Source organism: Meriones unguiculatus, chromosome 17, assembly GCF_030254825.1.
Source record: "Meriones unguiculatus strain TT.TT164.6M chromosome 17, Bangor_MerUng_6.1, whole genome shotgun sequence".
Taxonomy (NCBI): Eukaryota; Metazoa; Chordata; class Mammalia; order Rodentia; family Muridae; genus Meriones; species Meriones unguiculatus.
In genome coordinates, this window is record NC_083364.1 from 87,839,862 (window position 1) to 87,984,040 (window position 144,179).

At 38.3% G+C, this 144,179-nt stretch overlaps 1 protein-coding gene and 1 pseudogene across 1 annotated transcript; one reads left to right on the top strand and one right to left on the bottom strand.

Annotated features, from left to right (window-relative positions):
• Window positions 1-1,346: 1,346 nt before the first annotated feature.
• Window positions 1,347-48,725, bottom strand: Adamts5 (ADAM metallopeptidase with thrombospondin type 1 motif 5). The gene is made up of 8 exons (XM_021657825.2): window positions 47,543-48,725; window positions 35,441-35,573; window positions 25,238-25,405; window positions 17,115-17,398; window positions 15,703-15,886; window positions 15,234-15,409; window positions 11,798-11,973; window positions 1,347-8,065 (listed from the first exon to the last, which is right to left on the bottom strand). The coding sequence occupies exons 1-8, from the start codon at window positions 48,647-48,649 to the stop codon at window positions 7,498-7,500; spliced, it is 2,796 nt and encodes a 931-aa protein (XP_021513500.1). The 5' UTR covers window positions 48,650-48,725; the 3' UTR covers window positions 1,347-7,497.
• Window positions 48,726-68,188: 19,463 nt separating this feature from the next.
• Window positions 68,189-86,237, top strand: LOC110561413 (high mobility group protein B2-like; annotated as a pseudogene).
• The last annotated feature ends 57,942 nt before the right edge of the window (window positions 86,238-144,179 follow it).

Here is a 144,179-nt window from a genome sequence, read left to right on the forward strand (position 1 = left end):
AGGGAACCACAGGGAGGGATACAAAGTGAATAAAGTGTAATTAATAAAGACTTAAAAAAAATTAAAAAATCTTAAAAAAAATAGATTGCAGGAGCCAGGGGTGCTTGATAACCTCAAGAAAACAGGGTTTTCCAGATACAACAGGTCACATTCACATACAAACTCATACTCTTCACAGTATGTATAGGACCTTCACAGGCTCTAGCCTGACAAAAATTCCAGCAGGAAGCAAGAAAGGTGGTCATGCCATAGCTAAAAGCTAGAGAGCTTAGCATTTGATAGTTGCTGGGAAAAGAAGAATCTTTAATGATGTGACACCTGGTAGTTCGACCACACACTGGGACAAGCCTCACTCTGGAGACTAGCTGGGTAACACAAACTTGACTCAATGGGGAAAGAAAACAAACAAACAAACAAACAAACAAAAAAGGAAGAAGAAATTTCAAAATCGAGTGATAGGAATGGGGACGGTGCTGAGAGGGTGATAATGGGAAGAGTCGAGGGAGAGGAGATTCAAAATGCATCATATGAAATCTGCAAAGCATTGATAAATCATTGCAACACATTTTAAGTCTCATAATTCTAAAGTATTGCTTGATATAAGAGGAAAATCCAGTGTTTGTAAATGCTCACTTGGAGTAATAACTGCAGTTTTAAAAAGAATCAATGTGCACTGGAAAGTTAATTCATAAACTTACTGTCAGATATGTAGAGTTTCTAGAAAATTTCTCTTAAGAATGTAGGCTTGGGAACAGAGGCTGTCTCTGACATGAACTCAGTGGCTGGCTCTTTGATCACCCTCCCCCTGAGGAGAGTGCAGCCTTACCAGGCTACAGAGGAAGACAATGCAGCCAGTCCTGATGAGACCTGATAGGCTAGGGTCAGAGGTAAGGGAAGAAGGACCTCCCTTATTAGTGGGCTGGGGGAGAAGCATGGGAGAAGAGGGAAGAAGGGTAGGATTTGGAGGGGATGAGGAAGGAGGCTACAGCTGGCATATGAAGTGAATAAGCTGTAATTAATAAAATAGTAAATAAATTAAAAAATAGAAAAAAAGATTCTAGGCTTACTTATAATCTTAACTTCTTGATGTTATACCTGTAGTAAGTTTATGTAATACTAAATCCAGTTATGATTCTGTGTTCATGTGTCAATACTTAGCAGATTTAAGGAGTAAATACTGACTAGAAGTTACATGCCAGAGAGCCACTGCTTAGCTAAGAAAAACTGCTCAGATGAAGACAGAAATAACAACGACAGGCTTTATGCTACAAGTGTTATGCGATATTTAAAAATAAAGAATAGTGCCCAACTCTAAAGTGATATTATGTACAGAACATGCCTTAACCTAGTTTACAAGTTCTATTTATTAGGTCCACCAAAAGAACATTTAGATGTAAAGTCAAATTTCACCAGGAAAATGCTTTACAAAATAGCATAATACTCCTCAAAGAAAAATTGTTACAGTCCATCAAAAACAGCCCAAGTCAAGTGTTTTCCTGAATAAAGGAGTTGGTATGGACTGTAGGCTGAGATAGAGCAGTGCTCTAAAGAGCCAGTTCCACCCTGAAGTTTGTCATAGCTAAGGTGACGTTTTTATCACTTTCCCATGATTGTTTGTTCATTCAACTGCATCACATGCCATCATTTCCAGAAAGTGGAGGCATGTGAAACCCTATTCTTTTTTCTTACCAGGGAAATGTGTTTTAAGACTTCAAAAGTGTGAGTTATGCAGACTCAGGTTTATTACTTGACCTTATTCATAGATACTAATATAGAAGTTTCAGTATTGGTACCACTGCTTATGTCAAATGGGATACATTCCTGCAATTGACTTTGCTTGGAAATATCTATTCTCAAAGCTGTGTATACTTCCTACTGACCAACCAATAAGTCGCTACTAAAATATAAGCAGTGTTTATTACATAGCTCCTGACGATAGTAAGCCGAACCAGCCATGTCCATGCACATCTGAGTATACACTGAAGTACTGGCATGCAAGGACCATGCATTTCTCTGTCAGAAGTCTAGCTGTACAGTCTTACACATTAGTGAAACCCCCTATTCTCAATATATATTCTGTATAGGCACCAATACTTCAATATAAGGATTCGGAAGAGGTTGAGATCTAGGCACTGAATGTTGAGCATGGCATGAAATATTACAATGTTTAAAAAGATAATCTACATTTCTAGCTCATTGATCACCTCCCTCTTGGGGAAGGGCATGCTTACCAGGCCACAGAGAAAGATAATACAGCTTGTCCTGATGAGACCTGATAGGCTAGAGTTGGATAGAAGGAGAGGAGGACGTTCCCTATCAGTGGACTAGGAGAAGGGCATGGGGGGGTTGGGGGCTACAGCTGGGATACAAAGTGAATAAACTGTAATAAAGAAAAAATAATAATCTACACACAGAAGTTTCAGTGGACTGTTGATATCTTAGAAACTCAGAATCACGGAGACCAAACTCACACCTGCCTCTCTTCAAGTTTTGATGACATCTTAAGTGCCCTCAGATATACCTTCAGTTAGAATGGCCAGTAGGTATGTGGATTTTTCAAACTCTGAGGATTAAATTGTGTCTGGCCTTGACAAGAAGAGTGGAGGTCTCTAGAATCTTGTTGAAACTAAAACTGAAGTCAGAAATACTATATTTGACAGTCATCACTAAAGATGTCAGCACCTCTGCTACAATAACAGTTTCTCACTGGACACAGCAAAGAAAAATGAAGTTAAAAACTGAAGTCTGAGGACATGTCTCGTTGGAGTTCTGTGTCACTGGGGGTGTTGCCTAAAAGCGGGATGGATTGGATAGGGCAGTGTTATTTTTTTCTCTTAACCTATAAAGTCCACACATGCTGATTAGGAGAGTCATAAGGTAGGGGCCAGAGAGCAAACATTTAAAATGTGCTGATATATTAATAGATCACAATAAATGTGTATGTCAAAGTTGTATTCTCTCTCCACATACATAAGTGCCAAATTATACCCCCCATAATACCTGCTCTAGAATTATATCCCACAGCAATAATTTGTTAGGTGGAAATTTTTTATACTGATTTCAATGTTTTTATTCCTGTTTATTGACTGAATAGTGCATGGACCTATATTGCAATGTATTCTCAAAGTTTGATTGAGAAGAATTTATGGATTGATTGTAGACTTATGTGTTTTGTGATAATATGGTTAAAAAAGCCATGTGTGTGCTTTATGTTAATAAGGGATTATTATCACATTTTTACAGGACTGTTCAGTCAGGATAATCTACTTGTTTCATTCTTTAGAACTGTGGACTGTTGGACAATGAGAAAAATAATACAGAAACCACACAAGTTCCTTTGTGTGTGTGTGTTCAATGATAAACCTTTTAACATGGTTTTGCATCTGCCTTGAAGGATCCATTGTGTTCTTGTGGTCATTTATTTTATTTTGTAGCCATGAAAGACTCAAAAAATGTAATAAATTTCGTTTGACCCCGTTTCTCTATAAGGAGATGTGGTATTCATGCGTGATGGCAGTGCTGTTTTGCAGAGTTCTCTGGGGGTAGAAATAAGTATTGCACTTATATTTCTAACCATTAGCTGTAGTCATAGTGCACACTATGGGCTTCTGAACCTTCTTATAGTTCTCACTTGTTATGCTGACTGACCCGTTAACTTGCTAACAAGGTAGTTATTAATTGAGCAACATCAGAGCCAGGGATGGACCCAGCCAGTTGTACAGTGGGTAACAGGAATGCGTGAACCTATTGCTAGAACTGGACTATGGAAACATCGCAGATGAGCTACTGTTCCTAGAGTTGTCCCTGCTAGTTCCAGATCCTTTCGCTCTGGACCATTTGACAGTAGTACTAAGAGGTCACATTCTATAGTGTACAACTACACCCATAGCCAAAGTTGCATTAACCAAATTACACAAATCCAATTTGTTTGAGATAATCTGTAGATCCTCTATAGATAGCATGGACTAAGTCACAGTATTTGGGGGACCTGTTTTTGAAGCTGGAAGTCTTTGTGCTTATCATTTCTCAATTCATTTAGAATTCAAATAACAGAAGTGTACATAGCTTTCATATGATACGTTAACAGCTCCCTGAATATATTTATCAGCGATGTGAAAGAAACTGATTCTGTTTCTTCTTCCAAAATAGGGATCTGCTATGTATCAAAGACTGACCTCAAATTCATATTCTTCCTCCCTTAGCCTCCTAAGTGCTGGGGGTGCAGGCATGTACTTATGCCTATTTTCAAACCCAATTACCCATTGTGTCTTAGCTTCTGCAGGGTGTTTGTAAGGTCTATATGTCCTCTAGTTAAAAACTTGTAGCTTGCTTAATTAAGTATACATTTTTAGAACTTATGACCAGAAAAAGCCAATATTAATGGCATTTAAATGACCTATTAACAAAGTGATAAGTAAGGAATATACTAGCAATGGAAGATTAAATTTAAGAGTGTGGCAGACTAAAAACACATGCGGAATATATATACATACACCTGTTTCACACAGAAAGCCCTCTGTAAAAACAAAATACAAAAGCCACCAGAGCTGTATAGTATATAAACTCAAAAAGTGCACTTTATACACAAACAAAAAGCATAAATTAAAAAAATAGGACAATAGCAAAACATATAAATATAAAAGAATTTGCACATAATCTTTGTTAAATAAGAATAAATAATCTCATCACAGAAATTCACATAGCAGTTGCAAAACAATAAGTTACTTATTTTTTTTCAGTGCTGCAACTTTTTATTCTGTTTGTTTGTGATTCATCCCTCAGTTCTTAGTTTAAAATTGTTTCCACAGGAAGGCAATAGATGTTGAATCTGTTACATACATTAAAACAATGGTCTTACACTTCCAAGCAATAAGAAGGGCTAATGTGTCATTTGCTTTTCTAAAAGGGAACGATGCTGCTTTGTTCTGGGCTCTCCTGCACTTATTGAAACTCACTCTGGAATGATTCTTTATGCAAGTGAGATAGATGTTTTGAAACCTGAGACATTGACTTTTTCTATGTCACCCTCATTTATCCATTATCCTAAATCCAAGGTCTTTAAAAAAAAAATCAACATATACAATGGGAAGATGGAAGACACAGCACAAATCAGACTGGACTGAACTGGAGTTCATTATGGGTTTCCCCCTCACTTATTATTCTTTCCCTGTTTGAAACTCCATTTTTCTTAATCTCAGTTTGCTGTGTTTTCTTTCCTTAGGAGTTTTTTCATACTCCTTTGTCAATGTAAGGTAGTCATTTTAAAGAGTAGAGAAAATCCCTTCAGACATAGAATAGTGGTTTATTTGTTCTATCCTCTCTAGGTTTATTTCATGTGAAGTGTAAAACTTCATTATTTTAGAGAAAAATATTATTAAAAAACTATGAAGATCATATAAGGAGGCAGAGTAGGAGACAATCACATTTACTTTTCATTTATTTTCTTTTAATGTAATCACAAAAGATAAAATAGGATTTTTGTCATGTTTGAGCTACTTGGTTCATATTGTTTTCAAAATTAGAAAAAAGGTACATTAAACTTTATTCTCTCTATGCAGTTAAATAATCAATGTGATATTTAACCTTTTGTATTATGACCAATTTGACTAGATTCATTCCCTGCTCTGTTTTTATACCTCCAACAAATATAGGCTACGAGTTTGGCTGAATTTTTTGATGTAAGGAGACCATGCATTGAGAATCTAATGGTTGATGATTGCTTTAGGAGGGCATTTATCTGTTTCCAAAAGTAATTTCTTAAAACAAACAAACAATAACAACAACAAAAACTAAGTAAGATTCTCATTTTTCTGGTCTGCTGAAATAAAGGTGATATAGGGTAATTAATTACATAATTTTTATATTAAAATATCTTATAATAAAAATAAACTCTTATACATTTAGTGGAATTCCAGCAGGGATTTCTTAAAGTCCTTATATGTAAATCTTTAACAGTAGGCACATTTGGTATGATCACTATAAAATTTACATCAAATACTTTGCAGTATTTCACAAACAAAAAAGAAATCCCAGTGGAATGAAACCCTTATTATTTGAATTATTAGAGGTGGTTGTGCAGTGTATAGTCTAAAGGAGATTTTCTGTGTATGATTATTATTAAGCATTTTCAATGTTTAACCTTCCTATGCAGGTGAAAGACTTCCTGAAAACCCTTACATTCATCACTTACAAACTCACTGGTAGAGTCGAACCCTTTCCAATTGGGAAAATTCTCTAATACAGTAGGTATATGATTATATTTTTTAAATTATGAGATGATTACCTATGATGTGGAAACAGTCTTATTAATGCTAACCAGTCTGGTTTCTTGAGCTATTTGAATTAATACCGATTGCTCCTTCTAGGTCAGGCTAAACATGAACTGATTTTAATATTAGCATTAGACCCAGTCAATACAAAACATAAGTCTTTTCCAGCCCTTAGGAAGAACAAGCAAGCAAACATGAACATGTTAAGGTTGGTTGAGAAGAGGTATGCTGGTACTGAAGGTGCTGCTGGTGGTGACAGATGAGGACGCTGTGTTCTGTGTGTTTACTGCACATCGTGAGATATTAGCTGGGAGGCAGAGACAGTAGTAGCTGTGAAAATACAAACTGAAAACACAGTGACATGTTTTTTTTTTTTCTTTTAAATTCCAATATAAGCAAACTAATTTTCAGAGCCTTGGATACTGATCACATATACACAGAAAAACTTAGTTTCTGCACCTCAATGATACAATGATTTGGCTGGCTGCCTGAAAAATCATTACAGATGGTCAAAGATTAGTACATGGACCAGAGTATGTGTTAAATGACCAGACACAAATAGATCCTTTCCCTTTTTAGAATTTCTCAAAAGATGCTTGCTGTCAATGTTTTTTTTTTTTTTTTTAACTGAAATGTTATGTTCTGCAGACTGACAATTTACAAAATCTTAATTAACAGCAGCAAGTTCTTAATTTCCAGTAAATCTTCCACAGCTCTTTCTGGAAACTAATAGATGAAATAGCTGCAGACCTACTTTGGTCAAATACTTTGTTATTGAAATATACATATGTATATATATATTAATAGAACCAAGTATATAAAGTGACATTCCAAGAATGGATGCATTTACAGACAGTAAAAATAAACTGTATGTCATGGCTGAACATGATCATGATGCCTTTGAAGACATTCTGTAAGAGGTAGGTGACAAGATTTCTCTGCCATCTTCAAATGTCCCCGATTCTACATTCATCATTGCGTGTCTCTTTTGCGTAGGCCCAAAGATGTTCCAAAACTCCCATTTTTTTCTATTTTTGAAGGTCACCAGCATGATGTTTAAGTAGTACACATCTTTTGGTCACAAAGAACAGATTCTGCCCATAATTTGACTCCTGGTGACAATGACGTGGAGGCCCACCTTTTTGTGCTTTTCGTAGGCCTTGTCTTCACCACAACTGTGTCTACGATGATCCTCCAGTTATCTTTGTGCATAAGAGCAAACCACAGGCTAACATTTCTTCAGCAAACATTGCTTAAATGCAGAAGGCCTTTGAGAGAGAATGCATCCCTTTGCTAATTTCCGATTTCCATCCTGGCACTGCACAGTTCTGGTGTGCCAGCCAGTGTCACAGGTCCTAGAGCAGGCCAGCCATGGGCCTGTCACCCACTGCAGCTGTGGGGTATGTACTCCCACTTTGTTGCTGCCATGGCTAATGACAGAGTTTACGTTCTGAGTGGACTTCTTGGGAACAAAGAAGCTATAGCGGACATCTAGTGCTTTTGTTGGGTCTGTTGCCAGGATCTGCACTATCAGAATTTCTTTTGTGGCTGAATAGCCCATCCCATGCAAAAAATCATCTCTGTGGCTCCATCCGCTGTAGTTCATGACTGTGCCATTGATATCTATGATTGTCTCTGAAGTGGAGATCATGTACTTGCCATTGATAAGGTACTCGCCAGATTTCTTCTTTAGAGCTAAGTAAGCAGTGAATCTAGTCTGGTCTTTGGCTTTGAACTGGCGGACTTTTATGTGGGTTGCTCCTTCAGGGATCCTCACAACATCAGTATAACCCTTACTGTGGGCAGAAATGTCCACGTGAGAGGTAAAAAAGAGAAAGGGGCAAGGAAATAGAGTTAGTATATGCCTACACGTGGATAAACATGTAGAACTTTTCTAAGTTTTCTCTCATCTTGACACACAGCTTTTGCTCCTTCTTCATCTTATTATTATTATTTACAATTTATTTGCTTTGTATTCTAGTTGTATTCTTCTCCCTCATTTCCTCTGAGTCTCTCTGAGTCCCACCCTCTCTCCCTCTTCCTCCCATATCCCTCTTCCCTAGTCCACTGATAAGGGAAGTCCTCTTTCCCTACTGTCTGGACCTATTCTATCAGGTCCCATCAGGACTGCTTGGATCCTCTTCCTCTGTGGGCTGGCTAGGGGTAATTGATCAAGGAGCAGGCAATTGAGTTCATGTCAGAGACTGTCTCTGGTCCCCTTACTAGGAAATCCCACATGGAGACTGAGCTGGTGTTAATGTGTTTAAGTGATTAAATTTACATAGACTTTAAATCTTTTAAAAGGACAGAATGAAGTTGCAGTAACATTATATCTGCCTTTGTTGAGATATTCAAAATTATGGTGATGTTAATAATGTTTACTTATTTAAAATGGATTTAAAAATTTATATGATCATTTCATCTTACTACATTTACAATGATATTTTATGTTCTTTCAACACAGGAACAGGATAGGTTATATGTGAGTATAAATAAACAAATCTGTCTCAATCTCATAGCAATTTTTAATGTTTTAAAATCCTGATACTGAGCTCACTAGCAAACATTTTAGTATTCCCTAATTCTTGTCCCAGGCCAGGTAAAACTTCGTTTTTCAAGGTGGGCCACAGAAGTCATTCTTAGAGATCTTCTCCAATATGCAGGGTTATTTAAGAGCATGGGTTCAGCTACTTGTTGGATTGGCATCAGGACAAATTAAGCTTCTGTCCCTAGAAGCCTTACTAGATTTTTTTGGGTCAAGAAGCTAAATGAAAAGTAAATCATGAGTACTTACCACTATTTTTAGAAAATTAGACTTTAATGGCGTATGCATTTTTGAATGTTTAATCTTCACCCAAAATTATGATAAATTGAATGAGGTGTTTTATTAGGAAAAAATTAAGCTGGCATTAAAAGATACATCATCAGCTCAGATCATCTCTAATATGCACAAACTTTGTTGAACTCTAGCACAAATGCAAATTAAGTACCAGGAGACTACACCAATAACAAGGGCTCATCTTTTGCCAAAATCTGTGCTTTTTAAGAGGGTACAATAAAGCATAAATGTTTATTATTAGTTAATATAACTTTAAATATGTTGTAGTTATTTAAATAAAAGCAACATTCCATATGCAGATTGACTAACTTATGAAATTAAATTGATTATTTTCTTATTCTTAGTTGAATTTCAATATTATATGTTAAAAACCTAAGTTCATATCCCCTGGCTTGAAAAGGAAGCTCATTCTCAAAGGAAGTCTGTGTCTACCAGGCATCTGATCTGCAGTGACTACCTCATACATGTGTCAGAACCTCTGAGTTTTGGGGTGAGCAGGACTACTTGGAGATATTGCTAATTCTGTTTACCTGGATTTATGATCTTTATTTTTGCAACATTATGTAAGATAAGACCGTGTTCCTCATTTTTTTTGGTAGCTTCTAATATTGATAGATGGTATATAAACCTACAAGTGCTTCGAGGTCAGAATGACAGTTAGAGATGATGTCATATTTTACACAGAAGAACAGGAAGTGAGAATATAATAAAAATCTTTAAATGACAATATTACCGAGAACCTCATTGTCAGTGCTGGCCTTAAAAGGAGACTTTGTGTCTAAATAAATTTAACTGTTATAAAATATGACCAATAAGGGAAGGGATATCATGCATGTCCATTGTCTTCATCATGAATGCATTCATCACATCATGTGACTTCAAAAGCACACATATTAATAACAAATTCAGAAAACTTAAAATTTGCATTTAGCACTTTAAAAAGTTGCTTTTAACTTTGTGTTGAAGAACAGGTAGGATACAAATAGTTAGATATTACTTTAAAAACTAGATTTCTCATTGTAAGTCTTTATCATTCTTTATCATCTTCCTTCTCTACTGCTTTTCTATTTCTCTTTTTTTCTCTTCCTTAATCTCTTTCTTTTCTTATATCACAAAATGTCCCTCACACTTCTGACCTCAAGGTAGCCTCTGCTTTGTTTTGGCATTTAAACACTACGGTGAGTTACATAAGTTTTAAACTTTCAAACTTTAGTGTCTTCCTTTGTTAAATAAAAGTTGGAGGTGCTCGTCTGTAAGCTGTCTTGCATATTTGAAATATGAAAAGATACAAAATCTAACTGGATCTTCGGGACTGGTATAGATGATCCAACGTGGCCAAATGATTCTGATTTCATTATTTAGGAAGAAAAATAATATGTATTTATAGTCAGGATAATCCTTCAGTTATGCGTTTTAAAATCATGTCAATCATCATTTTCAGCTTATCAAATTAGTGTGACACAGTGCTTTCAAGATCTGTTGGTGCGGCTGGCAGACCACTGACAAGTTAAGGGAAACAAACACTGACACGGCATGAAGGCACACTCCACCTACACACTCCGCAAGGAGAGGTCCTTCAGACCCTGTAGCTGAGTCAGGCACCCTTTTGAGGGCAGAATTATGGTTGATGCCAGAAGCTGCACTTTCTAGCCTCACGTGTTTAAAGCAAGAGTGAGACAGCAGGAGACACTGCTGTGTGTCTGTCCTTATGGCGTGGACAGAAACCAGATCATGCCCTATAAAATGGGATTGTTGCGCAGCACCTCAATTAAATTGCATTTTGCAGGCAGAAATGTTTTCTGAAGAAAAATGCAGAGTCTAGCGAGAATTTGTTTGTTACAAAAATAGTAAAGAGAGCCAAGAGTGGCATCTCACACCTGAAATCCCAGTACAGAGAAAAGATGGTGACTTGATATTCAAGGTTTCCCTGGTCTACATACCAAGGCTATGTGTCAAAAAGAAAAAAAAATCAATAGAAGCAATGGAGGAAGGGAGGGAGAGAGGAAGGAGAACATGTGGAATTGAGAAAGGAACATCCTGGTGTCCAGTGGAAGTTGGAAGAGTGAATGAAATATTTTGTATACATGCATAAACTATTCAAATAGATTTAAAATATCATGAAAGGGGCTGAAGAATGGCTCAGTGGTTAAGAGCATCATGTATACTCTTCCAGGGAATTAGGATTCAGTTCCCAGCACCCATGTGGTAGCTCACACTTTCTATACATCCAGTTTCTGGAGGTCAGATGCTCTCTTCTAGCTTCCTCCAGTAAAAGGCACACAAATGGTACACAGACATACACAAAGACAAAACACCCTTATACATAAAATAAAACAAAAATACCATAAAACTAAGCTAAGGCTTCCCCACAGGAGACTTTTGGAAAGGCAGTGTTGTTGGGCACCACTTTATGGAACAATGCACTCTTCTTTTTGCTCTCTAATCCTAAATTCTCAGCTTCACAGCTATTGCAAGTTATCTGCTTCCAGAGGCATTGAAAGTTTTCATCAGGCACAGGGGCCTATCCAGCTCTTCTCCCCAACCCTTCTCATACCCTGAATGCATTGTCAAAATTACCTTAGACCTTTTCCTGCAAAGACATGATGAGGTAACACCTCTCCTGTTTCAGCTTTGCAGGCCTCTAAAACCTGGTTTAATTCACATGGGGGTTAGGATGCGATGGTGTTACCTTTTCTTGTTGAAGGTTCCAATAACCTTTGTACAGCTGGAGTTGTCTCCTCCACACACTCCACACTTGTCATACTGCAGCTTTGAACCAATGATGCCATCACAGCCAGTTCTCACGCACCTTCCTTGGACACACACAGAGTTGCTGTATGGCCGACATTCAGTCCCATCTGTAACCTGCATATGACAAAGATATCATCTATAGGAATGCCTGGGATTTGGAACTTTTGGTTCTTTTAATTAAGGAGAAGGTTGTAATTTGTGACCTCTTATTGTAATAAATTATACTCTTAAAAATAAGGTAGACATTCCTCAGAGGCTAAGAACATATGATGCTCTCACAGAAGACACAACTCCACTTGCTAGCATTCATGGTTGGTGGCTCACAGCAACCTGTAATTCCAGCGTTAGGGGACCCATTGCCTTTTGCCTTCCCAGGCACCTGCTCTCATGTGTGCATACCAACACACACACACACACACACACACACCATATACACACAGTTAAAAAAGAAAATAAATCTTTAAAGCTGAGCCATCACAAAGTTGTCAACCATTTAATTTCTAAGTAGGAAAGATGCATAGTGTGTTTTTATTTGGAAGATCTGGTTATGTACTTTCTCTCTTGAACTTCTTGCCTAATATGCGTGGTGAGCCAATTCACTAAGCCCTATTTTTATATTCATAGCACAGCCCCACTGTATCACATTCACTTCTCACATTGATGAGAAGAATCTTTTAACTTTGCATGAGATTCACTCCTGTAGCTACCTGAACATTAGAAGGCTTAAAACTACAAAGAATCGCCTCTTTTGTTTAATTGTTAGTTTAGCAGCAAATTATATAATTCAGACCTATTTAAAATCCTGTCATAGTAATTGCCTGTTGAACCTTCAGGTATCAAAGCAAAGACAAACAGATTCATGTACAGAATAAAACTTGGGCAGGGTGTTTTCAAAATGTTTGGGAATAGAGTGAACACTTGGTTCTGAATTCGGGAAATAGTATATGTTGTTGTTTCAAAGCCATTTAAAGCATAGCATGGGGGCTAGGATGCGATGGTGTTACAGAAGCTGTAGTGTGCTTGTGTGGATACATGTCCATACATATTTAAATATGCATTTTAAATTTGTGTGCATATGATTCTTTCAGATGTGTGTATGTGAGTTTGTATTTTTACTTGTAAACTGAAGTAGAATGTCCCTCAAAGTGTTAATAATTCTCGTCCTTGTTATAGTTCTAGCTTTTCATTTTTATTTCTGTGTAGTGTTCTAAGGAAAATGAATTACTTTGTAATTAAATAGATATATTAAAATATGCATGAATTGGACACTGGCTGATTTTTTAATGGTATCTGGTGTAGAGACATATTATACAGACACAGCTAATGGCTGATTTCAGAGGGGTCATAGTTTTGATAATTAGATAAATAGTGATTGTAAATTGCTGCGTGGTAGAGAAAATAATGAAAAATCCCTTTAGTATATTTAGAAAATGTTTATCTGTGAAAACATGGAATAAGCACGTATGTATCTTGTAATGTAAGTGACCAGGAGGACTTTTATTTATGATGAAGGTGTAAGATCTATTGAAAATTTTTGTCAGAGACAATGACCTTAAAACTTATCTTCAAGATTGACCGTATAAGTTCTTAAGTAAATAGCTGTGACATAGAAATCTTTCTTCCCAATAGTCCTCTCACAAAATTTGCCTGGTAAGTGCATGTTCTTTCCTAGGCTATTTTGAAGTTAGTATCATAATTTATCTTTTCAGACAGTGAACTAAACTTTTTAAAAAGTTGTTTTTTAAAACATGTACTTGTTCTGTTATCATGTTTTTAATCCATTGCATAAAATTTGAAAATAAAGAAATTATATAGATAAAAATAAAACTCTCCTCTGTGGCCTGGAAAGGCTGCTCTCCCCTCAGGGGTAGGTGATCAAAGGGCCAGCCACTGAGTTCATGTCAGAGACAGCTCCTGTTCCCCTTATTAGGGTACCAATTTGGACACTGAGCAGCCATAGGCTACATCTGTGCAGAGGTTCTAGATGATTTCCATGCATGGTCCTTGGTTGGATTATCAGTCTCATTGTAGACCCCTAAGCCCAGATCTTTTGGTTCTGTAGCTCTCCTTGTGGAACTCCTGCCCCTTCCAGGTCTTTCTATCTCCCCCTTCTTTCTTAAGATTACTTGCACTCTGCCCAGAGTTTGGCTAACTCTCAGCATCTGCCTTAATACACTGCAGGATAGAGGAGTCTTTCAGAGGCTCTCTGTGGTAGGGTCCTGCCAGTCTTGATGAGACCTGATAGGCTATGGTGAGATGGAAGGGGAGGACAATCACCCCTATCAGTGGACTGGGGGAGGGGCATGGTAGGAAAAGGAGGAGGAAGGATTGGATTGAGAGGGGATGAGGGAGGGGGGCTACAGCTGGAATACAAAATGAATAAATTGTAATTAATAAAAATTAATTAATTAAAAAAGAAATAAGAAGCATATTTTCTTAACCAGAAGAAGGGCTAGCACTCACAGTGAAGTTAGGAGCTCTTCTATTTAAAATAAACAGTTCTACGAAATATCAGCACAAGACATGACTTCTCTATAACCATATTTTTGCTAGCCAGATTTTTTGTCAACTTGACAGAAACTACAGTCATCTGAGAGAAGGAAACCTATACTGAGAAAATGTTTTGGGTTGTAAGCAGGCTTACAGAGAATTTTTTCTCTTCTTTTTCTCTTTTTAGGTTTCTGCCTTACCCCAGAGGTGCCCTCCCTCAACTCCAGTAACTTCTGTTAGTATTTTTCGCTCCCTCCTTTTTGTCACCTGACCCCTCCTATTTCCAAACCATCTTGCACCTAGTCCACCCATGAAATTTATTTGATTTATTTTTCCCACAGAGGTTCTTGAGCCTGAATGGTTGACCTAGGTCCTCTGCATATATGTTGTGGCTGGTTAACATAGTGTTCGTGTAGGATTCCTGACAGTGTGAACAGGTGTTGTCTTTGACTATTTTGCCTGTTTATGGGACCCTTTTTCTTCAACTAGTTTGCCTTGTATAGCCTTGATATGATGGTATGTGCCTGGTCTTATTACTTGTTATGTTGTGTTTGGTTGATGTCCATGGGTGGCCTGATATCTTTTGAGGGACTTACTCATTAGCCACAGACGACTCCCTCAAAACTGCAGCTCATCTGCATTTTAAAACATTACATTCTTTGAAGGGAGGGTTAAGGTTAATTTGAAATGAATGTCAGTATAAAAGTATAAAAAAAAAGTTGTGATGAGGCAAATTTGGCTAAGATTGTAAAAACTTTGTATGTTGCAGAAAAAAAATAAAACTCTCTGAAATCTATCCTGAAAATAATCACTGTGTGCATTTGACATTTATATGAAGTAATTTCTACCCAGGATGCCTAATCTGGACAGAGCGAGGTAGTTACCTTTGGAGAAAAGACCACATAGTAGCCAGTGCCCTTGGCTCTGCAGGTAAGTTTGCATACATCTGCTGGCAGGACGCCTGCATACTTGGGAACCCATTCCACAAATGTTTTGACTCCTTTGGCATCAGACTGGTAGCCATTTTTGGCTTCACATTGCTCATGACGAAAAGATTTACCTAGAAAACAAAACATGTGACATTCATAACTCCTTAATTCCTGTACTGAAGAGTACTGTATGTACCACTGTTTAAAGTGCCTTCGTATAAACAGAACTGAAAACAGAAGTGTTGTCTCCCAGTTCCTTGGAGACACTGCTGTCCGTGACGACAATTTAAAAATCTCCCCCATGTTAGTCATTAAATTACACATGACTGTCTCTTTCCAGTGCGAGGTTAATGTCAGTTCTCCAGTCTCCCTTGTTTGTTCCTACTAATGCAGGGACTACAGACAACACCTTGCAGCAGCGTACCATTAGGTGGGCAGGGTGTGACGCTGCAGGAGCGGTAGATGGCCCTCTTCCCTGTGCAGTAGCGGCCGCTGTTCCGAGGTGCAGGGTTATTGCAGTGGCGGTAGGCAAACTGCACTCCTCCCCCACACGACCTAGAACACTGGCCCCAGGGGCCCCAGGATCCCCAGTTTCCATGGCTTGAGGTCTGAAACAGAGAATAGAAGATAGTTTAACCCTGTTTGGAAACAGCATCCCACATGTATGTCGCAGCCACTTGCATGGATCATCCCTGTGGAAGTGTATGTATGCTCCAATTAAGGAAGGGATTGCTGCCCATTTGCAGTGCTAAGCAAGTCATCTTTTCTTCAGCACCTTGTTTTAAAATGCAGAGGACCTAATGTGTCATTCTAAGCAATGAGCACATGGATTACACCCTGTTTTCTCCAGCCATTGCATATCCTGCCTTCTGATACTGTAAAAGTCTTGTTCATAACTACAGGTACCTTTTAACATTCTTTGTACTTTCATCTTGGACCAGTAATGGAAATTGTTGGTCATGCTGATGCTTTCCTATGATGTTGGCCATTTGTATTTCCTCCCTTCTATTTAGTCCTCAAATTCTGAGGTCCTGCAGTTGAGATCACACATTCTGCCTATGAGAGACTCTCCCCCATACAGGAAGGCACTTGAGCGGGGCTCCACTAAATTCCCAACTAGATGTGACAGACAATCAAAGGTACAGCCTCTGTGCTCACACACTCTCCATGGGAAGATCAAGCCTAGGTAACAAACTCTGGGTTTTTTCCTGTGGGGACAGTGCAGAAGGAAGCTGAGAGACTATATTAGGTATAAGCTATTTTGGTTAGGAAATACGAGCTCCTGGTCACCTGTTTCGGGATATGAGACAACACACAGGCAATGAGAAGTGGCTATTGCAGTGTGAACATACTCTTGGGGGCAGCCTCTAGGACACCATAACTCCTAACATAATTCCTAATAGAATTGTCTGTTGGGAAAAAGTGAGCATTTGGAATTGTGCAAGATATAAGTAAGGACCATACTGTCTGCACTGTCACTGTTTCCTTACTGACCGTCAGTAGACATATTCTGATAATGCTAATAAGATTTTAAAAGTGAGCTTCTGAAAACACCACAGAGGCTCCGCTGTCAGTGTCAATCTGATTTTACTAGTAAAATTTGTCAATCTGGTTTATTTGTGAAATCCTGTAATTAAAAATAATCCCTGTTACTTGCATGTTTTCCTTTGTTTGGTTACAATCAGGGATGCTATGAGCAGAGATGAAATTTAATAAATTAATAAAGGACAAACCCATTGAAGGACCAAGCCCTTTGATGACAATGACTATGCATGCCTGGAAAATTAACTTACTCTGTTGAGTCTCTAGGCTTCAGTTGACAAGAAAACCACTTACCGAGTAATATTTTTTCTTAGTTTTGTCCACACATTTGCCCTGCAGGCAGATTCTGCCCTTCCCACAGGGTGTGCCCTCCACTGCAGGCAGCTTCTTGGTCAGACACACCATTTGGCCTTGGCGTACCACAGCACACCACAGCCGGGCACAGACATCCATGCCAGGGCACACAGAGTATTCAGGCCCAAATGTCAAGTTACATTGCTGGGTGGCATCATAGGTCTGTCCTGGGAGTTCCTCAGGACCCAGAATCTGCTTCCGTGGTAGGTCTAACAAACAGTTTCCTAAGAGAACAAGAAAGATTTAGAATCAAGCTAAGTTTAGGTATCAAATGTCTGTAATCAGGGTCCTAAAAATGAAATGTTTCAGGAGGTGTCACTACAAGTCTGTAGAGTGGTCCCCTTGATGCAATAGGCAGGACAGACCGTCTGTTTACATTCTAAAATTCTTAGAGTGATGTGCTCTTCGCATGGCTATAAAGATGGAGGTAAGGCTGCCATTGCTACTCCTCTATATGACTATTTTATAATAAAGTAGTTGTAAAAATAGTCACTGAGGAAATGAGGAGGGGCTTGAAGGAACTCTAATGGGGAAATGCATAGTAACTATGATATTTACAGTTAGAGAAGCAACAACTCATTGATGATACTTCACACTCAACAATTCTGACTGCCCTTGTCACCACGTGCCCATAAACCTGTCTTCCAATCACTAACTTATTGAACACATAGGCTATTCTAAACACAAATAAGGTGGTAAAGAAAAAACAACAAACAAACAAACAAAAACAAAAACAAAACAAAAACGGGCAAGCACTGTTCTGCACCTCAACATGCCACTAAAGTGAGAGGCCAAATAAATATTTCTCCCAGACTGGTAAAATTTTTAGCAAAAGGCTTTCAACATCCATTGAATAAAGTAGTGTGGTTTTTGTTTGTTTGTTTAGCAAGGATCTGTGGTAAATTAGACCAGAAAAGTCCTAGTTTTCACCTTTGTATTTATGCTAGCCTGTTTATCATGGGCTTGCTGAGTATCTACAGTGGCAGCCAAAAGCAACTGGAGTCTTGCTGCATGCCGTATGTGGAGGTAGTGGGGTCAGGCAAACAGAAATGCTGTGGAGGATCTGCGAAAGCAGGAACTTCTTCTTTTCATTCAGAATGCTTCCTTAAGAACCCAGTCCCAGGGAACTGTTTTTTGTTCGTTTGTTTGTTTGTTTGTTTTTATTATATACTCAAGCACAGGACCCCACTTATGTATTTTTAATTATTCTGTTCACTTGATTATAAAATTAAACACTGATTATAATAGCAATAACAACTAACGTTAGTTATACATTCAGAATTCTTTACATATATCAACTTATTTAATTCATAGGAGGTCGGAGTACTCTTTTTATTCATCTTAAAGACAAGTCAGGAAATATAAATTGTAAATTTCACATCCAGTATTACATAGTAATTAGGGCTTGTGCTCAGGGGCTGCCATCCTTCGGCCACACCATGTTGTCTCTGTCAGGTATGTAGAAAGATGTCTCCTTTTCTTTCTGAGGACCTGACGCATGTAGACAGACTGCAAGTGATGCATATTGCACCTAATGTTAGACACAGCTGGCCTTAAGTCTAATCCTGCTAAAATTTTGCATGCTTATGTGCTCCTAGCCAAACTAGGTAACCTCTCCCTAATTTATGTATGAGATCTATGAGATGCTTATATTTTTCACTATTTACTGTAAGGATAGAATCAGGTTTGAAAAATTAAAGAAACAACAGAAATAGGTGAAACGATGCTAGTTGGTTCTATGTTCAAGTGAACTGGGCAACCATTCAGATATGTTAGTCAATACCTTTTATCCCCCCAAAACTCTTCCACATTCAAATCCTTACACTGAGAAAATAACTATTCAGCATGTTTGAAGTGAACTGCAAACCTTTTTTTTACAACTGCACTCAAGTTTCTATTTGTCCATCTGTGATAGAGCCATTATATGAAAATGAATAAATAGCAAAGTTCCCATTTAACTGGGCCAGAGCGTTTGAAGAGGTAAAGCTTGTTAAGGCCAGCCAGAAAAAGCATTAAAAACGAGAATCTCGCCAAAGAGAACTTAGGGAGAAAAACATCAAGTTAAAAGAAAAACTAACATCAAGTGAAAAGGAAAGAACGATAGTAAAACCTCACTAAGTGTTCTTTATGGGACAGAGGAAGAGCAGGCACTTTGGAATGCTGGAAAAAAATGTTGTCTTCATTGCTACATGAACCGGCTGCTGTGTAAACCAGAGAAGCCTTAGCAGATTGCTGATGTTAGGACACTGTCAACAAATCTTAGAATCAGCGAGAATGCTTTTCAGGTCTTCAAAACTGCTGTTTCACTGTTCTTTGTTTTTTGTTTTTGTTTTCCCCCTAAAAAGTAGACTATAGACTGTGTACTAAGGTATTAGCTGGGAAGACTCAACCATGTGTAGACAAACAAGACACAGGTATACCTTATTTTTCTTTTATTATTATTTATAATTTATTCACTTAGTATTCCTGTTATAGCACCCTCCTTCATCTCCTCCCAGCCCCACCCTCCTGCCCTCTTCCTCCCCTATTCCTCTCCCCTAGTCCACTGGTAGGGGAAATCCTCTTCCCCCTACTGTGTGACCCTAGCCTATCAGGTCCCATCAGGACTGCCTGAATTCTCTTCTACTGTGGGCTAGCTAGGTCTCCCCACCAGAGATAATTAATCAAGGGGCAGGCAACTGAGTTCATGTCAGAGGCTGTCTCTTCTCCCCTTACTAGGGAATCCGTATGGAGACCGAGTGTCTGTGGGCTACATCTGAGCAGGGACGTAGGTCCTCTCTATGCATGGTCTTTGATTGATGCATCAGTCTCTGCAGTCCCCCTGAATCCAGCTGTGTTTTTTGCTTTGTTAGTCTCCTTGTGGAGCTCTAGTCTCCTCCCGGTCTTTCCATATCCCTATTCTTCCATAGGACTCCCTGCTCCCTGTACAAAGTGGCTGTGAGTCTCTGCATCTGCTTAGACCTGCTGCTAGGTGGAGTCTTTCAGGGGACACCTGGTTTTTGAACAAAGAAGCTAAAGCAATACAATGGGAAAAAGACAGCATCTTCAACAAATGATGCTGGTCTAACTGCATGTCTATATGTAAAAAATGCAAATAGATCTATACTTATCACCCTGAACAAAAATAAAGTCCATGTGGATCAAAGACCTCAATATGAAACAGACACACTAAACCTGTTAGAGGAAAAAGTGGGGAAGAGCCTTGAACACATTGGCACAGGAGACAACTTCCTGAACAGAACACCAAAAGCACAGGCTCTAAGATCAACAATCAATAAATAGAACCTCATGAAACTAAAAAGCTTGTGTAAATCAAAGGATACTGTCATCAGAACAAAAAGACAGCCTAAAGACTGGGAAGGTACCTTCACCAACCCTATATCTGACAGAGGGCTCATATCCAGATCAACCTCATTTACAGTGAACCAAAATAAGTCTTCATCTCAAGATGGATACACAGTCACTCATACCCACCCCACTTTACAGGAGATGATGAGGGGGAAGACTGCAAAATGTAGGCAACTTGGAACTGATCTTTGATAAGGACACATCAAGATGAAAAGTGTCTGCAAAGCTTAACTCAGTAAAATTAAAATAACACATTTTCTTTAGAAGTCACGTGGGTGTAACAGTTTCTTGTTTAAAATAAAATTATTTCCTTCATCAGGTGATTGACATTAAATCACTGCTACTTTTTTTTTTAAAGAAAAATTGGTCCCTGCGTTCATTTCTGCTTTCTATGTAGTATGCACTTTAGTAACTTGTTTTTATATTTAATGATTTTCTTTTGTAACAAAATAGTATGGACATCTCTACCACATGGAAACCTTATGCCAGGAAATGACAAGAATCATTACAGGGCCTGACTATGAAGCTCACAGTACACAGTATTTAAAACTGATGAAACAGCGGGTTATCCAATCCATGCCTTTCACTTTTAGAAGTACATATGGTATGGAGGTGGACTGAAACTAGGAAATGACTACTCTTTCAGCATTTTAATTTGTTTGCCTTTATTGGAATCCAACTGACTGTCTACTTCTATGTTACCGTCTCTATTCTTACTTTTAGTCACTCTTTCATAACCAGTTTCTGTTTAAAAAGTTTATATTACTCTGAAATCCTACATGGTCTTGGTTCTGTTCTAGACTGCCAAATTGTGCCTTCATCCTTTCTTTTATTTCTCCCTTTCTTTCTTTCCTTTTTCCATTCTCACATCAGGTGTATGTAAAGTCTATACATATAAGAACAAGTTGGCAGGCATTTATGCAGGGATGTGTATTTCTCCACACATACAAGGCTAAAAATCTGAAAGAAGGTTAACACCTAAAAGCCAAAAAGAGTCATTTGAAATGGGCAAAGAAAAGAATATGATTCTTTCTCCTTTGGCTCTGCAGCCCACCAGTAAATGAAGGAAGATACAACTTGCTTCAGAAATAGAACTTAAAAGGCTCAGCTATTTCAGAATGTCTTCCATGTTAATGATAAGGAGAAATTATAAGACTGAGGCTTTTCTTAAAAAAAAAAAGATTTAATATTTCACCTTGTCTTTTCTTCTGGCACTCAGGTATAAGATTGAAAATTGACCTAAATATCCATAGGTTGAAAAAACTCAATGAATGATCCCAGGGAAGCACTTGAAATCTCACAACATTTTCTCTGCTCACAATTTGTTTCTAGCTTCATATTCCTGACTTTGCATACTCTCTTTAAGGCCCTTGGATGAATTACTAAAATTAATAGTGAGATGTTCATTTCCTCTAATGATAAAGGAACAAGAACATTGTCAGGGGAGCAGATGATGCTGACTAAAAGTGATTCTAGGAGTCTGCAGTTGGTAGGCATATTGTATGCTTATCATCATACAGTCATATATATCATCATACATATCATATATAACAGTAAGAGAGTGAGGCTAAGCTTTAAATCACAGATCATCATTCCCTTGGAGTTAATTGCTTCACATTTTCAAAAAGTACATTTATTATGAAAAATCAAGATATATTCATAACAGGCTTCACATATTCTTGATGTCACTTTAAAAGCTAATTTTATATTTTGATTGCTACTCCTAGAGTTGGAAATTAAGAAAGAAGCTAGACATATAGCTTTCCATTACTATTTTCTGTCCAAAGTTCTGTTACTATTGAGTGGCCATTGCCTCAGCTATTTAAATAAGTGAAAAGATACTTTGGATAAATAACCATCTGTACATTTCCTTTATTAGCTCAGGTTGCTGGTGTTCTTGAGTTGTACTCACTTGGTCTTTCTCATCATCAGGCAGAGGACTTCTGGATGTAGCAAATAAAGTTATTTCCCTGGGCCTCATTGAAGGTTAGGGAGCCTTTGGTAAAGGAAATTCAATAACTTGCCTTCCTTGCACAATTTCTCTGTCCGAGCTTACCCTTATCTCAGAGGCTTGTGTTCCTGGCCAGCTAGCTTGTATAACTACTGCAACATTTCTGCAAAGCCCTTGGCCAGAGGTTGGCGAGTCCCATGCGGCAAAGCTACTCCTGTTCCAAATCTCAAGTCTCCAGATACAGTTACTTTGGACTGTGCACTTTGGCTTTCCAGCCATAATCGAACCACTGCACATTTCTCCTTTGGCCTAAATCAGGAAACACTCAGTATTAATGAATTTAAATCTGGCAGTGGTAGGGTGCTTCAAATGTTCAGTTACTTATGGCTAATAATTTAAGAAATAAATCAAATGCTTTGAGTTTAATTTGACTCTAGCTTTGCTTTGCTTTGCTTTAACACTGCTGGAAGGGCAAATTAGGAAGAAGGTGATGTCACAGCAAATGTGTGTTTCAGGTCATGTGCTCTTTGGGCATCATCAAAATACTGGACACATTTGTTACAAAACCTACTTAAGCAGGACATGTTTTGTTGCCTCAGTTTAACTTCACTACATGTTATTATTATTATTATTGGATTTAGGTGGGCAGTTTGCTGATTTTATTACTGTTAAGACAGTAAAAAAAAGAGTGTTATGCTATGGTGTAATGGAATCTGTTAGTCTCTGAATTAACCTGTGTCTGTGTGCTTGTTTTTTGTTAAAAGCCAAAGCAATGTTGTAAGCATAGTTATTGTACTGAAAGTAAGACCTTACATTTTGCATACATGAAATAAAGGAATCATTCTCAAATTACATACAAAAAATACAATTCCATATAACATTGTAGCTGAGCTCATACATACGCAGGGTGAAAAGCTGACCTATTTCTGCCATAAGAATTTGCTGCCTTAGCAACTTGTTGCATTTGCTTAGAGATTCAGGGTTGAACTCAGGCTCTTGGAATGTGTAATATATAATTTTAAAATAAAATATTCATGCTATTTCTTAAAAATTAAAACAGCAAAGTTAGTGTCACGATTAGAGAGCTAAGATGCTACCAGACAAAGATATTCTGAGGTAATGATGTATGCACTGAGTTGGGAGGAAGATATAGGGAACCACCCACTTCAGGATTTGGCCACTACTATAACTAAACTAAAGAGAGCTGCCATTTTATTTTAATCTAAGGAAAGGTCCAAGTGTCTGAGTATTGTTTCTAAGTCTTTTGTGATATAAGGTATCTTTTCTACTTTTGGAGATACTTATTTTTTATTGATGAGAATATTTGTTTACTTATTTACTTTGAGGCATGACTGTGCTCTGCACCCACGGCTGTCGCAGACTTCACAGTCCTCGTACTTCAGCGTGAGGAGTGCTGCATTTAAAGGTTTGCATTACCATGCTGCTGATATAGGGAGAACGTCCAAACAAGGCTGGAGCTAGATTACTCCCAAGACTATGAAATACAAAATCAAGTATCAACAAGAGCTTTACCAGTTCAATAGTAATACAGGAAATCATGAAGTAACAAATGCACTTTGGCTACATGGTATAAAAATCACTTTGTAGCAAACATCCCCGTGTTTGAAATGAATTTAATTTGTTAATTGCTTTGACACTGTTTAGTCAAAGTTCAAAATGCCTAATACATTAAGAAATTAGGTTTTTATAAATCAAATCTTTGTGAAACTCAGGGTAAAGTTGGTTATCACCAGTTCCCTTAATTTAGTTTGGAAAATGACCCATAAGATCATTTTATGAAAAATGTTATCTCCAAAATCCAAAACTTATCCACCTGCTTCTGAAAGAAACACATTTTAATTCAGCAGAAAGAAGACAGAACACCCTCTTTCCTGAAAGATGAGAAACCTGATGTATGTGCTCCCAAAGATTCCTTCCAAGCCTGCATGTCTAGCCTGCCACATTTCTATGATGTTAAAACAGTAAAAGACGAAGAGAAATTTGCAACAGATTGTTTTGAAGACTACTTAGGGAGTGGGATTTATTATTTCTAGAAATTGTGACTTCCTCTGTACTTTCATAAGAACTACAGCACTAATCCTAGTCTTACAGAATTTAATAAAGTATGCTATGCTCTTGAACTGCCTGGAAAGGATAAAGCCAGCAATTTTCCTTTGAAGTTCTTGAAGTCTTTTCCCACCATGGCTTTGCTATTTTTGTTCTGTAGTTTTTATTCCATTTCCAGGAGAATCTGCTGTCAGAATTAAATCAAATTCTTCTAGTCAGTGAATATCTAAAGAGCTTCCTCCCCTGGTTTTCTGCTGCTATGAAGAGAATCCAGTAATATTATGTCCTACACCTTCACCAAAGCCCTATAATAGATATGCAGCAATTTATTCTGAGAGTCATATTAACATCATGCAAACCAAGATGTCTGCCAATGTTCTCACAGGAACTTAGTGGTGAAAGAGGAAATAAAAGCCAGACTCTCAGGGCACCACTGCTCGGCATTCTGTGTGGTCTCCCACACTGCTTCCCTTTTGAACTTTTTAAGTCAACAGCAGAAATACCATAGCTGTAATGCCACCACGGATGCTGGCATTGCATGCCAAGAGACAATCAATTTGCTCGCTTCTTTTCTGACACTGTCAAAACAACCATTGTCTCACAGGGCAAGCTGAGCTTCATGAGGCCATCATGGTGCAAAGCTCCTAAGAATCTAAACTTTTTTTCCTGAGCATATGTTGTCCAGAAAGCTACATACCATGACCATCATCCAGGAATTCCGTGATAGTGGCTGAAGTACATTTGGACCAGGGCTTGGATGCATCAATGCTGGTGAGGATCGAAGACATTAAACGCTTGTCTTCTGTGGAACCAAAGTTCTCTTCACAGAATTTGGAATCATCATGAGAGAGGCCAAGTAGATGTCCTAGGGGAGAGAAGACAGAGTGCAAATGACAGAAGGAAGAAGAGAATTATCAATCACAAATTACTCTGAATTTCTATTTCTACCTGGCAAGTGCTTTAGCACTTTTTTTTTTTTAATTGCAACAAATCAAAGTTGAGTTTAACAGTCTACATATCCAGACTGAAACCCCAGGCACATGCAAGCTGCATGCTGTTGTGAAGTGGTTGCTTTGGGAGAACATTTAGATGAAACTTGGAAAAGAAAATAAAAAAGTAGATAATCCCAATGTCCATCTGGATCACATATGCTCACTGACATGTGAAACCTTATTTAACATCATGAATTTAGGAGGCTTCTGTGGGATTATGTCATAGTCTCACCACATATTATTTTTATTGTTAGTGTCCTGCCTTCTCTGATCAGTTACAAACCCCAGCAGATCAAAATGCATTTCTCACATGTACTGTTAAAACCTTTGTATGGGATGTAGCACTTTGCAAACTGCAAACCATAGATGCTTTCTGAATGGCAGTGACTTCTGCTTTCTTTTTCAAGTATATATGTCGTTCTCTGAATGACCCAAAAGACAAAACCAAATAGAAATAATATTTTCATGATTTCTTGCTGCATGAAATATCAGCCCTCTTCATGCTTCCATTTATGATAGTTATTTAGTCAATTGTAGATAGTTAATAGTCTCACAATGAACCTATTTTGAAAATATGCTCACCTCTACAGTATTATGAATAAAAAAAAATCAACATAGTTGTTATGAAGTACTAGAGATGGATGAAGAACCAGATGCCAGGAAAATGAGCAATAGTTCTAAGGCACATGGCCAGGACGTGTGTGTGCTTCATCCTCCCATGCTTGCTGCTAAACCATTGCCCTCTCATCTCTCCAGGTATTAATTCTCAGACTGTCAGTATCCTCAGAGTCTTATAATCTGAGTAAATTGCTTCTTGTTACTCAATATCAATTTTTCCATAGCCTAAGGGGTTCGTCAACCTTCTACAAATCCAAAAGGCCTTTAAAAATTCAAGTAGCTAGTTATTTTACCACAGCTTTCAGAATCATATAAAATCCTCAAGATCATGTCTAAGACAATGCAGCAGACTCGTCACTTTTTCCTGAGATTCTTATATGGCAAATGCAGGAATGCTGGCCATCCAATCAAGAGCTCCATCAGTGCAGAGCAGCGCAGCCCAACAGAGATGAAATCTTTCGCACCACATTCCAGCTACTTTGGGCCAACTTGTTAAATCACTGACACCTCATAACAAAATTATTCACTGTGCAGCTGACCGCTTGTGTTTGAAATGAAGTGACTACAGTTCAGTGACCTTCCAATTCTCCACATATTTGTGCTATTTGTTTGCTTATTGACTTCAACAGCATTTACAGAATTTACTGGGCAAGCAAGATTTCTCTGAAAAGCCTCTCCATTGCAACTCGTAATGAGTTTGACCAGAAGCATGAGTATTTATCAGTTTGTGAAGTATGTCCCCAAATAACATGGGAAGCAAGATCAGCAAGGGCCTCTTTAATTTTTGAATGCTAGACACAGCTTTTTTTTTAAAGGAGTATCACAATTCATAGAAAACATGTTTGTTAAGATTACTGAAAATTACCTAATCTCACCTGCTCTTGCTGAAAATTCACCCTGTAGTCCCTGGACTTTTCCAAGGTAGAATCTTTAACAGCCAATACAATGGAATATACTTGGAAGTTTCATAGTGGGAATTTATATAGTGCCATGAGAAAAGAAAGAGAGAATGTGCCCAATGAAGTATCTGTAACAGGATATTTAGTCCAATTTATGTTTTAAATTAAACAATATGTGCTTTTTGCATTATATTTTCTAAGATATTCACACATGTTTAATGGAACCAGGATCTTTCCTTCCAAATTGATATAAATAGAATTTTCCAAAGGCATTTTTATTATTGCATCAACGGATTTTCACTTCATTTGGAGGGTGTACTTTTGATTTATATAGTATGTATGGCAAACATCAAATTCACTTCGAAGGTCTGAAGAAAGTGTCTTGCTTTTGTTTCTGTCACACACAGTGGTAACTCCTATAAACTTAAAATTTTAAATTATGTCAACCAGGCATGTTATTTTAAAATATTTTGGCACAATTTGATAAACTATTTAGCCGGTTATTTCATATCATACTGTGATTTTTTTATGGTCCCCTAAACTTAGCTATCTAACTTAATTGCCACCAAAGACACATATATGCAAGTTCAACCATAAAAGATTGCCCATTTGAGCAAATCTTAGCTCCACCTCTGCTACAGTGTAAAGGATCCTTGTATTTTGTAAGATCCCTCAAACTGGAGAGAAACGCTGCTGGAGGTCAGCGGGAAGACTGTCTCTTTAAGGCAAACACTCTGTCCTACATGGAGAAAACCTGTTAGTTGCCTGGGTGGGGAAAGTGTGTTCTCTCAAGGCAGCAAGAGTCATGGTTCTGGAACATTTAAGAACCCCACAAACAGTCAGACAGCTTCAGAGTAGCTGGAATCAATTTGTAATGAGAGACTCATGTGACTTTCCCCCAAAGCTGGGCAGGAATCGAAAAGGAAAATCAGTGTAAGGGGTGTTGCATGCTCTTCAGGGAAGAAGCAACACAAATGCTGAAGGTCACAAACAGCAAACACATTCATGTGAAGACACATTTAATGTCAGTCTGCAATTTGCCAGTACCATCGAGAACTAGAATGATGATGACAGATGACTTAGTAGGACATTGCAGATACAGACTCAAGGAAATTTAAAATAAAACATCACAACTGACAACCATGGGTTTCAAATAGCTATGAAGGGGGCACAAAATGCATGCAGATCTGACTGACAAGGAGATTTTATTTCTTCAGACAACTGCTTCTTCAGAGGATGTTAGCTTAGAAATCATTAAAAGGATGTTGACAACGAACATCAGATGAGATTTAGATATTCATGACCTAAAGGGAAGAGTCTGTGGAAGCAATGCAGTCAGTGTTCACAGGATGACAGCCCTTGTTCTCATCACAGTATGTTTTCTAAGAGTTTGGAGTGTCAGGACAGTGAAGTTACTACAGGGATAAGGAGAAAGACCATCCTTTCCCGTGCAGTTGTGGAGATGTATTTCTCTGTTAGGAGTCAGAATATAGGAATGGAAGAGCAGGGTGGATTCAAGGCAATTTGAAAGGATAAAGCAATTTTCAGGGAGCTCCCTTAGTCAAATAGGGTACACAAACTAATGAACAAGAGTTGGAGACAAACTCAGAGGTGGCCATTCACTCTTAAAGATCACATTAAAGAACCAACTCTTACATAAGGGAAACATTAACATTCGTATTTACAGTCATTTGTAGTCAATAGACAAACCCCCAAAAGAAAACTGCTGGAGCAGTTTTGTCAATCAGCTTTTTTTTATAAACCTGAAAATGTGTGACAACTTATTTAATGACTTTCACCTTTGATATTTCAGATACACAGTTAAACATGCTCTCACTTTCTTGTCTAGTAAATCTGGAGTTAGAAAAATATGTCTGTCCAGGGAAAGACAGACATATTTTCTTTTTAAAGACATGCTGTATTTATCTTAGGCTGGTATTGAACTTCAGCCATAGCTACGGATGAGCTTGGACTTCTGATTCTCCTGCCACTTGAATGCTGTTTCATAACTACTTTATCCAGCCTTGCAGATGGAACTCAGGCATGGTGTATGCAAGAAAAGTTACACCAACTCTGCCGCATCCCAAGCCAAGACACATTCCCTGCAAGGGAACCATGGGGTTAGCTTCTCATTGGACTCAGGTATTACTGGGCAGCATTAGCCCAAGGAAGGAAATTGAGTGTTTTGCTAAACTTTGGTCTGAAAATTAAACAGAATTTCGAGTTCTTGTCTCCTGATCCTAAACTAACCAATGGTCAAGGGGACAGAGCACCATATCCTACAAAAACGTCCCAAGAAGCACTGTAATGTGTTTACTTGGGAAAGCTCAGCCCAGAAGAAGCATCTGTTGCTTAATGAGGTCATGGTTTTCATCTACCTAATTTTCCAGCCTGGGATTATGGAGGTGCAAGAAGATCTGGCCAGGGGTTGGAAAGTGAGTCAACAGCACACAGAGGATCAGAATTCAGACACCGAAGAGAACACTCATGACCTCCAATAACTGGGTGGGATATACTCTTCCTAACACAAACCTTTATGTAGAAGTGATAACACTTGGAAACATTTCTTTAAAAAACAAAACAAACAAACAACACCAAAACAAAACAAAACAAACAAACAAACAAACAAAAAACCAGTAAGCTCATGGCAGTTCAGTGTCCAAGTGGGTTCCATAGTAATGGGAACAGGGCCTGTCTCTGATATGAACTGATTGGCCTTCTCTTTGATCACTTCCCCCTGATGGAGGAACAGCCTTACCAGGCCACAGAGGAAGAAAATGCAGCCACTCCTGATGAGACCTGATAGACTAGGATCAGAAGGAAGGGGAGGAAGACCTCCCCTATCAGTGGACTGGGAAAGGGGCATGGATGGAGAAAGGGGAGGGTGGGTGGGATTGGGAAGGGAGGAGGAAGGGGGATACAGGGGGACACAAAGTGAATAAATTGTATTTAATAAAAAACAAACAGTAAGTGAATTGGTTAGTGTTGTGGTAAGTATGGAATTTAGAATGAGGAAAAACATGTACTCTTTCACTCATCATAATCTATCCTTTCAATCAGTTTCATACCAAATAATCTACCAAATCCCATTGCATAGCACTATTAAAGTCTTGCACTCTTGCAACCAATCAACTGCATTGGAATCTGACCCCTAGAATATATTAGTTATGGATCATAGGGAAATCGAGAGTTGTCCTTGCTTGTTAGCTTCCTCTTCTTTTGGGTACCCCATGATAGTATTTACTTTATGGTGTGCCTGTGTGGATGTTTGTGTGTGCACGTGTGTATGCAGATGTATATATATGTGCGTGAGCCTGTGAAGGATTAGAAGAGAAGCTTGGCTGCTGTTTTTCAGGCACAATCTACATCTATCTGCCTGTCAATCTGTCCATCCATCCATCCATCCATCCATCCATCCATCCATCCATCCATCCATCCATCTAGATATCTGGTCTGTCATTGGCCTGGAATGCTCTGAGTGGGCTAGGATGACTGGCTAGTAAGTGCCAGGGACACAGCTGCATCTGTTTCATCATCGCTGAGATTACAAATGTGCACAACCACACCTGGTTTTGTTGTTTTTGTTTGTTTGTTTGTTTTCATGTGGATTCTGGGAACTGAGCTCATGCCTTTGTGTTTGCAAGGGAGCACTTTACCTAGGAGCACCTCTCCAACTGTTACTATTTATAATAAATTTTAAGATCACTAAATCCTTTGAATTGAGACGGAAAGAACAATTTCCTAATTTGAAAAGGTAAACAAACAAACCGCACATTACAATTTCAGTGTTTTTGTTTGTTTGTTTTTATGCCTTGATAAACTAGCTGGTGTTAACCTGTATGGCAAAAAAATCAATAGGCCTTCTCGATAGAAACATATTTTGGGATTAAATTTATTTTAAAAGTCATATAAACGCCAAATATCGCAGTGTGATGAAACGTGTAACTCAAATCTATTTCTACCTTTCATCCCCATCCAAGAAAGACATGGTGTGGTACCCGTTCACGTTTGACAGGAAATATGCCTAGTTTGTGTTGATTACAGTGACAAGTCAGAAGACAAAGAACATGTTGAATCCCAGCTTCCTTCTCTCTTTCTGTCTCACTTGCCTCGCCGTATGAACATCTGAATCTGAATCACTGGGCTTGACTTTGGTCCACCGATTTTTTTTTTTTTTTTTTTTTTTTTTGTGGTGGGATGGGGTCTCTCTCTGAAAATTTTCAAAACATAGACTTGTTTACTCTAATCATCTATGAGGCAGAGTCACACACTGATCAGGGCGACCAGACAGGCCTCTAACCACAGCAAAGCACAGGCAGCCCCCTGCTGCGTCCAACCACTTCCGAAGTCTGGCTGAGGATTTGGTCCTGCTCTTTAAAGTTGCCTGGCTTTAACTTAGGAAGCACATTGAAGGCTTTCTTGATGAAGAAATTTACTTAGCACATTTTATAATTAACTACTATAACACAAACCTTTCATGTGCTTGGAAATTATGGATTTCATTAATCTGAATAAAATCCTATTGTTCCCCTCAGAATATTAGAAGCTGGCTCAACATCAATAAAATGGTTGTTTTTAATGAGCATATGTGCAACAGGTGAAATTTTTATTATTACAAGTATATAATAAAAGTTTGACAAGTTGAAAAAATATAAACTCAGAATGCAAACTTACATCAACTTGAAAACTTTCTGCCGTTCTCATTTGGATCGTAAAATAGCTTTAAACACATTCCTGCCTCCACCCAAAGCACATGGATGGTTTGAAGCAATTTTTTGAAATGTTCTAGCAATGGAGTCGGTGTTTACTGTGCCCAGCCTAGAAAGTAGAAGGCAGTTTATAATTGCCTGTGGGTCTAATCTATATTAATGGACATCTTGCTCTTGCAGAAGCTTGTATTGGCATCAGATGACCATGTACCTTAAGCAATCAGACTTCACTGTTCATTTGGTTTTGAGTTTGAATGGGTTAACAGGAAAACAGAAGAGTCCCAGCAAACAAGTGGGGCATACGAAAGGAACTTTTCTTTTTTTTTTAATTTTTTCACAATTCATTCATTATATATAATCTAATCCATGTTATCCCACAACCAGCAATTTAATACCATAGTGTTTCTATTATTTGCCCTTCTTTTTCTTTTTGTTTTTTGAGACATAGTCTCACTATGTAACACAGGCTAGCTTAGAACTCATGATCCTTCTGTGTCAGCCTTCCCAGTTCTGATGTTTTCAGCGTGACGTCATTCTTATCTTTACTTTACTTTAGCTTATGTGCTAATTTTCAAGGTAAAAGTTTTTTTAACTGGTGAATGTGGGGGATGGGAAGAACACTTAGTTTTTTTTTCAGCATAGTACGTACTTGACTGCATTTGAAACCACTCCATGAGACCCTATCTCAGCCATTCCCAATCACATTCCTTTCTTCTGACAGAAAAAAAAGCAAAGTAGGCAATCCATGAGCGAATCCTGGGTATTTCCTCCCAGCTTGTGTTTTGAGTGCAGTAACTCCTTTACAGCATTTATTTGGAATAAAAGAATCTGCATATTTTGGCATGAGACTCAAGCAGATTCTAAATACTCAGAAGCCAAAGCTTCAAAATGCTATTTTTTAACTATATAGATTATATACATAATTTACAAGTCTAAAAGTAGCAAATACATAATAAAAGAGAAAGAAGGGAAACCAAACATACTTTGGGCAGAGTGCAGGGAATCCTATGAAAGGGGGAGATAGTAAGACCTGGAGAGGACAGGAGCTCCACAAGCAGAACAACAGAACCAAAATATCTGGGCTCAGGGGTCTATTCTGAGACTGATATTCCAAGGACCATTCATGGATATAACCTAGAATCCCTGCTCAGATGTAGTCCATGGCAACTCAGTATCCAAGTGGGTTGTTTAGTAAAGGGAACAGGAACTGTCTCTGACATGAACTCAGTGGCAGGCTCTTTGACCTCTTCCCCATCTCCCCAAGCGGGTAGCAGCCCTGCCAGGCCACAGAGGAGGATAATGCAGCCAGTCCTGATGAGACCTGATAAGCTAAAGTCAGATGGAAAGGGAGGAGGACCTCCCCTATCAGTGGACTTAGAGAGGGGCATGGGAGGAGATGAAGGAGGGAAGGTGGAATTTGGAGGGAATGAAGGAGGGGGGCTACAGCTGGGATACAGACTGAATAAACTGTAATTAATATAAAAACTAAAATTTAACTTAAAAGAGAATAAAGTAGAATTAAAATCCAACTCACAATGAGCTTAGATTGAGCTGGCCCTTCATTTAATAACTACAAATAAATACTTTGAACAGATTAGTGAGTTCATGTCAATATGCTCGAGGGATAAGACTTTGACCTTCCATAGAGATGAAATTTTAAGTAAGATTATTTTTTCAAAATCTTAGGACTCACATTTTGTAGCATATATTCATAATACTTGGGCAAAATTTAAATAAGAAAGCAATTAAAATTGGTTGGAAAATAAAACGAAAAGGGTTCTAATGAATTGAAGAGAGATAACTTAACCAAGAAATTAAAGCAGACACCAGGATGTAATAATATGCAAAGACACTGGCTTTACTCTGCATATAGGAGCTCCCTATTTTCACACATTGTTCTTCTGTATAATTATGTCTAATTGTCAGGTCATGCATAGCATGGTCTGGCTCCACACCTCCCCCTGGTCCATCAGTCTGTGTAACAAAGAGTCCTTGTTGAAAAATTTACGAGAATTGGGAAAGTCACCTTAGTAGACTTAGACATTCCAGTCCAGGTGGGGTGGCATGAGAGTCAAGCAATAGGGAAGCTGGGTAGAAAGCCTTTCTCAGCATTTCCTTCGTGTGGAAACCTGCCAATGCTGTCACTATATGTAAAGATCACCAAGGAGAGGATGTCAGAAGCCAGAATGTGTGATTCACAGCAGCTTATTATTCGTCCACCATATAGAGACAGCACAGATGATCAAGGTGTCTAAATGACCCGAGTAAAATTCCACAGGAAACTGACAGGGGCTTGGCTTCACCTCAGCACCCTGGCTTAAGTGAAAGATGCTCCAAAGTGTCTCAGACTGAATTAACATCAATGGTGCTGTTGGCTGGTTACTTACATCAAGGTTTTATGTTTGACTCAAACAAAAGTGCCACTGCATCAATGTCAGGACTAGTATTTGAAATACAGTCATTGAAATGCAACTTAATTCTGTTTGTTGCTACCATATTTGGATGTACAGAACTGTCCCCATAACTGGAAGTTGTTCTGTTCCTCAGAGGAATATAATTAGAAATCTGCCCCTTGTGAAAATACACAAATTACTAGGAATGTAAGGTGGAAATTTTAATTTTCACTTAATAGTTAAGACTGTAGCTTTAACAAGCTAAATCTTTTAAATAAAAAATACAGAAAAAAATCTAAATGTAGTGATGATAGAATGATGCCTTGTGTCACTAATGAATATGCAAAGGGGTTATACATAAATTAAGAAAGGGAATGAAATATTTAACTACGAAAATTGAAGTATGTGGATGTGAATATAAATGATATCCACTACCTACATTCCCCCCAGTTTCGCTCTTAAAACAATTCCATATAAGAGGAGGTGTTATCCCTCTATTTCAGGAATGAAGACAGGGCCTCAAAGAGTTCAGTAATAGAATAACTTGAAACAGGGCACAGTGACATGTGAACTTGCGTGTGTCTGATTATAAAACTTTGTCCTACAGGCTAAATCAGTTGCTCAGACACAAGTCTCCTAGGTCAGTGGTTTGGAAGCACTTTTTCCTTTTCCTTTTCCCAGGGATGTATTTAACTGCTTACTTCTGCCCTCGGTTTACTATTTCAAGATTTGTAAGTGCCCCATACAGTAAGTGAATTGAATATGTGACATTATGAAGTAAACTCTGCTGAGAGTCAGCTTGGCTCCATTCGTCTCACTGCTGGTAAGGAGGCCGGGATACTCATCACAAGCTACTGATTCCCTGTGACAAGAGCCCACTATTATCACTCACAATGGGGCAAAGCACGATAAATTCCTGTGCAAACTGGGTTATCCCTGTGTGAGTCAACAGTGTCATGAAGAACTTCTAAAGAGACGCCTCTGCATCTGTGACAAATACTGGCTAGGAGTCATTTAGGGATGCTTAAAAAAGAGAGAGAAGAAAGACAGTAGCAAATTTCTCCTTAACTTTTAAATGACACTGTCAAAGGAAATGTCTACCGTGCTGCTGACTCTGCCTTCCCGTTCCCTCCTCAGTTAACCCTGAAAGTTCAAATATAAACAAATGTAATCCCCAATGGTACATCTGAACCAGAAGAAATCTGGAATTAATTGCCAAGTATTTTGGGTCCCGTTGCAGCTGTTACAAGTGTTTGATTTGGCGAGGGAAGAGAAAAGGCACTGCATACCAATTTCATGAGCCACAGTGAAAGCTGCGTGGAGGCCATCATCTTCAATCACGGCACAGCTGCGCTCCGGAGAACATATGGTCCCAACGTCTGCCATTCCCAGGGTGTCACATGAATGATGCCCACATAAATCCTGCCCGGGAGAAAGAAAGAAATCATTAAAATCAATTTACATCCAGAAGGAGCCACCATGGACAGCCACTTGCCCACCGCAAATGGCAAGAGTGAGACATGTTTATGGTGTCACCTGCTCGGTGCTGGAAGCCTTCCAAAGACAAATTCAAAGCAGGGACTCTTCTCAGCTACTTTGCAACTGAGAAGCACAGAAGAATAAAGAAATTCCGTGACGTTTTGAAAGATGCCTTGATTACAACTTGTCCTTTGCAATCCAGGCCTGACAGCCTTAACAAAGCTGTAGTGCCTATACAAGTGTCAGAGGTTACGTGTGTTCAACATAGGAAAGCCTAATATTCTGACCTAAATTCAGGCTGAACTTCTTGGAAGAGAGGCCGAACAATTTGTTTTCTGTTAGAGCCAAACTACAACCACACTTGTGATAAGACATATATTGCTGAGACATTTGCATGTATTTGTGTATGTCCCTATATTTAGTCATTTATACAAGAAACAAACTAATTTTGAATCTGTTCGTATAATTAGATAAAACTAAATTTTCATATGTCTATTATTACTTAAAAACATCATTTTTTGAACTTCCCAACTGAATTTTAATTCCATACACTGTGTCTTTAGAAACTTATGAAAGGTCATGCATAGCTTCTTAATCATTTTACACTTATTTGTTTGGTGTGTGAACACGTATGTGCCACAGTACACTTATGGTGGTCAGAAGACAACTTGTAGAAGTCAGCTTTCCACTTCTACCATATGAGTGCTGGGATCAAACTCAGTTTGTCAGAACTACTGGCAAGCAACTTGTTACCCACTGAGCCATCTTGCTCACAGCTTTTAACGTAGTGTGTCTCAAGCTGATGACACATGAGAAAATATGTGTGATACAAGTATATTGTATGGGTAGATATGACTGTATTCATTTCTTTCTTGAGAAATTCTAGAGCTTTGAAGAGACTCCCTCAAAACCAAAAATAAAAAAGATCACATCATACTAATTGTTAAAAATCACTTAAAGAACATCAATAAGATATTAAAGAAATGAAGCTTTAAAAAGATAACAGAAGCTACAATTTTGACCTGTCCAATTTCTAATGATAACATTCCCTCCCTCTCAAATGTTAATTTAAGTATCAAGTAGATATAAAGTTTTCTGTCTATTCTTATGAATTTCATTAAAAATCAACATATATATTCAAACCAAAAGAGCAGTGTAGCATTCCCAAGTAAGCCATATGTTAATAACTAACTTTGGAATGGAATTTAAAATATTAGTTTGAGAAATAAGTACTGTTTCTATTATGCCTGTCATCTGTTCAAAACATGTATCTTACTGTAGAAACTCAACTGCCATTTGCTTAACTGAATGGTAAGATACAAGCAGACTCTATATGATGATCCATATACCTTTATTTTGCTGCCTGCTGGTAGGACCTCAGGAGCCTTGCACACATGTACAAGATAGTATTCTTATACACACCCACTGTACAGACTCAGTACCAACAGGTACTCCTCATTTCTCTCTATTTTGCTGTATAAAAGTCCAACAAACGTGAGCAAGACTTCAAGGCTAGACTCAGTTCTCTCCTCTTTATTATGTTTTAAGATCCTTCTACTGTTGTTTATATTGTGGTTTCCAGCTGTGTTGAGGTACCCAGTGGCTACCATGTTATTACAGCTTCAGATAATGAAAGTGTTAGCCAAGACCTCACGCCAACAATAACCCCTCCAAGCTTCCTTGGCTATCCTTCCACGGTATTCTATGAGATACCAAATTACAGCTGCTAAGAACAAATTAGCAGTTTTAAAAATTGAAATTCAAGTATAGTTTTGCATAATAATTACTATTTGGGATGATAATACAGTATAATACATTTTTAATCTCCCTTTCATCATTTTTAGCAATATTAGGGCCAGATCCCAGGTCATAGTTGAATCCTTGCACACAGGAGGTTATTTCTAGGCACACATATGGTTTTAAACTGAATTTTGTATTTCTCATCGTAATTTGGAGTCATCTTCAAGTAGTAAAAGCTAAGAATTAACTTGCACTCCTTGTTTCCCTAATCAGCTTGGAGCCACTGCAAAAGGAAATGGCCTTTCTCTTCCCAATGGAGTTGACACCGGAACCTTATTATCTCTGTTTACTGCTAATCAATTGCTCATTAGAGGCCATCAACCCTCCTTGTTTTCTTTGAATTGCATTAAATGTATTTGGCGTTTTGCCATAGAAATTGTGCATGTGACTAAATTATGAACAGAAGCACTTGTTATTTTTTAAGTACACTGATTAAGCACCCTGACTACATAGCCACACCATTATATTTCCACAGCTGTAATTATAAACTGGCAAACTTTCCATTTCTCTCATGCAATTTCAAGCCACTTTAGAGTAGCTATGATTTCACTCTCAAGATGTACAATGAACATGTGAACATTGTAACCCAATGTTCTCCTTAAGGTATTAAGACTGTATATCAAATTATTAATACATAGCATATTGAATTTATGTCTTTTCTGGTGACTCTTTAAAACAGTGCTTACAAATATTAGCCTTCAAGTTTATAGGGATTTTAAAGTCCAGAGGAGGAGTATGGATAGTGCTGGTTTGATCACATATTACTGTATAAACATTATATATGTATGTATGTATTCTAGCATTGGAGGTAGGAGACACTGAAGAAAATGGTTTAACATCCATGAAAAACATAAATGAATTAAACATGATGAAAAGTGGTTGTCTGTTATTCAGTGTCCACCAGAAGGCAACTTATATATTTGCTTTTTGGGAATAATTAACTTGTAGAATCAACACCTTGTTACCACTGGGTATTGAGTGCTGCAGTGGAACACAGTAAAATATAAGTATTCAGAAAGTAGAGGATGGTTAACTGTGGCCCCATGGTATGGTGTTGGCCATACTACAGGGCAGAAACAGTGGATTTAACTCCAAGATACAGATGAGGGAACAAAAGGTTTCCATGGGCTGGACACTAGCTCCGTTACTGTCACAGAGACTAAGAATATAGGAACTTTGTGACTTATCATGCTGTTCAGAAGTGCTAGTGGTATCTCAGACCTACTTGTAGGGATGGAAAAGGGGAACAGGAGCCAGCCAAGCATGCTGCCTAAAACATCAGTGCTCAGATGGTAGCTTTGAAAATACCAGTGGTCAGTACCAGATGGGAAAAGGAGTCAAGCAATAATCAGGCAGAAATATCCAAGCAAAGCAAGTCAGAGGAGTTGGGAGAATTTCCGGTCTTGATTGAGAGATTGTTCTCCCATGCAGCAAAAATGTCTCAAGATAAGGAATTAGAGGAAACATAAATTCTCATACTATCCTAAGGGCAGCAGAAGCAACTGCTCAAATCGAAGAAGAACACTTTACATGGAATTAGGTCCTAGTAAGGTATGTTCAAGGCAAATGTGAGACACTACAACTTTTGAGATGCTCACTCTTCTTCCCACACAGTTCTACTGAAAAGAGACTAGTAATGGAAAAATTAACACTAGGATCTATATTTTAATCACAAGTATCACACACATACATGTATACTTACATTTATACGTACAGATTTGACTTGTGGATTTTTAAGACCCTGATTAACATGTATTGAGGGTATGTATAAATGAGTTCTGTGTGACAGTTTCACACATGCATCCAGAAGGCATATATCAAATCAAGTATCTCTTATCTACCATCACTCCACAACATGAATCTGATTCTTGTGGCATCATATTCCTTTCTAGCCACCAATGCCGCAATCTCCAGTAACAGTGTCTTATTTCATATTCAAAGAGACCATATTAATTTGGAATGTTAAGCCAATCATTACAGTGACCTCTATTGTACAATCTCTAAGTAGGCATCTGTGCAACAAAGTGATTCTGAACACAACAGAGTCCAGTGGGATTAGAAGCTGAAGAACACAAATATATTCATTTCTATAACAATAATTGTGTGTCTACAACCAACCAGCTCTTATTAAAATTTCTGCCACCACAGTAAAAAAGGATCTAATACTGGTTCTTAAGAAACATAATGTACCCTAGCCTATCATTTCTCATCCATGGACTGAGAAAAGGGGCATGGGAAGAGAAGAGGGAGGGAGGACAGGATTGGGAGGGGACAAAGGAGGGAGCTACAGCTGGGATATAAAGTGAATAAATTATTTTTTTAAAAGAAAAAGATAAAAAGAAGCATAATATGGGGAGTGAGAAAAACAGAAGTGTATAGGTATGATATGCTGTGATGATTATTGTGAGTACAAAGAGGCATGGATGGACTTTCCTTGAGGGACTCATTAAAGGTTTTCACAGAATTGGAAGCACCTGAACCAGGCATAATGTTCTGAGAGAAAAGGCAACCTAACGAGGCAGGAGTCAGAAAAGTGAGCTCTGACTTGGCAATGGCACGACATGGCGTTTTCTGAGCTCCCAGAGTTTGGATTGACTAACAATGAGTGTGGAAGGACAGTCTGGACCCAGCACTACAACAGCCTAAAGTGACTCTGGTAAATTTTAGGTAAAAAGAGGGGACATAGGGAAATAAGAGGCAGAGCTGATTACGGGCTGAGGGGGACAGATACTTGGTCTAGTCCTGGTTGATGATAGGAACTATGCTATTAAAGATGGTGAATGAAAGAGGAATTGCTATTGCTTTTGAGATCCCAACTTTATTTGTAAGACACATTTGAAAACAATTTACCAACTTAGGAAGGAAGGCTCTTCCTCACTCAAGTAAGGACTCTGTCCAGTTACAACTGTGCTTGTATTCACATAAAACCTTCTGATACATAAAGACATCAGGAGTGGTGAGTCCCCGAGTCTCACACTTCTGCACAGGAAAGTTTTCTTTTCTCTTTCTTTCTTTCTTTCTTTCTTTCTTTCTTTCTTTCTTTCTTTCTTTCTTTCTTTCTTTCTTTCTCTCTCTCTCTCTCTCTCTCTCTCTCTCTCTCTCTCTTTCTTTCTTTCTTTCTTTCTTTCTTTCAACAGCGTTTCCTTGCCCATCCTGGACTCACTTTGTAGATAAGGTTGTCAATGAAGTCACAATGATTCTCTGGCCTCTGCCTTCCTGAGTGCTGGATTTAAAGTCCTGTACCACTGTGTCCTGATGGATGCTAAATTTTAAGCATAGCTAAACACTGAACCCCTCCCACTTCATAGAATGGCATTGTTATATCACTATCCTATTCGGGATATCAATATTATCTTTTGCATTCTCCATCTGTACCTAACTAAATGAAATTATTTCCTTATATCAAATAAAAAACAGTCATGGTGGTCTTCATGTCTATTATGTTGATGAAGCTAAACAATTAGATGCATAGAAAATACACAAAATGCATGGTGTTATCTAGAATGGAAGATGTTCTAGATAACAAGAAAATGGATGTGTGAGATAAGAAATATTCTGATATAGTTAGCTTTTCCTCCTTCACACAGACACACGCATGAACACACACACACATGCACATACAAACACACATGCAACAATTAATTATTTAAATCATGATAACTACCTTCTATTTCTTATCCTTTCCTTTATCCCTTCCTACCTGGACTACCATGTGAGATTTCCAAGTGACCCTTTTGCCATCTGAAATTTCCATATCTATATGCTGTGATAAGTTAAATTCTCAGAGGATGGGTTACATAAGACACCTTTATTCCTCCATAGTGGTAGCAACTTGGCATTCCAAACTCTGTACAGTGTAGCCCAACCTTCTTCATACCCTCCTGCCCCATCCTGGCAGCCATTTCCTACACACATTGTATTTTGGTCACCAAACAATAAGCTAAAATGGTCTACTAGAAAAGACCAACTTGCCCATATTTCTCTGTTTTTCTTAGACCTTTCTTGACCCACACCTTTCAATTCCTAATGCCACTGCACCCATAGGAGCCAGCTGACCACTCAGGAAACACACAAGGATCATTTTGGATCCCCCCACAGATCCGTATCCTTCACTAATGTTCCTTCCATTGCTTTCCACTAACATTAGTTCTCACTACAAAATGGGGTAGTATGATGATACTTCCTGAGCTGTGTCTCCTCCTACATTCCTCAACTCCTTCCCCACTGGTCCAGTGTGGCTGTATTTGGAAAAGCGGTCTCTAAGAAAGAAGGGTGGAGCTGAGCTCAGATAAGATAGAGCACTTCAGGACCTCACTCCTCTTTGTCCTTTCTTTCCCTTCTGGTCCTTTCTTTCTTCTTACTCTGACCCACACACCTCTCTTTGACAGACACACAGAGAAAGGAAACACCATGTAAATATACAGCAAGATGATGGATTCCTACAAATCGGGAAGAGAGATCTCTTCAGAAGATACACCCAGTCGATCTTTGATCTTAAACTTTCCAGTCTCCCGAACTGAGTCAGAATTTCTCTTTGTTGTTAGATATCTTCCTCCGATGATAATTATTATTGTAGCACAAGCAAACAAATACACACAACACATGATTTTCCTCTGTAATGTTTGTTACTTCTTTCTTTACTTACTCAATAATCATTCAACCCTCCTGTTTCCTGTCTTCTTACAAGATCTTCTTACAATATATAGAATTTCCACACTGCCTGGCCATGTCACATGACATTTTGGTGTGTCTGCTATATTAACTCACCCATATGAGTCTGGCTAGCATTGTAATCTCCAAAACTGGAGTCTACCAATCTCAGCCCTGCAGAGGATAACCAAATTTTACAAAAGTCATAGCGGTATATCCACTCAATAGCAATGCTGTGTATTTTCTGGAATAAATATTTAGGAAAGTGGTGACTTTTAAAAATCTCTGGCAATAAAGATAATTGCTGAGTATTTGAATAAATTAATCACAGTGTATTTGCAGAAAACTGACATGTCTATGTCCTGAGATTATCTATGTTTCTCTTCAAGTATATGTTTTTGCCTGCAAAACAAAACGATAGTTGAATGTTCAGTTATTAAAGATAAAATGATTTACACTATAGGAGGTACTAAAGAAATGCTCAACAAGTTGTTGAATCCAAATCAAATCAACCAACCCTTTGAGAAACACTGAAATTATACATTTGACACGAGACCTGATGGAGTTACCAAGAAAGAATCTGTGGGTTTCTCCTCTTCTGTGTCACAGATTTGTTTATTCTTGGTAAGAGTCTTTATCAGTTTTCTTGATATAGGAGTATATTCATGTATCACTTCCTCTCTGCTGGTGATAATCCTACTTATGTTATCAGGAATATTCCTATCTTGTTGCCTTCATCTCCCTTTGCACAGCATGTGTGTACATGCACAGTGCCTACTGTGAGACAATTCATCCGTGTCTTATATATTGTTTTGTGGCTCAAGTTTTTCCATACATGATCATCTAGAGATGCTTAATCTGTCACCATTCTCCCCATTTCTGGATTATTTAGCCTCTTTTAATGTTCATCTGCAGTTGTGATTCTTTGACTGTAAGCTTGAAGTGGATTTGAATTCAAATATGTAACCAAATTAGTTGGTTCAGTCATCAAATCAATGACAGAGTACAACCTTTTCTCTCTCCCAAGGCTTTGTCTCCTAGTGTCCATTATTTGTAGAACCTAAGGGACCAAATAGTAAAGAAAAAACAAACCCTGACTCCTGGATCAACATCCCAAGACAGGCATGGGAGAAGAGAAAGTCTAGGTGCAGCATAATAGCTTATTATAGCACAGTTGCGTAATTAACAACAATTAATGGAACTTTTACTGTAGGGTCTCTTAGCTAATTCATATTCAACAATGCTTTCAGTCTATGCAGTAGTAAAGAGTTTACTGTTCTTGTTCAGATGTAGAGAGAAGAATGTGAAAAAATTTCTGATTACGACATCAGTAAGAAAGATTTTTTTGTGGACCTCCTATCCTCTCCAGGTCCACAAGGAAAGCAACAGAACCAAAATATTGGAGCACAGGGGTCTTTTCTGAGACTCCAACCAAGTACAATGCATGGAGATAACCTAGAACCCCTGCACAGATGTAGCCCATGGTAGTTCAGTGTCCAAGTGGGTTCCATAGTAATGGGAACAGGGACTGCTTCTGACATGAACTGATTGGCCTGTTCTTTGATCACCTCCCCCTGAGAGGGGAGCATCGTTACCAGGCCACAGAGGAAGACAATGCAGCCACTCTTGATGAGACCTAAAAGACTAGGATCAGAAGAAAGAAAAAGAAACCCTCCCCTACCAGTGGACTTGAGGAGGCGGGTGTGTGGAGAAGGGGGAGAAAGGGAGGGATTAGGAGGGGAGGAGAGAGGGAACTAGAGGGGGGTATACAAAGTAAATAAAGTATAATTTAAAAAAATGAACTAGAAAAAAAAGAAAGATTTTTTTTCTAAAGAGGAGTAAATATTTTGGAAAATAAGCTTTAAGCTGTCTTTAAAATTTTATTGTACAATAAATAAGAGAGTCAGAATGATGAAATAACTCTGGGAAAGAAAGAGTGAGCCCTTTGGGACTAGATTTCTAATGTTTGATGACAGAAGTAGTGTGAATTCCAGCAGGAATGCCATTCACAATGGAAGTGGCTTTGTACCAAAAAAGTGATGGGTGCTGTCTCTATAATTAGAACATTCCTGAAGGCCGTGCATAGTCTTGACAGCGAAGTGTGTTAGCTTGATAGCTGAACTTTTAACACGCTTCTGCTGACTCCTAGACACAACATTCAAGGTGTTACTGGCTAGTAAACAGGAGGAAAGCACTTCCTCACACATTTGCTTCATGCCTGAAAAACAAGCAATTTAGCAGAAGACATTTGGACACAGAATTTGAACAGAACTCAGAGCCCATCAAAACATGGATTTGATGGCTGAGCGTCTGGCTGCTAAGCAACACACATCTTACATTCAAAACAGAGTTGTAAAAACGAAGTCCTGGTGCCAACTCTGGGTATTTCTCATTGAAAAGAAATAATCATGAAAGTTATTTCTTTCACATGGCTAGCCTGAAAATACCTGACTTCCATGGTAGAGAGGAGTCCTGATCTCCCCTCTTCTAGACTTCTTGGTTTCTACTTTTTGAAGCACTAGCTAGAGGTTAACTGTACAGACTAAGTCCTTTCAACTGAGCATTGCCCAGTATTGAGATTGTTTCACAAGTCACTTGACAGTCCTCTTTTAAATTTGAATAACATGTTCATATATAAGTACTTTACAAAGATCCAATTTTTGTGGAGTCAGTTGGATAGATTAGAGACCAACCATGAGAAAAATAATATTGGCTTTATTTAATCATGCTTCTCATTGACAAGGAGGCCAGGGAGGACTTAAGTAAAATATTCCCCATGTGCAAACCAGCTTGCAATTTTTTTTGTTGAAATTCTTAGTAAAGTTAGATTAGGGCTGGCAAGGTGGCTGGCTCTGTCGATAAAGGTACTTGCCATAGATCCTGAGAACCTGAATTTGGTTCTTGGAGCCCACACAGTAGAGGGAAAAAACCAGTTCCCAAAGGATGTCCTTTTTGATCACTGCTTACATACTCATATTATATACCATTAATATAATGTACTTAAAATTTTTTAATTAAAAAGAATTTAGAAAATAAATTTACTTCTATCTTGCCTTTGTCTAGTTAAAACATAGTGATGCATTTCCCAGATCTGAAAGCAATGACTGTCAATTAACCAAGTACAAAACTTTCCTGGAAAAAGCAATAGACATCAGTTAGAATCACTGACTGTTTTCTTTTTAGCTGGTGAATAATTAGGAAAAGTATGTGGAAGGGGGCAAAGAGTGAGTGGTCTTCAAGTTAATTTTAGAATTATGGACTACACTTTTGTATTAAAACTGAAAGAAAATTATTACAATTGGCAGTATACTGCCTTTTGGTGTGGTCTGCCTACAAAAGTATTTTTTCCTCTTTCTTTAGGGAACCTCCTTCTACAAACTCTCCCAAGACTCTTTTTTTGGCAGACATTCATGATATAGCAGCACAAGGAAACCCAGACGTGGAAAGTTGCTTATGAAAAAAAAAAAAAGACTTGGAAACCAAGTGAAAGAAGGATAGTTTTACAGAAGAACTTCACAAGGAAGCCTACAAAATGAATGTTGTACTAATGCTAGAAAGAGGAATTAAAGGATGGCTTCCAGAACATCTCTTAATGAGATGAAAGCTTTTCCATTGTGCAAAAGGCTGTGGTACCTACTTCTCCCTCAAAATGCTTCTTTTGGAGTCTTTGTTTGTTTGTGGGGTTACATTTATGTCCACCCTATAAAGTAGAACTGTTTCTCTTTTTTGAATTTATCAACACTTTTTCCTCCATACCATGGGTACCTTAGTAAAAATAGAAAAAATAAGTAACAAAACTTTATTACCCCTAAATCTTTGCAGTGTGTGATTGAATTGTCTATCCTTACTCTGGTTACATTTTGCAATTTTAAACAGTAAAAAACAAACAAACAAGCAACTAGTAGTTGCTTAATCTGTACTGGATGCATCTTCTATACTTAGAATAATTTTTAAGAATTATTTTTTAAATAATTTTTAAAATAATTTTTAAAAATTATTTTAGGATAATTTTTAATAAATGTTAACACATTTTTAACACCAGTCCTCCGCAGGCGTGTGAGAGGCACAAGGTAGGCAGAGAACTCTATTTTGGCAATGGGCAAAACTTAAATGAAAGTGCTAAGAATATGATGGACAACTGAGTGCTTAATAGGAACTGAGTTCCCCGAACTGAGTGCTCAACTTGCATGTGGGGTACAGCTCACTCACCCCAAGATCCATGGAAAACTGAGGAAGAGATGGGGGACAGGACTGTGACAGCCAGGCATGTGAAAGGTACTTAAAATGCTGACTTCTAGGTGTGTCATAGCCATGACAATCTTGCATACACATGCATATAGAAGCTGAAATAATCTATAGAACACACACACACACACACACACACACACACACAGTAGATCAGGGAGTAGTTGGGAATCAGGGATGCTAGGGAGATAGGTAAGAAAAAGGTAATGAGGGGAAAATACTGCCAATCAAGGCAGCATTGTGAACTCTGAGGCTCCCAACCATCAGCAAGACTTTTTGAAATGTCACACTAGCATGGTGGTCTGGTAACTGTGTAAATAGATTTGTTCCTCCCAGAATGTCTGGGCTTATAATGATCCATCCCTTTCCTTCTCTGTAACCATCTCCCTTAACGTGGGGAAGTCCTTGGAACACATTCTTCCCCACATCCTGAAGCTCTGCCCAGACCTTCAGAAACATATCCATCCAAAACCAAACCTCCAACTGGATTTGACCCTTGTTTGGCAGCTGGGTTGGAGGGCTGGGCTTGTGATGTGCTGGTAGAAGGCCTTGTTAAAGGACCCTGCGGTGGTGGTTGGAGGGGGGAGCGTCCTCACCACTGATTGGGCTTCTGCACCCTCCTGGCCCTCCCATATTCCTTCCTTCTCAGGAACTCAGATTCCAAGGTGGACACGTCAGAAGCCCATTTGGAAGCCACATTAGAAAAGGAGTCCTTTGGAAAGGGCTAGCGTTGCAGAAGGATTCGTATAAGGACATTTACAAGGGACATCATCAATCAGATAAAAGCAACTGCCAACTTTCAAGTCCTTCCTATTAAGTTGGACAAAGCAGTATTTTTGTCTTCACTGGGAAGTGGAGAACATTATTTCAAAGGCAATCCTACCTTTCCCTTTTGCCACTTAATGGATACTTTCCCCCAAGCATGAACATGCCTACTTATCTTGCTCATACACCACACTGCTCTGTCTAGCTGCATGACATCTAATATTATTGAATGCTGATTTCCTGAGCAGGTCTCCTCACCTAAAGCAGGAGTTACTGCAGAGGCTAATTGGAATTACTGAGTGGAGCTGGAGGCTGAGGGTCCTGCAAGATAAAGTTAGGCAAATTTATAATGAATGGTGAGCTGTTTGTTGGGAGAAGCAGAGACACCAGCAAGACCTGTCTATCCACCTACCTCTGCATTCCACAGCTGGGCACCTACCCGCTGCACCTACCTCTCGGGTGAATAGGATGGCTGCATCATAATGCTCCTCATGGTCATCGCCTAGCTGATTGTGTTGGTGCTGCCATTTGCAAAAGTTCTTGAGGGTCGTTGCTGCATTCTTGCTCACCTCCAGACTCTTGTCCTTATCGGCCAGCACCACTACTTTCACCACGGCCAGGCGGATATGGTTCTCGATACTAGCATGACTGTACAGCCGGTTGGCGATGGAGGCCAGGGTTAGCAAGTAATGCTGCAGGCCCCGACCATACATCCTCGCCATGGAGGAGTCAGCCACCAAAAGGAGCTCCACCTGGCGGGCCCGGGAGATGGACCGGCGCCTCCGCCTCCACCACGTCTGAATTCCTGAGTCCCCAACTCCTGAGAAAGCTGACTGGTCTGGGAGCTGTGGGGCAAGCGCTGAGCGTCGCCTAGTACTACTGTGCACTTGCACCGAGGGGCGATCTTGGGGTCCAGATGGGGACGCTGGAGTCTCGCAACTGGCGCGTGGTGGCAGAGTCTCGAAGCTGAAGCCCTCCCGGGAGTAGACGTGCAGGGTGCGCGAAGACCCATCCCCGTAAACTCTTCCAGCCTCTGCCTCTGTCCAGGACCCACGCAGGAGCGGCTTCAGAGTGTAGCGAGCGTGCTTGACTGCAAAGAAGCCGTCGAGACCCCCACAGAGGTCAAACACAGCGAGGGATCGAGGGCTGCCGTCCACAGTGCCCCTGTAGAAGCAGCGACCCCGGTGGCTAGGGGATGCGCTCGGCCCTCCTGCAGTAAGGATGCCACCAGCAGCACCCACTGTGTCGTCCCTCTCCAGGTCCAGCAGGAACCTCCGGCCGCCCGCGTAGACAAGGTAGCCCACCTTGCCACCGCCAGAGTAGAGCTGGTCTATATTCAGCACCAGCCCGCTGCTCCTACGCTGCCTGGCCAGTGGCCGCGGACGGCCCCGCGCCTGCGCCTCCTCCCCCTGCCGCTGGCCGGGCTGGGAGGCTGTTGCAGCAGTCCGAGGCTGCCTGGTTTTATCCTGGGCAGGTGCCGCCGCGGGGCAGTCAGTGGCCAGGGACAGGCAGGACACGCACAGCAGTAGCAGCAGCAGGGACGCCCACTTGAACCGCATAGTGCGCTGCCCGCCGGGAGGGGCTGCGCGTTTGCGTCTAGCTGGATGCTTGCTATTTGCTATGGAAGTTTCAGGGGCGGGGGTGGGGGTCTCACCCTCCCACCCACCCACCCACCCGTACTCTACACACTTGCGTGCAAGGTTGAGTCAAGTGTCCAGGGAAGGGTAGGGGGAAGCCACAGCCGAGCGCCAGCCTGTCCTGGCCGCGGTGCCAGCGTGCGAACTTTTCTTTGTTGGTTTGGAAAACGTTTGGAATTGTGCTCCAAGAGACCGAGGAAGAAGAATTTTAAAAGGGGAGGGGGTGGAGGAAAAAACAAAAGCCAGGAGGTGGAGAGCTACCAAATACAAAAAGGGAGAGAAGCCCAATGCAGACAAGATCTTTGCACAAACAGATCTAAACAAACGAGAAGAGAGAGTCAGGAGGGCGACCGCGCTCCCCGCCGGCAACTGGTGCGCGTCTGCTCCCGCCCCCTCGAAGCCCGGGGCTCGCCGGCTGCGGAGTGTCCAAGCTCTGACCCACTTCCTTTCTTATTTAGTGGGCTTCCTCGGCTCTGTTGGAAGCAGAAGGCAGGGGGAAAAGAGACGGGGGTAAAAAGCCCTAAATGTTTAAAATCAGAAGGCAGGAGACGGCCTGCCGTGAGCCGGCGACACTGCGCGTCCGGGTCCTTTCGGCTGCCGCGTCCTCCTGCCCGCGGTCATCCCCAGTCGGCTGCTGTGGGCGCGGAGAGCGGCTCAGGCGCTGTGAAGATGCGAGGAGGTGGGACAATGAATTTATAGCGGCGTGCCATCCTGCAATGGCAATTTCAACAATTCGTCACTGCACGCTGCCTCTTAAAGGGAGAGCTTCCCCCACCACTCCCACCCTTCCCGGTCCGCGCCTAATCCGATGGGGGAGGGCGCGGGGAGAGGAGGAGGGTGATCGAGGAAAGGGAGACCGCGAAGGAGGAAGGGACCAGGAGCTATCAAGGTGGAAGGAGGGACAAAGGAGGGAACGAGGGCGAAGGGAGCTTGAGAGAGAAAAAAGTATTTGGGCAGGAAAACAAGAAAAATTCCTTGGCCTCCTTTAAAGCCACAGCAACTCCGGGTCTGTGTGATATTTCACAACCAATCTGGGTTGGCTAACCTCGGCTTACCTCATCTCCTGAAGGGGTGTTTCAGTGTTTTTAAAGCCTCTCCCTGCCTCTTTCCCTTGCGCGGGGGGATATGAAGTTCTTGCCTCATTTTGCCGGCCAGTGCGCCCTGGCCTCGTAGACCCTGTAACTCCATCCACTGGCCAGGGCCGCTTCCCGGAGCGCGGATCTCTTTTCCCTGGCTCCCTCCAGAAGGTCCCGGCAGCTGGTTTCCAGCCTTCTCCTCTCCTAGCCTGTTCAAGCTCCAAACTTGGTGACTTCGGGCTAGGAGTGACTAACTTCACCCGGCCACCAGCTGAGCAGCCAGGCAGCCACGGGTGCTTCCTGGCGCGCCTCTGGGCAGGCAGCACTGCGGTGACCCCGACAGGGCCGGCTGCGGCCTGGGAAGTCCTTGGCTTTGTGTATAAATGGCGGTGCTCCCAGCTTTCTGCAGTGCATAGTTGGTCAGTGCCCACAATCTGTCACTTATTCCGGCCACTGGAACTCTTTTGGCAGTAGAATGTCAGGGTAGGAAAGAGTTAACTCTTGAAGGGAATTCCACAACCCCTCTCAGACTTTTGAATTTTATGCTCATGCTTTCTTATTAAAATGTAATTAAATAGCAAACACTCTTTTGTTTCATTACTATGTCTCTCCTAAGTAAGCCGCTCATAAGTACCCGCTGCCCATTTTAAAAAGTCCCTATTAGGATGGAAGAATACTTTAAAGGAGGTATATTGGTGCTTATTAGTAGGCAGGTGGCATGGTCCCTGCTACCCAGATTCTCCTTCCTTTGTTTCCTCTAATTATCAATTCTAAGAAGGTAAAAAGAAAACACAGAGACATCTCACAGCAAGCTGATTTGTAGCAAGTCCACTGCTAGTCCCCAAACACAAGACATATGATTTACACATTTCCACCCATTTTGACTTCACGGCTTCAGAGGGGACCAAGGATGCTTGCAGCTCTCTTGAAGGATCCATTCTCAGGGAAGGTACCCTGAGGCCCAAGACTGAGGAAGGCAAAAAAGGGTTAAAGTAAAAGAGGGCATGAAACTGCGAATAAACAAGGTGTGTGTGTGTGTGTGTGTGTGTGTGTGTGTGTGTGTTGTACGCGGGAGGAGTTGGAGAGAGAAAGGGGAAGGGGAAATGATGTAATTATATTTTACTTTTTAAGATTATTAAAATTAAAACAAAAGAATCACTAAGCTGTGGTGCCCATCACTCCTGCATGTGTTATAACATTGTGGAGTCCTCAGGAACACAAGGCAACAGACAAGCATTAGAGGCCGAGAATGGAGGTACCAGCAAATCTCTGTCTCCCAGTAGTCTTCAGCTTTAAGATGATCATAGTCACTTTCACGGATCTCTTTTCCCTGGCTCCCTCCAGAAGGTCCCTGCAGCTCGTTTCCAGCCTTCTCCTCTCCTAGCCTGTTCAAGCTCCAAACTTGGTGACTTCGGGTTACTTGGTGACTTTCAGTGGTTAGAAAGAAAATGGCCTCCATTAGCTCATATGTGAAATCGCTAGTTGGTGGAACTGTTTGAGAAGGTTTAGGAGGTATGGCTTTGTTAGAGGAGGTGCATCTCTAACAAAGTGTAGGGTGTGTGTGAAGTTTTCTCTGCTTCCAATGTTGGAATCAAGATGTAAGCTCTCAGCTGTTCCTGCCATCATGGACTCAAGTCCTCTAAAACTGTAAGTCCAATTAAACTAGCTAAAAAACTTTTTTTTTTGGTCCTGATCACAGTGTTTTGTGACAAAGACTGGTAAATAACTAAGATAGGAAATTTATTTATTTTATGTTACTTTCAGAAAAAAAAAGGCCTGTATTTGGCATCAAACACAACAACTTTTATTTAAAACATGTATACCTACTATCAAATGGCTCATTTACAAAACAGGTGTTTTAGGTGACACTGGGCCAAGGCCATTAACTGAAATTGTTTTCTTTTGTGGTGGTTCCTTATGCAGTTTAGGGCATTTCCCAGAGACTTTGTAATCTCAAAAAAAAAAAAAAAAAAAAGCTGCACTCCTAACAGGACTCAATCTGAATTCCATGCCTTCAACTCTGATAAATGAATAACATTATAACATTAGACTTCAGAAAAAATAACCAAATGTTTGGAAATGTGCTAAGAGCAGATCTGTTTCAAAATGTGAGTATAAAGCAGTACGTATCTATTGAAAATACTTGTCACAGGGAAAGGGTCAGATAGAGCTTGAGATACAAGAAGTAAGTTCTTATTGAAGGAGATTTTCCCTTGGTTATATAATTATTTTCCATAGAAGCTACTTGTACACTATAGAAAGTTAATTTGTTATGGATTACTATTTGCACCAGTGAAGCAGTACAAGCCGAGATGTTCCATAACAGAAGTTACCTACTGTTAACTCACAGTAATACTTTTCAATACGTGAAGTAACAGTCTTTACTGTATAAGAAGGCAAAATATACTGCCCCCCCGTGTTTACATAGAGCCATTTATTACTTTATTGCTCTAACAGCTATTTTGTAAATACATAGGCAATAAATTTTATTTTTAATTCATTTATTGAATACATGCTCCAAAGTCACAGGTATAAAAATCTTACATTTTTCTCAAAGAAAGATTTTGGGCTGCAGAACAGCACATGTTCAAAATTATCCTGGGGACTTTGTAAGGCATCTACCATCTACCAGCCTTGCCTGTGGAGAAAAAGCCTACTAGTGACCGACTCTCCCCAAACTGAAATCTCCTAACTCGTAATTACATTCAATCCACAACACCTCTTAAAACCTACGCAGCTTAAGAAAATACATGTCAAGGTGTAAAGGGCTTTGTGAGACTCTCTGGGGACTTGTGAATGTGAACAAGCCACGATTAATGTTTGCAAAGAATTCACAGTTCAAAGATGGAGCCAAGAAGATCAATGAGTATTTGGAAGGCAACCTGGAAAACACAAATACAGGGGGGAAGAAAGAGAATATCACTTACAGGTGCTCCACACTGTTTCCAGTGTGGCTATACTCCACAGGATTTTGGAACCCTGGTAAGAAGTATTTTCTCAAATTTCCATTTGCTAAAGTGTCAAATCCTCACTTCTACCCCAAACTATGGTTTTAATGGTAAGATTGAGGAAATACCTGACAGTAAAATATTCCCCTCCAGCCAAACACCTGTTTTTTACCTCCCAAGTGGAAGAATCACAGCCTCTAAACTCTGCTTTGCTTCCCCACATCAAGACTCCTACCTCAGGCCTTGCTGTATTTGGAACCCTCTCCTTCTGTGCAGGGAACATGGATGCTGGCAATGGAAACATCTTAGTGTATGGCTATATGATGTGAAGTGAGCTTCTTCTTCCTGTGTCACGGTGATTTGTGGTATTCTAAGAGAAGTTCCAGTTCAAAGCCACAGTTAGACTATGGCTGTAGGGCAAGGAATAGATATAGATGAAGATATAGATAGATATAGATATATTCATGTGTGTGTGCATTCATATTCACTATTATAGCATGGATGTAAGCCCTAAGTCTGTAGAGGGTTTTTTGAAAATCTGCTGCTAAATAATCTTTCTTTCATTATTTTACAATCTTACCATTCCTTCTATTCCACAATGCAGACATACATCTAATTAGTCATTAGATGTATGTCTGCACTAGTCGTGCAGTCCCAGAATTTTACGGAGAACAAACACAATAAATGTTAGCATGCATGTGTATGCTGACACACTCACCCCAAATCATTTTCCCCTCTTGAACACACCGATGGGTGATACAAGACCCTGTTCAGAGATCACATAAATAGAAGAGCTTGGGTCATTTGCTCTTCCTCCCTTGCAAAGACAAAATTCTTGAGACTTTTCCTGTAGAGATTTTTTTTTTCCTCAGCAAAGAATTTGCTTCATTCATGAAAGAAGTCAGATTCATTTTCTCTGCTATCTGAATAGGACATATGTCAGAACAATCTATCTATTGTGATTGACCACAATAGTTTTTAAATCAGTTCTACTTAATGTTATATAAAAAAATACGTATTTAGAAAAGCTAGATTTTTATTTCCTTATACACAGGAATTTTACTGTGTGAAAGTCTTTGAAAAATGCACGAACATATTACTCAAGACACAGGTGTTATCAGGAAAGGAAAGTGGCAAGTTATTTCTTTTATGCTGACCAACTGGAAAGTGTTGTTTTAGTTTTTCTCACATAATTGTGCACATGTTAGTCGCTTTTATGAGTTTTACAAATTCTTTTCTTTTCTAGAAATTATCTCAAACATCAGTTCTTACTGGAAACACACGAAAAGCCAGGAATTTCCCTCCCAGAGTAATTTGAAACATTTGAGGTTTCTTTCTTTTTCTTTCCCCTTCAGGAATCCAGTCCCAAAGTACTTCCAAGGACCAATGAGTAGTAGTTACAGATGTCAATGAGATTGTGATAGGAATATCTTTTCCTACTGAAGAAGAAGCTGAAGACAGTGCACACAAAGCTGATGATCATCAACTGGTCATTCACCTGGAGATGATAAAGAAATGGAAAAAGAAGCTGGCTAGTGAAAGTGCTGGCCCCACAAATTGCTTTGGTTGTCGGTGAAAAATCTTTACAGCCTGTCTTACTTAGGATGATGAGCGGACAACCACATATCTGCCTGGTGCACACACTCCCTAGAGGAAGCAATCATACACACCTACTTGCCAGAAAAAAAAATGAGCTAAGTTCTAGAAAAGATAAAGTTCATCATCAACTCTACCTCTCCTTTCCTCCTAGCTGTTTGAAACTCCCTAATTTTATTACTAGCTCCAGAATCACAGTCTGCCACCTTTAAAAGTCTGATCAGCAGAAGTAGTCCCTGCCTCAGCTGTTGCTTGGGGATTAGTTCTTGCTAGCAGTTCCACAAAGTCAACCTCTTGCTTTAGGTGATTCTCTTTTTCTCATTTCAGAATCTTACTTACATCTGTGAAGACCCTTGCCAACCTTTGTTAGGAATGAAACCACCTGCCCTTTAGGCAGGTGGGCAATTAAATCCTCAGGGGAATAAAAATGAGTCAAAAAGGAAGAGGAGGTAGTTGAGTTGTCCCTAACTCTGAATTCCTAGCACCTACCTAAAAAACAAGGTATGGTGGTGTGTATATGCAGTTCCAGTGGTGGGAAGGAAGGAAAAGGTCAATCCCTGGAGTTTACCAGCTGTCAGTCTAAACATAGAGCTTACTACCTAACCAGATGAGCCAAATTGGGGGTTCCCAGTTCAGTGAAAATTCCTGTCTCAAGAAATAGCATTTGAGAAAGATGACAACTCCCCCCAACACACACACAAACTCAGGTCTGCACACATGTACTCATATATGCACATATAACCACTCCAAACATACAAAAATGTACAAAAAGGAGAGAGAGAGAGCGAGAGAGAGCGAGAGAGAGAGAGAGAGCGAGAGAGCCTTACTGCTTAACAAGCACCTTTAAGTTCCCAGTGGCTCAGTGGTTTCATAATATTCTTAGCTCATATTACAGCGCAGTGTATGTCAGTAGCTGACATATTTCGACCCTAAGCAGTCATTAAGAAACCATCTTATCCCATATAGTGGTCCTGCTCCATTCCTAACTTGTTGCTTCCAAGACTGACACAGAAATGGAAGATAAAAAGAAAAGAAAGGGCACTTTCCTATTTTTTTTCCCCAGGAAATGCATTTTTCAAACCATTGGTCCAGGAAAAAGAAAGGGAGGGAGGGAGGGAGAGGGGAGAGAGAGAGAGAGAGAGAGAGAATAATGGAAGAAGTATGTACTTAAACTCTGCTTAACATCATCTTATTTTCCAAGTGCTACAAAATACAAAATAAAAGTGACTTTAGATAAATCCTTGCAGAAGTGTAATAGAAAGAAATAAGTGAGAACCTGGATAGCCCACCTACTTAGGGTAGAAACACTGCTAGAAAAAAAAAAAAAGTCAATGAAAGATTCCCAATAATACACTACTAAACTCATAAACTAAATCCTAGTCCAGCTATCACCAGAGAGGCTTCAGGCAGGAACTGATAGGAGGAGCAGATGCAGACTCCCAGCCAAACATTAGGTGGAGTTCAGGGAGCCCCATAGAAGAGGGGAGGATGGATACAACATCCTCCTGGGGAGAGGGTTAGGTTTAGGATACAACAAGAACATGTCCCACAGAACCAACTAAACGAGGCTCACAAGGGCTCACCACCGACACTGAAGTGACAAGAAGAGAGGCTGTTTAGGTTTGAGCTGGTCCTAGCCCATATGTTATGATTTTATAGCTTGGTGTTCTTGTAGCACTCCTATCAGTAGGAGTGGGAGTATCTCTGACTCTATTTCCTGTTCTTGGGACCCTTTTTTCCTATTGGGTTGTCTTGTGTGACCTTGATATGAGGTTGGTTTGTGCCTAGACTTATTGTGACTTTTTTTCCCCTCATGTCCATTTAGTATCCCTGAGAGGCCTGCTCTTTTCTGAAGGGAAAATGAGGGGTGGACCTTGGAGAGAAGGGATGTGGAGGTGGTCCTGGAAAGAGTGGCAGGGAAACTAGGAAGTGGGGAAATTTATGTATGAGAGAAGAAAAAATTAAAAAGAAAGACAAGAAAGGAATAAAGGAAGAAAAGAATGAAAGAAAAGAAAAGAAAGAAAGAAGTGGAAAGGAAGGAGAAAAGAACAAAAAAATGGAAGGTGGAAGAAAGAAAAGGAGAACAGTAGAAAGGCAGGCAGGAAGAACAACAAAACGACATGAGCAGAATCTGGGATTCAGCAAGGTTGGTAGAGGCTACTGTAACTAGCTCTCATCCCTCATTTTTCTCAAAATTTGAGAAAATTTCCTGTGTGCTAACTTTCTATATGGTTGATCATAGCTTTCAAAAACAACAGTAAGTTAAGAGACAAGATCTATTTCTGCCTAGGCACTGTGATACCATAGAAGCCATTTAGATGCTTCCTCCTTTCCAAGTGAGGGACAATTATAGCCTTTATTCTGCTGGAGTTTTATGAGGATGAAGTGTTGGGAATCCTGTGAAGTAGTTCAAATGACCAACAAATGTATCATTATCATCAACCGACATCAGTATTTAGACTGTCCTATTGTATAATTCAATGAAATAATTTGAATCCCATTTAAGCAGATAATGAATTAAAAGAAAGCCCAGTGCAGTACTGAGTGGTTTTGTCTTAATGTGCTCATGTAAATTTACGATTTATCTCAGGGTTTATCTCTGATTTGGTCCTCTGAGGAATAAAAATGTTTAAGACTAACATGTTCTATTCTAGGTACTAAGTTTAAAGAAAAATGGATGCCAAGAGGTAGAATTTTCAAAGGTTTTGAAGATTTGCCCTCTAATGGCCTTTATCTCTAACTGGTATGAGAAATACAAAGAAGAAATTTTAAAAATATATCTTTTCTATTCATATTTTCTTGTGATCAGAGACTTCAACAGTTTTTAAATGATGGCAAAATAGTTTAAGCACTTTAAATCCCTGCATATGCTAGACCAACTTTCTGCAGAGTGCAAGGAAACATGTCTACAACGGCATGACTGACCTTACAGATTTTCAACAAATGTTCACTTAATTAATGTAGGAACCTCATGTTACATAACAATCTTTTCTGAGTAGTGAATGGAGGTTAATCACCATCATAGTACTTTATGTTTTATCTTGCTCAAAACTGAAGAAAGAGAGTCAGCCATGTAACTTAAAAGATCCATCATTATCTCATTTTAATAACACTCCTTTGTGGCAGGTTCCTAGGTTGTTTCCTGTTTTCTTCTTCTGGCTTTCAGAGGCCCTCTGTAGCAGGTTCCTAGGTTGTTTCCTGTTTTCTTTTTCTTCTGATGTCCATCCTCTTTGCCTTTCAGGATGGGGATTGAACATTTTAGTTAGGGTCCTCTCTTTTGCTTAGTTTGTTTAGATGCACAGATTTTAGTGGGTTTATTCTATGTTGTATGTTTATATGAGTGAGTATATACCGTGTGTGTCTTTTTGCTTCTGGGACAACTCACTCAGGATGAACCTTTCCAGGTCCCACCATTTACCTGCAAATTTCATGATTTCCTGCCACAGAGGGCCTCAGAAAGCCTCTGCCCTGCAGACTGTCAAAGCAGATATTGAGCCTGATGGCCAACTGTCGGACAGAGTGAATGGAATTTTATGTAAGAAGTGGGAAATAGTAAGAGCTGGAGAGGACAGGAACTCCACAAGGAGAGCAACAGAACAAGAAAATTTGAACACAGGGAACTTCCCAGAGACTCATTCTCCAAACAAGGACTATTCATGGAGATAACCTAGAACCCTGACAATTCAGCCACTTCTGATGAGAACTGATAGACTAAGATCAGAAAGGAGAGGAGGACCCCCCCATCAGTGGACTTGGGGAGGGGCATGCATGCAGAAAGGGGGGAGGGTAGGACTGGGAGGGGAGGAGGGAGGGGCTTATGGGGGATACAAAATGAATAAAGTGTAATTAATAAAAGCTAAATAAAAAAATTAAAAAAATAACACTCCTTATAGTCAAGAGTCCCACTTTGGATGAGAATCAGTATTGCCTATTTCTACTTGAGATAAGTGTGATGCACTAGTTTATCCCACTACATAGCTGGCAGTGTGTGTATGGTCCTCAGGATCATTGGGTTAAAAGTTTATACATCTCAGCATTTGAGAGAACCCCTGAAGTATTTGGATATTGCAGTTGTTGGCATTTCTGGTTCTAGGACTTTAAAACATCTTTTTGAGGTAATAATATAATGATGTCATTGTGCCATTTTCTATCCTGCCCAAATACCTCCCCTTGCTCTTTTTTATAATTCCTGTCTTCTTTTTCTTTTTTTTTAATTTTTATTTTATTAATTACAATTTATTCACTTTGTATCCCCCCATAAGCCACTCCCTCCTCCCCTCCTGATCCTACCATCCCTCCCCCTTCTTCACGCATGCCCCTCCCCAAGTCCACTGATAGGGGAAGTCCTCCTCTCCTTCCTTCTGATCTTAGTCTATCAGATCTCATCAGAAGTGACTGCATTGTCATCTTCTGTGGCCCGGTAAGGCTGCTCCCCCCTCAAGGGGAGGTGATCAAAGAGCAGGCCAATCAGATTATGTCAGAGGCAGTCCCTCTTCCCATTACTATGTAACCCACTTGGACACTAAACAGCCATGGGCTACATCTGTGCAGGGGTTCTAGGTTATCTCCATGCATGCTTCTTTTTCATTACTTGTTGTTATATGCAATATATTACAACTTATTCAATCTTTATAACTTATTTAGATGTGTGTTCTCAAGCCTGACAAGTTGGTATTGAATAACCAGTAATGCTTCTTATTAGAAAACAAGCAGTTAGAGAGATTAAAACAGAAACTAAAAGCACAATATTTCAGGTCTTTAAAAAAAAACCAGTTCTCCTAAGGAGGCTAGCTGTTATTTTTTGAGGACAGAGAGAAGGCAATTTGAATAAGAACAAGGCAGTGTTGTACTCAGATAGATACCAGCTAGTGCCAGATTCTGTGAAATATCTCGTCTCAATGGAATAAGGTAAAAGTCATAGAGCAGAGCAAGCCTGAGACTACCCCTGACCATTGCCATGTGGCATGGGTGGGGCATAGCTCTCCTGAGATAACTCCAGATATCCGGAGAATCTGGGCATAACTAAGATGAGCAAATAAGTGATGGAGAGATGAGAGACAAAGAGAGGCAGAACAGTCTGTGTGCAATAAAGCGGTAGAACTGGAGACTCTAGAGCGGGAAGAATAGCCTAATGTGAGTTGCATGTTCAGCAATGAAAACAGTTACCTGCACTGGGTAAAAAGTTTCTTCCCAAATACTCTGCCTGAGATGAACAAGAAAACAGGAGGCTTCAGGGAAGCCAAGGATAAACTGACTCATCTGCTTTTGGGGCAGAATAACATATTTTGGGATTAGTACTCACTTGGTTTCCTGTTCTGTCATTTCCCAACATTAGAGACTTGAACAAGAACTCCCTAGATGTTTATTGACCTTCCATCAAAAAGCATCAGACAGCCAATTCCTTTTTTGTTTTTCTTCTTCTTAAAAAACGTACACAAGTTTTTTTTTTTTTTGGTTTTTTTTTTTTTTTTTTTTTTGTGTGTGTGTGTGTGTGTGCCAACATAGTCCTATAAAACATATGGTACTGATGCTTAAAAAAAAAGTTATAAAGTAGGGGAGCATACTTTCTCTTTCTTTGTGCTTCTGCTAAACAATGGAAAAATAAACCAGAAAGCAGCAAATCATCATTAATGGTTCTAGACTCTCTTTCTTTAAAAGTTACTGGAAAGTCTTAAGATTGGTTTTGTGAGTTGTATCTACTGATGTTTACCATATTTTTTTTAAAAAACCTTAGAACTGGAAACATAACCATTTGTTGATTTATATTATAATAAATCTATTGTATACTAATGTAGGCAACAATTATGAAAATAACTATATGTTCTAAATTAGAAAAAGAGAAATGAGTAAAGTTGTCTTTAGCCTCTGTAAGTCTCTTTGTTTTCTTTTTATTTTTTGGGGGGAGGTTGTAAGGATGGAGGGGGAATACGAAGAGATGTGGAGATCAGTGTGATTCAGGTGTATGATGTAAAATTCACAAAGAAAATAAATGTTTTTTAAAATAGAGCAAGTCACCTGACACCCTCCTGTGGTCTTTGCTTACTCATGGGTTCTTTCTCTCTCTCTTTCTCTCTCTCTCTCCCTCTCCCTCTCCCTCTCTCTCTCTCTCTCTCTCTCTCTCTCTCTCTCTCTCTCTCTCACAAACACACACACAGACACACACACACACATACACACACACAGCCCACTGATTTTGCATACCTCCTGGTATTTGCATAAACTTCCTCTCCAGAAACTGGCAAGCTCAGGCTATAGTCCTAGCCCTGCTGGAGGAGCCACATTTTCACAGGATCTCCTAATTCTGGACATTAACATTAGTAAATAGAAAGACACTGGCTTCTTTGTTTTCATCTCCAACAGAGATTTCACTCCTGAGAAAGAATATACCAAGGCAAGCAAAAGTCATGCACTGTTTGGCATTTTCCAGCCGGGAACATTTAATACAGTAACAATCATCATTTTGGTTTGAGTAAGTGCCCCTCAAATGTCCACCTGTTTAGGGGTTGGGCTCCCATCTCCTTGCTTTTTCCTCCCCTTAGCCATAAAGAGAGCATCTTTGCCTGCGTGTGCCTCCTCCATGATGTGAAGTTTCACTGAAAGCAATGGGGCCAAGAAACCATTCACTGCAGTGTAAGAATAAATCTTATCTCTTTATATGTTGGTTATATCAAGCATTTTAATTACTTTATACCGATTAGCTAACAAATAAAAACATCACTCAGCTAGCTTCAGGTGGTTACTCAGTTGTCTAGTCTTGGACGCTGTATCTCTGGGACCTTCTCTACAGTTAGACAGGCCATTCTAACGCAAAGGAGCTTCACTTAAGGGTTTATACTTTCACTTTTCACTATCAATTAATTGGTTATTCACTAACTGTTTCATTTTATAGAATTGTAGGCTTTGTTTTGACATATTCATGTATGTATATATTTATATATATATTGATAATATTCACTTTAAAGTTACTATTGTCCCCTTCTTCCACTCTTCCGCTTCTTTACAGAAATAGTCATCTACCTATTTTCATGTTTTAATGAACACCTTTGTTTTCATATATGAAAGAAGCCATATATCTATAATATAAGTGAGATTACACATGAGCTATTTGTCTCTGTGACTCTTATTTTACTTAACATGATTATCTCGAGTTGCTACTATACTTTTGCAAATTATGTAATATTGTTGTTATGTGTTTATGTGAGTGAATACACACACACGTATGCACACACGCACACACACACACACACACACACACACAGATTTTTGTCCATTCACCTACTGATAGATGTGTAAGTGATTTCACAAATTAGCTATTGTTAACTGTGTTCTGATATACATAAACATACAAATGTCCCTAGGGAATATTAAATGATTCCTGTGGATGTAGTCAGGACAGCGTAACTGTATCATCTGTTTTCCTATTTTTAGTGCTTAAGGAACTGCCATACAGAGTTCCATAATGGTTAGACTAATCTATATTTCTAAAAATAGTGTGTGTTCCTATTTTCTATTAATAAAATTTTATAAAATGAAATAGAAAAGAGAAGGGATTGGAAAAGGAAAATGACTTATTTAGAAATAGTTATAGGAGAATAGATAACTCACAAGTTTTAGCAGCTTTAACAGAAGGAAAAAGATCAAAAAACTTAAGTGTCAATAGCTAAGATTTTTAACAAATATTGCAACTTTATTATTGTCACAGTGTGTGTGTGTGTGTTTGTGTTTATGCATGCATGAACATGATGGCATGTGTATGCATGTGGAGGCCAGAAAACAACTTTACGAAATTTGCTTTTTCCTGCCATCTTCACCTGTGTCCCTGGATCAAACTCAGGTGTCCAGGCTTATGTGATATATACCTCTACCAATTAAGGCATCTTGCTGGCCCAAATTTAACTTTTACATTTAGAGACTTACTTTGGATATGATGAAGAGAAAAAATAAACTAGGAATGGCGGTATTGTTATGTTTTAGAAAATTCAATTTAAGTTTGCATTTCTGAACCCAAGACAGAATTTTGTTGTCTACAGTTCACATAGGACATTAAAGTTTACCTTTAATTTTGTAAAGAAGGTGGAATCAGGGCTGGAAGATGGCATAGCAGTTAGGAGCACTTGCTGCTCTTGCAAAGGACCCAAGTTTGGTTCACAACACCCACATGTGGTGGTTCACAACCTCCTGTAATTCCAGCTCCAAGGGATCAGACACCCTCTTCTGGTTTTAACAGGCATGTGTACTCGTGTGAATACCCACAAAGGCACATTTAAAAAAATATATAATAAAGACACTAAGTAGAGGATGCTTACTTTATGGTGATGTAGTTTCCTATCCCACTTTCCTTCAAAAGGAAGCGTAGAAGAGACAATTTGATGAGGTGCATGTGTGGCAGAAAAAAATTCCTCGAAAGCATTGAGGACTATGTATTCCGCATCAAAGAGGTCCCTGAAATTTCTCCTACTCTAACAAATTCAATGAGACGCTTGTCTCCACTACAGGTGGTTCTCACTTACAGCAAGTTGACTACTCATGACTCACTAGCTCTCTCTCTCTGCCAGCTCCTCAGAGTCCTGGCAGGAGAGCACACACAGCTGCATTCTTGCCACTGCTCGCTAATGTGCACTGACACTTAAGACACTCTGCCCTGGGTCCTTGACTTCAGTTGACCTACTGAAAGTCTACATGGCTTCCTCGGAGACGGTTCTCTTGGATATTTGGTCTTAAATACACTGTGCTGCTAAAATAGTTATTGGTAAAAACAACATAAAGATTGTAGTCCAAAATTCTGCAAAATAGCCCTGTACACCTCTCGGTCATTTCACACTAGCATTAATAACTAGTATTGCATTGGGTACTTACGATGTAACAATGATTGTATATTTAGGTAGAGGACATATATGTCTCCTTCAAGATACTTATGAGATTTTGTAGTAATTCCAAATATAGTTCATCAAGTCACTGATCGATAGGCCGAAACCTACACACTTATGTGTTTATAACTAATAGTATTTTGCTCACAGGTGCACTTGTGATTAGAGTAAAGGCAAAGACCTCTTTATGCCAGGGTAGAGACAACTGTTCAAATTTCCTGACTCCAAATTTTGTTGCCTTTCTAAGAAGTGCAGTCTTTCTAAAAGAAGCCCATTGGTATTCATTTTTATACACAAATATTTCTTTCAGGAGTATCTTCAATAAACCATATATTCTTTGTAGACTTAATTTAAGAGCTTCATACTGTTCAGTTGGTAAGTTTAGGGCCTAATGTCAAATCAATAATTTTAATAAAGTATCTGTAATAATTTTATGAAAAGAATAAAATATTAGGGAGCTATTCCTTACTATAATATTATGTCTGTGGGAAGGCAAGATGACCTTATGGATTAATCCAGTAAGGAAGGAAAGAATTGTGACAAATATCAGTACTTAGGAGGGTTTTTATTTACTCTGTATTTGTGAAGCAAATTTATTGGCTAGAAGTGAGATTTTGTTGGAGCAGAGAAAGAATATATGAATGATCCAAAAAAATTGGTGAATGAGTTAGTTAATCTTTTTGAGGTGTGTATGTAAAGGTAAGAGACATTGAAAAACGCAGTAGATGGACCTGGCCTGCTCAAAAGCAGAAAAAAAAAATTAAAGAAAGATATTGTCCAAACTTTAGTGTATATGATGAGGAACACATAATCCCCACCCCTAAGATGAGTAAGTGTTGACAGTTGAGAGTTGGACGGGGAATAATAATTTTTTTTTTTTTTTTGGAATGTAGTCACTGGTAGATTTCTCAAGCTCCAATGGGTAGCCCAAACCCATGCACATATGGGGAGCACTAAATAGAGTTAGTGGTTCATATACACAAATTTACAGAGAGAGAGAGAGAGAGAGAGACAGAGACAGAGACAGAGACAAAGACAAGGAGAGAGACAGAGAGACAGAGAGATCATTATACTATGTACAATATGAATTTTAAAATAATGGATAATTAATTGATTTTATGAATAGAATGAATGTGCTTATGTACAACACATCCATACTTGCACCCCATGGAGGTCTGAAGAACGTATCAGACTGCAGGAACTGTAATTATCACTGCTGTGAGATAGCATGTGGGTGCTAGGAAGGGACTTGGGTCCTCTACAAGAACAGAAGTGCTCTTAGCTGCAGAGCCGCCTCTCCAACCCTTACTATGACTTCTTGTTCAGCTTAATAGTATGTCTGATTTCATGTCTTGCTTAAAAATAACCTCATACAAATTGAATTCCAAAGGTGGGGCATCTTTAGTTGAGGACCCTGATTTCCTTTAAACTAACAAAACAAAATCTCTATAAATACAACAAAATTTGATAATGGTAGAAATATTTTATTTTTTCCCTAAAGAACTGAGTCTGGTCAAATCTACCAAAAGATGTGCTGGTGTTGACTTTTTCAGGATTCTAAATTGTGTGTTTGCTGGGGCCAGCAGGATTATGAGAGTCCCAGGCTTGCTTTAAACCTCAGCTCTGCCTCCTCTATGAAAATCTACAAAACACCAGCTACTATGTAAAACTGGGAAAACAGTTTTCTTATGGATTACCATAATCGCTTGCAGCAGTCCTGTTGGGTAGGAGTTGTTTGGTACAGTATCACCATTGATTGTAGGTGTTTAATGATGACAGATCACCCTGCTGAAAGGCTTACAATAGGAAAAGGATGCAATACTTTTGATGCTTATGTGTTCCATCTGCATCTGAAAGATACAACATTGACAATTCGGTCAGCATTAAAAAGTTAGCAAGGAGCATGCATGAAGAGGACATAAAACTTCTGCTCAGATGTAGCCCATAGATTCAGTCTCCATGTGGGTTTCCTAGTAAGGGGAGCAGGGGCTGTCTCTGATCAGTGACAGGCTGTCTGACCACATCTGCTTTACAGGTGCCGTCTTGTCAGGCCACAGAGGAAGACAATGCAGCCAGTCCTGATGAGACCTGATAGGCAACTGTCAGATAGAAGGGGAGGAGGACCTCCCCTATCAGTGGTCTAGGGGGTGTGGCAAACAGGGAGGAGAGATAGGGAGGGTGGGATTGGGAGAAAATGAGGTAGGGGCCACAGTGGGATTCAAAGTGAGTAAATTGTCATAAATGATAATCATAAAAGTTAGCAACTTCCAGTTGTGTTCAGGGCAGCTAATGCTGTTAGCCAGTTTACCTTATGTCAATACCCGCATTTCTTACTTCACATTGGTTTCTCTTTTCCAAGTAACGCCCTCTTTACGCCCTCTCTCACCTGTTCACACCACTCACCTACTCAAAAGTCAAAACAAAACAAAATAGAAAAGTAAACAGTCCCTCAGGGACTAGTTTGCCTCTTCACCCTGGTTGTACCACTTGACCTCCTCAAGGGTCTGGGATATTATTGAACACCAGAAGCCCAGACCTGGGACAAAGTAGGTGGATAGTAAATATTTATGAAGTCAAAGGATTGTGTAAGCATTTCACAAGTCCCTTCTATCATACCCTTTTCAGTTAATGGCATTGTTCACCAACTTTTATTACTGTTGCTGTGAAAAACCTTGAAATAGTTCACATTCCTAATATTTATTTGGTCAGTACAGCCTGACAGTCAGACCTCAAAAGTAGCTCTGTGTTCATGCCTTTGTTAAGTCTGTTAAATGTGCCACGGACATAGTTCCCAGTGTATGTTAAATGAGCTTCTGATTTCTGTGTGACCCCATCGTAGTTTCTCACCTACATAGCTTCTTTCAAAATTTTTATTTTTATTTATTTGTTTTACATCTTGGTCATAGCCCCCCTTCCTCCTTATCTCCTGGTCCCATCCCCTTCCCTATTTCCCCATCCCCCTCCTCTACTCCTCAGAGAAGGGGAGCCCCCTTACCCACCCATCCCAGCATATCAAGTTGCATCAGGACTGCAACTTGATAAGCTTCTTTTCTTATTTAACATTTTATTGATTCTTTGTGGATTTCACATCATGCACCCCAACCCCACTCATCTCCCTGTCTCTTCATACATGTCATCTGTCCTTGCAACCTCCCTCCACAAAAAGAAAAAAAAAAAGATTCACATTGTGAAAGTTGTAGCATGTCACAGTGTTTCCCACAGTATCCCTTTTTGTCCACACTTCTCTGCTTGCAAATTTCGCTGCAACGAGCCTGGTGCAAGGCCTCTGGATTCTGCTCTACTACCAATACTAGAACCTCCCTAGAATTCCTCTTGAATTTTTGTTGTTTCTCTGTGTCATGTAGGGCTGACCCCTTCATGTACTTCAGCAGTTCATAGATGGGGTAGATGTTGGATTGGGACATCTGAAAGCCCTGGATATGGTCCTGAGTGGTATCTGAACTGGTCATCCCTCCAGCTCTCCCACACTCATACCATCAAGGTGAGCTCTTCATCCAGTGCTACTGCCCAGGCTAGCTCATCCAGTGCTACCCATCGAGACATATCTATGCCCTCTGTTGTCTGCCAGGCCAGTTCACCTGCACCCATGCTAGTGAGCCAGCTCTATTTTACTGCCCAGGCAAGGTACAGGGCTTTCACTCCTGAGTGCTGCAGCAGTGGGTAAGGGGCCAGACCAGCTCTCCATGACCCCTGAAACCAGGGCCAGCTCTGTTGGACTCCCAAGGCAAGGTGTAGGGCTCTTTCCCAACTGCTGCAGCAAGTGAGGGGCAAGGCCAGCTCTCATGACCAGAGGTCCAGCTCTCCAACTCGCTACAGGTGGCTAGGGCAAGAGGTTGGCATCTCCTCCTCATTCGTGGCAAGCATAGCAGACAAGTGCAAGGGCAGCTCTTCTGTACTCCTGCCCTCAGGGCCGGCTCCCCTGAAACGCCCACAAACAGGGCCAGCTCTACCCTACCAATAAAATAATATTTTGTGATCTTCTTTTAACTGCCTTTGAATTCTGTAATGTTCCTAATTCTCATAGTATTAAGTTCAAAATCTTTATTGCCAGGCAAAAAGCCAACATCAGGACCGCAGATTATACCCTACCCTCCATTATCAGCCTACCATCCCCATTTACCCAATTATATAGGATTATGTTCAAGTTTATCAGCACCTCTCACTCCCTTTTCAATTCTTTACTTTCTCCCTTTCTGTTTTTGGTATTTCAATAATGGTTTTTTTTTTTTTATCTGAAAAAATGGCATCTTGTGAAGATGTATTTAATACCGAAGAACAGACAAAGATATCTTGTCAAGTACCCACTACCTCAAAAAGAAAGCCAATACTTTTGCAAACACACAAACTGCATGAAATTGTTTACTTTTAATGCACTTATAGACCTAATGGGACTGTGGTGATCTCTGAGGAAAAAACAAAAATAAAAAATGAAAACAAAACAAAACAAAAACAAACAAACAAAAAACCAACCCAGAAAACCCAGATTTTCTTCATAGGTCTCCATTAACATGTTACCACAAGCTTAGTGGTATAAAGTAACAAACATTTGATCTTTAGTTGGGAAGATCAGCTGTTTAATAAAATGTCAAAGTCAAGATGAAGTCATCAGTGTGCCATCCTTCTTCAGGTGGCTGTCAAAGGGCGTCTCTGGTCTCTTCAACTTCTCCTGGACTCTAGAATTTGTCATCTTTTAGCAGAGCCATCTGACTCTTTTCATTTAGTGTATGTCTTACAAGAGCACTTAGGAAAACATATAGAATTTAAGAGCCCAGATGGGAAATTCTAGAGTGACTTTCTATTAGAAATACAGAATGAACTGGATCAATCTATTGATTTTCTACCAAGAACTGGTTCATGCAATTGTGACACCTCTACAGTAAGTCCAATATCAATAACACAAGCTGTCAGGAAGCACAAATGTGATGACATGGCTAGTTTGTTATATGGTGAATCATGAACTTTCTCATCCCTGTGGCTATGTTCTTTCTGAAAATGCATTCTGCACTTTGCTCTTTCCTGACCTTGGCTGATGGTCATGTTGCCATGAGCATTAGACTAGAAAGTGGTAATTAAGAAGACAAAGTGGTGATATCTATCCAATGTTAAGTACCTATTTTTTTTTCAAATAAATGCATCATTATGCTCATTTAAAAATTCAGTGTCCAAGTGGGTTCCATAGTAATGGGAATAGGGACTGTCTCTGACATGAACTGATTGGCCTCCTCCTAAAGGGGGGAGCAGCCTTACCAGGTCACAAAGGAAGACAATGCAGCCACTCCTGATGAGACCTAATAGACTGAGATCAGAAGGAAGAGTAGGAAGACCTCCTCTATCAGTGGACTTGGGGAGGAGCATGTGTGGAGAGGGGGAGGGAGGGAGGGTTTGGAAGAGGAGAAAGAAGGGAGCTACAGGGGGTATACAAAGTGAATAAAGTGTAATTAAAAAAATTAAAACAAAATTTAAATTATGTCATTATTACTTATTTGAAAACAGTTGCAATATTTTACTAGTTACTATCCCATGCCCATTACTCTTTTTCTAATTACTCTAAGAATTACAAACTTGAGAAATTATCCAGTGATAGCCAGTTCCTGTACAAAGTTTCTTCTAGAGAAACCCCAGTAATTCAAACAGATTATATTCTAAATTTTCCTGAGGGGTGACCATATTTTAAAAGCATATAGATTGTAAAGAATTATTTAGTTTTGCTCATATTTGTTCCACAAAATTGAAACCACCATTACATACTTGTAACTGCTTTGAAAAATTGAAGTAACACTTCATTATATTTTAGTTTTCACATTTTCATAAATTATAAAATACATGTACTCAGAGGTATTGCCCATCTTCTGTTTTGTTCATGTTTCTATAATATAATTCAGTAGACCTAGATATTGAAGTATACTAAACATGTAATTTTTTTTGTTATTTTTAACCAACTTAAGGCTTCAATTTTACCTAAAGGTATTTACTTGCATTATCACTTTAATAAAATATTGAAAATAATATTTATCAATCATCTATCTATCTATCTACCTATCTATCTACCTACCTATCTATCTATCTATCTATCTATCTATCTATCTATCTATCTATCCATCTATCTATCTATCTATCTGTGCTTGATTTTAAATTCATCTCAAAGATATCAGAGTCCTGAGCGTAACATTTTAGCTTTTTTATGGTAGCCAACCATGCTTGGGGAGACCGTCCTGCTTCAATGGCTGTAAAGGCCTGAATGGTCATGGCTGCATTACGCTGTTGTGAGACTCTAATCTTGCATATATACCACAGGCAAACCAAGGAGACCAACACCAGAAGGCTTGCTAACGCTCCCATGCCCGCCCATTCCTTCAGATGATTCATGGCGGCAGCTAAAATGTTATGCTCAGGATGCGAGGCTAAGCACTGCACTCAGGGTCAGCCGCTTTCGACCCAGAGAAGAGCATGTCTGATTGCATGCGGGTTGATTCCCCTGAGAAAAAGGTATCGGATGGGTCTGATGCTCTTTGGGTGGATGACACTTAATGAACATCAGTACAAAGTCCCAATTTATTTCTAATATCAGAGATCAGACCTCTACTCTTGCCTGATGCGTCTAAAACAAAAAGGGGGAACTGCAGAGATCTGTGTAATGCCGTGCCTTAAAGATGGAGCTGGTTTCCGCCTTCCACCTTCCCGATGGTGAGTGCTCTCTGTCACGAACAACTCCACATTTGGCTAAGGCCGAGGATCTGGCTTGCTTCCATGTATGTGGACCTATCTGCATTGCCCACGTGGCACGCCTGGGTTGGCTACCCAGAGGCTATTTAAGCTGTGGGCTGGCTTTCCCCAGGGTCAGATGATTGTTCAAGGTTCCTGAATAAACTGCATTAAAAAAAAAAAAAAAAAAAAAAAAGATATCAGAGTCAAAAGTTCCTGACTGATTAATTATTACCGTCTTTAGGATTTCTCAAGAGTCTCAGTCTTATGCTCAGTTTCTTCAGCATTTTCTTTGTTACTATTCCCAGTCATAGCGCTTCCTTCTTTTGTGTCTCATCTTTGCAAACATGCAAGTAGCAAGAGTTCTTAATCCAGATTTACTCAGTACCTAAACCCTACTAACATTTTCTTCTCTGTGGGTACAATACTTAATTTTAACATAAAATTTCACTTCTGATATACCCAGAATCCTCTTAATCTCTCCTTCCATGAAGAGCTTCTAGTCATGTGATCTTCTCTATACCTGCCCACCTCCTTTTTTTTGAATTTCTTGAAATCTTTTTATGTCCAGCATTTATGTTTAACAGAGTAGAGTGCCAGACAATATGGAGAGGCAAACTTGTTAAATTTTTTCAAATTGGGTCAACTACCAAGGGAATTGTTGACTTTGTTTGGTGTGAAAACTTGAGTCAGGTACATACTGTGGAATATTTTAATTTGAGTTTCTGTTAAATTGCCTGGAATGATGCCAAGCCATGTGTTATTCATGATTTGTTTCTCCACCCTGCCTCCTCCACTATTACCCACATTCATCTGACCGTAAAAGGCCTTCTAACTAGGACAAACTCATCCATGTTTGGGTTCCTCAAATGTTTCAAGCTATTTTTCCAACTGTTGAGGTTTGGCAAACTATTGTTAGATTTTTGCCAAGGTGGTTATTTTTTTTTCTTTTTAATTTTTAAGCTAGAGTGTATTGCCAGGGAAATATAGACCATATGTTCCTTATGTATTTATACATAACTCATGAAAATAGGTTAATCATTATGTATATCCCCAATATCTGCATGCTATTCCTTATTTATCTCTTGGTGTCTTTGGAAATATTTCACCTCTTGTATTTAGATGAAGTATTGAATTAATTTTGATTCTGATAGAGCAACACTTTGGGAAACAATTGCAATACATTTTTCATTTCTTGCATTACTTTTATCTGAAATAAATGTCCTCTGTTGACTAATTCATCAAAAAATTAAGTTAGTTAAGAAAACTAACAAGTAACACATGCAAAAGTTAGAAATCAATGAGGAATGAGCTTTTCACATTTTGTTCATAATCATAGTCGCAAAAAGAATTCTCGTTTTTTTCCACTCTTAATAAGAAACTTTTTCCAGAAGTTAAAATAACACAAGTCCTCAAGAAAGACTCATCAGGATTCTTTTCATTTTTAAAAGCATACACCAAAATTTTCTTCTTCAACTTTAATCTCCATGTTTAAAGACCTTCTTACACTTATATTAGATTTGAACATTTTTTCTTATATTTAAATATGTCTCATTACCATTTAATTTAATTAATATTTTAAGTGCGTTTCACCTGATGCCCCCCCCCATATTATTAAACTACTGTCACTGTCATCATAATCAACAGGTCTCCTCTCAGATGAGTTTTGGTCTTCAGCATTCTCTGCCTCCAATACAGACTGAGATATTAGGGGACCATTCTGGGTCCATGAATAGATATTTCTAAATCTTTTTTTAATTTAATTATATATATTTTTTATTATTAGTTACATTTTATTAATTCTGTATTCCAGCTGTATTCCACTTCCTCATTCCCTCCCAATCCCACTCTCCCTCCCTCATCTACACCCTGCCCCTTTCCAAGTCCACTGATTGAGGAGAACCTCCTCTCCTTTCATCTGACCCTAGCTTATCAGGTATCTTCAGGACTGTCTGCAAAGTCCTTTTCTGTGACCTAGCAGGACTGCTCCTCCCTTGGGGGGTGGGGAGGTCAAAGAGCCTGCCATTGAGTTCCTGTCAGAAATAGTCCCTGTCCCCCTTACTATGGGAAACCAATTGGTTACTGAGATACCACAGGCCCTGAATTTGAATATTTCCAGCTTTCCGCTCCTCTTGGGTGTATTTGCTTCCTTTTTTCTCTAGGGCTTTCAGTTGGGCCATTAAGTTGCTTGTACGAGATGTCACAAATTTCTTCTTGAAGGCACTTAGTGCTATGAATTTTTCTCTGAGCACTTCTTTCATTGTGTCCCATAAATTAGGGTATGTTGTACTTTCATTTTCATTGAATTCAAGGAAGTCTTTACTTTCTTTCTTTATTTCTTCCTTAACCCAGCTATCATTGAGCAGCAAGTTGTTCGGTTTCCTTGTGCTTGTAGGATTTTTTCTAATTCCTTTTTGTTGAGGTCCAGCTTTAGTCCATGGTGGTCAGATAGATTACAGGGGATTATTTCAACCTTCTTGTATCTGTTGAGGCTTGCTTTGTGACCAACTATATGGTCTGTTTTGGAGAAGGTTCCATGAGGTGCTGAAAAGAAGGTATACTCTTTTGAGTTTGGGTGGAAAGTTCTGTCGACATCTATTAGGTCCATTTGATTTAGGACCTCTGTAAGTTCCTTTATTTCCTTATTAGGCTTCTGTCTAGATGATCTGTCCCTTGGTGAAAGTGCATTGTTGAAGTCTCCCCCTATTAAGGTGTTGGGATCAATGTGTGATTTAAGTTTTAGTAATGTTTCATTTATGAATGTAGGTGCTCTTGTATTTGGGGCATAGATGTTCGGAATTGTGATGTCCTCTTGGTGGAATGTTCCTTTGATGAGTACGTAGTGTCCCTCCTCATCTTTTTTTTTTATTAATTTTGGTTGAAAGTTTATTTTATTAGATATTAGGATAGCTACCCCAGCTTGTTTTCTGGGTCTGTTTGCTTGATAGACATTTTTCCAGCCCTTTACTCTGAGGTAGTGTTTATTTTAGTTGCAGAGTTGCGTTTCTTGGATGCAGCAGAATGTTGGATCCTGTTTCCGCACCCATTCTGTTAGTCTGTGTCTTTTTATTGGACAGTTGAGTCCATTTTGATAGATAATAGTGACCAATGAATGTTAGTTCCTTTTGTATTGGAGTTGGTGGTCTTACTGTGTTTCATTGTTTGTTTTCTTTTAATTTTTGTTGGGATATTATCTGTATGCCATGTTTTCTTTGGTGAAGTTGTTTTCATTGGATTGGAGTTTTTCTTCTAGTATCTTCTGTAGGGCTGGTTTGCTGTGTAGATATTGCAAAAATTTAGTTTTGTCAGGGAATATTTTGTTATCTCCATCTATGTCGATTGAAAGCTTTGAAGGGTATAGTAGTCTGGGTTGACATTTGTGGTCTCTTAGAGTCTGCATGACACCTGCCCAGGCCCTTCTGGCTTTCATAGATTCTGATGAGAAGTGTGGTGTGATTCTCATAGGTCTACCTTCATATGTTACTTGGCCTTTTTCCCTTGCTGCTTTTAATATCTTTTCTTTGTTCTGTAGATTTAGTGTTTTGACTAGATTGTGACATGATGTGTTTCTTTTCTGGTCTAGTCTATTTGGTGTTCTGTAGGCCTTTTGTATATTTATGGACATCTCTTTCTTTAAGTTGGGCAAATTTTCTTCTATGATTTTCTTGAAAGTATTTTCTGGACCTTGGAGCCTGGAGTCTTCTTTTTCTTCAATTCCTATTATTCTTAGATTTTGGCTTTTCATGGCATCCTTGATTTCTTGGATATTTTGTGTTTGGGACTTTTCTGATTTTACTTTTTCTTTGAGAGAAGTATCAGTTTCTGCAAGTGTGTCTTCAGCTCCAGAGATTCTCTCTTCCATCTCTTGTATTCTGTTGGTGATGTTTACTTTTGTGGTTCCTGATATTTTCTCCAAGTTCTCCAGCTCAAGGGTTTTCTCAGTTTGTGTTTTCTTTATTGCTTCTAATTCTGTTTTCATACCTTGCACCATTTCCTTCATCTGTTTGAATGTGGATTCCTGTCTCTCTGTGATGGCCTCTATTTTTTTGTTCATTTCCTCTCTATATGCCACTAATTGTATCTCTACTTGTGCCTCTATTTGTTTGGCTATGTTTGCATGCGTTTCTTTAAGAATTTTATCCATTTCCTCTTTCTTTAGCTCCAATTGACTGACCAAATCTTTTATAGATTTGTTCATTTCCTCTTTAACTGTCTGAATTTGCATGGCTATTGCTCTGAGAGAATTGCTTGTTTCCTATTTATGAGCCTCAAATAATTGGGCAAGCATAGCTTTAAAGTCATTTTCCTGTGCTTCCGATGAATTGGAATATCCATCAATTTTGGGGGTCACTCATGAAGACATGATTTCCTGATTTATGTTGGATGTGTTCTTTTGCCTACCCCTGGCCATTGGCTTATCTGAAACCTTTCCTGTTTGTTTTTAGATTCTGCAGTTCAAACTGATACTGTCTCTCTCTGGCATCTGGAGAGTCCTTCTGGAAGCTGAGAGAGGTTTTGTGGCCTCAGCATGTGCGCTGGTGGACTAGCTTTACTTGTGGGAGGAAAGTACAAGGGCACAAAATGGGCAAATGCAGGCGTGCACGTGGGTACCATTGGGTTTGAATAGTGTTACCCCATGTGGGTTGATAATGCTTCTTTCTACAGCCATAGACTGTTTAATAGAACTTCATTGACAGGCCTTGAAAACTTCCTTTAGAGTACTGGTCATGAGAATTAAAAAAAAAAATTGCATGTATACACATATTTTTGTCATTGCAGTTTGCCGCTTTCTGGAACCTGAGTATAAGTATGACCTATAGCAGATAAAACTTCATATTTAAGATACTGGACTGGGAAGAATAAAGCTGGAATTTACCTAGAAGTCCTCCCACCTGAGAACTAGCTCTCATAATACTGGAAGAAACAGTGTAAACTGCCACAGAAGAAAAGCGATTGATAATCTTACCCAGCTTGAAGGGCTACGAGCTCCAATAATTACCAATCCAGCAAGGTGTCCCCAGTGGTGCATTAGTGGCATTTTTCACTTAGGGGTAACCAGGTGCTGTATAATTAAACTTAACTCCCACTTCATTGGAGATACTCCATACCTGATACTATAAAACTAGTCAACTATTAAAGGTTGGATCAAGCAATCCAATTAAAAAATGGGGTATAGAGCCAATAGAGAATTCTCTGTAAAGGAATACAGAATGGCAAAGAAACACTTAAAGAAATGCTCAACTTCCTAGCCAACAGGGAGATGCAAATCAAAACGACCCTGAGATCATTTATACCCATCAGAATGGCCAAGAACAAAATCTCAAGTGACAACACATGCTGGAAAGGATGTGGAGAAATGGGAGCCCTCCTCCATTGCTGGTGGGAATGTAAACATGTACAACCACGTTAGAAAGCAATCTGGTGCTTTTTCAAACAACTAGGAATAATGTTACCTCATAATCCAGCTATACTATTCCTCGGCATATATCTAAAATATGCTCAAGTACATAACAAGGACATTTGTTCAACCATGTTTGTAGCAGCTTTATTCGTAATAGCCAGAAGCTGAAAACAACGCAGATGTCCCTCAATGAAGGAATGGATACAGAAATTGTGGTACTTTTACACAATGGAATACTACTCAGCAATTAAAAAGCAAGGAAATCATGAAATTTGCAAGCAAATTGTGGGATTTAGAAAAAAAAAATCATCCTGAGTGAGGTATCCCAGAAGCAGAAAGACACACTGGGCATATACTCACTTATAAGTGGATATTAGACATATAATATGGGATAAACATACTAAAATCTGTACACCTAAAGAAGCTAAACAAGAAGGAGCATCCGGGGTAAGATGATCAGTCTTCACTCAGGAAGGCAAATGGTATGGACATTGGAAGTCGGAGAAAACAAGAAACAGGACAGGAACCTACCATAGAGGGCCTTTGAAAGACTCTACTTAGCAGTGTATCAAAGCATATGCTAAGACTCATAACCAAACCTTGGGCAAAGTGCAGGGAATCATATGAAAGAAGGGGGAGTTAGTAAGACCTGGAAAGCACTGGAGCTTTATAAGGAGCAAATATATCTGGGTACAGGGATCTTTTCTGAGACTGATTCTCCAACCAAGGATGATGCATGGATATAACCTAGAACTCCTGCTCAGACATAGCCCATGGCAGCTCAGCATCCAAGTGGGTTTCCCTAATAAGGGAAACAGAGATTGTCTTTGACATGAACTCAGTGGAGGGCTCTTTGACTCCCCCTGACCCTGCCGAAGGAGGAGCAGCCTTGCTAGGCCACAGAGGAGGATGTTGCAGCCAGTCCTGAAGGGGAGGAGGACATAAAGAGGGGCAGGAGGGAGGAGATGAGGGTGGAATTGGGAGGGAATAAGGAGGGGTACAGCTGGGATACAAAGTAAATAACCTGTAATTAATATAAAAAATAAAAATTATAAAAAAAGAAAAAAAAAAAAGAGACAGAGTACCAAGATGTCTGTTGCTAGACAGTGTTTTCTAGACATGGCGTGGAGGCTACACCTATGGTATGTCAACAAGAAGGCTCTACCCAGTGATTAGATCCTCGTTACCTCTTCATCAGCCACTGATAGTGCTCAGCCAATGGCAGAGATTCTTTGTGTGATATTTGAATAGGTGTAAACCTTGAAAAATGTTTGTAGTTGTTTTTTTGTTGTTTCTTTTACACTTTCAAAATAAAAGTCCACACATGTTTATAATACTAGACACAATTCTTTAGGAAGTATAGCTGCCTTATGATTGTGTGAGCTTTATCAATCTACCTGTGGACTTCTTTTTTTTTTTCCCTCAGTCTGCTATGTTTGAGTGGCCAACTGAAACTCTATAAAGGATTAGCTGTAGTGAAAAAAAAAAAAAAAAAACAAAAAAAAAACATCATGAGAATTTTAGCACTGGGTCCAGGAATCCAGTAGCCATCATATGTAGGTAATAATGACTCTTCAGTCAAACATTAGTTAAAAACAGGTCAGGCTGTCAACACTGCTACCAGTAGTAATAGCAGAGTTATCTAGAAACCTATGTGTTGCTCATATCAGGACCCTAAAAGTTCTGTTATTTGGAATATTGGAATATGTTTCTTTTAGATTCTCTTACAAGCTTCAGTTATGCCTGGATTCATTCACTGGAACCCAACTAAGACTAATTCAAGAGAAAATATTATTAGCTTTTTAAACATTGCTCAAACACTCCTAGCCTCTGAACACATGAAAGGGATTAACTAAATTGTCCAGGATACATCACTCTGGGCCAAGAATCACTTGGACTAAGGTGCCACTGACACCAAGCCACAGCTTTCAACATCAACCATGTCATTTCTATGCCAAAGAGGGCACAAATGGAAGTCAGAGACCTCAGTCACACCCAAACAATAGCACTAGAGTCTATGGATTGTCAACAAACACACAGGAATAAGTACATTTTAATTCTCACTAATCCACACATTTTTGGTATTGTAAATAACCAAAAGAGTCATCTTTTATCCACCCCTGGCAATAGACCATTAGACTTGGCCTCATCATGGTCTGTGCACTGCCTCACCCTCAAACCAGGCTCAGGTTAAGTTTTGGCAGCTCTCCCAAGGCCTTTGACAAATTTATTCTTGCCAAGGCCATGCCAAAACCTACTTACTCTTCCAATAAAGAGATTCAAGACCCCAGAATCTTAACCTACTTAATGACAATGGTTTTCTTTCATACTTAGGGAAGTCAAGCTTTCTACAAATTGTGGAATTACAAGTGTCATCTCATGGAGAAAAACCCATCTGATCTCTATGGTTTTTATTCTGCTCTTTGTCAAGGATGGATCTGGAAGAGAGCTTATCTACATTCCTTCCTAAATTATCTATCCAGCACTAGTGATAGAAGTCCTGCTAAGAGTTTCTCTCTAGTGAATGAAAATGTCACTCAGTTCCCTAGAAAATAGCAGAAACGCCTCAGTTACAAGCAACATGTAACAAAGGAAAAAAACAGATGCAAGCAATTTCCTACCAATGGCTTTCTTCTCTGCAATGCTAAACAGTTAACCCAAAAAAGAAATGTCCTTGAAATATTTAAAGGATGATTTTTATTTTTTTAAATCATAGTTTAACAGACTTCTTTTATTTTTTTTAAAGATTTATTTATTATTTATACAACATTCTGCCTGCACACCAGATCTTACTATAGGTGGAGATGAGCCACCATGTGGTTGCTGGGAATTGAACTCAGGACCTTTGGAAGAACAGTGAGTGTTCTTAACCACTGAGCCATCTCTCCATCCCGATTATTTTTATTTATTACTATCATTTTATGCATACAATAGCACTGTTGCCATGTTCTTCTCATTTGAGTATTTTTCAGATACAAAGATGACAGACACCTTTGTCTGAGCTGTTTGGAAGCTTAAATGACTGTGGCACCATGGCAGGTTGGCAGCTTTGCTACTCGGTTCCAAGCAGGTACTATTTCTTCTGAGGCCACCATGCCTGAGCAGGAACAGGACCCACAGAACTTGCATGATGACCCTTTAAATGGAAAGGTTTTGGAGTCCAGTGTCTGCATTTGGATATTGGCTTTAACTTGGTGATATGCAGTAGCAAAGGTGTTCTATGTTACAAAGGCTTTCCTTTTATTAGCAATGAAGACAATAACACCTAATAGGTTATTTTGTGGTTAAATGAGGTTCACAGAACAAGGCTGGCACAGAAAACATAGTTAAATGATTTTGTCACTGATTATCATGAAAATTCTCTTCACAGAAATGCCACCACCTGATTTTAATGAGCCCAGAATCTTTAAGAAATAACTTGCTAGGAAAGCCTGACAACCTTTTGATATGTAGTGTTTTTCATCATTTAGAAGAATCCAACCCTAGATTACTAAGCTTAGCATCTGTTTTGACATTTATAGCTATACACTACAGATCACATGCCTGCTGTTTTTCCTTAGGAGCTATCCACATTGATCTATCGTTAGCTTGGAAGTTACCACAGAGAGATCTGTGTCACAGAGAGAGCTGTTAAATGAGCCACAGGGATCCAACTGTCTGCCACAGCATTGGGGTTACTGCACACTAGAACACCTAGATCCCCCTTCTACCCAAGGACTCTAGGGATCCCATCGGGTATTTATGGAGCGAGCAAATTATGACTAAGCTACAGTGACTCCCACAGTCAAGCAATACTTTCTAGCTAAATCCATTTTAAACTTATGACCCTCTTCTATTCTGGAAGGAGACTATTAAGCCGCAGTCACTTAAAGTATGAAAGTTGTGAAAAGGAGGATGCAAAAGGCAGACCATATGAGAATCGCTACTGTGTCAGATTTTCAGTTATACCAGCGGACTAGTTAAACCCACTCTCTTATCACACATCTTGCTGAGGTGATGAACTGAAAGGTCGCATCACCTGTCTGGTTGTGCTTAGAACAAAGAACAGAACTGTTAGACCCAGTTCCTACAAGCTCTGGAATCAGGCCCCTTCCTTCTTGCTAGGCACCTCTGCTCTTCAGTGAGATGGACTCAAGAGTGTTTTTGAAGAATGTGGTTTCTGAGAAGCCTTATGCTTCAAATATCCTTTCACCAATGATGACACTTAGCATTTCTCCAAGGCGCATTTATTTCTGTAAATTTTAAGGGCTTTTAGTTCATTCAGGGGCTTTTATTCAAAGGCCCATATTGTTTGGGGTTAAAATAAAGATTATTAAAAGAAAAAAAATCACAGTGATGATTAAAATCCAGAGCTTTGCAAAGCAGAAGAGATCAATGCATGGATCCTATTAGCAAGATCAATAAAGTAAACATGCTCTATTTGTTTCTTAGAGATATTGCTGTTTTGGATGTTGTTACTGCCCTTGATGTGCAGGTTTTAAAACATGGAACTTGAAGAACAAACTATTTTGCCAAAAAGGAACAATTTACAATATTTGCATCTTAGAAGCCCAAATGGATGTTCTTTGATGGATCTCTTAAAAGTAGTAGGAAGTAGGTCATAGGAAATGGCCAATGGTAAACAGATGGCACTGGCTTGTAAAACCATATGGGTCTGGGAACCTGTTCTATCTCAAGTTTGAACTATGGAAGTACATTAGTGGTCTAGTGGGTCCCAACAAAGGCTGCTACTGTTTTCAAAGGAATATCTTGTTCAGTCACTGAGGTCATGGATTCATGAAAATGTATATACTTCTATGTGTACCACAGTGGTGTGTTTGGAGTATTAAAAACGGGTTTATTTAAAACCTTACAAATACACTGAAAATAAGAGGAAATGAAAACATGGATTTTCCCTTTGAATGATTCCAGCTAAAGTGATTTTTTTTTAACCACAAAAGTCCCATTCTTTTTAGGAAAAAAAGAAAAAGAAAAAAAACTTGCATTTGCTCCAAATTGTGTGATGTGCAAACATTTACCACTTGTGAGACTGACATGATTGTTTTCAAGTAAGTTGTTTACCTCCATTACGGACAGTGAAATAAATCTTCACTAGAAACAGAATGCATTTGGAATAATTCTGGCTTTGCAACTAAACTTATTCAAAATGGTGATCTTTAAGTGTGGACTGTAAGAATTCCCAACTGATATATCATACTAGGTGTTATAGGCCATGATTGCTTAGCTTTTTTGTTTGTTTTTAAATGACAGCAAAATTACAAATTTTTAATTTACAATTCCTTCACTCTTGCCAGTTTTTTTATGAATTGTTTTTTTTGTTTTTTGTTTTTTTTTCAATGCAGTTTATTCAGGAACCTTGAACAATCCTCGGACCCTGGGGAAAGCCAGCCCACAGCTTAAATAGCCTCTGGGTAGCCAACCCAGGCGTGCCACGTGGGCAATTGTTTTAGATGGCCTCAAACTTCTGAAGTTTTACAGTGCATCATTCAAACACAGAGACTACATAACTAACCCATATTCACAAAGTCAGGAAATGAACAAGAATATGTCACTAGAGTCTCTTCCTAGAGTTATTCAGGGTTATCCCTGCTCCATTGTCCTCTGTAGCCAGATCTCCCCTTTATGAAGGATACATTCAACTTGATATTACATGCCTTTATTTTCCTACAGTGTTGGAAGGCATCTCAGTCTTGATCTTGGTACATTTGAAGATTAAAGAATAGATTTTTATTATTTATTTTTGAGACTGTCTCCTCCCTTGCTACAAACTTAGGTTTTCATGCTTTTTGTTCAGGATTGTGCTCATATATCTAGCAGGGATCTCACAGAAGTAGCATGCTGTTCTCACTGTATTTTTTTTTTTTATCAGAAATAACTTTTCCACAGTTTTCCCAGTACTGGTGATAATAAATTCGACCACCTCGTTGACAGCTGTCACCTCTTTCATTACAAAGTTGCAGATTTTCTTTCTTTTTTTTTTTTTTTAAGTGAGGACAGATTTTGATGAGGAGATACTTACGTTTATGCAAATATTCCATTTCTTATCAAGTTTCTATCTACAGTTTTAAGATCTGTTGATAGTTATCATGTGAGTAGTTTCTGATTACTGTATGGTGACATGTGCGTGTGTGTGTGTGTGTGTGTATGATGTAAATGAGTGTGTGGGTGAGGATGGATACGTGGAGAGGCCAGAGCATGACTTCAGCTGTCTTCCTCTACCAGATTTTACATTACGGCCTTGAAACAGGGTATTTTACTGAACCAGAGCCTTGTCATATCAGCTAGACTGTTTGATGAGCCAGTTCTCAAGATCTTCCTGTCCTTATCTTCAACTGCTGAGGTTATAGGCACTGCAACCATGCTAATCTTTTTACATGGATCCTGGGGATTCAAAGTCACGTCCTCATGCATGCAAAACAATCTGTCTTATCTACTGAGCCATCTACATCCCAGTAACTTTAAAATTGACCAATTCTTCTAAAATTATTGGTTGTCATTTTACTGTTTTTTGCTTTGTATAAATTTATGCTTTTCGCTTTGTATAAATTTTCTCTTTAGAGTTAAATAATATATAACTTAGGTGGAATAGTGTGTTTTTAGATTTAAAAAGAATCTTTTTCTTAGTTGTAATAAGGTTTGGTGAAGTAATGAGGCATCTGCCATTTCTCCCTCAGACAGACAATCAATCACAAGACAACTCTTGAGTGTGGAGGTCAGCCTGAGTCTACAACACTGTTGTTTTTATTGAAACTGTCACTGTTCCCTATTTCTTACACAAATACCGAAGGTGAGTAACAGGGGAAATGGAAGAGTTATCTGGGCGTGTGACAAACGTTCATGCACTTTAAACAGTTCTCACACATTACCCAACAATGACTGTGGGTCAGGAATAGCACCTAGACATGCTGTTTTCTCTCATTCAGTGTTTCCAGACTTCAATCCAGCTGTTTCATGGGGCTTTCATCTCATCAGGGATTGGGTGCTGAGAAGGGATATGCATATTAAATCAGTGAGTTGAGTGATGAAATTACGTTTTCTACATTTGTAGGATTAATGCCAGTTTGCTCATCCTAAGCCAACATAACTCATATTGGCCAAGGAAGAAAATGCAGCAGAGGATGAAGAACAAATTGGTGGGATGGGAAAGGGGTGAGAGTCTTCAACTATGTGTGGTCACCTTGTAGCTAAGGATCTTTCTAAATAGTCTTACGAGCTTTTTATTAAAAAAAATAATAATTTGCTATGGGTTTTAAAAATTATTTTTAAAATTATAATTACATCATTTACCTACTTTCCATTCCTTCGTTCAACCACTTGCTCTTCCTGAAATTCATGTAGTTATGTGTATATTGTAGTCATTGTTATCTGTGTGTTTCATAACTGTAAATGCAATCTCTTGGTCTGTATAATAGGTATGTGTGTAAAATAATGTATGTATATACCTGTTTGTGTATGATCTCAAGGCTCACCACTTGATATTTGGATAACAAATTTGGTGGCTCTTCCCTGGGGAAGGCCATATCGTCCAGTTTTAGCTTTCCCCAGTCCTCTGAGTAAGTATCATCAACTCTTTTAGAAACCTATTAGCAGGCAGGAACGTAGTAAGAGCTAGTGCAACCGAAAGTTTGTTCTAAGACTGTGTCTCCTAGAAAAGTCAGAGTAATTTATTTTCTGGTATTGTCTATTACACAAACTTTCACATTATCTTTTTATTTTTTTATTGACATACTTAAAAATGATAGTAAGGTGTTGATTTTATGAATTAGCTCAGGCTGCTTATCAATTTTGTTACTATTTTAATTTGAGGTTTTGATACATATATAACTTGACTAGGTGTATATGTAAATATTTTTATTAAAGAAATAAGTAATTTTATCAACCATAGAATTAACCATATATCATATTTATTTTTTAATATTTTAATATATTAGCTTACATTTATTATTTTTAGGAATAAGGTATATGATCTATATATGTGATATATATTTATTCATATATATATGAATAAATTCTATATATCACAATATATTTTAAAGGTATTCCTAGGTTAAAAATGTTGTTATGATGTGTGTGTTCTCTAGTGTATCTTAATGAGATTTTTCTTTGCTTTTTGTGTGTCCCTGTGCCAACAATTCTGTGAACAAAGACACAGCAGTATATTCAAGAGTTCCTGTTCCCAATGAAGAAACAAACAAACAAGAGCAAACAAACCCACAGCTCTGACCTTAAAGGGAAGAAGAAATAGTATTTTATTTGAGTGCAAAATTTGAGTGACCATGCCCAGGATTTAGGTTACCCCAAATTCTGTGTTCTAAAACAGAGTCAGTTTCATGAAATATAATTTTACAGAGCAAATAAAGACACAAATGAAGGCAAGTTTAAAGGGCGTTGGTGGGTACATCAGGCTATGTGAACCTAGGTAATTCTATATGAAGTGTTAAAACAAACATTACTTTGCCTAAAGAAAATTCCAGCAACAAACATAAAAAATTAGACTGTCCTATTTTAAGGGATTTTACTGGACAAGAGTAGTGTATATCTTCTTTCATTCCTTGGAAGTGATAGGTCCTAATAGGGAATTTCAGAACACACTGTCAATCCAAGGGGAGGAGGACAGGATGAGAACAGCCAGAACCACTCGCCACGAGTTGCTTTGAAAACAAGCTGCCACGGATCCAAAGCCACACCACACAGTGCACAGGGAATGGGAAAACAGAGCCCACAAACACTGTTGCGTTCTCATAGTATTTAAATTTTAAATGACAACCAAAGTTGTGAGATGAGAGATTTTCGGGTCAGTGTGGTGAAGATCCTGTCAGGTCAGAGCTTTGCAGTACTGTTTTCACTGCGGGTAATAGGAGAAAATAAGAAGGGAGAACATTAAATATGAGGTTCACTCCCTGCTTGGATAATGTTTCCTGTTTGTGTTCCTACATTTCAACCATAAAATAATCCAACATTTGGAATTCATATTGTACTTACTGTTTCCCTTACTTTTAAAAACAAAACATTTTTGTTATTAGTGGTTATAAGTATATTTTTTTCAAAGACAGATTTTTTTTTTCTGATAGATTTAAAAATGCCACTGGAAGTCAAGAAAAATAATGAAACATTTATATCAACTGTCCTAACTTCCTGGAAAAAAAAAACAGTGGAAACAAAACTGGGGATCTAAACTCTTGGGAAATTTTGCAGCCACTCTATGCTTTTGCGTTTTTATATGCAAAAGAGGAGCATGAATAATACTTTTTTTCTGTAAGGGTTTTATGGGGATTTCATATTGGACTATTTATTGGTTAAGCTTGAGAAGGCCTTCCTGGAGCTGCTGAATTTATTTTTTTATTAAATACAGTTACCCAGTAGCAATCTTTCTCAGCTTTAGAGGGGAGTCACTGGTCCCCCACTTCCCATTGCCTTTGCCTTCTGAGCACCAACAGTGTACTTAAGATCACTCATTTCTAATGCCTGTTTCACTCTGCCCCGGAGCTTTCTCTTGACTTTTAAATCTTTTATTGAAAGTGGAATAATGCCAGGAATGTAGCTCTTAGGCAATTACATCATTTTTAAGCAACAGTCCATCACATCTGAGAATTGTAAAGTCTGTGCTGTGAATTGAATCCCAGAGCTTTTCCTATGGAAGTAAATGTTAGTGACACTAATGCTAGCTCCTTTTTGATAGTTATTTTGTCTTGACTCTCTTAATTTTCTCATCATGGCTTTCTTTAAATGACTGTAAGCAAATTCTTCTCTCAGTCTATACTTCTGGGAACCTAAATCCACATACCCTCAGATATGTGCATGTATGATTCACATAACTCTGGTGTCTTATCTGTCTAAACTAGATATGGAGAGGTGTCAAACACTGATCTTGACTATGTCATGACAGAGAAGCTGGTATTCACCTGTATTACTCTCTGTTCTTGAGTGAGCTTCAGGATTCATAAAATGCAAAAAACAATATGAAGGACTATGAACTACCTAAGGAAAGTGTTTTTAAAGGTTGTGACAATGATTATAATGCAAATATACATGCATTTAAGTTGTATAAAAGTTGTTATATAACTCACTGGAAAACAGAAAATTGTTAATAGATGGTATGAAGAGAAATACTTTATAGAAAAATATAGACTTCAGAGAGACTGAACAAGTAACTATGCCCAGCTCCCATCTTCGTAAGAGTTAAAGGAAAGCCAGTTTTTGCTGGAGCTTGGGAAGGAAGTCTTTCTGTGGGCCTTGAGGAAAGAGTTTGCAAGTAGTGATCTTGGGCAAAAGAGACCCCAAGAAGCCACGTGGCAAGATGTCCTCAGCTGTCTTCTTCGTGCAGACCTGCTTGGAGGAGCACAAGAAAAAGCACCCTAAACTCCTTGGCCAACTTCGCCGAGTTCTCCAAGAAGCGCTCTGAGAGATGGAAGACCATGTCTGCAAAGGAAAAGTCGAAGTTTGAAGATTTGGCCAAGAGAGACAAAGCTCGTTATGACAGGGAGATGAAGAATTATCCCTTATTCCCAAAGGGATAAGAAAGGGAAGAAAAAAGATCCTAATGCTCCAAAAAGACCACTGTCTTCCATCTTCCTATTTTGCTCTGAACATTGCACAAAGATCAAAAGTGAACACCCGGTCATGTCCATTGGAGATACCGCAAAGAAGCTGGGTGAGATGTGGTCTGAACAACCTGCCAAAGATAAACAAGCAGGTTATAAGCAGAAGGCGGCCAAACTAAAGGAGAAGTATGAAAAGTATATTGCTGCATACTGTGCTAAGGGTAAAAGTGAAGCCAGAAAGAAGGCGCCTGGTAGGCCAACAGGATCAAAGAAGAAGAATGAACCAGAAGATTAGGAGGAGGAGGATGAGGAAGAAGATAGTGAAGAGGAGGAGAAGGTAGATGAGGCTGGACAATAAATGGCTGCCCTAAAATGTGTGGAGTGCTATGTGCTCAGGCAACTGTTTTGCTAAGAATGTGAAATTCAAGTGCAGCTCAACATTAGCTTCGGTATAAAAACCTGTACAGATGTTTTTATAGCTGATGAGAGTTTTTGTAGAAAAACTACTGTAAAAAAAAAGAAGTTTGTAGCTTTTTTTTTTAGGGGCTTTTGATATTGAATGTTCTTAAATATTTAATGGTCTCTTTAATTTCTTATGGTAGCAAAAACAAAACTTCATAGGAATGTATACTACCAGTAATTTTTTTAGGATGTTGAATTTTTCTGTTATTTTAATTTGTAATAAAGTAATGTATATTTAAAAAAGAGTTAAAAAACAAAATGTTATCTTTGTGACTTAGACTTAGGAAAGAATTTTTCAAATAAAGCGTTGTGGGTAAAATTAATCACATTTTAATGAAATAGTAATTAATCATCTCTTTGTCATAAAGAACAGCTCAGATGCCAAGTGCTAGACTAGAAGAAAACATTTTCAATATTGAACACTAAAAAAGGTAAAAAAAAGAAACCCACAAATATATCATAAAGACATTGAATCAGACAAAAGGAGAACATAGTCAAACACATTTAAACAGGAAAGTTAAAAGGAAAACTCAAAAATCTTAGTCATAGATAAAATACACAGAATATTTATTTACACAAAAATAAAAATGAAGAACTATCATATGTATTTAAGACTGAAAAAAATCTGCAAGTTCAGCTAGTGATGCAGGTTGTTATGATAGTGGGTCTGTCTGTCTGTCTGGATAGATTACTATACATTGTTAAGACAAAAAAAACAGAAGGACTGGTTTAAACCCCCCAAGGTTTATTTATTGCCACATTTGGAGTTAATAGAATTTTTGTGTTTTCTGAACTCAGAAGTCTAAATTGATAGAACACATCACTATCAGTCACTGCTGGTGAGAAAAGGTACCCTATCTGGAGAGAAACTGTGAGTAGGAATACAACTGAGCATTCAAGCATGGGAACTTCCACAGATAAATAACGATGTGTCATTTCTGCCAGAATATCTAAGTGTCTACAGTTTCACAGAGTAATGGGAATCCTTGTACATTTCTTCTTGAAAGTAATTGCCTGTGTGCCATTAAGCAGGCTGGCCTTAATTAGTCAAGTGCATGGGGGAGAGAGTAGCCCCATTCTTCCCACATTGTTAGATGCTTTGTAACATTTCCTACTGTTAGGCTGAGGCCAGCCCTCTCTATTTGATCCTGTCATAGCTTGCTGTCAGACTTTCAGCTTTGTGTACTAGTAAAGCCTTCACTGGATTAGCAGTTGGAAATAGAACCTTGTGTTAGAATTGTCAATACCACTGAAGCAAGACATTTGGGACACTTTAGAACTTCCATAAAGAATAAGACATTTTCTCTTACACTACATTTTTAATGATGCCAGATGTTATTTATTTTAAATGGCAACAAAAATTTGAAACCAACAACATGCATTTCCTGTAGATGTTTCTTACTGGTTCAGAAGAAGTGATATTTAGCTCCCGTGTCTTCAGGAACTGATTATCCTTGTTGCCTGGATTGTTGCTTTTTCCTCATTATTTGTAAAATTAATCTCACTCTTCTGGCCATTTTGAATGCTGTCCTGTTGTGCTTCTTGAACGGTTGTTTTACAATGCAAAAAAAAAAAAAAAAAAAAAAGCAAGGCATAAGGGAAACATCTAGAGTGAATCTTCTCCATTCATATTTCTGAGTAATAGTTGCTCAAATACTTAAGGTTCGGATCCAAGCCAGAAAATCTGCCTGTGGCTGAGGCCCATGGATGCTCAGTGAGATGCTGAAATATACCCTTATAGAGTCTGTTTCATCTTGCTAGGAATTAATCTTTTTGGAATGTCAAATTGTCACTAAGACTCATAATGAAAAATTAAACTTTGGTGGAGTCATGGAAATAAAAGTAAGTGAGGTATTCTCTTGCTTAATGTTCTGTACCTTGCAGAATATTTAGTTCCTTTAATGTCCAAAGTTTGTTGACTTTAAACTTGTTTCTGTTGACTGTTTCCAATTTGAGGATCATTTATCAGAATTAGAGACATTTAATGTTCTGCACTTTGTCCCAAGAAGTTAGGCATTCCTAGTAATAATTTGTTTACCTAAAAAATAAATAAATGACAGCACTAGTTTTGTAGAAAAGGTGAAAATACATTGGGTCTTTGTGTATTGAAAACATGAATTAGTAACAAAAACAAAGAAACAATTTTGTGAGGCTAGAAGCCAGAAAGATCAAATTATAAACTGAGGAGTAATTAGCAAAAAAAAAAAGAGGTCATGTTTAGCACTTATTTTTGTTTTTGTTTTTTAACTCCACACAGTTAAAATCTTTTGTGTCTTGTTTCATAATGTGACCATATTTAGAAATATGGTCCTTGCAGATGTTAGGTGGAGGTTATATCAGAATGTGGTTGGTTAAAACTCTAACATAACTGCTGTCCTCATTACAAGGAAGAGCTTCAGATGTAAACAGTAACGCAGGCAGAATACCATTTAAGGACAGGAGGTAGGACACCACATTTTGGGAAGACCAGAAATTAGCAGACCACCAGCCAGAGGAGATATTTGTAGCTCATTCTCTTTCATGGTTCCCCCAAAGAACCTACTCTACCACCACATTGATTCAAGGACGACTTATCCACAGAACTGAGTCAGTATCTTTCTCTTAATTGAGTCACTCCATTCCTTGTAAGACAGTATCATCAGTAACAAGAACCCCCCCCCCAATAATTCTGAACAGCTTAGAACATTTCTCATCATTCTCATCTCTTGAACACAGAGATGAGTCCTCTGACATCTCCTGTTAGGAATGCCTACTGGAGCAGTGGCTGAAGGGTTCCTGAGATGGCAAGGGTGTATATGGAAGGAAATGTGATGGAAGGAAATGTTTTTAGTGGAGAAACTGCATCAAATGACTCTGTTTGGGGACTAATCAGGTTACAGAACCTAGGAGGACTTACTCAAAGTTCTGATTAAGCAGTGGGTGCATAAACATCTAAGCTTTCCAGTCTTTTCTACCTTCCTTCCTTTCTTGCTTCCTTCCCTCTTTCCTTCCTTCCAAAATTTTTCTTTTATTGAAAATAGATTTTTTTTCCCTCACATAATATACCCTGATTACGGTTCCCCCCTACTTCTCCCAGTTTCCTCACACCTCCTCTCCCATCCATATTTACCCCCTTTCTGTCTCTCATTAGAACACAAAGAGGTTTCTGAGGAATAATACAGGAAAGACACACATGAACTCACTGAGGCAACATGCACAGGGACTACACCAGTCAGCACCAAATGGAATCCAGGGTCCGAGAGCTCAGAGGAGAAGTGGACATATGCCCCCAGCCCTAATCCAGAATCTATGTCCAGTTGAATCAGAATTCTTACATTTAAAATCAGATGCTCCCCTCCCTCCACCAGGAGACTAGTCTAGGGAGTCCTCTTCTCTCTCCGTGGCCTTTGCTACCAGGAATCTCTGCTTGAGTCCTCCTCAGATCCTCCTCCAACCCACCCACAAAAATTCACCCTGCCTACAAGATGTGCAGGGATAAAGATAAAAATGATAGAGCAGAGATGGAGGGAATGCCCAGCCAATGCTTGGCTGAATGAAAGTGCCAAATCCTGACACGATGAACTATACTCTATTAAGCTTGCAGCCTGGAGCCTATCAGGGTTGTCCTCTGAGAGGTTTTATTCAGCAGCGACTCAAAACAGTTGCTGAGACTCACAGTCAAACACTGGGTGATGGGTAGGGAGCATTGTGGAAAAGAGGGAGGAAAGAGAAAAGGACCTGAAGGTGACAGGAGCTCCACAAGAAGACCAACAGAGCCAAATAACCAGGGTCCAGAGAGGCTTGCTAAGGCTGAAACATAAACCAAGGACCATGCATGAACTGGACCTAGCCCCTCTACAAAGATGTAGCCTATGGGCAGCTTACACTTCTTGTGGGTCCTTAAATAAGGGAAGCTGGAACTACATCTGACAAGGACTCTCTCACCAGCTTTTTGATCACTTCCCCCTCGTGGGACTGCTTTGCCATGCCACAGGGGACAAGAACAAGCCCAGTCCTGATGAGACTTGATGAGCTGGAGTGGATGGGAAAAGGAGCTCCCCTTTTCTGTGAAATAGGGGAGTGAGGGTGGTATTGGGAGGGGATGTGGGATGGAGCTACAACTAGGATGTAAAGTAGATAAAAAATAAAAAAAGAATTTAAAAAAAGTATATGTATGGACTCATAGCAGTACATGAATTAAATACATACCAATAAAAAAATCAGGTGTTCTTGCTGTAACATACACACACACACATACACACACACAGAAGCAGTAAGGAAAATGAAACATCAATTTTAAAGTAGTTGAGTGATTTTTTAAAATGATCTATTAGAGGAACTACTTTGATAGTCCATTTTCTTTTTCACCATCAGAAATTGGAAAAGAAACTAACAACGCAAATTTGTTAAGTATTTGAAAGTAGATGGAGTGGAGGCTGTTCACAGGACTCATTTCTTTCTTTTACTGTTGCTTTCCCACATCCTACACTGACTGTTTAAATTCCATGTTATGCAGTGGAAGCAAGGGGGCATTTTTAGACACATATTGGCCTACTGTGGAGACAGCCACCCTGGCATTTGAGGCTTGTGTGGGAAAGTGTGCTTAGCCACAGGCAATTCCTGTTGGCACCCATACTGTGGCAGTGTGTAAGCACACCCTTCCTCTCTTCAAAGAGTAATAGAACACATGCTGTGTAAAAAAAGAGCACCCATTCGATGTGTCCAAGAAGTTCTCCTCGTAATAAGTGATGGCAATGAACTTGTGCTTCAAAATGGTCACACATGTTTTTGACCATTCATTTCATATCCATGGTAATTGAGACAGATGATGGAGTAGTACATTAATTTTGTCATTTGAGTTGGTAGAACAGTTCTTAGATTATTGGCAAGGTCTGGGGAGAAAATGCAGATAGAACAAACAAGAGAAGGGGGATGTGAAAGTGGAGACTTATGGGTCACACACTGCAGATTCTGTCCAGCCCAACGTGCAGAGATGCTCATTCTCTCCTCGCATCTATGAAATTTATTTTCCTTTTACTTTAAGTTACTTGGTAGTCTTTGTTCCTCTTTCAAGTAAACAGTTAAATATTCAGTTATTCAGAAGAACAATCACACGTGCTTAGGTGGACATACATTTTCACAGGCAGAATTTTGTCTGTTATCACTTTGTTTGCCTACACAAAACTTAAAAGCCACAGGCAACCACAGCAACTCTTTAATTTCCTGTTATTAGTCATCTAAATATTAGTCTATTCACTGAATTAGGACTTAAGTCTGAACGACTTTTAATATGCTAAAAATAAAACTATTATGTAGTGTTAGGAGTGTTGGCTTATACACAACAAATTCTGTAATGATGTACACAAAGTAAAAGTTGTTCAAATAAAGGGCATTTGTACATTAAGTTTTAATTATTGTGTTTCAGGGGGTGAGATTTCAGTTATAGCTCCGAGTTTTCCTTAATTTTGTCATATTATTTTTAGAAGAATAATTCAAATAAACTTGTTATGGTTTGAATGTGAAATGTCACCCATATGCTAATGTGTTTGAATACATTTCCTAGATGTTGGCATTTTTGTAGGAGGCCACAGAACCTGCAGGAGATGGAGCCTGCCTGGTGGAAGGAGGCACTAGAGTGCCCTTTGGCAGAGCTCAGTCCCATGTCTGTCTACTCTATCCTTCCTGACAGTCTCAGATGTAAACAAGCCACACCCAAATTAAATCTGTTCTCCCTTAAGTATCTTCTTTCCTGTATTTGGTCAAGGGATAAAAAAAGGTAACTTAGGATGTTAATAATGTTTGAATTTTTAGCCCCCAAGGAAATTTATTGTTTTCATCACAACAGGTAGTTGCGTCCAAAAGTAATCAGAAAGGAAATAAAAGTCTTCAATGAAAAGTCTCTGTTTTTAAAAATTATTTATTTACTTAGCATTTATTTACTTTATGTCCTAATTGCAGGCCCTTCCCTTCTCTTCTACCAATCCCACTGTCCCTCCCTTTCCTCCTTTCCCCCTCCCCTACTCCTCAGAAAGAGGGAGCTCCCCCCACCAGCCCACCCCAGCACATCAAGTTTTATCAGGACTGAGCACATCCTCTTCCCCTGTGGCCTGAGCAAGCCCACTAAGGAGAAGTGATCATAAAGCAGCAAAGGAGTCCTTGTCAGAGACAGTCCCCATTTCCCTTACTGGGGAACCCACATGAAGACTGAGCTACCCATTGACTACATTTGTGTAGGGGGTATAGGTCCAGTCTATGCATGGTTCTTGGTTGGTGCTTCAGTCTCTGCTAGCCCCCCTCTGCCAGATTAGTTGGCTCTAATAGAGAATCAAATTCAGTACTTTGACCTTGTATAATATTTATGTCCATTGGTGCATTGAAACACAAATAAAATGTTACACGTTTACACTTGCAAATAAATACCTATTTTAAATTTCAATGGGTAAACAGGCAAAGAAAAATGTGATATACTCACATTATAGAACAGGGAATTGTATGGAATTGGTTCATCATGGTGAATGAACCAAGCCAACACCAGAAAAACCCATATCTTCTTTCACCTTCAAAATGAAATCTTGTTGGTACCATGGAGACGTGAAGGTGAAGCAAGAGACTAAGCACAGTAGCAGAGGTTTATAATCCCAGATATTCAGGAGGGGATGCTGGAGTGAGCTGAAGGCCTATCTGCTCATCAGCGTGAACTCAAAACCAGGCAAGTCAGCTCAATGAAACTGTGTCTTAAAACTAGTGACAAGAAAGAAAGAATGAATTTAAGAAAAAGCAATGAGGGACAAAGGAAGGGAGGGAATGAGGAAGAGAAGGAAAGAGAGAAAGAGAGAGCAAAACAGTAAGTTTTAGTTTTTCTTTTTAACATGGATAAGAATGACATGGGATAAGAAAATGCAGAATAGCACAGGAGTTCAATATGATCAAAGCACATTATATTCAGGTATGGAAATTTAGCAACAAAACCTCTTATTTTTGCTATTCTGTCTGTTAGATATATAATACTAAAAATTATAAGCTTCAAAACTTCTAGTGTTAGAGTTTGGGAAATGAAACACACCACCACACCACAGTTTGTTATTGGACTACATTTAAAAGAAAACATTCTTGATGATGAAAAATGTTTCTAAAGAGTATGTCATTGGCCTTATCTTGAAAAGGATTTCTTCCATGGAACATAATTACTCTTTAATATAGTTTGCAATTGGAAACAGCCTTGTACTCCCATCATATTGATACAAGTGCATGTAAACCCACCCTTTTGCCAGAACTGATTGTTGCACAAAATAATTTGAACCAGAAATACTGAAATAGGGAGAACACACACCGGTCTAAGCAAACTTTATTTTTGAGTTGCTTAAAACAACAGGATTTTTTGGCAGAAAATTGTTGCTCTTTACAAAACTTGCTCTTTACAGCATGGATCAGCATCAGCCAATATTTCTTCTTAACTTCTCCAAGATACCCAAAGGGTGGGAACATTGTGGAGATAGGTCAACATGCTCAGTCACCAGAATGCTGGTTGCTAATACTTTGTGAAATGCCTGATTTTAAATTTCCATATCAACATTGGCAAGTTAGCACATTAAATTGTTTACCTTCTCAAGAAACACATGTAGACTCAAATCAGTGCTCATTAATAATTTCTGCTTTGAGAAAACTTTTATAGCATCAAGGGACAGTTATCAGTAACCTCAATCTTTTTTTAAAATTTATTTTTCATTTTATACTCCACTTGTAGCCTCAACCCTCATCTCCTCTCCGTCCTACTCTCCTGCCTTCTTCCCCACCCCTAATCTCCTTCCCTGAGTCCACTGAAAGGGGGATTCCTCCTCCCCTGCCAACTGACCCTAGCTTATCAAGTCTCATCAAGACTGCTTAGACCCTCTTTCTTTGTAGCCTGGCAGGGCCGCATTACCGGAATCAAGTGATCAAAGAGCAGCGAACTAAGTCAGCCCCTGCTCCCCTTACTTGGGTACCCACGAGGAGACTGAGCTGCTATGGACTACAAGGGGTCTAGGTCTTCTCCATGCATGGTCCTTGGTTGGTGCATCAGTCTCTGAAGGACCCCCTGGACCCAACATTTTTGTCTTTGTTGGTCTCCTTGTGGAGCTCCTGTACCCTCTGGGTACTGTGTACCCATCTTACAAGTTGGTACTCACTTCTTACAAACACTGAGCTAGTAGAGGAGCAAAAGCACACAGAAAAGCAAGATCACATCAAGCGATTTTCTAAACCTTAGACACTTTTGGTACTCTCTTTTCCTCATATTATATAAGCATGAAAGGCTGAGAGATAGAGCAGCCAACTAAATACTATCTGCAAGAATATGGTCCCTCCCATTCCTTCTTGTTACATGTTGAGAACCCTTCATCCAAAATTATGAAAGAACTTTTTCATATTAATTATTTTAGACTTTAGAATATTTACATGCATACAATAAAGTGTCTTAGAAATGAGACTCAAGTCTAAACATGAAATTTATTGGTGTTTTATAGTCTTTATAGACATGTCTCCCGAATGCAATTTTATACAACTCACTTAATGCACCTGCGTTTTGACTGTTAACTCTTTGCATTTGGTCAGCTGCAGAGTTTTCTCTCTGTGACATCATGCAGTTGCACAAATGCTCAGAATTTCAGTGCATTTCAGGATTTGAATTTTTGTATTATGGATATTCAAGTTATACTATGCTTGAATTCCAGGGCCTTGTCCTGATTCCAAAAACATTCAAGCTAGTGATAAGCCTTTCTTTCAAACTAAATATAATCCTGGGAATATTTAAGAAGATTATTAGTCATGCATTTTTATTTCAATTTATGGACTTACGTAATCAGATTACTTTCTTCCTAATATCTACTGGACAATCACAGAAAAAAATAAAACTACTCAAGTCAAAATTTTGAATTTTATTTTTATTGTTTGTGTGTGGTGACAGGGCCATGTTATATATGAGTGTTGAGGTTTGAATAAAAGTTTCTAGAATCCATTCTCTCCTTCCATCTTTACGTCAGGTCCAGAGATAAAAACTCACATTTCCTGGCTTATGAAGCTATGGCTTCTATCCACTGAACTACCCTGCCAAACCAGCAGTGCTTACTTCTAACCAGTTTTTTGTTTGTTTGTTTGTTTTTAACAAAGAATAACTTCAGTCCTTTGTCAAAGTTTGGGGCTTTGTAAATTAGAGGATCAAAGAAAAGAAAATGTTAGGTTTTGGACTCTGTGGTGGCCAAAAGAGAAATGGCTAGAGGGAAGAGCAGGCACTAAACAGCCACTGTGAGCTAGTAGGAACTAAGGCCTTCTGCTGCTCTCTACTTTGCATCCTGGTGTTTATGCTTTGAGGGAAACATGTCAAGGACTCAGTTTATTAAGTGAAACACCCCTCTTGGTGTAGGATTTAGTAAAATGTCCAGCCTTTTTATACTTCTTTAGATTTGCCTTTTGTTTATTTTGAAATTTAACATCGTTATCCTTTACATAGTTTTCCTAAGATTACTCCCACCTCAAACACAGTAACATTCCACAACAAGCACATTCACTCACACACACACACACACACACACACACACACACACACTTTCATATTTTCTCCCACTTCTCTCTCTCCCTTGATTGATCCAATTAATGGCCAACTTGTAAACTCAGGTGACATATTGAAGAGGGTGAGGAGGACATATTAGTTGATAATGATGGAAAATATTCAGGCTACTCCTGACATACCTTACCAGCTTTAAATATATTCTACCTGAAGTCCTTTCTTGTTTAATTGTGATACGATACGTGATATGAAATATTCTTTTTTATCTTAAAAGAGATATGTAAATATTTTGCATATGATGAAAAATTCACAGATTTAATCATTTCCACGAAAGTTTCTGTACCTTGATGATCACATCTAGTTATATCTCTAGTTGTAAGGGTGCAAATTTCTTCACTCTTTTAAAGTGTGTATCCTGGGATATAAAGCTACTGTTAGGCCAATTCTGTACTATCCTGAAAGCCCTGAGTTCGCAATCCAGCACCCCATGAACTGGGCGTAGTGACACACACTTCTAATTACAGCTTTTGGGAGGCAGAGGCAGGAGAGTCAGAAATTCCTGGTTCTCCTCAGCTACACAGTGAGTTTGAGGCCACCCTGGGCTATATGACACCATGTATCAATAAACAAAATAAAATATGAACATATCTGGAGGAAAACAATTAAACGACTTTGAAAGGCTTTCTTTTGGAACTAGTTTACATATTAATGTTAGACGAACGAACTGATTTTCTAAGTCTATTTCTTCATCTAGAAATTAAGGAGACAAAAAATACTTCCTCATTCTTTTGTATGGAGAGTTAGACTGACATCATCAGTTTAGACTGGAAGTGCTAGAGATCTAGGAACCACATTTCATGGCTTACATTTGATAGAGACTTTGCAAGCATGTGTGGGAAGGGACAGCCTGTGGAATTCCTTGAGGTAATGTTATGTCAGAACAAAAATACCTAGAAAGGTTTTATAGAAATGCCAGGCATTTTATCAGGTGCTTGGGAAATCCTGAAGAAACATTTCACTTAGAAACTATCATTTCTTTAATGTGATCATTTTATTCTGATTCTTTCATGGAATAGTTGTCCCTTCAAAAATATTTTTAAGAACTACCCACAGTCCTCCTTCTTGCTTAGCTTCTTTAGGTGTACAGATTTTATTATGTTTATCCAATCTTATAGGTCTAGTATCCACTTATAAGTGAGTATATACCATGTGTGTCTTTCTGCTTCTGGGATACCTCATTCAGGATGATCTTTTCTAGATTCCACCATTTGAATAAAATTTTCATGATTTCCTTGTTTTTTAATTGCTCAGTAGTATTCCATTGTGTAGATGTAGCACAATTTCTGCATCCATTCCTCAACTGAGGAACATCTGGATTATTTCCAGATTCTGGGTATTACGAATAAAGCTGCTACAAACATGGTTAAGCAAATGTCCTTGTTGTATACTTGAGACTATTTTGGATATATTCCTAGGAGTATAGCCAGATCATGAGGAAGCACTATTCCTAATTGTCTGAGAAAGTGCCAGATAGATTTCCAAAGTGGATGTACTATCACAAAGGACCTATGAAAGACTCTACCCAGCAGGGTATTAAAGCAGATGCTGAGTCATAGCCAAACTTTGGGCAGAGTGTAGGGAATCTTATGAAAGAAGAGGGAGACAGAAAGACGTGGAGGGGACAGGAGCTTCACAAGGAGGGCAACAGAACCAAAAAATTGGGCCTCGGGGGTCTTTTCTGAGACTGATCCTCCAACCAAGCACCATTCATGGAGATAACCTAGAACCCCTGTGCAGATATATCTCATAGCAGCTCAATCTCCAAGTGCTTCCCTAGTAAGGGGAACAGAGGTTGTCTCTGACATGAACTCAGTGGCTGGCTCTTTGGTCACCTCCCCCTGAGAAGGGGCCACCATTGCCAGGCCACAGAGGAAGACAATGCAGTCAGTCCTGATAATACCTGATAGTCTAGGGTCAGATGGAAGGAGAGGAGGACCTCCCCTATCAGTGGATTGAGGAAACGCATAGAAGAAGAGAGAGGAAGGGTAGGATTGGGAGGGGATGAGGGAGGTCGTTACAGCTGGGATACAAAGTAAATAAATTATAATAAATAAAAATAAATTTAAAAAAATGAATGCAATAGAAGAAAATAACTACCCAGAGAGATAAATTCTTCCACAAAATAGTGTACTTTTCATTATCATGAGTGTAAATTCCCTTACATTCAACAATATATATATATATATATGAAAGTATATATATATATATGAAAGTAGAAAAGTAATTTTTGTAATATTTGTTTTGATGCTGGCAATTTATAGAAGGAAATTTGACAACTTCAGTCTTTGCAATGCCCCAGATATTCTTTACTTTAAGACCAAAACAACAAACAAACAATAGCAACAAACAGGTGAGACAACCCTGGCCGTACACACAACTGTCATCTCATGCTTTTATCTATCTATCTTATCTATCTATCTATTTATCTCTTTATCTATCTATCTCTCTATCTATATTTATTTACTTATTTTTGCTTAATATACTGATTTATGAGATTTCAAAACCCACCTAAAGGTTTTATCTTGCAGATGGACATAAACATTTCTTATAGGCAACATGAAGACAGTGGATGGACAGAGTATGGAAGTCAACAGACCTCCTCAAATGAGCTCTCTACAATTCTTCAGCTAGTAGCCAAAGTGTTATTTATGTCTGGTCAAACTCTCATTATCTTTCCATAGATGAATTAGTATGTCATAGTAAAACTTACTCCTAGGGAGAGAAATAATCTCTATGACTGCAAAACTGTCACTTTCTTCTCCTATAATCATGTGTCAGGGTAAGTGTGCTCAATATATTCTGTTTTGGGAAAACAAAATAAAACAGAAGACTGAAGGGTACACCAAAATTCAAGTGCTGCACTGTCCAGCTCTAGATCCTCCCAATTAGATGAAATCTTGGGCTGATGAATTTCAGGCATCAATTTGATAGAGTCATGATAAGCCTAAGTGTTTGGTTCAGTATTGTGAGATCTGTCCATGAGACTGTGTGTGTAGAAAAGACACTTGACTTGATAATCTGAATAGAATAAATGACCCTTTCCAGTGTGAATAAGCCTCATATTATCTATTAATGACTTGGACAGAATAAAATGCTAAGTGAGAAGGAATTTGGTGTCTATCATTGGAAGGAAACATCAATCTCCTGTCATTGGAATTGGATTTGGGCTTAAACTCGCATTAAACCAGTGGTTCTCAAGCTTTCTAATGCTGTGGCCTTTTAATACGTTTCCTCAGGCTGTGCTGACCCTCAACCATAAAGTTATTTTTATTTTTATTTCATAACTATGAATTTCCTACTGCTATGAATTGTAATTTAAATATCTGATATGCAAATAGTCTTAGGTTATCCCTGTGAAAGGGTCCTTTGACCCCAAAGTGGATGTTATATTAATCCTTTACTGTAGTTTTCCTGGTTCTTAGGCCTTCCAATTTGTACTGGCGGAATAAAATTTGCTCTTCTGTGTTTCAACCTTTCCTATTGAAGTTGTATACTTTTATCATTAACCGACTATTTACAGCAAAAATTATCTATTTAATTTCAATACATTTGTTATCTATCTGTCTATCATCTATAGATATATTTATGTGATCTGTGTCTATCTATCTATCTATTTATGTATCTATCTATCATCCCTCCATCTATCCATCAAGTTTTCTTGTTTCTCTGGAAAATACAGACTAATACCATGAAAACTTGTGTGTACATTGTGGATTCACTGGCAAAAATAATTCATCTCTTCTTTTTGCAGGCAATATGTTTGAAGACATATCTTTACTCATATATATGGTAATGATGAATATATATGACATGCCTTTCATTTTAAAAGACTCATTGAATGTTATTGACTTTGTTCATGTATTATTTCAGTTCTTTATACTAAGAGTCCCTTTAAAATATTTGTGGATTTTCTCTATTGTTTAAGGATTAGCCACTCCTTTTCAGTGTGAAAATCTTCTGTAACCTTCACTGCAATTACATATGTTTGCTTTTTCTGAGTCTCCTTTTCACAAGCATATCAGTAGTGGAGTCAAAGAATACATAAAAGCAGAAAACTGTTTTTAGCTCTGCATCTATACTGAAGAAGAATAATTAATGTTATTCCTGATAAAAGAACAGTAAATAACAAATGAATGAAGAGTATGTAGAACAGCAAATAAGTATCAAATGTGAGTGCACAGAACTTGTTGGAGCTTCTGAGCTAAGTCAAGTCTAATTTGACTTAAGGCTTAGGCTACAAGAAGGAACCCATACTCAACACTGCTTGGGTAACCAAGAACAAGACACTAGATAGCCCAGAGACCTCAGGTAAAGCCAAACACTGCTAGCCTTTTAAAAAAGTATTAATAAAATGCCTTTAAATGACATACTACTGTACTCATGGATCAGTGCCTTATCTAGTCATCATCACAGGTTCATAGACCCACAACCAGACATTATATGGAGAAAGAGTCTAAATGGAAGCTCTCAAACCCCTATCCTTTGGTACATCATTGTAAGGAGCCTAGATCCAGTTCCTGCATAGTCTTTGGTTGACGCTTTAGTCTCAGCAAAGTCCTTCTAGTAAGGGAAGAGGGGACTTCATGGGACACAGACTCATTTGCTAGCTTTTTATCACTTTTCCCTGGCAGGGCTGCCTTGCCACAGGAAAGAGGACAAGTTCAGTTCTGATGCAACTTGATGAGCTGGGGTGGATGGGAAAGGGAGCTCCCCTTTTCTGAGGAAAAGGAGAGAGCAGAGGGGGAAGGAGGAAGGGTGGGACTGGGAGGGGAGGAAGAGTGAGGCTACAACAAGGATGTAAAGCGAATAAATTTAAAATAATTATATATATATATATATCTACACAAACATACATACATACATATAAAATCCCTCTCCCCAGAACTCATGGACTCTCATAGAAGAGGAAGTAGAAAATTAGGAAGAGCCAGAGGGGATAGAGGACAAGGAGAACAAGGCCCTCTGAATCAACTAAGCAAGGTGTTCACAGTGACTGCAGTAGCGAAGACAGGGCCTGCCTGGGACTACACCTGGTCCTCTGAGTATTTATTGAGCTATTAGTGAAGTGATTTGATGGTGTCATTTACTGTGAGAATGAGTGGGTCTCTCACACTTGCTCCTGTTCTTGGGACTCTTCTCCTTCTATTACTTTGTTTTGTTCAACTTAGATATGATACGTTTTGCTTCATCTTATGTTTTATTTTGTCATGTTGTTATTTTATCTTAGAAGCCTGTTCTTTTCTAATGAGATACACAAAGTACATGGATCTGGAGGAGAGGTTAGGTGGAGAGAAACTGGGAGGGGTAGAGGGAGGAGAAACTGTAATTGGGCTTGACTGTAGACAAATCCAATTTTCAAAAAGAAAAAGAATCTATTTTAAATAAAAAAATATGGAAAAAAGAATTGAAGGTTAAAAAAGAGCATGTAAATGGTAAATAAATTTCAAATCTGAGTGAAATTTGACTGTTTAAGTGGTAAGAAAATAATTATAATGCTTGGGTGCTTTAAAACATATCTAATATTACAATACTATTAAAAACGCAAAGGTTTAAAATTTGCATACATAAATAGTGTGAATATAATTAATATCATTGAACTATATATTTAATGATGGTTAAAATTTTTGGTTTTGTCATCATTATCCTCACCTTTATCATTCTTATTATTTATTTCAAGACAGCCAGTTACTATGTAGATCTGCGTGGTCTGGACACACTCTGTAGAGCAGTTTGTGCTTAAACACGGACATCCATCTGCTTCTGCCTCTGAAGTTCTGGGATTAAAAGTTTATTGCTATTTTTTAAGAAGACCTTTAACATCCAAAGCAAAAATAATAGTGGAATGTCTTACTAACACGTCTGCAGAAGAGAAATGGAAAAATAAAAATGTGTCCAAAAAAAAAAAAAAGAAAAAATATAAATTGGTGGCTAAAGCTGTAATTCAGTCTTTAGTACTGCAAAAATGCTTTTGAAATTTAAATAATAATAAATATATTCTGACAAAACTGAAATTAAGATGGAAATAGAAACAACAGCAAGCTGGAACACTCAGAACATCCTTGAACTTTGACAAATGGAAAAATCTTCAAAATAAGCATTTTAAACAACCCATATACAAACTAAAAATGACCTGGAAAATTAGAAAAAAAATGAATCAAATATAATAATAATACATTGTTATATACAAAACTTTTAAAGGGATACAGGGGTGGCTTAGTGGTCACGAGAGCTGACTCTTCTTTCAGAGGAGATCTAGTGCTGGCACCCACACTTAGCAGCTCACAAACACCTGTAACTTCAGCTCTGGGAGATCTGATGCCCACATCTGGCCTCTGTTGGCAACACACCCATGTAGTGTACTATCACACACACAGACAAACACACACACATAAAAATAAAAAAAAATCAATCTTAAAAATGTTTTTAAATGATGCTAACTACCATCTTTCATTCAGGAAAATTATTTAAATTTAAGTTAAGAAGAAAATTTAAAGTTTCACAACTCAAATTCACATGTGGTAAAATAAAAAGAAGAGCTGAAACTGTCCTCAGAAGATCACTCAAGGAGATTAGACATATGACTCTTTGTAACACATTGATTTTTTTTTCTTTTTGAAAATTTTACTTTCTGTATTAGAAGTTAGCAGTGTGATTTCAGTGGAAACCCAGGCAATGGCAGCATAAATGAAGGTCTTATAAAGTAATAGAAGAGAATTAGAAGATGTATCTATACATAGAGACATAAAATCTGGAGAATGGAAGCTGTGTTTCAAATGAATTTTTTTCATGAAGTTCAAATATTTTTATTATAAACATTAAACAACAATCTGACTTTGGTGATATGTACATTTTGAATTAGATTAAAAGTAGGTAATTTTAAGGGACTACTGACAGACTATAGTAGATATCATCAGAAGAATGGGGGTGGGTGGGTTTAAGTGCAGAACTGGATGTGGGAGGGGACACTGTCTTACATGATGCAGCAAAGATTTTCAAATATGAATTTACAATAGTATCATGAGCACCTTATCTCTTAAGGAAAATATGTATATCCTTATAGTTATTGTATAGCCATCAACACAGTTACAAGTCATAGTAGAAAATCTAAGACACAAATCAAAGCTAGACATAAGAGAGTTTCTGATGTCTAATCTGAATTTCAAAACTCATGAATCAAAGAACAAGAAAAAAAGTAGAAGAGGAGAAAGAGGAAGATAAAGAGGAAGGCAGACAGCAGGATCCTATTATCATCAGTGTTTTGTCTAGAGCAAGTTCACCAATAAGCCCGTCATGAAAAAGTTAATGGTTGATGGTGGATAGAGGTAGTTTCCTCAGTTCTATAGTCACTGGTAAGGTGGCCCCCACCATGACCGTGTACACACCTCTAGTGAAACTCAGTGATTCACAAGAGGAAAGATGATAGGAATGTAGAAGCGGGGCTCCTTGGAGAGATGGAGTTAGCGGGAGTGAGAGGGGAAAACAGAGTACATGCTGAGGGAGGGTGTTGAACCTACTGACATGCAGTATGTACATGTATGAAGATGTCAAAGTTAAACTATTATGTGCATTGTTAATGCGTGTAGATGGAGATAATTTGAACCACAGATTATTGATATGTTATATGCAAATTGATACATTTCTTCAGAATTATTTATTTTGCATGTAAATATCTTGCCCTCATGTAAGTTTGTGTATCACATGTGTAAATCTGCCTAAAATAGTATTCCTGGGGGTTAATAAAAAAAAACAAAAAACAAACAAACAAAAAACAAAACAAAACAAAAAAAAGCTGTACCTGAGCAGGGTGGAAGGAGCTAGGAGTAGCTAACGTTCCCAGGCTTTTGGTGAGAGGGAATCACGGAAAGGAGACAGAGAGACTGGAAGAGAGGAAGAAGGAAGGTGATGCAAAGTGTTAGCATGGGGAAGGCACCACCTGGGCCAGGAGCACAGACTCCAAAATGGAGTGGGAAGGCCCACATGAAGAATACAAGCAAGTGTCTTGGGATATGAATGGAAAGTAGCTGAGATAGGAATGGACAAGGCGGATGGCACTGGGTGGGGACTGGGAAATGAGGTTATTGAGACAGCATAGGTGTTTTAAGCCCAATGTGCTTTAAGGCAATTATAAAATCTAACAGGTGTCTGTGTTCTATTTGCTTGTGATAGCCGGTTCAATGATACAGCCATAATAATTATAGGTCAAATAATAAACCATTACATAGTCTGATACTATTTATTTTCAACAACACAAAATAACTTAAGATTTTCAAAATCAAAGCTAATAAAATGTTCATATGTGTATATACATATACCTGTATGCAAATATACTACAAGATTTCCAGTTCATAAATATAGTAAAACATCTAAACTAATTCAAGTTTTGTATTGTCAGTATTAAAGTTAGAGTTGGTTGGAAGTAATCTTGAGTTTGTTTTCGTTTTCATTTTGTTTTCTTTACTCTCTGGGATCTTTATTTGAACCCAGAATAACAGACACAGAAACTTTATGTCCTCTCAGGTCCTCGTTGGCTATAGATTCTCATAACTAATTTATGACTTCCCCCCTCCTGGAGGTATCACCTTATACAACTTCAAATCTTGTACTGAATTCCTGTAGAAGGCGCAGAGATGGGCTGTCATACATCCTCCTTCTGGGTTATGTTTCCTCTGCCCTGGGCCCCCTCTTCTTTCCCTCATGCACTAGTTGATGTCAGGGCTGTAACTGTGGATCATAAGCTATGAGCTCCACGGATTTTTCCAGATGCTGACAAATTAGGCAAATGAATGCTTTGTGGGAATACTCAACACTGTGGGTAGAGAACTGGTGGAAGGATTGCCTGGTTGTAGCATGATTTCTTTTACGTAGAAAACATTGTGGGAACAATGGTTGGTATTGGCCAACCTATACAATAAGGAGGTATGCAGAGCCACAGAATAACTGCAAGGAAAGGGTAGAAAAATAAGGGAAAACATATAAAGTGGTAAGGGGATTGCTAATGCCAAGAAATCCAGACACTTAAATACATTAGTAATATTTTCCATTAGTCTCATTTCCATGTGTGTGTGTTGTGTGTGTATTTTGTGTGTGTGTTTGTGTGTGTGTTTTAAAATCTCAGTAATTTATGGAACTAAAATTCTATGTTAGTCTCTTGGCAGTTTTATGGTTCTAGAAACATCTTTACATACTATTCTGAGATGTTTACTTAACTTTTTCTTTATAATTTGCATAATTCATAACCACAGCTTAATCTTACTTTACCACATTAATTTCATTGCCTTTCCTTCATATATATGAAAATTTTACCTCATTAAAGAATTCCACTTTCTCTCAAGATAGCAATAAACTGATCAGAAGGCTAAAGAGAATCACAACTCATTTAACACAGTTTCCTTGCCAGTAACAACATTTTAAAAATTTTCCTTTATTATTATCATTTATTACAATTTATTCAATTTGTATCCCAGCTGTGGCCCCCTCCCTCTTCTCCTCCCAGTTCCACTCTCCATCCCTCTTCTACCCCTAGTCCAGTGTTAGGGGAGGACCTCCTCCCCTACTATCTGACCTTACCTTATCAGTTCTCATCAGGATTGTCTAGATCCTTTTTCTCTGTGGCCTAGTTAGGCCATCTTGCCAGGGGGAAGTGATCAAAGAGCTAGCCACTGAGAGTATGTCAGAGACATCCCTATTCTCCTTACTAGGGAACCCACAAGCTAACAGTTTTTGAAGATTATTAAGTAAAGTTTTTGTTTTTTCTCTATTTTTTCACTTTCAAAGAATCTAGCATATGCTAATTTTACTGGCTGGTTTGGTGTGTCAATTCAACACAAGCTGGAGTGAGAAAGGAGATCAAGTCTGAGTTATGGAAATGTCTCAATGAGATCCAGCTGTAAGGCATTTTCTCAATTAGTGATGCATGGCGGAGGGTCCAGACTAGTGTGAGTGGTGCTATCTCTGGGCTGGTGGTCCTGGGATCTATAAGAAAGCAGAATGAGCAAGCCATGTGAAACAAGCTAGTAACCATGAATCCTCCATGGTCTCTGCAGCATCTCCTGCCTCCAGGTTCTAGCCCAGCTAATTGTCCCAACTCTCTCCAATGAAGGACTATAATCTGGAAATATAAGCCAGCTTTTTAGCCATGGTGTTCTGTCACAAATAGAAACCCTAAAACGCTAATATTCTTTAAAAAGTCTTAGAATCTTGCTAATTTTCTTTGCTTCGTTATTATTTCTTTTATTCAGTTGTCTTAGCAGCTCACATCTGAATCTGGCTTTCCAAATATTGTGAATCAGCAACTGTTCATATAATGAATGCTTTAGTTTCTGTGTCCTATCTGTTAAAATGTTCTCCTTGTCCCGTGTTTCTAAATATACAAATGCTTCAAACAACAGATGGCAAATGGAAGCACCAATGGGCACAGAAATCAATCCAAAGCTTTTAAACATGAAGTGGCCCTGGGGCAAACATCAGAAGGAAGGACAAAGGAAAACTTACACATTTTCAAATAAAAGAGTGACTGCCTTTTTGTGCAAGTTGGCATGCCTTTAATTGGGCGAATAAGGTTGACCCAATGAGAATTATTTACATTTTTAGTTTTGAATCATGTTGATGAGTCACATTGAAAGTGGTACTGTGGGCCAGGATTTATGGCTATTATGGCTAAAAACAATACGTGACAGAATTTTACCTTAGTTGCCACTCATCATCATTAAAGTGGAGGAGGAAGTATTGTTATATTTTAAACAAAGTCTGCAAATTGTTTTGGTCAAACACAACAGTTCAACAAAAAGCTTTAATGTTGTTGGGATGATGCTTATTTTCTGATGTTTTTCAGTACTTTCAAAGATCTGTTGTGTCAGTGTTTATTCATCCCACATGACTTTCTTCTTAATATATGAGTAAGGATGACTTTTGAAAGGTTCATTATAATATACTTTAAATAGTTTCAGGTACTCTTTAAAATGTTGGTAATTCCTATATTAGGTGAAAATTCAATACAATATTTGAATGTGTCTTAAAATTTGGTGGCGATGTACATTTTCCGTAAAGAAATAATTAAAAATTCTATACTGTTTATAATGCAATATCCTAGCAGGGAAGGGAGAGCCATACTAAAAGCAGAGAACATTTGAATATGCAAATAGAATATGTAAATAGAAATTTCTGTTCTTGGGAATTCCAGAACCTCAATTCATGTTTTTTTGTTGTAACTTTTTAATTGTTCCATATTCTAAATATTGTTTGAACTTCAAAAACATATTGCATAATCTACAGATACAAAGAAAGTTTGATAATAAACACAACCTACTTACAAAATGTTGCATGCCAGTAAGGTCCAATTGTATTGAGAGCATAGCAGAGGGACCATGTAGGCTCTGGGGTTCTAGGTATTGGATGGTCTTTACCAGTCTTTAATAAGAGATTCTGATTAAAAGAAAGAAAATAGGCTCCTGTCTTGTTCCCTGTCTTCGCCTGCTTCCAAAGTCTATTGCATTTGTCCTTCTGAATGAGGGTTGAGCATCTTCCCTAGGGTCTTCTTGTTGTTTAGCTTCTTTAAGGAGTACAGATTTTGGTATGTTTATCCTATATTATATGTCTAATATCCACTTTATGAGTGAGTATATACCATGAGTGTCTGGGTTACCTCACTGCTTCTGGGTTACCTCACTCAGGATGATATTTTCTAGTTCCTACCATTTTCCTGCAAATTTCATGATTTCCTTGGTAATAGCTGAGTAGTATTCCGTTGTGTAAATGTACCACAATTTTTGTATCCATTCCTCCTTTGAGGAACTTCTAGGTTGTTTCCAGTTTCTGGTTATCATGAATAGAGCTGCTACAAACATGTTTGAGCTAATGCCCTCATTGTATATTTGAGAATACTTTGGATATATGCCTAGGAGTGATATAGCTGGATCTTGAGGTAGCACTATTCTTAATTATCTGAGAAAGTGCCAGATTGATTTACAAAGTGGTTGTGCAAGTTTACATTTCCACCAGCAACAGAGGGCCTCTGAAAGACTCTACTGATCGAGGTATCGAAGCAGAGGCTGAGACTCATAGCCAAACTTTGGGCAGAGGGCATGGGATTTTGTGAAAGAAGGGGGAGACAGAAAGACCTGGAGGGGACAGGAGCTCCACAAGGATACCTGCATAGCCAAACAACAACAACAACAACAACAACAAAAATACTGAGCCCTGGGAGTCCTGCAGAAACTGATATCCTAACCGAGGACAACACGTAGAGAGGACCTAAAACCCAGGTTCAGATGTAGCCCACAGACTCTGTCTCCAAGTGGCATACTTAGTAAGAGGAGCAGAGGCCTTCTCTGGCTTGAATTCAGCAACAGGATCTCTGATTATCAACCCCTGGGGGGATGCAGCCTTGCCAGACCACAGAGGAAGACAATGCAACCAGTCCTGATGAGACCTGATAGGCTAGGGTCAAATAGAAGGGGAGGAGGACATCTCCTATCAGTGGACCAGGGGAGAAGAGAGAGGGAGGGTTGGATTGGGAGAAGACAATGGAGGGGACCACAGCAGGGAAACAAATTAAATAAATTGTAATAAATGACAATAAAAATAAAATAAATAAAATGCAAAAAAGAAATAAAATATTCAACAACTAAATTTATGTCATGTTAGAACAGTTCTCTGAAAGCAGAATATGGTTGATATATCTTATGGGTACTAGGGGAGGGAGAGCTTTGATTGCATACAGGATTCAGGAAGACCAAATATGGGTAAAAATTCATCAATGGGAATAAAGAAGATTAGAATCCACCAATAGAGACATCAGTGAGAAAAAGTCTCTTTCATACAAGAGCTTCACTTATCACAAGAGGAGAAACTTAGTCAGCTAGAACACTGAAGACAGAGAGACACAAAAGAAAATTGATGAGCAGGTATTTACTTCATGGTTAGCCAGAGAGATTTTTACATGGGAAGTAAATGAAGGTTTTGAAGCAAAGGAGAATATGCTAATTTCTACTTCTTTGTAATAAATGACTCCAAATTAGAGGCCTTTTAAATCCATATTCATCTTCTCAAAATTTCTGTAGTTAAAATCTAGCTCTACTTTCCCAAACACCCATGGCTCAGAGTACTCCTTGAGAAAAATAGATAAGAGCTAAAGACACAGGCATCTTCTGGCTTGACTTGAGATCCATTTCCAAGTTGACTTTGTGGCTGTTGGCAAGATTAAGTTACTTGTGTGCTATTGAATGGAAAGCATCAGCTCCTCATTGGATATTGGCTGTAAGCCATCCTCATTACTTCCCAAATTGACCTCTCTATAAGGCAATTTATAGTGGCAGCTTGCTTCATCAGAGACCATGATGGAGAACAAACAGAGGAAATCAAACCGGCATGCACTTTTCCCTGTAAGCTCAGAAGTGACACAACATTACTTTTGTCCTGTTCTAAAGATAAATCAATGCATTTCTCAGGGGAAAGGAATTACACAGTGGTTTGACTGTCAGCAGATAGACAGTGCTGGGGATCTCCTGGATGCCTGCTAGAAAGCATCATTAGTTGACGACTTGGGAAGACTTCTAGTTCATTGTGAAGAATGGAAATGAAGATCCGAAGTGGAGTCAGTTTGATCTGGTGATGAGTTAGAAGAACATATGCTAAAATTCTGCTTGTAGTAACTGAGTTGATGATGGTATTTATTATAGATAAAGTAAACAAGGGTAAAACATGTCTAACAAAAACATTAAATGCTTATTTATGAAATGTGAAAGACATGTTCATTGAAAGAAATATTTTATATATTTCTAAAAAGGCTACATATTTTTTCCAATATGAATTTTTTTAAAAGGCCCAAAATTAGGAAGACTTTTAAGGATGCATGTGACTTTTTCTAAAATTAAACTCTCACTAGCACACATAAGAAAAATACCTATATTTGTGCGTGTGTGTATGTGTGTGTGTGTGCGTATCACTAAAATATATTTCAGAGTAGTTTAAGGGTCTTAGAGTCTTATTATACTTTAATAAACAGATATAAAATTTTGGTAATTTTTTCATTAAAAATTAGATTTTCAGATTCTAGAAGTGTTCAAACAGGAATTTTGAATAAATGGAGAGCAGGTTGATCTGCCTCTGTTCACAGATCTCCTGTTCACTAGATCTACAGAACAAATGTTATTATATAACAAATGTTATTATATATAAAAGAAATTATATATAAATTCATAAATTATTTGATTTGGACCTTCCAGATGTTATATTTACTCACAGATTTAGTCACAAATGAAATGATACATTAACACAGGGCTTTCGTTCTGCCCTTCCTTTATGCCATGTATCATATGTTAGGGAGAAATGTTGCATATGGCAATTACACTCGGTTCATATCCTTGTGACTTACAGTCATTAAGAAAACTGCTAACAGTTTATCTACCGACAAATATGTCTCAGACCAGTGATCCTTTCAGCACTAAGCACACTTTCAAAATATTACTGAGGAATGGTGAGACTGTGTCCCAGAATGACATGGGTGTAAAGGTCCAACACGTCTGTGCTCATGCAATTTGAGAAGGTGAGACGTTTGACATGAGCGATGGAATGTATTAGCACCATAGTTAGATAGTCATACACCCTCATCTAAACTGTAAAACAGAAATGTGCTGCCGCAATGCATTTCTTTTCTGTAAGTAATTACCATTCATTTTACATCTTCTATGTGATTTCTATTCAAGTGCAGTATATCTAAGCTTCACAATGAAATGTCTGTCCACTGTGTTGCTTTTCAGTCATGATTTTGAAGATACAAATAAAAATAATGAGATTTCCAGCTGATGAAGATGGCAATATTGTTCACCAATTTGCCTTTTTTTTGCTCAATAATTTTTATACCATAATTTTGTAAAAAAACATTTTTTCACATTTCATTTGAATTATTCACAAGCATATGGTGTTTTACATGCTACTGTAAATGGTTTTATGAATATAAACCACATTGCAGAAGTCAAGATATTGTCCAACCATCTTGAAGCCTCAATAATGAGGTTTATTTTAGCTCCTCTCTCTCTCTTTGTGTATGTATGTGTTTGTACTCCTCTCTCTCTCTCTCAACTGCCTAGAATGTAATTGATTGTGTAGAAAACAAGGAAATGCTTGCCAAACATTTTCCTATGCTTTACTTCTTTTAACTCCCAAGAAGTTATATGATCTATCCCGACTTCAAGAGCTAGGCAAATGATCATTATCCTGCTGCCTTCTAGGAGGAGTAAATCAGTTAGTAACAACTGGCTTTTGTATTTCATACATCTGGTGAGGATTACAGTAGACTTTCAGACATTAACCCGACACCACCTGTCGCCCCACCCCCATATAGAACAGTCATTTAGTGCTTACCAACCATTGTCTTCATATTACAGAGTTCTGTTGTGTCTGGTGTTCTTACTGAAAATGTTTCAACAAGATGCAAGAAAAGCTTCAGCAAGAAATGTTTCCTAGAATAATATAAAGTTTATTAGAGTAGTATATCAGTGAGTCCTCCTGGAAAGAAGATTATACTATAGTGTCTCAGGTTAATTTTAAAAGAAGCTATTTATAGACTATTCAGTTATATAATTCATCCATATTTCATCTGACTGGTGTAACACCTCCCCAGAAGTTCATGCCTGGCAATTAGCTTGAGGATTGTACATCATCATTTTTTTAATTTTTAATTTTTTTAATGTATTACAATTTATTCACTTTGAATCCCAGCTGTAACCACTTCCCTCATCCCCTCCAAATCCTGCCCCTCCTTCTTCTCCCATGCCCCTTCCTCAGACCGCTGATAGGGGAGGTCCTCCTCCCTTTCCCTCTGACTCTAGTCTATCAGGTTTCATCAGGACTGACTGTATTGTCTTTCTCTGTAGCCTAGTAAGACTGCTCTCCGACCCTCAGCTGGAGGTGATCAAAGAGCCAACCACTGAGTTCATGTCAGAGACAGTCCCTGTCCCCATTACTAGGGAACCACTTGGACACTGAGCTGCCATGGGCTACATCTATGCAGGGGTTCTAGTTTATCTCCATGCACGGTCCTTGGTTGGAGTATCAGTCTCAGAAAACACCACTGGGCTCAGATATTTTGGTTCTGTTGCTCTCCTTGTGTAGCTCCAGTCTCCTCCAGGTCTTTCTATCTCCCTCTTCTTTCATAAGATTCTCTGCACTGTGTTCAAAGTTTGGTTATGAATCTCAGCATCTTCTTCAGTGATTTGTCCATGATCTTGTGACCCAAACATGAAATCTTATAACCTGATCTCACAAACAATATTATGATGTGATGACACAGAACTTAAAGGAAGCAATAGAGGTTTTTGTCCTGAGTTTCTTTTTGCCACCACTCATATCTCACTCTGTTTAACTTTCACACACTGTGTTATGAATATATGCTTGTAGATAGAAAACAGGCACCACCTTGAGGAGGGAATCCCAGTTAATTCAATTCCCAGCTTCTTCTAGTGGGTTCACAGAAGACATGAGCATGTGGAAAAAGTCTGTAGAAAATCATACATACTCAGGAAAGTTAAATAACACGTCCTAAATTCAAACAGCAACCATATAAGGCAGCATTTCTCAAGGGACCAATGAGCTGTGACTCCAAGTTCAATATTGTATATATCATTCCAGTGTATCTCAGACTTTATAAAATTCAATTTGCCTTCTACAATAATTGACTTCTTATTTAGATCTTCCTTTATGTGACATGACTCAGTGCTTCCATGAATTTATTTAAAGAGAAAATTGATGCTTAAAAGGCAAAAGGCTGTATAAATTGAAGAAAGACCGTGTTTCCATTTTTCTTAGATTTAGAGAGTAGAATCGTCCTACACCAGAGAATTACAGAAAGACATGACTCTAATCCCAAGGAAGTAAGAAACAAAACAAAACCGCATGTAACGAATAAAGAAAAGGTACATGTAGATTGCCACTTTTCTGCAAGAAATGAGAGACTGTCAGTTAGTGAGTTAAAAATCCTGTCAGTGAGGAGAATGGGAAGGAATTAATGTTTGGAACTGAGATTATGGTCTTGGGCCTTAGTGAGAGAGACTGATTCTGAGGAAGAATCACTGAGAGAGATGGACAGTTTCAGTGGAGAAGGAATAGAACTATTTAAACTAAAATACCATTGAAACAAAGATACGGATAAAATATAAAGGCAGAACACAATCATAACTGCCTAAAGTCTGAAACATGGTACTGAAACGACAAAACTAATGCTCACCTTGTAATCAGAGGCCGTATTTCCAGTGTGGCACATGACATCTTATTCAACTTTCTCACATGTACCATGTGGCCCATGCACAAATGCTACTGCCTCCACTTCCTTCCCTCGAGCATCATTTCCCCAAATCCTCTTAATATGGCCCCTGGTTTTTGCCTGAAAATGACAGATCCTCCAGGTCTGAGATGATTTGTAGGGAAGAGAGAAAATAACAGATATGAGGTGAATGGCATGAACAGACCGTGAGAGTCAGGTGAGCTAAGAGATTATGTGATTTGAAAACATAGTTCAATCACCTGAAACAAGCTCTGAATTAACAGTCTTCTTAGAATCAGAGTGAAGTGAGTGGGCAAGGCTATCACATTTCCTCTTCTATTCTGTTCTGGTGCTTTATTAAATCTTTTACAATTAACACATGCCCCCTGATGCTCAGATAAATTTGCTGTCACATGTTTATGAAAAAAGCATTAAAGAAATTTAGAACTTTTCAATTTTACAATAGTTCAGTGAGGAAAGTAAGAAGCAGTTTAAACAGTGATGTGAAAGCATGACAATTATTTTAATTCCTTGTTGGACATAGCAAAATTGGTGTTACAGATGGGTGTGAGTGCCAACATGGGAGCTGGGAATTGAACTCAGGTCTTCTGGAAGAGCAGCCAATGTTTTTAGCTGCTCAGCCACCTCTTCAGTGTCCTTCCTTTTTATTTTTTCTTTCCTTTCTTTTTTTTTTACTTTAAACTAAAGCCTTTGTTATTAATAGTATTGAATATTATTTGAGGGAATGATTAGAGTGTCTTTTTCTGTGTTTTAATTTTGGTAGAAAGATGGGCATTGGGGGTTGGGTTACAGTGGTAGTGTAAAAGGTGCCCAGGCTATTGGCCTCAGACCGTAGCACAACTAGTACCATTTCTACCATAAAACTTAGCATGTAGAGAACACCGCTTGCCAAACTGAAAGCAAAAGTCAAATCCATCAAAGAACATATTTCTGGGAAAGTCTTTAAATATACTAACATTGTGTTTTTGGCTTCTGTAGGTATGCATCTGTTTAACTGTTTTTGTAAACTGATGTATGTCAACTCAGGATACAGTTTTTAGCCTTCGAAGTTCACTCCCAGAGAGGCCAGAGCTATATCGGTATCCTGAACACCCAGTTTAGTTATCAGTTACCTGATGAAGACTTTCTTTTAGCTTAAACATGTGTCTGAGCAATCTTCTCTGATGGATACTCCACAAGAGTAGAATGCTTGGCCAAGAAGGTTCTAGGTTCATCTCTCTGAATTACTGAAAGCAGAGAGGCAAGAAAAAAAAAAGACAAAGAAAGAGGAAGAAAGACGCACATACTGCAGTCAGCATACCTTACAGTTGCTTAGCTCTGTGGAGACGGAGATGGCTGCCGTGTAGGCAATGCGCTGCTTGAATACATCTCATTTTACCCCGAAAGACACCTCCTTTGTTAGAAAGCTTGTCCTTTCAACAAAGCAGAGTCACTGGCTGGTAATCTAATCATTGAATAAAAGCCTGGATTTTTCTGGCAACACAAAAGAGAAACAGTTTGGGGAAAAAAATACTTGCAAGAAAGAGCTGGAGAGGAAGGGGAAAGAATGTTAAATAATTACTACTCAGGCAATGTCATCTGGGACAATGCTCTACTAGCTGAAAAGAACCTGAGTGTGATGGCATCCTGTCACCAGCCCCAAGCACAGCTCAGTCCAGAGTTCAACAAGGGGAGGAAGCAAACCACAAAGTCTTCTCTTTAAAGATATTTTTGGTTTTCCTGATGAAAGGATGCAATATTTTTTTCTAGACCTGTTCTATATTTAGAAATAAGAACAATAATACAGCATTTTTTATTGCTCTGGAATAGGGCATGCCACATGTTTTTGTTGGATGAAATCAGGATGTTAAGGATCTGATTGGATTGTTGTTTTCTGTGTTTGTCGCTGCATGTCATGTTGGCAATCTTTAAAAGCCAGATGTGTCAGGGAGCAATGTGGAAAGTAGCTACTCAAACAAGCACATGTGGCCGTTAAAATGTAGCCTGATTTCTATTAACAGAACCTTCATGCTCATTTACATTTCTTAGATTGGTAGCTCTCTGTAGACTTTACTCTGAAGAGGGCTATTGGTCGAATCGGAGGCTATCAAGAAGAGACATTTATTCTTTTATAATTCTGCAAACTAGACATCCGCAACCACGATTCTACCATTTGTGTTTTTGGCAAGGTTTTGTTTCCCAGTTTGGAAATGCTGTCCCTGCCCTATAGGTTCAGATTGTCTTTCTAAGCAGGTGCCCAGTTCTTATAAGGCTGCCTTCTTGCTGGACCTCATGATTATCATGTTATTTAATCATTATTAGTTACACCACTGAAAGTATACCTTCAAATAGAGTCAGCTCTAAGATTAGAGTTTCAAGATCAGTACTTCTTCAGGCAACAACCCACATAAATTAATTTACAGTGGTAGGGTCACAATCATGACAAACCAATGATGTGGTGAAACGTTTTAGGCTTCTCTCTTCGAGCAGATATACACACACTCACATACACATGAAAGTATAGTCTTAACGATGATGGATGTTAAATGTAATCTCCTTTAATATCTTTGTGTTTTATTTATCTTATATGTGTATGTATGTGGGCATGTAAGTGCCAAAGCATGGGATGTGGAGGTCAGGTGACAACTTGCAGGACTTGACAATTTTCTTCTTCTACTATGTGAGTTCCTGGGATTGAACTTATATTTTCAGGCTTGCCACATGTGCCTTTAGCAGCTGAGCCCTCTTTCAAACCAGGAATCTCTTTCTTGATACTAGCTTTAAGAGGAGCCTTCATACTTGTATTTTACAGCTAAATTTAAGACACAGCATCTTGCACCTGGGCTACCTTTACTAATGTTCCAGTATACTTTCAGGTCAAATATTTTGTATGAATCCTGTAATGTGCCCATGACATGAAACCCGTCATTAGACCTTGGCTGAGGAAAATGAGTCAGAGAACAGTGCAGCAGGCAGTGGGCATGCTGTAAAATGTGAAGATGAGACATCCCAGCTCTACTCCCAGGGGAGGTTCAACTGAAGCTTTGAGATATAAGACTCTCTTTTGAAAATCAAAATGTCCTATTCAGAAAAACCCTGGGGTTTCTCCTGGCTATAGGAGTCTGTGTTCCTATGAAAGTGAAACATTATGGAGAGATGGGCAGTCAGGCAACACTAAATTAGTAAAGCTCTTGATGCAATTCTGTTTTCCTGACCTGTAACTGATAGAATTCTCTAGACATATTAAAGTATTAACACTGAAGCCTCTTATTCCAGTTTTCTTGGCAGTATTGAGTCCTGTATGTGTGCCACTTCAGTAGTAAAAGCACAGAGAACAAAATTACACCTAAAGTGAAATAGGAGAAAATATCTGCTTCATTGGCTGTGGAGTGAGTTGTACTTTTCCTCAACGAAGAGGGGAAAAATAGTGATGACTGCAGATGGTTAAGAGGGTGGCCATAAATTCAGTGATTTATAAACAAGAATTGTGATGGGAATAAAACCCAATGCCCATATAGGGAGAGCCAGACAAGCAGTGATTTGTCCATGCGCCACACATTATGGTTTGGTTTTTAAAAGAAGCTTATGGTGGTGCTGAGGGCTGGCCTGTAAAATGAGACATGAGATGTCTGGCAGATCTGAAGCACAAAGGACCCTCTGAGAGCATTTGTGTTTATGCGTGCACAATGATGGCTGTAAGCAGATCTTTCTAAATGAGATGGGGCAATTTAGGAGGATTAAGAGATCTGAACCAAGTGGAGTGTCTGACACAGCTTGCTTTCTTTTTAAAGTTTCACGAACTTAAACTCCTCATGCTGATAAACCTAGAACAAAGGGATTTTGAAAGTTCCGTTTATAGAATTTGTTTCCTTTGGGATCTTGTTGCTTGTGACTTGACTTTATAATGTTATTTCTTTTGTTCCAAGAGGCTAATCCACTTTGGTTATTTTCCATGTAGTAGCTGACAGTTTCAATGAGGTAGCTCCCTAAGGCTGGGGAAGAGATCATATAGATTTTCAGGTCCAAACCCTGTGGGCTTCAATGAAGTGAGCTTGAGGTGGTTACAAAGTCCAAATTTGGACTGACAATATAAGGGATATTTTCAAGGAACGAAAAGATGACTAGTTGTTAAAAACATTTGCTGCTGTTTCAGAGGATATAGACTTTGTTCTAAGCATGTGCAGGTTAGATCTTTATTGTAACTCCATTTTTAGAGTCCTGGATTTCTATTTCTGACTTCTGTGGCTAGGAGGCAAGCATAAGAACATAAGTACATGCAGGCACATATACTATAGACATTTATCAACAAGAAAAACTTAAGCTTTATGGAATTATGTAAATTACATGTTATGTATCAATTCTAAGGTATCTGGATTTTAAAAATAATGGACTATGGGATTGCGCTCTAATGTTCACTCCAAATGATCATACTTCTCTTTGGCTCTCCAAGAAATAAAAATCAAGTGGGTGTCCTAGTAAGGAGAATAGGAGCTGTCTCTAAAATAAGTGGATGGCTCTTTGATCACCATCCCCTGGGAGGAGGGGGCAGCCTTACCAGGCCACAGAGGAAGACAATGCAGCCACTCCTGATGAGACCTGATAGACTAGGGTCAGATAGAAGGGAAGGAGGACCTCCCCTTTCAGTGGACTGGGGGAAGGGCATGGGAGGAGAAGAGAGAGGGAGGGTAGGATTGGGAAGGACCTAAGGAGGGGACTACAGCTGGGATACAAAGTGAATACATTGTAATAAGTAAAAATTAAATTAAAAAAAACATTTTTTTAAAAATAAGTAAATAATCAACAATGGAGGTAACTGAATTTTGTTGCCTTGGAAGCAAGGCTAAGTGTTTCCCATTCACTAAATGTAGTTTACATAAAATAGAAAATTTGCTTTATGTCTTAGTTACTTTACTATCATTGTGATGAGACACCATGACAAAGGCAACTATTAAAAAACAGCATTAATTTGAATCTTACAATACCAGAGGTTAAGGGTCTATGACAGCAAAGTAAAGACATGACACCAGTAATGGCTGAGGACTCACATCTTGATTCACAATTTGAAGGCAAAAATAAACAATGGAAACAACACAAGTCTTTTGAAACCTCAACATCTGGCCAAATCTTCTGTGAACTGGAAGCCAAGTATTTAAATATATGAGCTTATGGAGCCCATTCTCATTAAAACTCTTACACCCTAAGAAGCTTTTTCTCTTCTTCAAGAATATTTCTTTCAACAAAGAATTCCGTGCAGACTTAGATTCTTGAAAAATTAGTTATCAATACTACTTAAGTTAGAAAACATATTATTGGAATGATAAGTAAAGGATAATTCCCATCAGCTCACATTTACAAGAAAAAAAAATGTATACTTGATGCATCAAACATAGTGCTATGTTCCTGTAACCCCACAGTTTGTGGGGCTGAGTTTGCCATGAGATCGAGGCTTTCCTGGAATATAGAATGAGTCTAAGCTAAGATTGTGCAACACAGAAAAACATTTCTAAACAGAGAAAAGAAGATCTGAAAAGAAAGGCAAGAAAAGTTTAGGAAACAGAAAGTGCACCTTCATCCATCCACTCAGCTTGTAGAGCTTGAAGGTGATATACAATCACAACAGCCAAGAATTATGCTCTACCTCTTCTTGACCTCCTTCTAAGCTTCCAATACTCTTAAGCTAGGGATTTGAAAAAGTTAAATGATAAAGAAAAAAATGGAATCATGCTTGCTTATTTTGGGGGGTTATAAATTCACATGAAAAAGTTGGAACTCTTGAGTGGCCTTGGTGAGAAAGTTGTCTCACTTTGGGGAGAAAATCAAAATTATAATGATCAATGTTATGAGAGCTAGGATTTGAATGTGTGCTCTAAAATTCGTCCTCTAGACTCTCTAATTCCTCAGTACAATAGTATTGAAACCCAACCCTGAAAGCAACAATTAGGTAATAAGAGTTCTACCTTGAGGATTAGACTAAGGTTGTCATGAAAGTGGATAATAAGCCTGGTTTTGTGACAAATGGATGAATTTTGGTCTTCTATTGTCTCTCTTCTTGATGCTTGTTTTCAGACTTTTGTCTGTCTTAAACAGAATCAAGCCCTTTAATTTTTGGACTTCCCATTACCCTGAATTGCAGAAAAATAAATCTCTGTTCATTTTCAGGTATTTTGTTAGAGCAACATGAAATGTTTATATTAAGTGTGGTGGTTGGAATAGAAATAAGCTCCATAGGCTCATATATTTGAATACTGGACCCCAGCTAGTAGAAATGTTTGGGAAGAATTAGGAGGTGACACCATTTGAAGAGTTATGTCACAAAGTGCAGAATTTCTTTTTAACAACATGCTTGTGGATTAGATGTAGACTCTTAGCAACTTCTCCAGCACTATGCCTGCCTGTGTACTGCCATACTACCTGCCATGACAGTCATGGAATGTAACCTCCTGGAACCATGAACTCCAACATTAAATGCTTTATTTTATAAGATACTTTGGTCATTCTGTTTTGTTACAACGAGAGAAGAACAACCAAGACATGAAGACAGTATGCATTCTAAAATTTAGAGGAATAAAATACTTGTAACGTCATGGGGAAAATGGATCTCATTGCTTGTATGATTTTAGAGTGTTTAAAGAGGAAATGGTATTGCTGGTTTTTTTCTAGTTGTAAAAAAAGTATACTTTTCTCTAATTAAAAAATTCATGGACTAAAACCCTCTTGAAAATATCTCACGATTCTCTTGGAACTATATTGGTTATAGGAAATGCTGAACAAAATAGTTCAAGATAATTTCCTTGCATTTGTATATGGCATTAGAGGTATACTATCATAACCCCTCATCTGATACAAAGGGTATTCTAGGTCAAAGACAAATATATTATTTTTTTGTACACTTTGTTAATTTATAAGTCATTCAGTGTTTTGTTTCACATTTGAGATTCCACATTAATGTGAAACTTTTAAAATACACATTTTCCAGGAATCTTTGATTATTTTTCTCTTTTATTGTGTGGCTTGCCTACTTCATGATTTAAATGTTTCAGTTACTCTTGTTTCCTATTACAAAGACCCCCTCCTGTTCCTCAGATAACTGTATCTTGGCATCCTCACCCCCTTCCTCCAGTTTCAAGCTGTGCTCTGCATACTTCAGTATGGTCAAGTTGCTGCTGTTTTAGCTTTCCTTTCTTTGCTCTTACAGTTGGCTAGTCATTTGCAGATTCCATGTCTTTTTATTTCTTACTTTACCAATGTTTCATGTTAGAAATTTTTCAAGTAACTTTGTATCAATATAAACACAAGTATTTGTTCTAACTACTTGCATGACTGGAAGCTTTTTGTCGGTATTCACTGACAGTTTTATTACCTGCTCATATAAGAATAGCTCTAGGTTGTTTCAAGCTTCTGGCCATTACAAATAAAGCTGCTATGAACATGGTTGAGGAAATGTCCTTTTTGTATACTTGAGCATCTTTTGGATATATGCCTAGAAGTGATATAGCCGGATCTTGAAATTGCGCTAGTTGTCCAAGAAAGCACTATTGATTTCCAAAGTGGTTGTATAAGTTACATTCTCACCAGCAATGAAGAAAACGGGAAACAGGACAGGAACCTACCACAGAGTGAAAAACTCTACCCTTCAGGGTTTTAAAGCAGATGCTGAGACTCTTAGCCAAACTTTGGGAAGAGTGTAGGGACTCTTATCAAAGAAGGGGGAGATAGAAAGACCTAAAGGGGACAGGAGCTCCACAAGGAGAGCAACAGAACAAAATAATCTGGGCCCATTTTTTTTTTCTGAGATTGATACTCCAACCCAGCACCATGCATGGAGATAACCTAGAACACCTGAACAGAGGTAGCCCAGGACAGCTCAGTGTCCAAGTGGATTCCCCAGTAATGGGAGCATGGACTGTCTCTGACATGAACTCAGTGGCTGGCTCTTTGATCACCTCCCCCTGAGGGTCAGAGAGCAGTCTTACCAGGCTACAGAGAAAGACAATGCAGCCAGTCCTGATGAGACCTGATAGGCTAGGGTCAGATGAAAAGGGGAGGAAGACCTCCCCTCTCAATGGACTTGGGGAGGGGCATGGGAAGAGAAGAGGAGAAAGGGTGAGGTTGGGAGCGGATGAGAGAAGGGGCTACAGCTGGGATACGAAGTGAATAAACTGTAATTAATAAAAAATAAATAAAGTTAAAAAATTTAAAAAAAGAATACAGTTACATATGCCATCTCACTGAACAGTCTACACAAATTTAACAAGAAAATGTGTATTTTTTTTAATTTAAGCTCCATGTCAAATGCAGATTGGAAAAGGAGTTTTGTGCATTATAGTCCAATCAAATTAAATCACCTCCTCAAAAGCTCCTGTAATTAGCAAGGCAGATAAAGGGGAGCTCTGTATAGCAGCTCTGAAAAGGCCCACCTGAGGGTGACACACGTTAATTCCATTTATACATAATTGGCCAAGAAAGTCAAATGGCTATATTTACTAAGCCAGGTGGAGTGGGCATGACACATTATGCCCTTTCTACCTGGAGGCGACATAAAAAACTGTCATTCACACTTCACTCTCCAAATAGGCAGTTTGTGCCAATAGCAAACGTGTCATTAACACCTATGAAATTACATGGATATGGAAGTTCAGTTTGACATCAAAGGTCTAGAGGATAATGATACAATTCATGGATAGTTATTTCAATATACATTGTCCTGGCTTTTTCCAGGTCTCATTCCATTTTGTTTGATCATTCTAACTCTAAGGAGCTCTTCTATAGGAACATATCTACTGACAGGGGAGGGATTTAGAATTTATTTTCTGTTTCTTATTCTATATAATTCATGATAATGTGACTGTGAGTCTATTAAAATTTACTTTATATTAGATATTAATTAGAACACAGAAGACTACATACTGTCCAATACTGAGCACATTTTAAAACTGTTACTATGGTCATCATCTTTTCTCATTTTCTTGTTTTCTCCTTTTAGTACTACTGCTATTGTAAATATGTGAAGTAGTCACATATATGTGATATCAGAAAAATTCAAAATGATGGAATAATCTGTGCACTCAGGTGAGAAGTAGAAAGGCTACTTCACAGACAGCAATGTGGCCCAAAGTAGAGATAAGTAAGTTAGCATACTCTTATCCTTTTTCACTCTCTCAGAAAGCATTCTGTGTTTTTTTAATACTTACGTTCTTTTCATGAAAACATTTTAATTTGATTTTTAGAGTAGGCATAAAGATTTAATTTTTGAAAAACTTAAATAAATAAGTAAATAATTGTTAATTTCTTCATAGGACATAATTGTCTTTAAGCACAAAAGCCAAGAATTATGTTAAATTTACTTTTTAAGTAATCTTAATTACCTAATATTAGGTATACTCTATGAATTAAGAATATTTCATTTTCAATTAAAATCTAAGTGAAGTGTACTAATCAGGATTTTCTAGAGGAAAAGAGTATCTTTTCTTTCTATTATTGTTTATTTATTGATCTATCATCTATCCATCAATCATCTATCTCTCTGTCTGCATTTTATATATAATATACATATACTGCAAAGGAAATATATTGATTTGGCTTCAGGAAATGAGCCTATCAACACTGAACTGCATGACAGATAGACAGAAAACACAAAAAAAGCTTCTCAGTTTAAGAAGCTGCCATCCTGCACTGCTCTGCACTCACTCAGAAGGTCTGGAAGCTCTCTAGAGAGCTGCTGGTTGATTTTGTGTTGAAAGACCAAAGAAATTGAAATACAATGTTCTCAGGTAAAGTCAGCACAAATAACCACATTTACTCAGAAAGCCTTTACATGCGCTTCCAGGCTTCCTCTTCTCTCAGTGCTCACTCCTGTCTGGATCCCTAGAATGCCAACTGTGTCACCCATGTGGAGTTACCGTGCCATTGTCAATACTCTTATCTCTCTTAGATTCCAGGATGCTAGAATAGAAAAAAAAATGCTACAGGTATATTGCTAAAAGCTATACATGACTTCCCTAGCTCTACAGTTCTTCATGTTGACAGTCAAGACCAGCCATCACAGCAAGAAACGATCATACAATAAGAACTATCAGTTCCTTAGTAAGAAATCAAGGTATGATTGTTTTACAAATTCAAATGCTATCAGAGAGCTATGGTCTTGTGGAGCATTTCATTTCATCATCTACAAGAGGTATATTTTTCTATGGAGTGTGGGCCATATACAGTAATATTATTACTTCTATAGTTTTAAGCAATAATGTGACTTAAAATAAAATTACAAATGCATCTTTAAAGAATAAAATTTCTAAACTTACACTTGGGATTTCTACTTCTAGTAAAAATGGGACCATTTTTTCTAGATCATGCATTGCCCCAGAACAAATGAAACTCAGCTCACTACAATGCCCCAGCAATGCTCAGATCTGATACATTCTGAGAAACAGGAAACTTCTTTATGTCCATCTCCTTTATCAGTGGCCACGTGTCAAGTCTTCCACATCAGTAAAGAGGTGTGATTTACCCTCTTGGGATCTATGGGTTTGCATAAATACTAACCTCAAGGTGTCAAATTCTATCACACAGTTCAGATGATAGAATTGAATGAGGGTCCAACTTCATTGTGTTCCAGGAATCAGTGCCAGGAATGAAAGACAAGTACAGTTGGACAGAAATGAAGGAAACTCTATTCTGGAGGAAGCTTAGCAACCACCAAGGTCCCAGAAGCACAGAGTTGAAAAGAGTGCCACAGATGTGGTTGCAAATGTTATATAATATATTTCTTCCAAGAAGAAAACACATTATCCTTTTTTTTTAAAATAATCTTTCCTTTTTTTCTGCTCATATTTGTTTAAAGCAAACATAAGCAATGGCTTTTACTCTCCTTTTATTTTAGAATTATAGACGATAGATCAGCTTGTAACACAACAATAGATCAATTAATACCACAGTGAGAAGGAATAATCACCAGATAAATAAGTGTATACATTCTTCTGTTAATTAGTGAGGTGGGATTTTAGTCCAGCAAGGTGACCACTCTGGAAAGGGATCACACCCAAAGATCTAATCCCTCTGGCTGGAACACACACCTTTGATCTCTCTGTCTGGAATACAGACACATCTTTTCTACACATCTTTAATCCAAAACAATGGTGTCTAATTGAAGGACGGACAAAGTGATAAATCAGAGAAAGAATTGAAAGAACATGTCAGAGATATACAATACCCAGCTCTCATGAGAACAGACAGGAAAAGGAAGCAACATAAAAGCAGTACAGAGAGTCAGGGAATTTGTGGAGTCAGTACAGTAGAGTTAGGGTTCCGTTTGGTACAATTCAGTTAAGTGTAGTTGAGTTAGTGAAGTTTAGTTCCTAGAGTTCAGAGGCACTTTTTCTAAGTAGAACAATTCGGGAAGAATCAGAGAGAATCCAGTTTGAATCAGTCAGCATGGGGAGGAGTTTTGAGCCAGAAGAGCTGTGTTGAACCAGCCAGCCAGAGTTCAGAAATAAATAGAAAAGATGAGCTTATTCAACAGTAAGTCTCAGAGGCTGAAAATATTCTAGGTGTAGGCCTAGTAGATAGAGACTGGAAGCTGAAGCTTTCAAGGTTTAGGCTTGCAGAAGATTACCTCATATGGAGGCTAGAAGCTTCCAGGCCTAGGCCTAAGGACAGTTAGTTAGAAATGCTCTGGGCTCAGCATTAGCCATGTACTAGTAAAGCTTGGGCACAGCCCTCATCTCATCCCATCATCTGAGGAAATAAAAACTACACTGACAAATTAGTGTTAGAATTCAACCTATTTCAAGAAATGTTGTCTGTTTAGCCTTTACTTTTCAGACAATATGTGTGGACCTCTTGAGGGTTATTTCCAGAGTCCAGTTTACAAAAGAGCTGTTTGAGATATTGGTACCTCTCTGCACATTTGAAAGCTATTCTAGGACAGGAATTAGGAGGAAACTTTACTTAAAGGAATCCTAACTATGATGACAGATGTACCTTTCTCATGAACTGTCTAGGCAAAATTTTGGCAAAACATGAGCTCCCCCTGACCTTCTCCGCTGTCATGTATGGCTTCGGACCAGCTGTCTTCACAGTCTTGCAAATGCAATAGGTTTGACCTCAAGGTAGTATGGCACACTCAGGCTCTAATTTGGTTTATATTCCACTGTAGAACTTGAAAGCTTAGCACACTGAAACCTCCTTTTCAGTCTGGCTTCAATCCTAGCCTTTGGGAGAAGTAAGTATTGCTCTCACCCACTTACCTCCTATGTTGCAATTTCTAGGTAACTTTAGGTTTACAATATTTCAAGACAGTTCTGAGAATTTATCAGGAGGTGATTGCCTTTCCTAGTTCAGTTCGCCTAAGTGTAAGTTGTGTCAGCTTTTTTCTTTTTTTTTTATGTCATTCCTCTTTCTTCCCTAGAATGGTCTTGGTGATACTGTGCTCTCATATTCTAGTCTTACTTTCTTTTATTATTCAAGCTTGCTCTTGAATATCCAAGTTCAATAGGTTCTTTCTTAGTTACAACCCTGAAGAACAACTTCTGATCTCAGGTGTCAGGAGACCTCCCAGGCTGGGCATCAAACCTATGGCTGAAAGTATCTCAGATTACATAGATACTGTCATCATCTTTCCTTATCACTTACATGGCAGCTTCACATAGTAGGCTCTTTTCTATTTTTTTTAATTTCATTCTTTGTGTTCATATATTGCCAGTAGCATATGATATTAAATGGTTTATAGGCTACATCCTTTTATCACCAGTCTTCATAGAACACATGAAAGTGTGTTCTATGAAAGTGTGTACATGGTACCCCATATTTTCTGTACATTTCATAGTTGACCCTTAGTGTGTTGATGTTGGAAAATCAACATCAACAAATGTAGTAGGTATTTTTCTATCAGCAATTTTCTATTTTGTAAAAATATATTTTAGAATTTTAAAGAATTACAAAGACATAATATATGTCTATAAGTAGTGTACAACTTCAGAGAGAAAAATCCACATGGTCAAAAGTTAGTTTCCTGTTATGGGCAGTGAAATGCTCCCATCCAATACATCCATGTGATGACCAGTGGGATCTGTGACTATGTAAAATTACATGGCAACAGAAATTGAGACTGAATTTGAAATAAAGATTGCTAATTAGCTCATTTTAAAATAGTAATATTTTCATGGACTGTTTTTTTCTGAGGGACAATTATAGTGGATATGCTGAGTACTTGATCAAAGGATTTAAGTGCCATTGTGCATGACTGCAATACTATTGTGTAACAAGAAGGTGAGACAGAAGAATTGCAAGTTTGAGGCCTGCCTGTGCTATATACAAATTTGACAAGACTTAAGATGAAACAAAACAAAATAAAAAGAACAGGCCAGAGAAAAAACCATTTAGAAGTGTAAAATGAAAGAATCTTAGCAGCCATGGCTAGATTTTAATAAAACTGCCTCCAACACACACACACACACACACACACACACACACACACACACACACACACAACATGTTTTTGACAATAGGTTACTGGGTCTTGATTCAAGCTATTAAACTTCTGCAGTTTTCTTCATGTTGGAAAAGCATCACTGTATTTTCTGACTGGCCCCAACTTCTGTTATAAGCATTCAAATAAGAGAAAGACCAAAATAACAGCAGTATGCTCATCCTAGGATGTATAAACTTCAAACCATGGGTTCTTAGCTAGATTTGCAGTGTCAGGTATGTGCCTTCTTCTGTGGAGTAGGCCTTATGTCCAATTGGGAACTGATTGGTTATCCCCATAACATCTGTACCACATTGGATATTCACAGAGATCATAGCTGAGTAAGACTGAGCTTCCATCAAAATGCTTAGATTAGTAAAGCTCTCAAACATCATCAGGGAAACTGCTTTTTGCAGTAGATGATGATTTACATGGAAGGTCAAAATTTGTTAAAGTGTGAAGAATAAGTGACTGTGGATGTGGATTACTCATCCATAAAAAGAACATAACACACACACACACACACACACACACACACACAAACATAAACACAAGATTCAAAGACTATCATGGGGGAGGAAGGAGAGGACCAAAAAGAAACAGTTTTTTCTGACCAACTGTACAGTTGCACTTGATAATTCACAATAGCTGTGATTGACCATAGAAGACTTGCAAGAGAGAGACAGAGAGAGATGAGATGAGAATACTTTCTTGAACTTGAAAGTACTATTGAAATGGGACAGCTAATATTTTCTGTAAAAGATGAAACTGACTCCAAGGGGATAATCAGAACACAAAGTTGCATGAGGATTATGGAGCACCTGAAACAATGTCAGATGTGAGAAGTGGACACAAATGTCAACTGAGATGATTAACTCAGAGAGAAACACAACATAGTTTTGTTTATTATGTGAGGCAATGCAGCTATTTCTGTGCTTTAGAATACATCATTTCACTGTACTGCTGAAAGTTTGGAATCTGGACTCTTGTTTATTTGGCATCAAATCCCGGCTCAACTACTTTTTAACTATGAGGGATTGTTACTTTAACATTTTCAGATAGAGTAAATATTGTCTTTTCTCTTGGTTATAAAATACATACAATATGTCACATACATGTAACATGTGTGACATATTTATATACATACAATTATGGCATTATCTACTTAAGAAAGTAAAACTGTTCTATATAACTATTGAACCAATTTTTAATCAGATAATGGGCTGGAGGAATGGGAAACCACAGAAGAGGTGTTGAGACATCTTAGAGGACAACAGAATTAGGGATCTATCAGAGCCTTCAAGGAAGAGCAATGTGGGAGATCCTACTATGGACCATGGCAGCTGCTCCATCGGAAACATTGAGTCTGTATGCAATCATCTAAAGGAGATTACCGCTATCAAAGACCCATAGAAAGAGAAATGTCTCAACTTCAATTTCCCTGCTGTCCACTAATCTCACACCACTGCCTTGGTTGAACTTGGCTAAACACCAGGTAAAGCAAGTGCCTGGGGAATTCAGCCCTGCTGCCAAATAAGAGCAGGGTGACAGACAGGGTCAGACCTGTAAGCCAACAACAAATGCTTTGGCATGTGTATAAAAGACAGCTCCTTCGTTGTTGCCTGTCTATAGAGATTGAGCATCCAAGGCACATGAAACACATCATGTATTCAACTTAGCATGCTAAACTATGATTTGGGGCTGGTCAGTTTTGGCTAGACTTGATTTTCACATAGAACCATTGATTTTTTTTTCTTTCTTGTAAGAGTCTGTCCTCTTTTTGCCTTTAAATTGTTTTTGAGCTTCAAATGTCTTCCATATTTCAGGTTGTTTTATATACATAAATTGACAGTGAAATAGATATAATTGTCGTCAAGTCGTTGAGTAGACATACATATTTGTATTTGTCTTGTTGCTTATTGCTACTATTGCTTTGACTTCACATAGCTAATATAATGGGAATAAAGTCTGAACCTTCTCCAGTAAATTGTAATAAATACAAATAATATAATAAAAAGAAAAAGAAAAGAAATTTCCTCTTTTTCAAATCTGTTATCATTTTCTCTGGTGAGCTTTATAACAAACTATTTGAAGTATTAACCAGGGAGAACTTGATGATGGGGGCACAAAACTGAAATAGGGTAACAAATTAGACACATCTTTCTCTTGGTTAGTTGTATTGTTTTGCTTTGAATGTAGGTTGGTGAACTGTACAGATAACATTTAGATTATCTCTTGAGTAAATTTTAATAATAAGTGATAATAATAAAATTGTGGCTGCATCCTGAGTTTCTGTAAAAAACATTTTTAGTATATTGTCAGCATGGAAAATTTAAGTTCTTACCAAGTAAAATACACATGCAAGCCATTGGTAATCTGTTTCATTTTTATTATGTTGCACACACATGCTTAGTACTTACATTAAAAAAAAAAAAAGACTTCTGTGGTGACCATTACCATCATTATACTTCCATTTTAAAATAAACCATCTATCTTTCTCAGGGCTAAGATCTCCTCATTTCAGATAACAGAAAATTTTGAATGTGTTCCCTGACAGCTCTCATCCTTTTCTTTGTCTCCATGAGCTACAAACCTAATAGGATTACTTAATGGACAGTATCCTTATTTTTTCCAACAGAAATATTACCTCCAGGGGAAATACTGTTTCTTAGTACCAATTCATATTTCATCCTTGTAGCTCATATCTTGATGAATAAAATGGTTTCCCCTTTCCCAAATCAGAAATTATCATAATGCTCCCCGCATACTTTCTATAGCTTCCTTCCCCTGATTCCACTTATTACTAAGTGGTAAGTTCAAAAGCTTCAAATACACTTCATAATGTTAGTCTAATAGTTGGTTTTCTTTTGTTTTGTTTTCTCATGTTAACACTTGACCATACAACTGTCTAAATTTCCTATATGATTTATGATCCTTGTAACATCTAGCTTTAATGTGCAGTAAATCATATTTTTATGCTTAAAAATATTTGTTGCTTATATATACAAATGAAATATCTTCCTATTTAATAAACATACAAGGTTGATGGACTCCATCATTGGTCCTTTCTCTAACATTAGGCCTTGCATGAACTTTCATGTCAATACTATGAAAATAAATTTAGTGCTCCAGATTAGTATCATTTCTGGAAGAATACCTTTTCAAAGTACCAATTTTATGAATATAATTTATATTTCCTTTGATAAGTCTTAATATTGAAGTGAGCATCAAGTGTTTCTGACTTGTGTGATCCGCCTGACTAGCAAAGTAAATCCCTGGACTAAAACCCAGTACCACAAGAACCAAAATTAAATAGGGCTTACAGATTATTATTATGAAAGTTTAAAAATTACCTAATAACAAGATAAACCCATGAGTTTGCCCCAAGTTACCTATCATCAAGAAACAGAGGGTAGTGTTCATGCTCTTCATGTGTGAGGCATTTTCATAAGACTCTAATGAATTTCTTTGTTCTGTGTTCACACTGAAATAAAACTCTCTTTATCTTGTGTGTCGTGTGTGTGTGTTCATGTAGATATTAATGAAGTCAAAGTTCCAAAAATAATGGAATTTTTTATGGTCCTCCATGCCCTGTCTTGTATGTGTATTTTCATGTGTATATGTGCACATATATGTAATATATATATATTTGTATGTGTGCATGCTCACAAGTGCACTCACACACACATCCATGTATGTGGAAGCTAGAGGTAAACACTGGGTATTTTCCTTAATTGTTCTCCATCTTATTTTTTTGATACAGGGCCTCTCACTCACCCTGGACCTCACTGATTTTGTTAGCTTGGCTGGTCAGTGAGACCCAGGGATTCCTCTGTCTCTACCTCCCCAGTGCTAGTGTTATAGACACACACACGGCATACCCAGATTTTAGGTGACTGCTGAGACTCTGAATTAGGTCCTAATGTTTGCATAGTATAACTTTCCTAACGGATCCACCTCCATAGTCCGAAGATTTGTTTTCACACCCATACTATAACACTTCTTGTAAATAAATAATTTTCTATAGTAACCCTTTTTAGGAGTATGATGCCTGTTTTATTGGTACAGATGTCATTGGCAGATAATAATATAAAGCTAAATCCCTTCACATCATTCGTAAATGTTTTATTCTTTGAAAATGAATTAGATTTTCTTTTAATATACTAAACTGTAATTGGGGCCAAGCCTAGTAAACTGACCGGAGAATCCACTTTGGAAACTTCTTTTAGTATGTGTGTGGTAGCTGGTATTCTTTGTGGTTAATACAGTTGATAAGAAGAGAAATCCCAAGCACTCAGTCTCCCATATATACTTTTTAAAAATCCTTAATGTTGTGCTATGGAACATGTACACAAGAGGACATGTAGCATCAGAACTGTCATGGTTTTTCACTAGAGAAACTATGTCCTGGAGACCCGGGTCCATATATAGTGCTGTGTTCTGGAAAGCAAGCCATATGTGCTGTCCTTTACAGCCCTAAGCACAAAGTGTTTTAGAATTTTGGGGGCTTGTCACGCGTCAATCAGAACAAACTTGCTGTTGTTGCAGAAATTCACTTTGACAGGCATAAAAATACCCTATGTGATTTTTAACCAAAATTATCTTCAACTATTGGAATGTATTGTTATTTTCCCCTCAGCTGTAAACATACCTTAAAAGGAGAGAAGCTGTGTCCCAGAGAATATTTCTCAGAATCTTGGCTCTTTGCTTGAAGATCATTTCCAAAGTTCTTCAAAGAAATAACTGCTGTGTTCTTGAGTTTTAAAACAGACTCTTGGTTAATATGTGTGTGTGTGTGTGTGTGTGTGTGTGTGTATGTATGTGTGTGTGTATGAATAAAATTATAATATATATCATAATTAGTTTTGTTCTTCAGAATGTGGCCATTTGACATAGGAAGTTCCTGTTGATCATATCTCATGTTTTATGTTTTTAAGACTACTCAGACTACTCATTTGAACTTATTTAATTGGACATTTGCTTTTTTGTTGTTAGAGTAGGTTTTTTTTTTAAGACACTGGGCATCTAACACCTCTTCACATGTAAGTCAACTGGACACATTTTGTACCCGGAGCTCTAGTCCTTCCCTTAAATGATTACTTAGACATCAGAATTGAATCAATCTCTCACATTGCATCTGTAATAATTAGCCAAAAGCCTTCCTGACAAGGTAATTCTCAGTGCCTGCAGCCTAAAACTTGAGCTACAAAAACAGTGCCACCCCTGGCCCAAAGGAGACAGGCAGTCCTTTATATGGATTTCAATTGGCCATCTACTATAGTTCTATGTTTCAACTCCTTAAAGTCAGTCTCTCTCTTTCACATCTTGACTATTATAGACTTGTAAATCCTCTTACTTTTTTAACGTCTTACTTCTGAATAAATACATAAATAATATAAGACAATAATTCACCCAGTCTTGCTTGTATACTCCTTCTATCCTGGATTTGAGAGGCAGAAACAGGCAGACCTCTGAAAGTTTGAGGCTAACTGGCCTACATAGTAAGTTCCAGACTAGTGAGGCCTACATAGTGAGAAAGTGCTCTTCCTAACTCTCTTCTCAAACACATCATCAATAAAAAAAATTAATTATAAGAGTAAGTTATTACAATATTTGTTGTTTTACTTGGTGACTTGTACATTATGCAAATTCAAGTGCTGATTTAGTTATATCCTTTCCCCATGAATTTGCTCAACAATAAACATTGCATGAGTTGTTGTGACATGTTAGGCAGTTTCTAGGAATGATTTTCTAGTGGGAAGATGTACACATGGGTTATGATAATCTTCATGAATAACACTTGTCAAGTTCTCCCTAAGAACTTTGAGCTTCGCTAACCCTTTCATACAAATTATGTTTATGCTCTAGAAAAACTTCATGAAGAAGAAGCTAATGTTACAGCAATTTCACAAATGGGCAAATAAGACATACAGAGATTAAACAGTTTTGAGTTTCTGGTGCTATCATCTTTGAAGTATAATTAATTAGGCAGGGGCTGGAAATGACTCTATTTTCTACATGATCTTACAGTATTAAAAAATATAGCATAAACCTAGATAAGAGACACATTTTGTGATCTAATTTGGGTTTTAGAAAAATAATTCTGTCAGCACTAGGGAGGAAAACTTGGAGGAAAGTTTGGCAGAGTCACAGTGAAGAAACTCACAACCACCTGGGAAAAATGGAGTACAGGCTTCACTGGGTATGTGGGTCTGGGAGGAGGAGTAGATGCTGAGCAAAGACTCATATGTCCAGGGTCACTTGCTGGCTCGGAGAATTTTAAGAGAGAAAGAAGAGCTTCAGAGAATTTCTATTGCTACTTACTACCTTACACCTGTACAGTGTGGCTACGAGGATGATAAGGCCATGTTGTGACAGAGACCAGGAATAAAGTACAGTCCCCTAATGGACAAAGGGACAAGATTTGGAGAAAAAACTATTTTGCTAGGTGACCGCTGAAATATTCAGAGTTCTTTTCTTGTATTGACTGTATTCTGCTTATTACTCTTCTGCATTTATGTAGAGAGGCCATTTATCTGTTTCTTACATAAATGTAGACCTCGAGGGTTGGGTAATGTGGTGGGGGAAGCCATGTTGGGCATCTGTGTGAAAGTTATGGGGGCTCTAGTGGTGGCTATGATGATTGAGGGAAATGTGAGGCCAGGAAGGGAGTGAAAAGAATGGAAGATGCCCTGCGGCAGAGCCACGGTCTATTCAAATAAATATTTAAGACTGGCAGAGAGAAAAACCAAGAATGCAGAGCAAGAGTGAGAGCTCTTTGAGATGTTTTATAGTTTCAGATTTATGAAAATAAAAGGCAGTTAACAGGCTAGCGATGCAGGAAGCAGACTTAAAGAGAAGTGTTAGTAATTTCTGGAAAATGGAAGTATGCAGGTTTCAAAAGGACCTAATATGCCAGGTCCTTCTTGGAATTTTTTCCTTTTGTATTTAAACTTGATTTAAATATTTTAAATGGTGATAACTAGCCATAATCACTTTATTAGATTGGCTTTTATCTTTTCAATGAATCTTATCCCTGTGAATTATTACCTTCATGACTGTATTTTCATTATTATGGTTTATCCTCCCAACATCTTGTATGGCTATGTCATGTATTTACCAATCTTAGTTTCTGAACACACAGTTAGTAGTTCATTTTTGTGAAAATAGAATTATCTGAGAGCCAACATGTCTCCACCAAAAGCATATAGATTCTTTCCACATGTAGCCATTTCAATTGATGAAAGAATTTCTTTTTCTCTAAGACTTTGGAAGAACCACATGCATGAAACAAGTGACTTTTCTGACACTGAATGGCTGTACTTTCTCACACATTCTTGGTCCTTATGATGTGTTTCCTTTGTAGGTCCTATGACCTGCTGATGACTGTGGGAAATTCAATACATTGAAAAAAAACTCACAAAGATATTCATTATTTGTCATTCTACATTTTCCTTCTCTTCTCGTGGGATTGCTTCACAATGGTTAAATTTAGTGGTCAGAGTTCAACACAAATGCTTCTTGGCAGACAAACTCAACACAGAGAAACTTCTTCAGCAGAACTGGCTTTTGCCATGCGATTCACTAATAGATGTGGGAATCATGAACTTGCTGTATATCTGCTATATATCAGCAATATAAAAGGCTTCTTTAGCTCCATAAGACATTTCAGGTGAAAGTTGCTTATAAAATGTCTAAATTTGAGAAATCAGAGATTGACCAAAATATCATTTTACCAAAAAAGTAGGAAGTGATATCCCAGTGTGACAACTTTTAATATTTCACTATGAATTTTGCTTCAGATTCATGTGTGAGATGATTATAATCCATACTTAATTAATAAATATTAATGCTGATATGAGTTGGAATAGTAGAAAGTATGTTTTTATGTTTAACAAAGCTAAGGTCTCACAAAAACCACCCCTGGGTGCTTTCTTTTCCTTTCTTTCCCTCTTTCTCTCTTTCTTCCTTTCTTCTTCCTTCCTTCCTTCTTTCATTTTTTCTTTTTTCTTTCCTTCTTTCTTTCCTTCTTTCTTTCTTTTTTTTCCTTTCTTCCTTTTTTCCTATTTTACAAAGTGATAAGAGGTCACAGAACTAAAGTCACATCTGCTTTACACAGTATAATCTTCCTATTAAATTGTTAAGGATAATATCACATGAAGAATTTTGTAGCAGTGTCTCTTTGGTTTTGAGATATACTTCTGAGCTCATGGGTAAGTCAAATTACCCCAACAAAACAAAATTCATACTCAAAAGAAGTGTTAGGGGTGTAACATGAGATAAAATCTTTAAAGTCAAGGATTCTGGAGATAAAAAGAAGGGCTTAAGTTCTATGTTTTACTGTCTTATCTAGTAACCTTTCAAAGCTTTTATCCCTTCATTTACAAATTGCTGATTTGGTGTTCCAAGCACTATTGGCCATCTCTTTAGCAAGTATGTAGCAAGTGGTGAGCTTTGCTCAAAATCAACATGTGACTTTAGCAGTAACTGTAGACTAGGATTGTTTCTGAAGGCAAGGATAGGGTAGGGCAGCTCATAGTTTACATAAGATAATAGGGCAAGAGGCACAGAATGAATTTAAGAATTTAACCACAAAAACCCAAGATTTTCTGGTGATGAGTAGAGAGTTGTGTCAGAATCCTGTTTGAAGGAATGCTAGTTACTGAGAAACTCTTGTATTCTTCTAATGAGCACATTGGCTGACCTGAGCGTATAGTAAACAGAATATGAGACACAGAGAAACAGACAAATGGTCTGGAACTGACATGGTAATGCAATCAACTACTTGAAACACAGCAAACCCATATGTGTAGACAGCTAACCAAGCCCTGGCAGTTGTAAGGTACACAGACATGGGTCATGAGCATTGTGATGTTGTGGGTATGCTTGGGGAATACATCCTCAGACACAGCTTCTGGATTACCATCCATGTAAGGCTTTGCTCTTAGAAGACACTGATGTTTAGTTTAAGCCTTTGAAATTCTTAATACTTGAATAATGATTCCATGAATTTATATTTTTAAGAAGGCCCAGTCATTGCTTTTTAGGCAACCTTCTGTAGCATTAATAATTAGATACATGATTTTTAAGCAGAGTGATTTGAAACCACCATCGTCACTGACAACACCTAAGGTTGGCTTGTGGTTGTGACTGGGTTACACTTGAGGCCTCTACTGTACAAACCTCTGGAGACAATGTAAACGTCATAACACTGCCCATGAATTCCTCGTGATAAGGAATCTCCTGGGCTCAAATGTACCATCATGTCAAGGTCTAGAAACTTTGACTTGGTACGCCTGCTTTAGGCAGGTGTGTGGATACTCAAACGATAAATGGTAGAGGAAGTAAGCTCCATACACATGATTCTGTGTCTCCAACAGTGCAGGCAACTTTCCTGTTGCTGAGAGGGTATGCTTCTATAACTAAGTTCAGTGTGGCAAAAATTGAACCAGCCTGATCTACAAAATGCTCGTTTGACTTGGCAGCCCTAGTCAGCACACCAGGAGCACCTGTGTTGCTTGTACAATTTTTATTTTAAAAGCTGGAAATGAGAAAGATTAATTCTGGCTGAGTGGTCAGAAAAGCTTCTCTAAGAGCCAAATTATGTTTCTTGCTATAGGTCACTTCTGGGTCAGCTTCCTATTAGTGGGAGGGAAAACGACTTGGTCTCTTACATTCACTCAACAATTCATTGTTGAGCATTCTGGCATGGAGTTTTCTTAAGAGGTTTTTCAGTAATTGCTACACCACATAAACAGGGCCTTTTCAACCCTTTGCTTTGTTGTTCTGCTCGTCAGCTCTTGCAGACTGCAGAGACTGGGCCAAATACCTTTGCGTACTGAAGGTTATTTTGCATGGACCAAAATTGTAGGTTTCCTCTTTACGTGGGCAGGATCACTTCGGCCACAGGGAAATTAAGTTACAGTCACAGATCTATAGCCCATATGTAAGAGGCATGCCAGAAACATGGAGAAGTATAAGCAGGGAGATGAAAAGAAAACATGTTAGAAAGCGGAGGATCACGTATATGACTCAAAATAACTCGAAATGCTAGTACTGATTTCTGTGGGACAATCTGCTTATGCAAGACAGACAGTGGGGGCTCTTCTGAGTTTTTTTCTATCCTGTTTTCCTATATGTTACCCTGTTAATTTTCTTCTCACTTACCAAAATCTGCCATATCCATGGAAATAAAAAGCAAAGGCAGCTAGGTACATTTGGTTTGTAGTAATTTTCATTTCTCTGCTTTCACATTCTTTTCATATCATTTAAATGGATTTCATAATCCCATTTAAGTGTCACTTTCTGGTATTATTATAATAACTGCTTCTGACAACATCCTGTAACCGAGGACTATAGAGGTCCTAAAAGCTGAGTCTCTCTTGTTTTTTTTTTTTTTTTTTTTTTTAACAACCATTGTGTTTAACATGAGACAAAGTTTACCTTATTATTGACTGACTGTTGATCTTAGAGCCTGAGCTCTTGGTGTTCTGTTCAGGAAGTTGTCTCCTCTGCTAATGTGTTCAAGGCTCTTCCCACTTTTTCTTCTAACATATTTAGTGTGTCTGGTTTTATACTGAGGTCTTTGATCCACCTGGACTTTACTTTTGTGCAGGATGATAAGTATGGATCTATCTGCGTTTTTCTGCATGTAGACATCCAGTTAGACCAGCACCGTTGGTTGAAGATGCTATCTGTTTTCCATTTTATGTTTTTGGCTTTCTTTTTGTCAAAAATCAGGTGTCTGTAGGTGTGTGGGTTTACTTCTGGGTCTTCTATTTAACTCTATTGATCCTCCAGGATGTTTCTATGCTAGTACCAGGCTGTTTTTATTACTGTTGCTCCATAGTACAACTTGAGATCAGTGATGGAGATACCTCCAGAAGTTCTTTTATTGCACAGCATGCTTTTAGATATTTTAGGTGTTTTTGTTTGTTTTTTTTTTTTTTATTTCCATATGAAGTTGAGGATTGTTCTTTCAAGGTTTGTAAGGAATTGTGTTGGTATTTTGATGGGAATTGCATTGAATCTGTAGATTGCTTTTGGGAGGAAGGCCATTTTTACTATATTAATCCTACCAATAAACGAGTATGGGAGATCTTTTCGTCTCATGAAAGCTGGACCCAGGGGGTACTGCAGAGACTGATGCATCAACCAAAGACCACTCCTAGAGAGGACCTAGACCTCAGCTCAGATGTAGCCCATAGGCAACTCAGTCTCCCTGCAGGATCCCTAGCAAGAGGATTAGAGATAGTCTCTGACATAAACTCAATTGCCTGCTCCTTCATCACTTCTCCTTCATGGAGTGACCTACCCAGTACATAAAGGAAATGGATCCAGGTAGTCCTGATGGGACCTGATAGACTATGGTCAGATTGTATAGGAAGCAGTCCTCTCATATCAGTGGACCAGAGGTGAGGCATAGGAAGAGGGAGGAGGATAGGACTGGGAAGAGATAATGGAGGGGACTACAACTGGGATACAAAGTGAATAAATTATACTACTACTATTACTAATAGTAAAAGACCTCATTATCCCTGATAAAATCCTAGATATTTTAGGTTTTGTATATTACTATAGAATTAAAGGACTTAATTATATCACAATGATTTTAATGTGTTACTTAACTGTATTTTGTTCTATGTGGGCTAGCTGGATTTTGTTTCCTAAACAAAGCTTTATATGTTTTTACTATTTTACCACTATCACTCTAAAGGCATAAAGACAAAAACTTTCATCATTTTCCACTCTGTTTCTCTAGATTGTTCTAGTTCTGGTTTAGGAAGTTTATTTCTCCTTTCACAGAAAATGAGTCAAACTAATTTCAGATGTCTAACTGGAAGAATAATCCAAATAAATAATTCTGTCGATGAAAAAGCACACGAAAAAAAGCCACATATATTCTCTAAGACATATGTTATGAATTGAATTAAGTTCATCTCAAACTCCTATGTTGAAGTTATGACCTATGACCCTCAGTATTTGAAAACAAGGCTTTCACAGTGATGGAGCTAAAACTTAGTGATATTGTCTGGACCTAAATGTACTACCACTGAAGGTCTTCTAGGAAGAAATTAATGCAGACCTATCGGAGAGAACATACATAAAGAGACACAAGAAGAGAGCATGTGTAATACAGGGAGAGGGGCCTAGAGCCCTTCTCTTTAATTTTCAGAAGCCAACTTTCTGAAACCTTGTTTGACTCTCCAACCCTCACAACCAGGAGAAAATAAATTTACAATGTTTATACTTCCCATTCTGTTCAGTGTTTTTATGGCAGTCCAAAGAAATTTATATAGAATGCACTTATTATTTGGCATAGAGCATGGCTGGATTTTTGTTTACTGTTTTTATTATCTTTAAGTAAATGTTTTATTATGCTGCAAACATCAGGTAGTCAATGAATAAATTCTGTTGTTGCATGTAACTGTTTGGGGTGAATGCGGAGGACTATTGAACACCTGAAGTTTTGATCACCAGACATAACATTTGTATGTTATCTCCTCAGCTGCCTTCTCCAGGCCTATTGGTCCTATGTCATATGATCTCAGCAGCTCTTTTGATTATTTATCCCTATTAGAATGAGTTTAAGGTTATATTTTGTTGCTATAGAAAACTATAAAAACAGACAATTTACAAAAAACCCTAAATAACAGTTTAAATAACTTTAAATAACAGTTCTTGGCATCGTGGACATCTGGTTAGAGCAGTGATTCTCATCCTGTGGGTCGTGATTGCTTTGGGGGTTAAAGGACTCTTTCACAGGTGATGCAAAAGAACATCAGAAAACACAGATATTTACATTACTATTCATAGAAATATAAAAATGAAATTATGAATAACAATGAAAATAATATTTGGTTGGTAGTCATCACAACTTGAGGATCTAAATTAATGGGTCGCAGCATTGGAAAGATTGAGAACCACTGGGTTAGAACCTTCATATTCCATCATGCAGTGATAGCATGATGGTTAAATAGAGCAAGTGTTCCATCCCAGATCTCCTTATAAAAAGCCACTGTCTTAGTTTGCGTTTCTATTACTGTAATGAAGACCATGACCAAAATTAACTTGGGGAGCAAAGGGATTATTTTAGCTTGCACCCTGTAGTCTGTAATCCAAGGAAGTGAAAGCAGGAACTCAAGACAGGAGTGTAGAGGCAGGAACTTATTCAGAGCCTATAGAGGACTGCTGCTTGTTTGCTTGCTCCCCATGGTCTGCTTAGCCAGCCTTTTTTTTTTTTTTAACCTGTACCACTAGAACAGCAATAGTGATCTAAACCTAAGCTCTTCAGTCATTAATCAAGAATACTAATCAAGAATATGCACCATAGCCTTACCCACAGGCCAATCTAATGGCGGCATATACACTATTAATGATTCTTGTTTGACAACGTTGCTGGTTTGTGTCAAGTGAAAATAAAACTAGCCATCATATCTACTACCACCCTACCCTCATGCTCTCAACTAATTCTAAGTGCATCTCTGCTCCCAAATGACCCTGCCACTAAACAATGTCAAATTACAAACTTGTGTTTAAGCCTACAACACATGAATTTTGAAAAACAAATTGTTGATCATAACAAGGAATATTGATAAGGGATCCTTGTTGATTAAAGATGGAAAAAGCACATATGCCTTCTTTTTCTTAAGTCTCTTTTGCTTTCAGTGCCGCAGCAAACACCATTCCAAAGATGATGGAGCCTCTATTTGACTGAATCCTTAAGTAGGTGAACAAAGCACATGAAATTTCTCAACAAATGCAGCCTTCTTGATGAGGCAAAGTCATGTGGCTGTTTCTTAATATCGTCTTCTGTTCAACTACTTAAATAATGAAGCTCAAGTTAGATCAGCTAGCATTACCCAGAACTGGGCAGAAAATGTTGTAAGCAGCTAAAAGAGAAGCCCCCAGGTATATGGTTCTGACATAAAGGTCAGGCATTGATCAAAGATAAAACTCATGCCTCTAAAAGAACTAAGCAGTGAACGGTTAAACATTTTGTAGAATTTGCTTACAATATGTTGGAATACTTGATTATAAAGCTCATAAGAGAAAGGGTTGGAGAAAAGAAAATATTAATAGTTTATGTTGGTTGTCATTTGCTGAGTTTAGCAAATTATTGCAAGGAAAGAGATGATCCTAGGCAATAATTGGTGTGATTGAGAGCATACTCAAAGGAAAATAAAACTGCAGGAATGTGGGGCCTCTGGGGTCAGAGATGCTTCCTTCGCCAAAGCAGGGAGAGATAAGGCCTAAAAAGCTTTTAGTCTCCAAGGCCCATTAACAATCAGCTCTGTGTCAGAGTTCATCCTGAGTGGGGATCTTCCTGTTTATCTGGTTGTAGTAGCAAAGATGTCACACAGACTTGAAAGGGTGAGCTTTTGCACTAAAACTTCAAGGAATCAGTTAGGTATGACAGTAATATCTAAAAAGACTTTGGAGTGTAATTATGGAAACACAGGTTTAAAAAAATCAGCATATGGCTGCCAGGTTTAACAAACAAAAATAGAAGGTACCGGTTAATCCAAGGTTCAGATAAACAGCAAACAGTGGCTCAGTAAGAGCAGGTCTGTAATATATGCTAGTTATCTTGAAAGGCCACATTTTTGCTTATAGAAAGTCAATTGAACTTGGTATCCTGCATGCCGTCTAGCATTGCTAAATCAGAGGAGTGTTGAAGGAGAATATCTTATGAAGAAGCCATGAGTACAAATTAAAAATAAAATAATCATTATGTGATTTTTAGAATATCACTGGGCCCCCAGAATTGCTAAAGAAACTGGGGTTGGAAATCTGAGGATAATATTGGAACATTGCTTCCTAACAATTAGTTCATGCTGGCTCTTTAAGGAACAACCCTCTAGAGGACAGATGGAGGGGATACAAGAGAGAACATTTCTCCCAGCAGCAGAATAAATGTGCATCCAATTAAAGTCATAGACTGTAACGACTGGGGATTTTCCATTTGTTATTATGTTGCTGTTGCATGTCCTATTTTTCTGCAATGTGGATGATGATATTTTTGATGTTTTTCTTGTTCATCATTTTTATAACTGATCGAAGAGAAGAGAGCTTAAATAGAGTTGTGACTTGTTCTTTAGTATTTTTTGGATCATGAAGAATTTTAAGGTAGAGATCTGGACTTTGATCTGACCTGGTAACTACTGATAATTCAAAACAAAACAAAAAAACTCTCCTCAGAAAAGTAAGGGTTTTCTCTGAGAACAAAAGGATCAGGCATATAGACATTTGGAAGTCAATTATCACAGTAATCTGTCTCTCAAGAAATTTTTTGTTCTCATAGTGTAGGCAAGTCAGCAAATTTTTCTGTCAAGTTCCAAAGAGTAAGTATTTGACACTTCACAGACCAAGAATCAAAATGGGGGGAACATCCTGTAGGGAGTTCAATAACAACCACTTAAAATCTAAAACACATTTTTAACTCCAGGGCAAACAAAAATAAGCAACAAGTTAGGTTAACCCAAGCCTGCGTTTTTTGACCTTTGAAAGAAAGAGGACTCATGCTGCCTAAGGGGTTTTACTTCTTGATTCTTTGGTGTATTAGGGAAGTCATATGACCAGCTCTTACCAGTCAAATATGAGCAGTGCGTGGGTCACTTCTGGTCAGAATGTATACACTCATCATGTTTCCCTCCCCCCTTGGTGTGTCACATGATTTTCATGCATAAGACCAGTAGGATAATAATTTTATTTGAGGGGTAGTAATCAGCTTGTTCCCCAAAGAGAGAATATTTTTTATTAATGCTATGGATCAAACAAAAGATCTTTTAAAAATTTATTACAATTTATTCACTTTCTATCCCATCTGTGGCCTCTCCCTAGTCCCCTCCCTATCCCATGCTCCCTCTCTCATCTCCTTCCATGCCCCTCCCCCAGTTCACTGATAAGGGAGGTCTTCCTTCCCTTCTATCTGAGCTTATCAGATCTCATCAGGACTGGATGTCTTGATCTGTGGCCTGGTAAGGCTGCTCCCCCAGCCCCCAAGCAAAGGATCTTGTGCATGCTAGGCAAGTACTTTACCAGTGAGCTATACTCAAAACTGTCTGTGAATCAATATTTTTCCATGTCTCAGCTTCAAAAATGTTGTTACTGTTTATGCTATGCTTTTCTTTGTCTACTTGTTTGAGACAGGGCTTCTTGCTGCCAAATCTAGCTTCAATCCTCATATTTAACCTAGGAGGTCTTTGAGTTCCTGGTCTTTATGCTCCTTCCTCCCAAGAGCTGAGAGTGGAAACACAAGCTACCATGGTTGGCCACAAGTGTGGCAGTTTATATGATTGCGTTTATGAAAGTATAGACACACTTGTCAGATCTTAGGAAAGTGTGAACACTGATATATATCTAATCAGCATGTTCTTTGTAAGTTTTGTGTATTCTTTAGTAGGTATAGTTTGATGATATTGGAAACTGTTTTGACCGAGTGGTACAGCTGCTTCAGAGGTCAATGTCCTCCTTTATTTTTACTAAAAAAAAAGAAAAGAAAAGTTTTCTTAGGAACAAATAGTCTCTGAGCACCAAGTACGCATGTTATTACTCATGCCGTTAAAATAGCGAAGAGAATGGTCAATAGAATCCACCCAGGTTTGTTATAAATAACCATGATTGTACATTGGGAATTTAATCTCATCCTCCTGGAATCCAGATCTTGTACCAATTTACTCTAGGCTAGGAATGTACTTTTGTTTTGCTTCTGAGGAGGAAAAATAGGAAAATGTAATTAGTTTATTCTTTGCTATATTGGTTTCTGTAGAATCAGCAAACATTTGCTTTTAAAGGCCTAATAAATATATTTGGCTTTGTGGGCCATATGGTCTTTGTCACAACTTGTCAGTTTGTCTTCCTCAAAATGCAGCCATAGAAATTAGGTAAACATGTAAGCATTGCTTTTTCCTAACAAGTGTGTCAGCCTCCACAAAGACCATGTGTATTTTCCAAGACAAGCATTTCAGCAACCCAGGTAACAATGAAATAAAACAAATTGTCATTAGTTTGGCCATCACTGCAATCTACCAAGCAGAAGTGCTTTCTGAAAGACATTTTGTTTTATCTCAGAGACTCTTTTAGAGCTGCCCAGCCACAGACTTTCACGTAAACCATTTGTAAATAAAAATGTTAAAAGAAATGAGTAGCCAACATCAAAATGGGCAAAGTGGTTTATTATGCTTCCTTTGTTTTGCTTCCTTTGGTCTTTTTTGAGTTTGCATAGCTCTGTGCAACAATGTGGTTCAGTGATCCTCAAAGTTTATATGTGTAAGAGTTAGTTGAAAGGCATGTTAAACTAAAATTGCTGCATCCCGTCAAAGTCGGCTCCAGCCTGATCTGTCTAACAGTCTACACACACGAGTTTTCTTTACCGCTGTTACTTCTGGAAGGTTGACAACCTCCAGAGTGAGCCACACACTCAAGAATAGACAGGCAGTGCAAACTGGGCTTGATGGGACACAAACCCAGGATACAAAGTTAGGTAAGCAGGGAAGCAGAGCGAAATGAGATGAGCTGAAGTAAGAGAGTGAATATG

Excerpts from the sequence above, each read along its gene's own strand:
- Adamts5 (XM_021657825.2), bottom strand. The coding sequence starts at position 48,649 with ATGCGGTTCAAGTGGGCGTCCCTGCTGCTGCTACTGCTGTGCGTGTCC. Across the intron at positions 35,574-47,542 it reads CCATCCTATTCACCCGAGAG|GATTTATGTGGGCATCATTC; the intron begins GTAGGTGCAGCG and ends TCTCCCGGGCAG. Across the intron at positions 25,406-35,440 it reads CACTGTGGCTCATGAAATTG|GACATCTACTTGGCCTCTCT; the intron begins GTATGCAGTGCC and ends TCTCTCCCCTAG.